Source organism: Leuresthes tenuis, unplaced genomic scaffold, assembly GCF_036924035.1.
Source record: "Leuresthes tenuis unplaced genomic scaffold, fLeuTen1.0.hap1 SCAF_8, whole genome shotgun sequence".
In the NCBI taxonomy this organism is placed as follows: Eukaryota; Metazoa; Chordata; class Actinopteri; order Atheriniformes; family Atherinopsidae; genus Leuresthes; species Leuresthes tenuis.
In genome coordinates, this window is record NW_027325362.1 from 17,814,376 (window position 1) to 17,937,212 (window position 122,837).

The 122,837-nt window shown below is 42.1% G+C and overlaps 6 protein-coding genes across 10 annotated transcripts; 2 read left to right on the top strand and 4 right to left on the bottom strand.

Annotated features, from left to right (window-relative positions):
* Positions 1-29,014: 29,014 nt before the first annotated feature.
* Positions 29,015-39,182, top strand: LOC140313168 (lutropin-choriogonadotropic hormone receptor-like). Its single transcript, XM_072391169.1, has 11 exons — positions 29,015-29,193; positions 29,513-29,584; positions 31,874-31,948; positions 32,197-32,271; positions 33,788-33,862; positions 34,152-34,229; positions 34,400-34,468; positions 34,898-34,972; positions 37,012-37,200; positions 37,370-37,423; positions 38,045-39,182. The coding sequence occupies exons 1-11, from the start codon at positions 29,024-29,026 to the stop codon at positions 39,180-39,182; spliced, it is 2,070 nt and encodes a 689-aa protein (XP_072247270.1). The 5' UTR covers positions 29,015-29,023.
* Positions 39,183-41,222: 2,040 nt separating this feature from the next.
* Positions 41,223-54,104, bottom strand: ston1 (stonin 1). Its single transcript, XM_072391623.1, has 10 exons — positions 53,953-54,104; positions 48,456-50,368; positions 48,054-48,256; positions 47,885-47,946; positions 44,929-45,049; positions 44,682-44,805; positions 42,954-43,456; positions 41,664-41,900; positions 41,436-41,525; positions 41,223-41,349 (listed from the first exon to the last, which is right to left on the bottom strand). Exons 2-10 carry the CDS (start codon positions 50,302-50,304, stop codon positions 41,242-41,244), a joined length of 3,297 nt encoding a protein of 1,098 aa, XP_072247724.1. The 5' UTR covers positions 50,305-50,368; positions 53,953-54,104; the 3' UTR covers positions 41,223-41,241.
* A 1,203-nt stretch (positions 54,105-55,307) lies between these two features.
* ppp1r21 (protein phosphatase 1, regulatory subunit 21) lies at positions 55,308-67,027 on the bottom strand. The gene is made up of 22 exons (XM_072391170.1): positions 66,346-67,027; positions 65,296-65,364; positions 64,801-64,947; positions 64,560-64,661; positions 64,258-64,422; positions 64,120-64,178; positions 63,867-63,961; positions 63,519-63,571; positions 63,232-63,381; positions 63,038-63,139; positions 62,854-62,942; positions 62,619-62,755; positions 62,337-62,429; positions 61,801-61,928; positions 61,204-61,353; positions 59,597-59,689; positions 58,947-59,201; positions 58,546-58,581; positions 58,294-58,410; positions 57,607-57,705; positions 57,372-57,500; positions 55,308-56,745 (listed from the first exon to the last, which is right to left on the bottom strand). The coding sequence occupies exons 1-22, from the start codon at positions 66,403-66,405 to the stop codon at positions 56,716-56,718; spliced, it is 2,358 nt and encodes a 785-aa protein (XP_072247271.1). The 5' UTR covers positions 66,406-67,027; the 3' UTR covers positions 55,308-56,715.
* A 2,012-nt stretch (positions 67,028-69,039) lies between these two features.
* foxn2a (forkhead box N2a) lies at positions 69,040-87,642 on the bottom strand. 3 transcript variants are annotated; one of them, XM_072391172.1, is made up of 7 exons: positions 87,491-87,642; positions 81,828-82,012; positions 76,804-77,381; positions 74,597-74,721; positions 74,300-74,349; positions 73,568-73,636; positions 69,040-72,729 (listed from the first exon to the last, which is right to left on the bottom strand). In XM_072391172.1, the coding sequence occupies exons 3-7, from the start codon at positions 77,365-77,367 to the stop codon at positions 72,305-72,307; spliced, it is 1,233 nt and encodes a 410-aa protein (XP_072247273.1). In that variant the 5' UTR covers positions 77,368-77,381; positions 81,828-82,012; positions 87,491-87,642; the 3' UTR covers positions 69,040-72,304. The 3 variants fall into 3 exon arrangements, with proteins under 3 accessions (XP_072247273.1, XP_072247274.1, XP_072247272.1); XM_072391173.1 differs by lacking the exon at positions 81,828-82,012 and adding an exon at positions 85,315-85,393; XM_072391171.1 differs by lacking the exon at positions 81,828-82,012.
* A 12,381-nt stretch (positions 87,643-100,023) lies between these two features.
* On the top strand, positions 100,024-111,509 carry fbxo11a (F-box protein 11a). 2 transcript variants are annotated; one of them, XM_072391188.1, is made up of 22 exons: positions 100,024-100,534; positions 102,454-102,578; positions 102,679-102,760; positions 103,772-103,916; positions 104,498-104,627; positions 105,213-105,296; positions 105,388-105,520; positions 105,606-105,712; positions 105,834-105,945; positions 106,214-106,320; positions 106,698-106,835; positions 107,135-107,352; positions 107,615-107,795; positions 107,899-108,021; positions 108,299-108,384; positions 108,476-108,552; positions 108,678-108,821; positions 108,981-109,091; positions 109,213-109,320; positions 109,434-109,542; positions 109,638-109,736; positions 109,906-111,509. In XM_072391188.1, the coding sequence occupies exons 1-22, from the start codon at positions 100,441-100,443 to the stop codon at positions 110,033-110,035; spliced, it is 2,643 nt and encodes an 880-aa protein (XP_072247289.1). In that variant the 5' UTR covers positions 100,024-100,440; the 3' UTR covers positions 110,036-111,509. The 2 variants fall into 2 exon arrangements, with proteins under 2 accessions (XP_072247289.1, XP_072247290.1); XM_072391189.1 differs by having other exon boundaries at positions 103,775-103,916.
* msh6 (mutS homolog 6 (E. coli)) lies at positions 111,014-118,133 on the bottom strand. Of its 2 annotated transcripts, none has more exons than XM_072391187.1 (10): positions 117,723-118,133; positions 116,993-117,195; positions 116,685-116,878; positions 113,977-116,548; positions 113,214-113,497; positions 112,963-113,080; positions 112,795-112,884; positions 112,524-112,678; positions 111,733-111,932; positions 111,014-111,650 (listed from the first exon to the last, which is right to left on the bottom strand). In XM_072391187.1, the coding sequence occupies exons 1-10, from the start codon at positions 117,983-117,985 to the stop codon at positions 111,569-111,571; spliced, it is 4,161 nt and encodes a 1,386-aa protein (XP_072247288.1). In that variant the 5' UTR covers positions 117,986-118,133; the 3' UTR covers positions 111,014-111,568. The 2 variants fall into 2 exon arrangements, with proteins under 2 accessions (XP_072247288.1, XP_072247287.1); XM_072391186.1 differs by having other exon boundaries at positions 116,993-117,198.
* Between the last annotated feature and the right edge of the window lie 4,704 nt (positions 118,134-122,837).

Genomic DNA, 122,837 nt, shown 5'->3' on the forward strand with positions numbered 1-122,837 from the left:
CCACTGATTGGTCAGCTCCATCGACCTGATCAGGCTCCACCTACAGTTCTTCTTTCTTAAAATGTGATGAAATTAGTACATACCCTCAAATTTACTTTTAAATTTTAGAAAACTTATTAAATTTTTAAAACTTTTTTTGTTTTTTTTTTCTCCCAGGAAATGACTCCAAATAATTCTTTATGAATATCTACAAGGTACATTGCATTAGGGTCAAACTATGACACATTTTACTTTCATAGATCCGGACTGAGCCGGACCATTTTAACACCCAGAATTATTAACCACAGAACCATACTGCTGTAATATGGGCAGCATGTGATATGGCATTGACTTCCTGAGATAAGCAATACCCTCACTGAAAAAAGACATTTGAATAAGAGCATGTCCTTACTCTTATAAGCCATAATTTTCCAAACAGTGGACCTGAGGTGTCTGGCTATGGGGACATCTGGATGATGTGGTTTTCACCCAGGGTCCATGATGGGACAGTTTTTCACTTCTCTTCAGTCCATCTTATGTCAGCTTGGGTCCAAAAAATGTGACATCCCAGTACAGTAGATGAAGAACATAAAAATTCCCATTGGGAAACATTTTTCATAAATTAGTAAGGTAATTGCCCACACAGTTTTTTTGTGGAGTGGTGAGCTCCTCCCCATCTTTATGTTTGAACATCACAGACTCTCTTTGATGCTCTCTCTATTCCCAAACATGGTAATGATATTGGAACTATTCATTAAGTCCACTGACACCACTTTTCTGTTTTGATGGCATCAAATTAATAAATGAGCATATAAGAAAAGAAAGATTCGAGATTTGATCTGTTATCTTTGAACTATTAAAAGTGTGTTTTGAATGTGTTTCATATCATTGCTTTGTGCTTTTTGTTTATTATACACAGCCTCCCAATGTACTTCTTAACACTTATTCAATAGGATAGTGTCTGGGCTTTTCCCAGTGGACAAAAAACTAAAAACAGAAAATAAAAGTGTGCATTGTCTCTGGGTACCACGCTGTAACACAGATATGTGTTATGATATGAGCTCTGGAGCTCTCACAGCAAAGATTTAACTTATCAACTATTCAAAAGTGGTGTTACTCTGTAGGAAAACATGTTGCACATCCCATCGTCTGTCAACACGTTATTATCAAAAACAAACAAAATATGTTATTCTGCCATGAGTAGCCCCAAAAAAAAAAATAAAACATTACACTTTTAAATACACTTTTGCAGTAACAACACTTTGTGTTCACAAAGGTGGCAAATGGGTAGATATTTCACTTTGATACCTTTCCTTATATCAGGGCATGAGGAGGCAGCAGAAGCATTCTGCTTGGGAGGCTACGAGTGTCTTCTAGGCGCTCCCTCTGCCTTTTAAGACATTAAAGTGGAATTAAAAAGGGAATGAAGAGGGAAGGAAAGTCGGAATTCAGTTGTGTGTGTAGCAGGCATTTTAAGCTGAATGCTTTCACACAGGAAAATTAAATATTCATGAAGTCCTTAACAGACAGAGACAGATATGGATATATATAAATATACTGTATATGAGCTCTCTCTCACAGACAAAACAAACAACAAGAGTCAATCTTTTTCTTGACATACAAATTAAAACTAAGCGTTCCTTAGAGGTTTGTGTTATTCGAGAGGTGCGAGCTTATGACAGCTTTATAACAGCGGGGTGAAATGCGGAGCAGTGCAGGGGGACACTGTTGCTCACTCCTAAACTATTACCATCGATTGTCCCTCATAATAAATCATTCCTTGCATTCTTTCTACCCATTTTTATTTTTTTTATTCTGTGTCTGGTGCTTCATTAATGCTTATACCCTTCATGCACGACTGAACAAGGTGAGCCACAGACATTCGGGTATCATCGCAACACCTTGTCATGCAGAGTAGAGTTTGCTTTGTTGTTTTTGGGCACTTTTTTATTTAAAATATTGATTCAGTGTACCTAAGCACATTCTTTAGCACAAATTATTTTCTTATCAAAACATTTCCTTTAATTTCCATATTTTGTCAATACATTTAATTTAGAAGCCATGTTTCCCATTTGTAGAAAATCATGTTGCTTAAATCTTGTTATTTGATTTAGGGAATAAGCTTCCAGTTTCCCCCCAAGACATAAATTCCCAATCTCTAAGCGCTGGTTATGTCATTTAAAACAAAATCTTAAACATGGATGGAAAATCAATCTAATCCTTGTTCGTTTTATTGTGCCCTCTGATACACATCGGTATATGCAATTGGAAAAGTAACCTCACGGTAAAATTCTTGTTGTCATCCAAGGATTCTGAACAATAGAAAAGTAGAAATGTTTAAACGGAGTTCACATTTAATTTGCTAAAGTGGGATATTTCACACTAATGTAAAGAGAGATTTGAGGTCTGAGGTGCTTCTGCTGCTGCCTCTAAAGGCACACATCTCATACCTCTCGTGATTTATTAATCAATCTATAACGCACCCAAAATTGCATTCTCAAGCCATTTGTTTTGATCTGTCTTCACTGTGCTTGTCTTACAAAATAGCAGATTACCACGATACTGACTTTTTAAACCCGTAGGTTATTTTTGTAGTTGCAATGCAGGTGACCTATAAGTCTTTCTGCTTTTGTTGATTAAAACATCTAGGCCAGTCTTTGTACATTTTTCTCTCTAAAAAGGCTTCATTTTGCTCAAGTTATTCAAGAAGTCGAGGGCTAATTACTGTATAAAAGACTTTGGGTGAAGGTAGAATTCTTTAAAGGCATGCATGTTGATTGGCTACTTATTTTGGATGCCCATTTGACCTTTTAAGTCAGTCAGTGTTGAAAATGGGTGGCCTACATGAGCTTTGGGGTGTACTGACTCTTTTGAGCAGATGGTAAGAGCCATTTTAAATCCCATTGGAGGCTGAAAGACCCCACACCACCCTATGTTCCCCCACAAACTCTCACATGCACACTTAAGGGCTGACGGTAAAAATCAATCTTGCTGTGACAGTTTGGAAAGCAAACGTCGGACACCGATTTTGGCCAAATGAAAGTTTCCCAATGGAGCCCAAAAATATACGTAGCCAACTGTTGTGGAAGTTGCCTCTCTGATCCTCCAGCGTAACATTAGTTTCTGCACTATGAACTGGATGTTGGCAGAACTGCTGAATAACAGCAGGGGTTGAAGCATTCACATTTCCATCTAAAAAGTAGCACCACCGTGCTGTGAATACACCCACTGCAATGATATAATGTAAGTCATGCATTTAAATTCTTACTTTAGTGAAAGTAAATATCAATGTTAACTACTGATGTTAGTATTATCAACAGAATTCACTTAAAGGGTCGCAAGTATTATTTCAGCTGAAAAGGGGTATCATATTGGTGTTTCTGAATTAATATCATTGCTGCCTTTCTGTGCATGTTACATTCACTTCCTATAGATATTTCAAGTTGAGCTAATTTCAACTATTTTATATTCTGTTGGAGATACTGTCATGTTGTTTAAGATCAGCATATGTTTGTAGTGTTGTTGGATGTGCAAAGAAACAACACTGAACAAAATTCAACATAGAAAAAAATGACATTTCATAAGACACAACAACAAAATTTTTAAAAAATCGCAGGAAACACAGTACTTAGAAAATAGAAACTCTAAAGTGTTTCCAGAAATGTTGTTGTGGGTTGTGATCATTGATGTGTCTCCTTAAGCATTTTGGTGGTGTGGTGATGGTTTTGTTGTGTGTATGTTTCATTCAAGGTTACAGAAAAAGAACTGGAGCCACATGTTACAAACTGAAGTCATGTTGATCTATAAAAACACACGTAGCCTATAATAATAATCATAATGAAAAGCAATCAGATGTATTTTTTAACCGATTGAAACAGTCAGCTTCTATCATTCTTGAAATACAAATGATAAAGAAATTACATCAACACGAGCACTGGCAGTGCCAATTTTTACATTGACAGTTGTAAAATACCATCAGGCTTGTAATCGACTCATGAAATATGTTCTCTATCGTCACAGGCGATGATCCAATACTGTTTGCAAGGTATATTTAGCAAGTTCGACAACTTCTGTTATAATGTGTCTCTTGTTTAAAAGGTTCCTGTCGTGGGTATTCATAAGATTTGTCCTTATTTTTGCTTACAAAATGTCAATGTCCTTGATTTACACAGACCACACAAAAAAAGAAAATTTTAATGAAAGCTCTTAACGGGATGCAATTCTGCACCCCCTCAAAATCTACCATTTGTTTACTTTTATCAATATGTTTAATGAGCTGGAAAATAACCTGCACTCGAATGGCAGCAGTTGGCGTCCGGCTCTTCCATTGTGGTAGTGCAAAGCAATTCGCAATTCCTCAATTCAAATGGAGAGCTGCAATCAGAGCAAAACTAACCTTCTTATTATGGCTTCAACTTGTCATCTCTCTCAAAGAAGCTTCAAAAACTATTTGCTGTCTTTCAGAAACCAGGTTGTTAGGGCAGAGTGTGGAGCTATTTGGATAAAGATTTACAGAGGTTCAAACAAAACATTTAGTTATTTTCCAAGGGCCAGACGAGGTCAATCTATCTTTGTGTTGTCCGTGAAGGGGAAAAGTAGCAATGGCAGAAAATTACCTTACACTTACACTCAAGTGAAACAAAAGTAAATACCTTTTGGACTGTATTTGAGAGCTATAGATGATTCATGGACTTCCTCTGCTTAATAGTCACAGTACCATCTAGAATGCTTAGCTCTTGTTTTAATGATATCATAAAGTATTAATGTTACTTCAAGATACAAAGGACACAGGGGTGTCAAATATGATTGACAATGATATGATTGATTGCCACATTGCAGGCTGATAAACCTGCAGTAAACAACATTGCATTTCATTAATAATGTCATACTTAATTGATCTCTGTCAAAGGAAACTGACTATTTGCTTCCCTCCTCACCATGAGGTCAGATTTCAAGGTCATCTTTAATATCTTGTTCAAAGGCACAACTGAAATAGAATCATGTGTGTGTGAACATGTTTGTGTGTGAAAATGAGTCACAAAATTCACATTGCTTCTTGAGTTGTCCTTATCATTGTCACCTCACCTTTCATCATTTCACTAGTGTCAAGTAATTTATGATCTAAGTAGGATCTGTTAAGCTATTTTTACACATGTATTATGAAAGTTGCCAGTTAGTGAGAAATGCAGGCCAAAGTTAATTAAAGTTTATGCAAGTTAATACACAATTTCATCATATCTGAACGAGCTATACCAGCTGTCATGATCTGAAGGCAGTCTAATTTCCACAGTGGTCTGAGGGCACGTTGAGATAAAATCAAGCTCCATGAAACAAGTGTAAAACAAGCATTACAGCAAATTTTTTGGAAAAAAATTACAATAATAGTGATACTTTTTAAGTACAAGCAAAAAGGTTCCAGTCTGTGTAGAGTTTGCCTGCTCTCCCTCTGTTTGTATGCTCAGGCTTCTCCCACGGTCCAAAAAATATGCATGTCAGGTTCAATGGCTCTAGGAATGCACATGTGTGTGTTTGCGTGTGTGTGTGTGTGTGCATGATTGTTTGTCACTTTATCTCTGTGTTTGTTGGCCCTGTGATGGACTGGCGACCTGTCCCTGCCTCTCCTGATGGCAGCTGGGATAGGCTCCAGGCCCCCCCAAGCCCGAGTAGGTATAAGCAGGCATATAAGACAGATGGATGAATATAATTTTCTTAGTTTGAAAAGGAAATTTACTGTGATAAATTCAGTTTCTCCAGAGGTGTAATGCACTTTGTTTCTGTTTTTCCCCCACAATATAAATGTAAATCTAACACATCTTTGTTATAACCACATTTTTCTGAAAGCAGCATGTTCCCAGAATGTCAACATGTAATGCAGAATTTGTCCAGCTCGTAGCTGCTTGACCATGTGGTAGCTTTAATTGCTGCTCAGCCACTTTCACTACAAAGTATTTGTCAAAGCTTATGAAGAAAGCTACATGAAGAAAAAAAAATTCTCTTTCTTTTTTTCACAGGTCTATTCGGATCATTATTGAACCAATAATAAGCACATTACAGAGTATGGCCTATTTATTTAAAGTTTTTGTAGCTCTTAATTGTATGGTGGTAAGATATAAATCTTCATGAATCTTATACGTAGACAGAAGAAAACTTAACCAATGGAAAAATATATATAGAAATAGCTTATTTATGTAAGAAAAAAAGGATTGAATTCTTTTAAGGTTAATGTATGTTAATGTCTATGATTAGCAGGTAATCTGATGATGAAATTAGTCAGTATGGCAGTCATATTTGATGTCTTGCTTTTAGAACTATATTAGACCATATAAGAACTTGGATTCAACACAGTCTGAGCTAATGTTTGTTGGACATACAAAGGAGGTCTAATTAAAAGAGAAGTTGAAGAAGTTTATAAAGGCATCTATAAAGAGTTTGGACACCACTAACCCACAGTCAGATAGATTGTTGGTGGATATAAAGGAGGAAATTCAGGGCCAAAATTAACTTGAACAAGTGTAACTTCTGGGTAACTAAAGGCCTTCAGCAAAGGCCCTTACCTTAATATTGATGAGGCCACTATCAGGAGGAGCAACAATGGTTGGAACAGCAGGAATTTAAGTAGAAAGTCACTGGTCTTCAATAAGAAACAAAACTAGATGACTGCTGAAAAAATCTTTTTTAAATGGACTATAGCAAAAACTGACATTTCTGGTATAATTGAGATGTGTTGTGCTTGGAGAAAGGAATTAGAATTGTTTGAATTAAAATATTTTCCTATTGTTTTTGATGGAACAGTTGATGGAATGATATCAATAAATAATGGCCATGATAATAATACATGCACTCCATAAAGTGAGGCAGGAAAAGAACTAATGCCATAAACTTGAGGCTGATGGCTCATGTCCAGAATGGGCGAGCTCTGAAACGCTCCATTTATTTTCCTATTGAGTAACTGATGCTTCATTAATTTAACAAAAAGAATAACAATATTCTCCCGTGTCCTCTTTACATGGAGGGCGGGAGCCTGAACCTGAACAGCAGATGTCCAGAAACAGTTTGCAGAGTGCATACATGCTTCACTGACCTCCTTACACCTTGTGCATTAGTATCATCAGTCTGGCAAAAAATTCAGTTTGGACTCCCTTTTGGACTAATCAAGTCCATTTCTGAAACGTTTCTTTTCCTTCATTCAGACCTAAGAACCAAGTAATAGATGGCCTTAGACACTTGCCACAATATCTGTCAATGATAGCAGACTGTCAGTCCCACCCCTGTGGTTTGATGTTTCCAGCAGCATGCAGGAATGACCACATAAAAGAGCTTGGACAGTGAGGGTAGCATTAGACACTCCCATCTGACGCACAGCAGGGGTGCTACTGCCCTTGATGTCTAAAACAGCCTAAGATTTAAATATGTGTCAGCACTTTTTGGTAAGACAATCACTCTGCCTTCCCCTGTCTCGATTTCTTGGTTTTCCTTTTCAGGAAACATCAACCGATTCTCAGATCACTTCAAATTGACATTTCAAGGGAAGTAGACATATCAAAGCTTTGGAATGAGTGTGATTGTATGACTGTATCCACTGCCAGCAGCATCTCAGGCCTGATCCCAGTCGATCAAGCTATGAAATATTCATCTATAATTCCAAAATGTATGTCATGAATACTGTACAACAAACCTCCGCTGAATCCTGGAAAACAGCAGCAGCAGCAGCAAAGGGTCATTGAGAGATAGAAAAAATATTTTCTTTCTGTTTACAGTGCAGGATAGTCAAAGAGGTGTGTAAGAATGGAGTCGTGGAGTCTGAACCAAGTCTCAATGCCCAGTATCTTTTTTCTCTACAAGGTAGAGCTGTTACTGCCACACTGAGTGTGTAGCAACATGTTTCTGTTGCACATATCCCTGGATTCATGTCAAATCCCTCCACTAACTTTCATCGGACAAGATACGGTTACCAGGTGCCGTCGCTATCTGCTACGTTAGCACCCATTAGCACACAGCAAAGGATTTATCACGAATGTCAGGGAGGCATTAGCAGACCTAATGAAATTTCACGTTGTTCTTCAAGCAATATTGTCCCTATAACCCCACTCTTTTCACAACAGCAAGATTTAACTGCTGAATTACAGCTGTCAAAGCCTGTGGCATGAGCTACAATTTTTATTTTATTCACTTATTTATTTTGTATCATGCTTATTTGCATTCATGGTTGAATAATGGGAAATAGTTACCACCCCCCTCGTCCCTTTCAGGCTGAGGTGGGCAGCAAGTTAATGACATCGAGTCGTGCTGTGGCTGGCTGCATTCCCACATATATGTCACGGATCATTGGTGAGGAAGGACCCAGCTGTAGCTCTTTCAATACAAAAAGGTTTATTCCAAAAAACAAACACAAAACAGGGAGCAAGGCAAAAACATAAAGCGCGGCAGAGCCGGATTCAAAAATACTTAAACTGTGAATTAACAAAAAACAAGACTGTAAAAACAAAACAAGACTATGACTGTTACTATGAGGCAGGAAACCAGACTTAGCTTTGGTGACTGAGGCATCAAGGGTTAGTGAGGAATCTGCGATGAGTGAAAGGAAACCAGAAGATTAAATCCTGTGGAGGGAGTGATTAGTGAATGACGTGCAGCTGATGACAATGAAACAGGTGATGTGAGTGAAGCTGATGGCAGGGGAGAAACATGACTGAACTGAATCTAAGAATATAACAGAAAACCTGAAAACATAACAAATGACCTGAAAACAAGAGTTAACAAAACATGAGCTGTGACAATATAATTATGGTCTGATTGTCACAAAATTCGCCTTACTCACCACTATCACTGCTGTAAGTCCCCCTCCCCTCCAGATTAACAAAAAGCCAAATTATCTTTTCTGTGCTGGGGCTTCAGCCATAACTGCCCTGAAATGAGTAATTAAAATTTAGCTTCAAAGTGATAGGTGCAGCCTGGAAATTAATCGCTATTCCTCAAATACTGTTTCTTTTTTTTTAGATGAGATCACCTGTAAGAAAGAACCTGCACAGAGCTTGCATGTACTGATGGTTTCATTACACCCTAAATATAATAAATCTAAAATTATATGATCTTGTACCCATTGTTTCTCTTAAAGTTTTTTTATTATATGCTTTGTAAAATCGCAGGTTTATCCGTGCTGTTTGTCGAAGGTTTTAAAAGGCACATTTTCGATGACTGACACAGCGAAGTCAACAGTTATCGCCCGTGTAAGGAAGTGATAAAGTTTGCTCTGTCTGTTGCTCCAAAACAAAAAGCATTTTTGGAACAGAGTTCATCTGTGACCATCAACACGAACAGCAAACAAAACCAAATGAAAAGTCTTTTCTGGCTCTGTCTCCCTTCTGATAGAAGCTGTTCTCTTGGTGCAAGTCCAACTGTGTATCAGCAGTAGTAAGCCAATTCCCTGGAAGTGAGAAATTCTACTGGATTTGCTACCACCCACAACATCAGACAACCTTCAAATGCAGGCAGTCTGAGGTTTAAAGTGGATACCTTATCACATTTTGGGTCAGGGCAACTCAGGTTCAGCCACAACAAAGAGAATCCATTATAAGACATGGTGATGTGGGCCAGCCAGTTGACAGAAAGAAGGCAGAGGCTTTTAATAAATACTTTTTTGTGGAGGGAAAGAACAGTTAAAACCCCACACAGGTTTAATGCTCAATTTTTTAGTTGGGTTATTTTCAGTGTGTTGTCTGTAGAGAGGAGATACATCAAGGACTTGGCAAACTGCTAAAGGAGGACACACACCCCTCTTGTCCTGCCTCTCCCTTCTGCAGACCTCCCTGGGGATTTACCTCCCAGTTCAGGTAGTTGGTCGTCATGGTAACAGCTGAAAGTGAGGGCTATTTGCATTGTTTCTGCTTTCATCTCTAAAACGGTGTCATTATCCATATAGTACAGGTAGTCGTGCTTATATGCCTTCTCCAGCCGGTCTGATTGCCAGTCTATTTGTGTGTCCCTCCTTCTCAACTGCCCTATTCTTCCATGGCCAGTCAATCTGCACTGTTCCTCTATTAAAGATTTATTTTCCGCATCTGCCTCTTTCTGTGATCCACAGCTGTGGTGCAGCTTGTATCTGCTCGCTTTGTTCTGCACTCACTGCATTAATTACTAAATGACCACCACACAAACACACTCAAGGGAAAGCTCCGACTTTAAATGACTCATTTACAAAACTGACAGACTCAAAACAAAGCACAATTTTAGAGTTCTGCCTGTATCACATGTCTGAATGTTTATATTACATGCAAACTGTGCAAGGGACTCAGGGTAGATGACAGTTTTGAGATGAGGGGTTTGAAGAACACACAAGTTTTGAGGAACACTTCTGACATCTGCTGGCGACGGTATGAACATCCAAAAATATACTCAAAGATAAAATAGATAGACTACTTAATAATGTCATGCAGAAAAGAGATAAACCACCATTTGTTATTCTAAAATGAGCAAATATTTAAATATGTATGATATTTTCGGTTTTTAAAATAATGGGAGCAAACAATGTAGTTATGTGATTCGTCAACTTATATCTGCATCAAATTGAGCAGTTTTGTTGGAAAATCTCAACAGATCATGGGTGAAATAAGAATCCCAAAAAATGTAGACGCAACCTGCAAAAAGTATAGGGGAGCACATGTTAATTAGGGTGGAAATTCAAAATCTTAGACTGTTTCCCTTTAAAAAGAAAAGAAAAACAAAACAATTGGAGCAATATTAAAATCTATCCTTTTTCCCTGCTAATTTATCTAATTCTTCCACATACAGGTAAGGAAATGGGTCAGTTTCAATATTTGTGTGCAACAAATGGATGTCAAACGCATGTTAAACAGATGAGATTAAGGCCAGGTCCGCATATTGTATTTGAGATGAAAGTAAGCAGTCAGATAGGACTCTGAAAAGCCCCTGGAGTCGACAGTGTGTCATTACGCCTGGATGTAGGCCAGTATTCCATAAGGAGGAAAGCAATTGACTGTTGAGTCCATATATCCAATTCAAATTGCTCAGTATCTGTGTCTAGCAATGTTTCCCTCTCTACAGTATGCTTAATTTCAGAATGAGATCACATTACAAAAGTCATCGCAAGAAATAAGGACAAATCAACCTGAAAATATTTTATACAGATGCCAGGCCATTACAGGCCGCAAAATAGGCTACAGAGCAGAAATATTGAGTCTTTAAGTGGAACCGTCCAATAGTCATTAAGAAAAAGAAGAGCAATAACGTGCAGTACATATCTTGGGAAATAAAATGGTTTTAATAAGTTGCTTTAAGGTACATTCTCTCTAAATTGTGTGACTTCACTGAACATTTACACTGCAGTATCATTTACCTTTAAAGCGGCAATAAGTGATCTTATTTATTCAGCAAGTCACGTGTGTCTGCTCATGTACCACTTCAAGCTGAATTTTATAATAGAATTTGTGGTTACAGTCACACAGTGTCGAGGTAATGTTAAAGTAGCTTATTGACATATTATTGAATTTTTTTTGTTTCTTCTGTTCAACCAAAAACATCAACTTTCCATCAGTAGGCTAACTTAACTCCTAATGGATAAGTCTTTCAGTGCTAGATGTTGTTGTGGATCACTGGCTTGGAATGAACTACAATAGTATTGGTTCATTAGTAGATTTTAGGAAATGAATGAATATGTAACACAGTTAGTAGGTTAATTGGGCTCAGAGTGCATACTTCATACCACTTTGGCAAAAACAAAATCTTGAATACAAACCAAGATTAAGTTAATAAGGTTTAGGTAAAGTACAAAGTATCATAAGTATCATAGCTGAAATTGTCACAATTACCGGTGTTCTCATCACTTTGTAGTCTTTCTTAATTTTGTCGAGTCTGAAGTCATCAAATTTGTTATGCAACCTCATGATTGCTGCCAGTAATGTGATCATTTGAAGTTGGACTTTCTTAGCAAATTGCTAAATTTTCCAGGCAATTGCTCATCAATACAGACGTGAGGCCAAAAGCAGCTACAAAGCACTGTGGAGCTGCGAGTTTCCACAATGTTTGTGTTATGGTCACCTTAGAAAATATATTCTGTGCTTAAGGTTTGGATAAAGAAAGTTCTCTTTTCCACTTGTAAGTAGAAATACCTTACATTCTCCCACAGAATTTGTCAGTTCAGTCATGCCACGCAGACTACTGAAGAAAACTTACTGGAAAGTGAATCACTTGGTGAACAAAGTAGACAAGTTGTGAGGATATGATGGGCAGCGGAGAAACATGTGCTGGCACTGAGAGCTTAATCTGTCTTCCTGATGACGGGTCAGTGTCTCCGTGGAAGCCTACGATCGATGGCACTTGACCCTCTTAAATATCAGGAATGTCGACACCCCACCCCCCTTGAGTCCATGCTTCGCCCAATCTGGATTGATTGCAGCAATTCTGCACTCCTCCATGGACAAGTGACTGCTGTTAGTTCCACATGTTTAATACTGATGATTCCGCTTATTGTTCCCATAACAGCTGTCCATTTTGTATAATACCTGATTATATAGAAATCTCTCATTCATCACCAATTTTGTATCTGAAAAGTAGGCCATATAAAGACATATTGCATTGGCATATTTCTATATATCAGTGATGCTGCTGTTGTCAAATGTATTGTTTCTGGTTCTTCATATGCAATTTGTTCAGTTGCTTTTTAAAAGATTACGTGTTTTTACAAACTACACTTTAAATGTATGTCCATCATTCTAAGATCAAATGAGATCAATTTATCTCAAGACAAAAATACTTTGCCTGTTTATAAAGGCATATAAAACGGAATACTATGACTTAAAGGGTTATTACAAAGTTCTGCTCTTACAAAGTCAGATCAGGTCATATAATGTACCATTTTTACATTTTTTTTTGGAAAAGATCATTGAACTCTACCATTGTCAAATTCTTAAAATTGCTTTCCAAATGCTGCCAGGTTCATTCAAAAGGCCTTTCCAAAAGCTCTCTGAAAGAGACACATCAGAATCAAGGATTTCAATTTCTGTCCGGTTTTGTTGGCAAGTGGATACTCAATTCAATGTTTCATCCTCTACCTTCTTTTTTGGCATAAAAAAACAAACCAAAAACTAAACAGTAATTAAAGAGCACTGTTCAAATAAAGAGGACCCTGACATATTTGACTGTGTCGTGGAGTATTGGAAGAACGCTTTCACTGCTTTGCAAAGGAAATGTAGGGCATCTGGAATAAACAACACTCATGATACTTGATCAGCTCCACAACAGTATGTGCGCGTTGTGTTGTTGGGCACTGCTGCCCTAATCTACAATCCCAATTTCAAAACAGTTGGATAAATGTGCAACAGCAATGATCTGCTCATCATAAACCAGCAATTTGTTCACAATTTAACGTAGAAGACTTATCAAATGCTATTACTTTTACTATTTCATGAAAAATACCTCTTGAATATGGTGGCTGTATGTCTCAGAAAAATTGGGACAGGGTCATGTTTACTGCTGTATCGTATTTACCTTTTACAATTCTTTTTAAACCCTTAGTGACTGAGAGGACCAGTTGTTGAACCTTTGGGGAGAGGAATGCTGTCTTGTCTGATGTAAAATTCTCACTGTTCAATAGTCCTGGGTCTGTGTGTTGCAGTGTGTTTTCTGTGTGTTTTCACAGAAAGTCCAGAGGAGTTGTTGAACAATGTTGAACAGGGAATGCTGGCAGAATGTGAGGGTATTGACCTACAGTGAGGAGTGAATGCAGTTTGTAGTTAGTGATGTGCTAAACTGAAGTATCTATTCAAAGTCTTTTAAAGTCTGTCTTGTCAAATGAATGACTGAATGAATGAACTGAGGATGTTAGGTGTTGAAATTATCGCTAATCATCAACACATGCTTTGAATTGTCCTATCAATATAATCTATACTTAATTTCTGCCAGCATATGTAAGTGTAGCAATTCAGGTTAAGTAAATTGTTCATTTATATTGCTGTCTGCAGACTGGAACTGTTCTACATGAACATGTTTGTACGGTTAAGAATGTCTGTTAGCAAATTTATGTGTAAGTTTATGTCATAGAATTTTAGATCTGAGTTATTTGGTCAAATTGTGAGTAGTTTATCTAGACAACAGCAAGGCTCTTAATGAAGTATGTTACCATACACTCAACATTTCGTCCAACCCTTCTCTGGGGCTGCTCCTTCATGTTCTGTTACTCGTCTTATAAATTTAAAATGGATCAGAACAATGCATGCAGCAAATCTTTTGTCTTGTGTTGTAGAAGGACCCATTGCCCATGTCCTGAAGCTTAGCTACAAAAGCCACTTCATGATTCCCCAGCCGAGCATTTTTAATTGGAAGCAGCAACCGCAGGATGCCTTTCTTGCATTTACACAGCTCTGATATGGCGAAAAGAGAACAAACAGTAAATCAGATGAAAATGCACTGGAGTGTATGCATACATCAATTACTGAGAACCCTTTGTTTTGGTAAGCAATTTGAATTCAGCACAGAAACAGAAAACTCCGCTGAAATCATTAAGCAGTGCAGAATACACATAAATTATGAACTATTAATGCATTTTATGACATCAGTCTGTACGATTATAGCTGAACTCACCTAATTAAGCCCAAATAAGGGCTAGTGCCATCCTGCAAACTACAGAAAAGTTTAGAATTTGTGTCCTGTTTTCTGTGAACGCTCTGAATTAAGGAACTCGCTGATCATTATCTGAGATGTGTTATGGTTTGTTCTTGTTACAGTAAATACCGAACACTTGCTCAGGATCCTCACAAGGCCTCCTAACAATGTCATTGGCCTTTTCTCTGACACCGACTGTAATTCAGTTCACAGAATGCTCAAACAGGCAAAGTTGGAGCCCAGGAGACGCGGGTTGTGTACCATGATTAACGCTCCTCTCTCCCAATCTCTGACAAGCACAAGGGCCACTCTGCCCGTGTGATACACTTCTTTCCAAATTGAATCCTCTCCTCTTCTTTCTTGTTTGTGATGTAATCACACTTGGTACCACCACTTCTCACCGGACACCCATCCTTTTTTCATTTCCAGCAATAAAGTATTATGTGTGAGATGACTTTGGCCGCAGTTTCCCCAAAATGGGTTTGGCAGTCCTGAGGTCAACGTGGGTATTCATCAGAGCTGTTCCCCTCTGAGGACGTAATGATCAGAGTTTGTGTGCCACGGACAACACAATTTACAACAACCCCAAGTGTCCTTGACCATCGCTCTGCATGACACTAAGCTTATCTTTGCTCCGACCAATTATATGACCCAATGAGAAGAGCACAATTGTTGTTCTGTGCCAGTGGTTTACCAAATAAATAAGTGCTTAATGACCCTCTCAGTCTCCCTTTTCAGCTTAATTAGTGGGGGAGACAGATTTGCTGGATGGATGACTGTACAGCAACAGACTGTGAATCTGAAACAGGAGAAAGACTGCCAGCCTCTCAGTCATTGTGTGTATTGTTGTGTGCAGCTGCTTGATTGCTACCCAAGCCACTTAACTATAGCTGACCACCAGTGAGCCCAGCTGTGTGGCTGGAGCCATTTGAACATCCTGCTGCAGACAAGAATCTCATATAAACAAAGCTGATGGCTGTTAAGATGAGTCTCTGAGATGACATGTCAAAAAAAGAACGCCTACATATGCTCAATCCTTTCAAATGGCCGTACTTTTCTTGCGTGTGTATCTCATTTGACAGATTCCTGCCAAAAACATTTCTCAGATTCTTTTTTTGTTTGTTTGTTTTCAGGAAATGAGGAACAATTGATGACGAGTCATTACATTAAAGTAATTCTCCATCTGACTTAAGGAGGGTTTACAGATGAGATATCACTGTGTGGCACCTCATTAGCAACAGCAAGTCTCCTAAAAAGATAAACAGCTGAAACCAGGACCGTTATGAGGCGTTATGGTTTCTACTCTGAGTAGTGTAGACCAATCATGTTTGAGAGGTGTTTGTATGTATGTGGAGGCAGAAACTTTTGCCAAAATGCCATCTAGAAGCTACTGATAATTTCTTACTTTATCATTTTCTAAATTCATCTGCACTGATATGAAGTGTTGTGCCAGATAAGCCTGTCCCAGTTCACAAGAAAATGTTTAATGGGTGCATAGAGTGTCTGCAGGGTTATAAACCATGAGGTGATAGCATACTCTATAGGAATTTGTTGGTTTATGTGAGGGACATAATGTCCTAACCACGTGTATTTTTCTAACCCAAGTATATACTTAGTAACACCTGACCATTTTTATTAATAATGACCTCAGCCATGTGTTTAAATCTTAAAACTATTTGTGATGGAGAGCAAATTGGGAAATTTGGCCAAGTCAACAGTGTTTTTAACATATGTATATTGACATGTAGCAAGCAGTGACAGGTAAATTACATAATTACTTATTGATCGAAGCAATAGCTTCAGAAATCAGCTGCTGCATCTCCATTTCGTGAGCTGCCAATTCCCGTTTCTCAGGATTGTGGACGAAATCAAAATCGCAAGGCTGCCCAAAACTGCACAAAATAGAAACATTGTCATGGATAAATTGAAAGTAGCGATTGCTACATTAGCTCCATTTGGCACCTTTCTTTTTTTTTATCATATGTTTTTGTTTTCGGAGCAACATACAGTTGCCTTTCACAGATAAGATATGTTATTAAAAGACATGATTTTTTTAAAAATCTTCAAAGTCTTTTAAAAGTCAAGGGAAGTTGAACGCATCACTGTATTTTTATGACTCTCAATGTGGGATCAAGGATACTTTACAGCCTGTTCTCTTTGCAGTCCCTTTTATTGTGGTCAGATTTTAATGTCCTAAAGAGATTAATCTGTTATTCAGTTGTACATAGGTTAAAAGTTATGTACCATAGAGGAGCCGGAAACACGTGTGAGATTAGAAATATATGCTAAATGACAAAAATACAAATGTTTAGTTTAATGCTGTGACGACAAATAAAATCTGATCATGTTAAAAGCGTTTTAGTCATACAAACTCAGACAGCCATTAGCTATTATAAACTGATTGGTGCAGCATGCTCTGTGATTCGGTGGCTTAGATTTTTTTCTGGGATGATGAGAAATTAGCCAACATAATGGGCACACCTGATTAAAATCGCAGTGATTCAAATTTTCTGTTTGGTTTCCACCACCAGCTTCAGCTGCTTTCTTATCTTGATAGGCAATACCAGCCGTCCACAGAGAACAGTGTTATGCTGTCTAATACACAGAGCCACAAACATGTCAGTCGGTGACAGACAATTAATGAAACCAATGTAAGTAACCCACAGTCAAAAAATAGCTCTCTCTTATTACATTTTGATTGACACAAAGCTTTCTAACAGAAATAACTTCTTACTGTGTGTTTGTCCGAATAAGACAGAGAGAAGATTATTCAGATCAAAGCAGGCTAAGGGCAGATAAATCCAGGGTTCAGATTGTACACAGCAGGTACAGAGAGTGCCGTCCTCAGACATCCCGTAGAAATCAGAACTAATCAGGACACATCCACCCTTCAGTGAAGACTATCCTCAGTGGACTATGACACCTTCTCTTCTGGATAAACTTCACAGTGTCCAGAGGAAAAAGAGTGTGAAGATGCATGTTATCTACAGAAATATGCAAAGGAGTGGGCCATGCTCCAAACCTCTCACTCTCAAACACACACATACACACACTCAGCCAATTCCTCCACTACTGTTGCAGTCCAACTGGAAATGAAAGGGGATTTTTGATGTTGGAAGAGGCCAAAAATACCTGCTTGTATTGCAAGGGCAGAGCTGTAAGTCCTTCTGCCAGTAGTAAATCTATTTTAGCTACTGCGCTGGAGGCAATGCTGAGACACTTGGAACAAGAAGATTTTAAAGACTGCAACATTTCCTGAGATTTTTTTTTTTTTAAAGGAACAGTGTACTTGTTTTGATTGCTGTTCATGAAAGGGAAGAATGGAGACTTTGTGTATATGTCTGGCTGATTATCACTCTGACAGCTGACAGAAGTGAAATACTGAGTACATCACTTCACAGGAGCTCTAATATATTCAGAACACATTCAACAGTACTAAACATGCACACGTACAGTACAAACTGGGACTAATTATCTCATTAAACACCCTTTCTTCCAATTCCAGCATCTGGTTAATTAACATAAGAAATATTCTGTTCTTTCTCATTTGCTTTCTTCCCTTTATGCAAACAACATGCTCCCAAAGGCCACTTTGACCAATGACTACTGACTAATGAAGGATTATTAATTCTACAGAACCTTATTTAAAATATTTTTAGCTCTCAATTTGTGGCACCAAATAGAGACATAGAGGCTTGTAAAATAGAGGGTAAACAAATGAAAGTCATTTTAAATAAAAAAATGTACATATTATGTCATTAATGTATACATATATATAAATATCTCTCTCTTTATATATATGTGTATATATATATATATACACATATATATATATCCTGTAGATATAGAACAACAACACATGACTCATTACACCAAATTGTGGAAACCCTTTTAGTAGAAATAACTTGAGGTGATTGTTATTTGCATGACATATGCAGTTACTCACATTTTGGTGGAGGAGTTGTGGCCCTCTCCTCTTAACAACTTGTCTCAGTTCACTGATGTTTACGAACCACAGCATTTCAGTCAGGCAGAAGTCTTCACTTTGACTGGACCGTTTCACCGCCTTGATTCTTTTCTTTCTCAGCCGTCCTGTTGCAGATTTACTAGTTTGCTTGGAAATATTGTGGCGCATGGACCCATTTTGGTAAAGCTTTAGCTGTCACACAGATGGCCTTTACATTTTCCTCTAGATTTTTTTGGTATGCAGAAAAGTTCATGGTCAACACAACATGCTAACTCGGGCCTGTCGAGTCTGAGATGGACTGTAGCTCTTGAGTTTTATGCAGGTTCTCTGAGCATTACGCATCTGACCTTAGGGGGAAATTGCACAGACGTCCACTTTTGGGAAGATCAGCAACTGTCTTGAATGTTTTCCACTTGTGAATAATCTATCTCACTGTGGAGTGATGGACTCCAAGCTGTTTGAAAATGTCCCTAGAAGCCATCTTAGATGTACGGGTAGCTTCAATTGCTTCTCTAGGATCAATGCAGATTTCTTTCCACTTGGCATTCTGTTAACGTACATTCCTGAAAGGCTTAAGAGCAGCAAACTGCCAAAACATCTTTTATCATATCCTGATACATACAAACTTAGAGGTGAATGAATGCACACATGAATAAACAAGACCTGAAAAACAAAAGGATTTCTGTATCTCTGTAGGTCTTTTGACATGATCGTTTGAGCTCAGTAGTCTGCACTGATACAACCAAGCCCGTGTCCCATTTTCACAACAATGATTATTCTTTAGATCAGAATGAATCAATGATCAAAGACTGGCTGGCTTTTCACAGTTGTAATCCTGAGCTCATACCCAGATATGAAAGAGAAGCACTCTCTGACACCTGTTGATCAAACCGCAAAACTACAGCCACTTCTGACAAGTGCAATTGATTCAGTAAGAGTATCGAACAGTGGAGTGCCTCCGAAGTACCGAAGAGATGAGAGTGAGAGAGTTTTTTTTCTTTTTTTCAGTTGGGAAAGCATCAACTTTCTTAATGTGATATCTCTGAGATGCATTTCACATGTCCAAGGACCTGTAAATTCCTGCCCTGATAAGCTGTCAGGATCATTGCCCTTTCTAGAAACTGTGCATGTGTATGTGTGTATGTATGTGATGAGGAACTGAGGGAGCGAATGGTCTGCCTCAAGGTTATATGCTATTAAAAACCAGTCTGTAGAAATTCTGCCTAATAATTCATAATAATATAGAACACTGTTGGCTGGCTTGTTTATCCCACATTCATTAACATGCCGACCTCATGGTGCTCATACTGCAAAACTTCATAGGAGTGGGAGTAGGGGAGGATGATTAGAGGGCATGTGAAAATGATTACAACCTGCAGAAATGGAGTTTCCCAGATCCACAACACTCGCATATAAACCCCCACTGAACAGTGAGTACTAAGTAAGATTATTAGGGAGAACGTCTCTGTACATGGATACAATATGTTTGTGTGAGAGCTGAGTTTGAATATGTCACTATCTCAGCTTTGTTATGTTGACCTCTCTTGGCTCACTCTTGGTCTCCTTGGCCATCACTTCCATGTTCATGGTCTGACATTGCTGTGGAGGTCTTGAGTGTTGAGCCTTGATTTTTACATTTTTTTTCAAGACCAAAGGGGATCATTCTGGTTCTCTTAGCTTTCCCAAAATATAACGTTTTTTTGCACATTCTATTACAACCCCGATTCCAAAAACATTGGAACGCTTTGCAAAATGTCAAAATAAAAATGTAAGGATTCTGCAACTCTCATAAATCAGTATTTTATTCTCAATAGAACATAGAGAGCATATGAAATGTTGAAAATTAGATGTTTTAAAAAATTCTTGAAAAATATTAGCCATTAACACATAATGGGTGGGACAGGACAATGTTACCACAGTGCAGCTCCCCCTCCTCATTTAACCACAGTCTATAAACATCTGGGAGTTCCAGTTGGAGGAGGAATGTTGTCCCATTCTTGTTTGATATTGTAGCTGCTCAACAGTTCTGGGTCCTGTTTTATCATATTTTGCATTTCATGATGCCCCAAATGTTTTCAGTTGATGACCAGCGTGAGCGATCAGGACTTTTATACTGTGGAGCCATGCTGTTGTAACAGTAACAGAAGCAATATGCAGTTTAGCATTGTCCTGCTGAAATATGCAAGGCCTTCTCAGAAAAAATGTTGACAAGTAGGGGCATATGTTAATCTAAAATGTATTTATACTTTTCAGGCGTTGATGGTGCCTTTCCAGATGTACAAGTTGCCAGTACTATAGGCATTAAGTCACCCCAAAACCATCAGAGATGGGGCCTTTATAAGTGAGTGACCATAGAACAGTTTTCCACTTTCCCTCAGTCCATTTTAAATGAGCTTTGACTCAGGGAACACAGTAGTGTTTTTGGATCATGTTCACATATGGAATCTTCTTTACATGATTGAGCTTTGACCCGCATTTGTGGATGGGATGGTGAACTGTGTTCATAGACAGGGATTTCTAGAAGTGTCCATAAGCCCATGCAGTGATTTCCATGACAGAATCATGCCTGTCTTGTATGCAGTGCTGCCTGAGGGTATGAAGATCAAAACCATCTAGTATTAACTTTTGACTATGTCCCTTGCGTATAGAGATGTATCCAGATTTCCAAAATGTCTTGGTGATATCATATGTATATGATAGAATATTCAAGGTCTTCATAACTTTACATGAATCAGCATTTTTCCAAAACTGCTCTACAACCTTAGATGCAGTATGTTTTTTTGTTGTTTTCTTTTAGATTGCTGAACCTCTGTCCATCTTTACTTTGAGAGACTCTGCCCCTCTAAGGTGCTCTTTTCATACCCAATTATGTTATTGACCTGTTGCCATTTAACCATACCAGTTGCAAATCAAATTGTAAAATGTCTCTGTCATCATTTGATGTGGTTTTTACTGTGAATTATATATTGGTTTGACATTTTCAAATCATTGTGTTCAGTTTTAATTTACATTTCACACAGCATCCCAACCTTTTTGGAAGTTGGATTGCAGTAAAGGATGACATTATAGAGTAAAGCACAAGTTCGGCTTTGAATGCCACTGTAAAGTGGAAATATCACAAATGACATTAGTGCAGGATGTTACATAAGAGGTGGGCAAATTTCTTACTTAGTCAGAAAAATCACATTCAGACTCACTTATAAGAATCATGAGAGCTCAGTATGTACAAAAATAGTGTCCACAGATATAGGAGGTATACACGACCACCACAAAAAGAATTAGCTTTTCTTTTACTTTATTCCTTCAGTCTCAAAATGTTATAGGATTACCTAAATGTTCTTTGAGCATTTAACCAGTGTCCATGTGGTCATTTAACCAGTGTCCACGTTCAAGGCAGATGTTGAAATGTATTACATTCACAGTAGCTGGGAATAATAAATGGGTTTAACAGAATATGCTAAGAATACTGGTTGAAAAACAAAAACTTAACAGTCAGGACTCTCATAAACAGTTTAATACAGTGCCTTTCTCATGCACTGAGTAAATCCAAAAGTTTATCTAAAAACAGACTTAATGTCTAATCAGCATTTACACTATAATAAATGATCAGTGCATAGTTCCCTTGACTGAAGTTCCCTTCAGTTTTAATACAGTCTATTTGTTTCCGTTTCAGTAAAGCAGTAAAGTTTTGAGTAAGCTTGTCATTTTCAGTATGAATAAAGTTTCTTTCTTTTCTCTGTTTTCCTCATTCCTCTCTGGTGCAGTAATAACAAGTCAGCAGTATGTGGGGCTTGACCAGTCTAACTACTCTGCTTTACAGTATTTGCACGAAGGGTTCCTCCCCAAATAAATCAAGAGATCGATCAGACTGCTCACCATCTTTCATGCCAAATGGAAAAGCCAGGCTTCCAAAATCCAGCAATTCGCCATCTTTCTGCTAACAAACACATTTTCCCAATACTTGAGGAAAACAACTGCAGATGTTATTGCTGTATCAACAACTTCACCCTTTAATTTTATATTTTGGTCAATGTCACACAATCACAAACTGTTAATATTAGTTTTTAATAATGAAATGACCATTTCAAGCACACTTGCACTACTTTTTGACTTTTTTTTTCTTCAGAATCATGTAAAAGTTAAGGCACCTCTGGTAAATGCATGAACACTTTGAAATGATTACATTTCAAAGTTGGCTTTGTCTCCCAGATGAAAGCTAAAGATGATTAACTGATTATAAAATTTTGCTCAAGATTAACTGTGAGTTTCACACTTTTGCAGGTAAAATAAGTAACCCACAATACAAAAATACATTTGGAATAGCAGAAGCCATTTCTTGAAATGCTTCCCAAGCAGGCCAAATTGGGCAGTGTTTTTCTAAATTTTTCCACATGACTGCATATCTTTTTCTGTGTTCGGCGCTTTGCATGGTTTTGTTGATCATGTTTGTTTTCCTTGCAATATCAGCCTGTGTAACGGAAAGGGAGGAAAGAACATATAACAACGGTCCCAGTCAGATTTGATCCTCTTACATTGTGGCTACATGGGCAGTGAGTGGAATCCCCGATGAATTTGAATCAATCCATCACCAGCAGGTGTATTGAGCGGTTTGTGAGATTAATGCAGGCAGTCGCTTCATTAGAAATGTCATATGCTAACACTTTAAACTCTACCTGAAGAGTAGATCAATTGATCAGGACCACCCAGATATACAAGTAGATTTCTGAGCAAAAGAGCTCTGCAGTGTGGGAAAGAAATTCGATGATGTGCTCACTTATTTCATTTTGAACAACAGTTTATCCAAAATGTTGTGCTCTAAAACTAAGGTGCCACTGCCAGAGTAAGTTCTGCATGACACAACAAACAGTGTCTAAATGTTTTACATTTAGATTATTCGCAAAAGACTGACCTAATCCTCAATTATTTAAAACAAACAAAACAATTCTGGCTTGCATTCAATGTTTAGCTCATAAGGAGGGCATTAGGGTGGTGAAGGGAGCTACAGCAGCACACAGCAGTGACAAAGTGTATCAGCAGAGTAACAGTGACAGGAGAGAGATGAGGATTTGCGGCTTTATGCACCTGGATGTTATTAGCTGTTCTTAGAAAACCTCTATTTAATTTAAAAGTCTTTGTTGAGTCTGACACTGATGGAAACAAGTCGTTTGTCTCTGTCGAGCTGTAGCTACATTGAAAAATAAGACAAAAGGCATCCTCTGAACAAACTCTGAGTTCCTGCTGCCAATTACCTCAAATGCCACAGTGATGTGTGTTCACTCTTGAACTTTCTCTCTGAAAATGTCACTTTGTATGGAAACAGCAAGTAAACAGTATTTGACACTGACTGCTGCCTCTAATGACTGCAGGCTTGTTCTGCCTCTGTCTTTATGCGCTTTAATGATTGTGCTTTTATGGGGGGCACTGATGTGTTGTTTCGCACCATTGTTTTTTTTAATGCTTTCATGTTTTGTTTAATATTGTGTTTTATTGTTTAACACTAGCTGGTCCTAAACTGTCTAAGACTACATGGCATCATTTTGTGTCATGTCATCTTATATTATGTTGTTCTTCTGCACTCTACTTTTGTGCTCTGACAACCAGCAGGATGCTGAGAGGTCATTAGCCACCCACCCAGAGGTAAGAGACGGCTCTTTCCTCATAAAAGGAACCTCTAACAATAGTAACCAAGCAGGTTAAGGTGACAGCCTGAGCTGAGATCACACCTACTGATTATTATGCCACAACCTCACACATCTGAATTAGTCCACCTCACGCTTGACACAGTTATGGCTGTCAGCGTATTAGAGCTTCACGTCCTCAGCACCACTTTTACTTATATTCTCAGCATTTTCCCCATGGGAAAGCACAAGAAATATATAAATAGACAGTATATATCAAGATAAAACCTGAGAAATAAAAAAATATGTTAGTCTACCTGCAGAAGTTCAGACATGACCTCAGAGTAAAAGTCTCTGACCCTGCTCAGTGTAAACTTGACCTCATTCCTCTTCAGATAAACAGTAGCGTGTCTTCTTAGTGCTGGAAATGCAGTGTTAGCCAGCTCGGGTCTGCAGGTGCGTGCAAAATGTTCATAACAACTAGTGTGGACATTAATCACTGTTGGCACCACCACAACTATATATAGACCAATAAAGCAACACAAACCATTAACAAAGAAGATCAGAGAGACACAAATCACCTCAAACACACTACATGACAAAAAAATGACACGAAAAAACAACCATGACATGATCCAAAAGCACCTGCCCCTGCCCTGTCATGAAAGAGAAACTGAGGTCATTCAGTTACACAATCCCTCATCTTAAGTGGGTTATACTATGATTTTTGGGGTTTTCCCCTTCCTTGGTTTTCAAGTGTGAAGCAACAAAATTCAGACCCAATTAAGTTATTCTATCTCGCAAAAGACTCTTCTCCATAATGAACCAAAGGCTCACAGTGCTGACAGTTGGGTGTTGGGAAGTTTGGAGTGTCTGTGAATGTCTGTCTCTGGTCTTTTTGCTGAGTAACACATTGTCTGTGCTGTCAAACCCTGTCAACAATTCTTCCAACTACTTTACCAGGTTGATTTGGCATTGGGTCTGTCAGCGAGTGGGATCACTCTGATTTTCTGTTCAACTAGAAAAACTCAGGATTTCACCCATTTTTCTCATCCTAAAACTAAAACTCCTTGTCTATTGTCCAGGCTTTTCTTCCTGAACTTGACAACATCAGTATGAATCACATTTGCATAATGCCTGCCCTGTGGGTTGTTTGGCGTGCACTGAGCAAACAATGAGAGCGAAGTATGCTGCACTGGTGTACAGCATGAAAATTAAAGCATTTAAAAGTGTTTTTATGCAACAGTATGTAAATTTGATGAGCAAAACATTCTACAAGTATGCAGACAGAACTTGAGTCCCACAGTTCATGTCGCATTATTAGAAAAAGCTTTTTAAAATTGTAATTATTTCAGCTGTAGCTGTTCCATCTGTCCTCATAAATTTAAAAAGGCAAGGAAAGGGCTACTAAAGCCCAGCTATACTTGAGAAGCAGAAAAAATTTAACAATTGACACAGAGCAGCTATTAAAATAGGTGTAACTGCTCATTTGCCGCTGTCTGCCGAGCAAGCATGACATCATAAGGTGATGCGGCTTTAATTCTCAAATCAAGGCTGTATGCTTTCTCTCCCTGCTGTGCATGACCTCCTTAGTGTGAAGTGATGCACAGCATGGTGGTTAGCTTAAGGACGTGGGCAGTTGCATAAATCAGCCTCCCTCTCCCGGTCAGGGTTTTTTTTTCCCTTTTTTTTCTCTCTCTCTCTCTCTACAGGGTTAATCATACTGGAGCCTGGCAGTGTTCTAAGCTGAAAGGCTTACAAGAAATGCAAGAGTCTTGGTAAACAGTTCTGGGCAGTAACCTCACCGGGGAACTGAGAGTGCATGTATATGTGTGTGTGCATCTGTGTGTACGGTTGTTACGCTGCAGCAGTGAGAAGAAAGTGTCGTGGCTCTGTTGACACAGGTCACGGTGGCATGGCAGAGTGGCAGCATGAGAGAGCGGTAAATGGGGTCAGGGTCTCTGACAGCAGAGGAGACTCAGCTGACGATGTTGGTGACGCAAAGCCTTTGTTTGGCATGTTTGCATAAATGGGACTTTGGCTTGTTCTTGTAAGGTGCTGTAAAAGTGCACTTGTACGGCTGTGTTTAATTTGTATAATTGATTAACTTCTTTACTCAGCTTTACATTTCCAAGGCTGACAAGCCAAGAAGCAAAGGCACCCTGACTCAACTTTGTCTCTTTCCAGAGGTTACAAAAGTGCACACTATCTTAACTACAGAAGAAGCATATGTAATTTTGAAGAAAAAAAAGTGGAATAAGCCTTTTCAAGGACAATTAGAACAGCTGTGAGCCTTAAATTATAATATACAAAGAATAATCAGCTAGGACATAACACATCAGCCAAGCATCATTCTTAGAGTCAGCAAAAATCTGCTCTATCTGCTGTGTTCTCTGGTTGCTTTCACTGTTGTGGCTGCAATTTGAGGCCAAATTATCCTCCTTTCTTTATTAGAAAAAAAAAATGGATGGTCCAATGTTTACTGTGTTAAAGAAGGCAATAAAGAATGTGAGGTGGGTGTCACAAGTCAGTCACGTGTTGCGTTCCCGCCAGTGCTGAAGCTGTACAAATCCTGAATTCTGACTCCACGCGCTGAAGGATCAGCCTGTGAAATCACATCTCATGCTATTTCTAACAGCAAATGTCCGACATCCACCCACCGAAAAAAAATAAACGTGAATGTCATAAACACACATAAATATATTTCTCTATAAAAAACATAATTATTATCAGTATACTAACTCATGAAATCCACAATATTCGACTTCATATAATAAACACATCGCTAGATCTGATCGGAAGTCCTATATTTTGTATACTTTAATAAATTAACCAAAATAGGGAGATTCTGGTGCGTTACTGGCTTGTTCATTAGCAGATCTTGCATTCAGCTGTGACATTCGGCTACTCCAGGTGCGGTCCATCCTACCTCCATTTTCTTTCTCCTTCTCCTTTCTCCTCTACTGCATTTGACCATTTTCAGCCAGACAAAACAAAATCTAACCAGACAATAATGATCACAAATGGAAGTAAAGTTTGCATCAAATATATTACAACGAAAGCAACTAACCTCAGGTAACATATAGAAAGTATGGACATTTGTGTGTCAAGAAGATTGAGAACTCAAGTACAGATATCTAAAGAAAATTCCATTTAAGTATATTAGCAAAGCATTTGCACTTTGTTACTTCCAAACTCTATTTCCATGAAACCGGTGTAAAGGAGAGGTACATAAGGGTGGCATGGTGATGTGGTAGTAAACGCTGTCCTCTTATGGCAAGAAAGGTCCCCGATATGATTCTTGCCTGTGGCCTTTTCTCTGTGGAGTTTCCACGTTCTCCTCGCTGCTGTGTGTTGGTTTTCTCCAGGCACTCGTGATTCATCCCACAGTCCAAGGACATGCATGTTAATTGGTGATCTTATATTGAATGCTTACAATCATTTGCTTCTGCATTAGCCCTGTGATTGAGTAGTAATACTTTCTATGACTCAGCATATAAACTAAGTACACAAATACAGTGCACACTATAGTAAAACTTCAGCAGCAGCCTCAGTCTTGATTAACAGCAGGTTTATTATGTGTTGGGTTTTTAAATCACATCTGAATTCTGGTGTGCAATTTGTGGCATCATTCAGTAATTAAGTGAAATAAAATCCCACTTCATTTAGAACTGACTCATTGGAAGTGAGGTATGCTGCCTTCAAGTACACTTGTACTTTCCCAGTTTATTCTCAAAATGTAACTTGTTTTCTTCCTAGCTATTTTGTTATTTACATAGATACAATCTAATGCACTCCAGTGCATAAACCCTCCCACATAGCCTGCCTTATGACAATATGATTTAATGCTGGGCTATATTTAGGGAGTGCACAACAATTTACTGACGTGCCGTGCATAACCTAAAGTTGTTTTATACAGTATAAACCGTAAATAGTTTGTCGTGATTGTTTTGGTTAGATCACGGACACTATGAACTAGTGTTAAAGGGGAACAAAACAGGTATTGTAATTTAATAACAAAAACAAAAAAAGTTTGGACAGTGTGGGAAATGCAAATGTGAAAAGAAAGAAAATCAGTTATTCTTACATTTACATTGGCTCTAATTTAATCGCAGACAGAATGAATCACTCATCAGTTTCATTCTTATTGTTAGGGTGATCTTTGTTGGGATAGTAAAGCTTTTACCACTTTGTAATGTCTCCATTTCTTTTCAGAACAATTAAGGCACTGAGGACACCAAAATAAGAAGCATTTAACATGATTTATGAGCACCTGCATTTTGTTTGCAGACAACTTTTAAATCAGATTTTGTCACATTAGCATAAAATCTTCATGTGTGAGGTGACTTTTTTTTATCAATTCCGAGATATATGAAAAGAAAGTTTCAACTATCCGAGTAAATCGTCTCTTGTGGATCACCACTGAAAAGGTCAAAAAGGTAACTTTTCTCTCTTAATTAGACCAGTGACACAGTGACTTCCCCACATCTCTTTTAACAGCAGCATTTAGCAGAGCTCTTCCGCTCTCCACCCACCAAACGTCACCTATGTGCTGTTCAGCTGTCAAAGAAAATTTCGCCCGTGTTTCACTTTGATAGTTGTTCCACAGAGAGAGCAATTTCAATTACGACAGCACTTGAAGGCAGCAGCACATCCTCACCTTCACACAGAGTGAGGAATTACTTAGCCTTGTCCCTTTGGCCTGGGATGATAAAGCCAGATAATTTTTTCCTGAGTGGCGTTTTATCCCCAAGTTCGTGAGGACTCTGAGCCGAGTTTTCATATTTATTCTCAATTCTCTACTCAACTTAATTCCGTAGGGATCACCGGCCCGGTGTCACACATGGCTCCCCGGGCGGTCTGGCTCTTGGTCACGCTGTCCTGTGCCCTGAATGTGTGTCCCGGCTGGTCTTATACCTGTCCAACCATCTGCCGCTGCACCGCCGACACGTTTCAGTGCAACAGAGACACTCAGCTGGCCTCACGGACAGGAGCGACATCTGTGCTCCGACTGTAAGTAACCCAAACTTTCTGCATGCGCAGCAGGTGAAAGACACAGAAATCCACCCGAAAAAAAGAGTCAGGGGCATTTTATACCGAGCCCATCACTTACACTGGTGTTACTTTATTGACTTTTTGATTTATTGTGTGTGGTCTCACTTTCTCCAATTACTGTCACTATTGAATTTTTCTTAGGACCATTGTCAGAAGATAAATACAGAGTAGTTTTCAGAGAAAACCCAAAGTGACGTTTGTGTAGTATGTTTTCCTGTTTCCATTATATGTAGCAGCATAAATGTGGATTTAACTGCTTTCCTCACGGATCCTACAGAAGGCTCCCCCATCTGCCCTTGAAACAAGTTCCCACTCATGCCTTCAGGGAGCTGATCAACATTACTATCATGTAAGTTGTTTTGGGGTTTTTTTTTCTTCTTTTTTTCCTAATTCATAGAAGGAGAAATGTATCGTAGTGGTTGATATTTCATTCAAATGTACATTTTAAGGAAACACAACTACTGATAGACTCTGAGACACACAAGTACGCTTGGGAAAAGAAAAACAAAAAGGAAATTGGCTCAAACTGGTCTGCGTGTGTTGAGATTTTGTTTCAAAACTGTTTTTCTCTAACGGACCACTCTTCGCTTAATTAGCTGTTACATGAGGTATTTGCCAGATGTTTTAATATTGATCTAAAATGTATTATTTCCAAACATTCTAGTGTTGCGCAGAGGAGTTTACCTCCTATGCCATGTTTAGATAAAGAACAAGCCCTTCCATCTCGCTTCCATCCTGAAGGTTTTCTCTTTATATCTCCACGTCCTATCTATTGTGATTGGCTTTAGACCCGATGATCAGGAGCACTTGCATTTAGAATAAACCAAAAATATGTCAAAGGTAAGCTGGCCATATTCGTTGTATCGTTACTCCGTATTCTTGAACAGAGACGGAACATTTTTCAGCACCCATTATTTGATCCCCGAATTCTATTGTCCTGATACATACTTTCACTGTGCGATATCAAAAATGAAGCAGGTACCTACACAGGGCTTATAATTAAGTTCAAACTGCAGACCAAACTACTCTTCATTACCAGTTGATTTTAGCATCAGCATTTGGCCTAATAGTAACTTAAATTCATGTCAATACTTTCTGCCAGTGACAAATAGTGAGCTGATGCTAGAAACCTGCGACTGTGTATTGAGTTTATAAGAGAAGATTACGACTACCAATTGCATTGCCAGCAATATATCAGTCATGTGCCAATGCAGACTACGTCAGGCTCAGAAAAACTAAGTGGATGGCTAAAATCATTACTTTGAAAGGAGGAGGCAACTTTAATTGAGCCTTTATTTTGGCAAAACTGCATGGAGCTGTGCGGTGGACTATCAGTGGCGAAATAATCCAGGCACACCAGTAAATCCACTAAGAAATGGCTCATAAAGAAGAAATGGAGGGTTTACGGAATGACCTCGTCGCTGCCAAGATTTGAATCATGCCGAAATGCTGCAGGAAGGTCAAATCATGAGATGCTCGTAAGAAAACCTTCAAACACTTTCAAGAGTTTTCAAACTAAAGTGCGGGGAAAGGGGGTCACACATATCAGGGAGATGTCAGAGACTTGTGGACAATTATGCAAAATACCAACAAGAAGAGGGGGGGGAAAGGGGACAGTCCTAGCTTCTGAACTTTTTTTTCTTTAACTTTTTCTATAGAAAAATGTTACAGCCAACCCTTTTCAAGCCGAGCTGTGTCATGCTCTGCTCCTCAGGGACACGCCTCATCTGTCTCAGATACTTACTACACTCGAACGTGATTGCTTCATCAAGTTTCAAATTTAGCCTAAATCTTAAAATACTTTAGCTCCATTTAAGTCAAAGTGAATTTAATGTCTTGGAGCTGCCGTCCTTTATTTTCTCAGCTCATAAAGCCCGTGTCAAGGTGAACTGACATGAGAGGGGCTGTGGGGTTTGCCATCAGTGACGCATACTTGAAATCACAGCACCGCTTTACTTAGATGATTATGTGAAAAGGCTTTTATGAACTGTAAATGGTAATTCTGACACTATACGTAATCCAATCACGAGAAACGATGAAAGAAAGGAGGCTATGCAGCACAGATGGAGTCATTTAATTGTGTCTTGGTTAGAAATGGAAGCACTGTGACTTTATCCTTAGAAAAGCGTTGGCTGATTACAGCCAGAGTGGGAGTCGAAAATGTTGATTACAAACAGATGATGGAGAGCGTTTTGTGAAGTCAGCCATCAGACAACAAAGGGATCAAGGACAAATCAAGAAGTCTTGTTGACTTTGTTTGTCTCTAAACACCTTTGTTTATTCCTCCTTTTTTTTAAATATAATTACTCCATCTTCCTGGCCTGGATGCATCTGTGATGCATGCTTGGAACACTTCCAAGGATGAGGTCCAGCATGTGTGTGTAGTGTCCTAGAAAGTATGAGCTGTTGGCGGTGGTACATTGATATTTCCCTCATGGTTTGCGAGCCTGTATAAATCAACCCTCTTTGTTTATTTTATTTTATTTTATTTTTTTACATAGAATGCATTGAAAACTCAGCAACCCAAACCTTGCACTGCGCATTGGCAGCAGCTTGATCCGAGATGTTGCGAGAGTAATTTGATTAGCATCTTTTCTTAATTTGTCAACTAATGTGGAGCCATTTCTTTGCACCACAGAGAGATCTCCCAGAGCAACTGCATCACGCATATACAGAGACATGCTTTCCTCTCCCTCCACAGTCTGATGGAAATGTAAGCTAAGTGACACATTACCTTGGTCCACATGTCACATTCAGACATGACAAAAGCAATTATTCATTTGAACAGCTGGTATGCATTTTATTTAAGTTTCGTGGGATTAGTCTGTCAGCTACAAAGCAGCATGCTTAATCCTCAACTTTCAGAGTGGCTGATGCATGAATGGGTTTTTCTTGTTTGTTGACAGTCACTGACAAGAACATTGTAATTACTAATATGTGTACTCATTGTCATTCCCATAGTTCCTTGCAGAATATCAACAGTCTGAGGGTTATTGAAAGAGGTGCATTCGCTGACCTGCCGAGGCTGGAATATTTGTAAGTCACCTTGTTTTACATATTTCATCCGTTTAAACAAGCAAAGGAGTCAGTCTAATTCGCTCCAGTCAAGACTTTCTCAAACCTTATGCGACAACGTTAATTTTACATTGACTGGGAATTCCAAAGTCTGCAATGATGCCTACGGAGGGAATCAAAGTGAATTTTTTATTTGTTCGAAATGTTTTTAATAATTTATCATTTTGAGAGAATGAATCATACAGTCATGGTAAAGAGTGTTTCTTTCATTTATAAGGTTCTATGTAAAACCAAAGTTGTGATTTTTGGACATAATGCACAGAACCATGTTACCAAAGTCTTTTAGAGTCAAATAGGAGTGCATCAACAGCTAAAGCTTGGCAACAATTGGGTCATCTAACAGGATATTAATTACAATTGTTTACGATTAAATATTAATTAATAATTTATACACACAAATATACAGTGGCTGAGAAAACAAAAGAGTCAAGCTGTCAGTCTAGACCCAAATCTGATTGAAACATTGAAAAAAAAAAAAAAAAAAGTCTGCAAATCTCAATGTACAATCGCAACTTGATAAAGAAAAGTGGGCCAAAATTCCATCCCAACAATATGAGAGACTGATACCATTACAGAAAAAATTATTACTTCAAGTTATTACTGCTAAAGGTGGTTCTACAAGGTAGTGAATCACAGAGTGTACTTTTGCACACTGCCTCTGCATTTTCTGTTACTTGTTAGATAATGACACGGTGTAAAATTGCATGTGTCGTTCATCTGAGGTAATTCCAAGACCTGATGAGCATTGGCTTATGATATCTGAAAAGTAAAACCTTAGAACTGAAACAGAATATAGTTCTTACTTTGACTGCACAGGCACAACCGCAGCGGCATCAATATTTAATCAGCAGGCCGACTGAATACACCTGCAAGAGCACAATCACACTCCTGGGTTCACGACAGCAGCAGAATCTGCACCTGTATGCAAAGCAAGCCAGGGCTGGCAGCACGGTGGGGACAAAGAAAATGTGCTCCAATGACTGCACAGTTTGAGCTGGAGATGATTTCACGATAAATTCAATTTAATCTGCTGTGGTTTAGGAAGCGCACAAAGAAGAGCTCAGTGTGTGGTGCGATGGTGAGAAACAGAATTATCGAATGTTAAAAACATCACCAACGTAACCTAGAAAGCATTTTTTTTTATATTTGGTATTTAATAACTCTTTGGCAACAACAGTGACTACGGCCATCGACAGTTCCCCCTTTCCTCTACCCCCAAACAGTTTCATCTCAATTTAAGGTTGTTAGAAGATACCAATTAACCCATCACACTATTCTACATTATTATTCTGTGCACAAAAAGTGTCAATCTAAAGATATTCTCCAATTAATAAGTGTGTGTTATGAGCAGAAAATGGTTTGTTTTGTTGACCTGGCCCCTGAAATGCAATCTCCAGCTTTGTGACAGTTTGTGGGTATTTAAAGCTTTATCCTCGTCCATTCGTGATCACTTGTCTCTGTCGTACATTCCTTACAGGAGCATCTCTAACACAGGCATGGTGCATTTTCCAGACTTCTCAGCCATCGCTTCCTTGGCACCAAATTTCATCCTGTAAGTAATGCCATTTAAAAATGATGTCTCCCTAACCTGGATTAGTGTCCTTCAGCATGTTCCAAAACTGCATGTTCTTCCTATCACAATTCTCAGCAGAGCTTTTTATTCCAAGGCCTAGTTTTACTCTTATTCTATCAATGTCACATTGCCAACCACCCTGCTGGAAACACTGTTCAACTGTGTAACAGTTCAAACTGCGCTCATATGTATGAAAATGCAAAAGTTTTTTGCCTGACTGAAAAATGAAGCTAAACAGCTTAAATGAATAAATCTCCGGCGCCTGCAGAGACATGGCTGACAACACGAGGATCGACATCATTCCGCCCAATTCCTTTCAAGGCATCACAAAGGAGTATGTTGACATGTGAGTACAGACCCACAATCCTTTTTTGTTACCACATTATCTCAGCTAAGAGCAACACTTTGTCACCATTTCTTAGGAATGTTTATTGATGTGCCTTATATAATTGAATGTTCAGTTCTCTGACCTCGGTGATAGCGAAGCAGAATTTATAACACTGTGTCCCTCGACAGGAACCTGGTTAGAAACGGCTTCAAGGAAATAAAATCTCATGCATTCAATGGGACCAAGCTCAACACACTGTAAGCAGTTCCATGAAGAAATTTGCCTCTTACAGATACACTTTTAACAATCAAGCATGTCCCTGTCCGCTGTTCAAGCCTTTCTTGCTCTAATCATAAAAACTGAGTGTACCAGTAAACAAACCTTATGCAAGACTAAACAAAGATAGGATGCCCTGTTGTTTTCTTGTCTTGCCCCATAATGCTGGAAGTTGATGAGGACGAAATATGCACAGACACCCTGCTGTCTTAAAATAATGCTTATCCTCTTCAGTGTCAACTCGAGAAAACAAAAAGTAGATGAATAATGGTTTGGGGGCATTGTTGGTCATTACCGTGTCAGCTTCAGTTTCTTTTCATATTGTGTGTTAAAAAGAAAAGTACAGTTTGAGCTTGAGGTTACATTCATTGGTTGTTGTCCCCCCCTCCCCCTCCCTTTATGTCTTGTAGAATTTTGAGAGACAACGCGTATCTCAGTTGCATTGAAGAAAACGCTTTTGAAGGAGCCACAGGTCCAAGTTATCTGTAAGTCACAAAGCAGTCTGACGGTTAATAATTTCACATTAGCTACAGTAAACAGTCGGGCACACATCCTCTCAGCTTTGCAGAACTTTCACTATTGCTTTTCGGATGTTTCGTATGCCGCAAGTGTGCCGTAACATTTTGTGCATGTAAAAGGTCTAAGGCAGTCCAAAACCTTCAAAGCGAGTTAATCTCACTCACAGAAAAGACTTCTCCTGAACTGAACTGCTTGATACACTGTTTTCAGTGTATCTGGTGTCCTGGTGGTGTTCGCATTCGTTACTTGTTTGTGCCACCAGCAGCTCTGCTCAACTACCCACTGGAAATAATTCACGTCAGAGTAATAGGAGAAAAACATTTTAAATCCTGACCTAATGAAAGAAATTGTGTCCTAAAGCAAGTAAAGTGTTTTGGAGGCATTTTAAGAGACATGACAAAACATTGATTTCCATGAGTAAAGTCACAAGACTGATGCTTTGTTAAAGGTTCCGCCTCCCCTCTGAACCACATCTACTCACTAAACGTTCTCAGCCAAAACCTCTTGCTAAACGTGCCACAGGTTTTGTTTTCGGCTGCAAGTGAACACCATATTCATTGTGCACTCTCAGCATCTCAATACCAGACCCAGTAGATTTCCATTATTTTTCGCTTCTCCACTAATCTGAGCTCATTTATAGCAGAATTCCCGATAAATGGCTGCAAACTGACTGATAAACTTTCAGTTTATTTAGTAAGACAATGGGAAAAGTGAAATAGTGACTGACGCCTCATTTAAACCCAGTCAATGTAAACCAGCCTTCAGTTACTCAGCCCCTTACACATCCCCGTGCAGAATTTTGGAAATGGCAACTCTGGGATGGTGGGAGAAAGTTGCATTTCAGGTTGAGTATTTCAGGCCGAGGGTGACGTGACTTGCTGCAGCAGTGCACAAAATAAGAAAAATGTGGTCTCTGAAATTCAAGGCATGTATACCCATTCCGGCAAACCCAAAAAATATCATTTTGAACCTGTAAATGAGGATAATGTGGACACTAAAGCATTTTCAGCCAATTCCTTTGGTTTTAGACACCAATACTAACTCCTAAATAGTCATGGAGTTGGGCAGACTAGTTCTGAACTAAATCTTTAGATAAATTCTCTCATTTTTTCAAATGTACCTTTTTAAGTTGATGTGCAGCAGAGTGTTGACAGTTTTGTAAATGTACACTTTACTTAATGGATCATTTCTACTTTATTCAAATAATACCAGCTGTGAATATAAATTAATCTACAAAGTAATTAGAAAATATATCTGCTCGGTAAACTAATGAAGTGAAAATTACAATTGCCATGTACTGCATTGAACAACAAAGAAACAAAAGCTTGCAATTATGCTATAAATGCACTTGTTTTTCCAACACAGTTAGAAATTATTTTGTTAAATCAACGGAATTAAGGCGATTATATTTGAACTGTGTCAAGAAGCAAGATTAACGTGCATAATAATATTTGATTCGTTGTCAAACGATTAGGGCGGTGACAGCCTGTCTGTGTAAACAACCAAGAAGCAAGACTGCTAAATGCTGATTAGCAAGAAAGAGTAAAGTCTGTGGCACACACCGCTCACAAGGTCTCCGATTGCAAGCAACTCTGTGTGGTAAATGTGAAATTGCCCCCCTTACCCTGCATGGGAATTTGTGAAATGCCAAACACACTCTCTTTACATGTGTGGGATCCGGTGTGGCCATATTTGGTGTCCAAGTAATGCAGTCGAAGCAGATTTACCGTGTTTGCTTTGCTTTGGATTTTAGTATTCATTTAGCAAATACAACTTATTGTAGGTGCTAAAGCTGGTATTGTGATTCAAATTAGGAAAAGAAAAATAGCTTCTCTTGTTGATAGAGCAGCTTTGTACTCGTTCTCACAGATTTCAAGTGGCAAATTGAAAATGACCAGATCAAAGCTCTGATAATGGCTTAAAGATCCTGTGCATTACTCATCATTTTTACTAATCCTCATTGAAATGCATGTCTGCATTCTCTCTGTTTGTGTGTGTGATTCAGGGATGTTTCCTTCACAGCTCTGAGTTCCCTGCCACCTAAAGGGTTGAGGCAGGTAAGATCTCTGAAAGCCAGTTCTGCCTTTGCCCTGAAGAGCCTCCCTCCATTAGAAAGCCTGGATGAGCTGATGGAGGCTGAGCTCACATACCCCAGCCACTGCTGTGCCTTCCACACATGGCGTCGGATACAAAGGTAACCGAGCACAGCTCCCAACTATGTAACAAATCCATCCCTATCAGCCTAAACATCCAAAGAACTGTCCAGTTAATACAGATCATCAGTTAGCTGGTAATTAGCTGAGTTTATTGGCACTTTGTGCAATCTAACCTTTTCTTCTGCTCTTTTATTTTTTATTTAAAAGGGAAAGTGCCTCAAAGAACTTCACAAAGTTTTGTGATCTCAGTGAAACAGAAACGTAAGTCACTTCCTGCTAAAACTAGCAACTATCCTCACATGTATCTCAAAACTGGTGAACTGATGCAACTCATTTGTGGAAAGAATTTGAGATGCTGTATCCTCATTTACACATTATGGAACCATTGATGATGAACAGGAGGAAAATTAGAAATACTAGCAAGAACTTGGAAATCATAAAAGTAAATATTTGATCACACCAGCTGCAACATCCTTCAACCTCCTGATGTTCCAACCATAAGAATTCATTAGTCATTACATTATTAAATGAGCACTTGGTGCTCATCTGTTGCATCATCTTATAGGTTTTCATTCCAACCTGAATGACTGCCTTGTAATGACTCATAACTACATCTTGCACAGTTGTGAAATCTTCTACAAAAATCTACTAACAGACATTGTGCTCAAAAATACTATAAAAGCAGCATTAGCTACTGTATCGTCTCTTTTTTTTAAATAAATATCCCTCCCAGTCTGTAGTCTTAATGTAAGAGCTAATTCTGTCTCTTTGCATGATGCTTTAAATTTAATGACTGCTGCATAAATAGTTTAATTGCTAACAATCATCATTTGCATTTGTCCATTTTCTGATATTTTAATGGTAATATTGTGTATTTTTCAGAGAGCCCACTGATGACAGCATGAATCTTATCAACTTCCAGTATCCAGAACTGGAATTTGATTGTCATGACAATCCCTTTATGTGCACACCAAAGCCAGATGCTTTTAATCCCTGTGAGGACCTGCTGGGCTTTCCCCTCTTGCGATGTCTGACCTGGATAATTACCGTTTTCGCTGTGGTCGGTAACCTTGCTGTTCTAGTCATACTGTTTATTAGCCACCACAAGCTCACCATCTCCCGATTTCTCATGTGCAATCTGGCCTTTGCTGACCTGTGCATGGGGCTCTATCTGATGCTAATTGCCTTCATGGACAACCACTCCCGTCATGAATATTACAACCATGCCACGGACTGGCAGACAGGGCCTGGATGCAGCACGGCTGGATTTTTGACCGTATTTGCAAGTGAGCTATCGGTATACACACTGACTGTGATTAGCCTCGAACGCTGTCACACCATCACCAACGCCATGCATGTCAACAAGAGGCTGCGGATGCACCACGTGACAGCCATGATGGGGGCAGGCTGGGCCTTCTCTCTGCTGGTTGCCTTGCTCCCTCTTGTGGGCGTCAGTAGTTACAGCAAAGTGAGCATCTGTCTGCCCATGGACATCGACACTCTGGGTTCTCAGGTTTACGTGGTGGTTGTTCTCATCCTGAATGTTGTTGCTTTCCTAGTGGTATGCTACTGCTACATATGCATATATCTCAGTGTTCACAAACCAGAGCACTCCGACCGTCATGGAGACGCCAAGATTGCCAAACGCATGGCTGTGCTCATTTTCACAGACTTTCTGTGCATGGCACCGATCTCCTTTTTCGCCATCTCTGCAGCCCTGCGTATGCCCCTCATAACTGTGTCTCACGCCAAGATCCTGCTCGTCCTCTTCTATCCCATCAACTCCCTCTGCAACCCTTTCTTGTACACCATCTTCACACGGGCTTTTAGAAAGGACGTGTGCCAGCTGGTGAGTCGCTGCAGCTGCTGCCATGCCAACACTGACTTCTATAGATCACAGACTCTGGCATCACAACAAACCTGCACACACAAAGTGGCCAACAGAAACCCTCACTCATTTAGCTTTTATGCCCATCACATTAAGATGAAGGGTTGTTTTTTAAGTAAAGGAGCCACATGATGGGCAGCATGCAGATTTCCTTTTTTAGGAACAGGAGCATCTGCTTTCTCACTGAAATTGTAGCACTTTAGGTCGAGGAGGATAGATTATCAGTCTTCTGCATGGCAAACACCAAGTCAAACTGAGAATTTTATCAATTTGAACAGAGGCCTCAAAGGTGATAGCAACAGGTGCAGCAGCCTCCTTTTCTCCACAGGTGCTGTGGAACAAAGAGGTAGATGGGTGCAGCTGGGATGGAGAACATGTAAACCTAGGCAGTTTATTTGCACATCTGAAGCGTGTCACCGTGTGATCATTCAGCAGGAGCAATTTAAAGCTGCAGTCTTGTGAGCCGTTCTTCAATGTGACGGTTCATTCTGTAAAATGCAGATTATTATTTTGTTAAGATTTAAAAGCTTGTGTACATTTAAATTGTGATTAAATGTCTTTGTTTTAGCTTCGAGTTGAGTTCTTGTGTCAGTTACCGTACTATGTTGTTGTATTCAGGAGACATTCGGACTGGGATGTTTGAAGACTGCAGAGACAACTCAGTTAAACATGGAGCCAAGTTAAAAGAAATAATACTGCGGTAGAATATATTATATTCAGAACAAGAATTTTAATAGTTTTAAAAAATTTTAAGAAGTGTGGTCGACCCCCCGCCCATCTGATATGTGCAACTTTTTCAGCACAAGAGCACATTTGGGTGTCCCAAACCCTTCTTGTGCAACTTAGAACATGTTTCATGTGCTTTATTACCTCTTTATACGATTTATCTGTCATATAAAGCATTATTGGCTTGTGACCCTTCAAAAAGCAAATTCTACTTATGATCCTATTAAACTGTTGGTTGCCATGGTACCGTATGTAATTAGATTAACCATTCATTGTTTAAATTTAATTTTAAAAACATTGTCACAAGAACATGTGCATGAAAGTACACAAGTTTCAAGTACAAGCCAGTATAAGGGCAAGCTGCACTGTGCCTCATCAATACTGGGAAACAAATGATATTGTTAGAAAAAAAAAAAAATTGGGGAAAAGGCCTTTTTTTTGTTATGCATTTCCAATACGGGTATGAACACTTTATTCTAATGGAGTGAAAGTTTTAAACTTTAGCTCACACTGAAATGAAAAACTAAGTCCACTTCCACCATATTTTTCCTGCTCTGATTGGTATAGAATCCTCCCAAAGCTCTGCAGCTACAGCAATGTAGATGCGTTTTCAAATCCAGCAAACCTATGAGCTTCTGCAGTGCTCCTCACACACACACACACACACACAGGTCAGGACCCTGCTTGTGCAGATATATTTCAAAAGCAAATATGTCATTTTGATTTTTTTTTTCCCTGTACACACCACAGTATGAGAAGCTGAAGTTATGCGGGGTTGTAAAAAAAGAATGTTCTTAACCTCTATTTCCTTGTACTGTGCCTGTGTGTTTCAAATACAATCCTTTCCTCTGAAACGCTCAACTGTTACCATCTTATTCCCCAAAGGTCATGTTGGTTTTTTTTTCAGTTAAATTTAAAACAAACCAGCAAGTATTTCAACTTATTTCCTGTTCATTTGACAAAAATCTCACTTTTTTTCATGAACCCCCCCCCCAGCTGTTAGTAGCCATTTCTCTCTCTGAAAGATACACAAATAAAATGAACACTTGTGTGCACGCTTATAATTTTATCCTTTGCCTATGCATTTTTATATATGGTAACATTGCAATGGTTCCGTCTCTGTAATGAAAAGGAAACAAAGGAACTCAAGTAGCTATAAAGACACAAAGGTTACTCAGGCGTTGCCTCTGAATTTAGCACAACAGTGCAGTTTAGTGCGTTTGAAGCATAATTAAAGGCAAAACATGCATGAAAATCTAACATGTTAGGCAAGACTTAATGACACAAGAAAACATTGATCTGCTCTAATAATGAAGACAACTTATCAGCATATCAAAACATAAATTCATGTTTGTCTGAAACAAAGTAATTGGCTATGACAAGCAGTTTTGCTCCAATTATTACATGAGGGGAAAAAAAATAAATAAAATTCAGCGACCTATCTGTTCAAGAGGACTAAAGCTCATTACCACTCTGCTTCCCCAACAGCTTTGGAGAACACGTAGTCCCTGCCTTCATAGCACATCACCCCATCTTTCAGATGAAACTTCCAGCGATTCTTGCTGCGGTGAATCTGCAAAATGGTGAAACACAATATTTAACAATCATTTTGGGCAATGGATCTTATTAGGGGAGCGAATGAGGCAAAAGCGTTCTTACTTTGTCATATTGGCACACAATTACGTTGTCTGTGTCAAAAAGGTCTGGGATGTCTTGCTCAACGACATCGTCACCTGAATTCAGAGGGTCCTAATCAACACAGTGCATTGCGGGAATCAAATGAATAAAACATACCACTGAGCACAGGGTCTTGTGGATCATGGTTCATTTCTGGAAGTGGAAACAAACAATGACTCATGAAAATGTATATAAAGACCTCTTTCTTACCTCCTCTACAATCGCAAGTTCATTGGCTGCCTCGTCGCCGCTGCTGGAGGAGATGCTGTTGCTGTCACTGGTGGCATTCTCCTCCTGCAGGGCTTTTATGGCCTCTGCGTTAATTAAACCTAGGAAGTCGTTCTCTTCCAGGGGAACCTCCTCTTCCTCCTCGTGGTCAGAATTGTCTGCGGGACCATCCAGCTGAACAATGTCTGACAGCTCGCTGTAGCTGTAGTCCAAGTCCAGCTTAGTAGAAATGGCAAAGAGATTTCACATTAATGCAATGAGAACAGCACTGGACATCTGAATGCGAGTCCCGTTTCAGTCGTGTTTTTACATGATCTTTTCATTCTCCACAAGCTCAAAAGTAAACGGACATGTGACTGATTCGAAGTTACATGATCAGATTTGCTTTCATTGTGTAAGAAATAAAATTTAAATTTTTTTTTAAAAAATTTTAAAAATCAGGAGGAGGTAGCCAAATCAGCAATGTGATACATTACAAAGAAGGAAACTGTTGAACAGTGCATCAAAGGGCCTTAGAGATTGAAAACAAGTTGGAAAATAACTAAATTACTTTTTTTCTTTTTTTGTCTGATAGAAATAAATGATTTCCCTCAAGATAAGCTAAAGGTTAAACTTGATTAAATCCTGCACAGTTCTGGACACATGAAGGCAAGACTGTTGTGATTATAAGGTCACGGAGAGAGAAAGGACAGACTCATGATCCAGCGCAGACCACATGTCTGACGTCCTCATGTCAAACGTCATGCAGATGGTGTTGTAGCATCGACATGCATGGCTGCCAGTGGAACTGGGTCACCAGAGTTTATTGATGATGAGAGCGCAGAGGCAGCAGGATGAACTCTGATGCATACAGAGGCTCTGCTCCGATTCAAACAAATGATGCTGATAGGACAATGCCTCCAAGTACAAATGGATAATGACCAGAAACATGCGGTTAAGGTGATGGAAGAGTTTCTTAAGGCAAAGATAGCTGATTTAGTCCAATGACCTCAATCCAATTTCACTTTCTAAAAAGGTAGAAAGGCCCACAAATAAGCAGCCACTGAAGACAGTCGACATTAGGGTGTAACAAAGTATAACATAAAGAAGGTAATCCTTTCTTTCCAGATTTTAGAAAGGCATTGTCTGCAAAAAAATTCCTGACAAAGAATTAAATGTTGGATATGTTCATAAGATACATTTATTTTGAGTCCAATAATATGAAAAAATAATATATATAAAAATATTTCCTGAACGTGTTTTCTGGGTGGGACAAAATATTTTCAAACTTACCCCAAGATCAGCTCCAGACTGACTGTCCATGTTCCCAGCAGCGAGATTCCTCGCTCTTTCTGCCTTCTCTCTCTCCTCCTCGATCACTTGTTTCAGAATATCATCAATGTCTCTGCTCTGTGCCGTCGTCGCCACAGCCTCCTCTTTGCTGATCTGGAAGTCTAATAACTGACTGCAAGGTGAGATAGTCATGCCAGCGTTCACGGGTTCAGGTTGTGGACATGGCTCTTTTTCTCCCCGTGTGAGCTCTGGCTCTGTGGAGGTCAGGGGAAGGCTGCTCTCCTGACTCGGGGGTAGACTGGTCCTTGGATGTATGATGGTGGATGCTGGAAGACAGGACTGCTCTGACTCATACGGAGGAAGAGGCTTTGGTAGAACCACAGCTGGCTGAGGGGCAGGCGCTTCCCTCCATTCAGCGACTCTGTGTGTGGGATGGGATGCAGGCCGGTGGCCAGCTGGGGCCTGAGTAACCACCACAGGAACATTGACTTTGTAAAGTTGACCTCAGGGAAACAGAAGAGTGACATGTTATTTCTAGCAGCTAGTTCTGGCTAGAAATACAAACAGATTTTGTACAACAAGGGTTGAAGTTGTTGCATACCAGAGGCTGTTTGTAGAGTGACACCTGCTGGAATCTGCACAGGGTATGCTAACGAAGCAGGGAGGGAAAAAGTAGCCAGTGTCTCTGAAGTATTCTGCAATTCAGCATAGTGTCACAGGAAAAATGGAATTTAGCATATCAGACAGTAGTTCTGCAGAGTAAACTAAAAGAAAATTAGGCTCACCACCTACACACTGGGAGTCTTGTGTGACAGTATGTAACTGGACTGCATTTCTAGTGCGCTATTAACTTCTTAAATGTGCATGTTATGACATTCTATCAGACGCTTTTAACAAATGTTAAAGCGCCTGTGGAGGTGGGTGGGTGTGTGATGGTTTTCATTAAAAAAAAAACTAAAAAAAACCCTGAAAATTCAAACATCCTATTAAGAAAGAAACCTACACACATGCAGACATCCTAGAGTCACTCATTCATTCATTGATTACCTGAATGTTTTATATAAAACATGTACAGTTAACCGTTTCCTCAGGATCAACTGGATTGTTTAACACATGGGAGGGTCTCGCTCAACCAAATGTTAATCAACCTTAACCCTAAAAGGAATAAGGGACTAATGATAACCCTCTTAGGTGAATGAGTGTGCATTACTAGTATTATTATTAGGTATTTGAATGTGATGTGGCATTATGTACACAAAGATTATCTAAAGGTTAATTCTGCAGAAATGTTGCCAGCTAATAATATATACTTTCATATGAGGTAATAAACAGATAGGCCACACCTTCTTCTCATTGCATAAACTCCACGGAAATTGCTATATCCAATAAATAGTCTTGTTGAAATGTTTCTTCTCCTTCACTCATGTATGCTCCTCATGTGAAGCACCATGGCAGAGAGGAGAAGCACTGTACATCTGAATGATACTTGCCTTAACTGGTAAGCTGTGAATACTCCGACTTGCACGAATCACAGCCGAAGCTGAAAGCAGAAATCAGAGCAAAGTGGGTGAAACACGCAATCTCTCTGAATCACTTCAGAAAACCTTCTTTGAACCATTACTGACAGGGGACTGGAGTCCCACAAAACAAGCTAAAACGTCCATCTACCTGAACCCTTAAGTCTGAGGGTGTTGATAATGAGTATGGCTTTCTGCAACATTTGGTTACCATTGAGTTCCTGATCAGTCTGTCCATAGTTGGCAGGGAGCTGCAGCACAAAGTTGGAGGAGTTGATATCGTTCTTCCTGAAGTCCTCCATTGCTTTTGACTGCATCACCTTTGACTCCCACAGCTGCACAGCAGAAAACATTTCAGAGTGGTGTGTACTTCCCACTCGATGGTCTAACTTTGCTGCGACTGCCAATTTAAGTCAAGCTGAAAATTGTATTCAGGGTTTGTAAAAAAAGTTACTTACATGCCTTAAATCGTCCAGGACCCGGTCTTCAAGCCCTTCATCTAAGAAGAGCTCCTTCATACTGTCAATCACATCATCAATTATGGACAAGTAGAGTTTAGCCTGCAGTTGTTTACAAGAACTGCAAGTCAGAACCTGTTGTACTGTTTGAGATTCACAGAATCGAGAGAGTGTGTGTGTGTGTGTGTGTGTGTGTGTGTGTGCTTTCAGAATCAACACAAAGTTAGCTTTTACCAGCTTTTGCAAGTTCTCAGTGCTGTGAAAAATGTGTTTATCATTTTAGAAATATAAAACCAATGTGGTCAGCTTCAGAAAAAACAAAACAAAACAAAACAAAAGCATCAAGAAATAAAGGCTTTGATGGCCTCACTGTTAAAAGCAAAACGCCACGGGCAAATGAGTGCGTTGAAGTAGCTTATTGGTGCTCTCAGAATAAGCAGCTCTGTTGAGTTCACAGCAGTTTTGTTGCTTACCACTGGGCCTGTGTTGGTCAGCATGTTTCAGACTGCCGTGTAATGGAAGCAGAGTTCTGTCAGTTAGCAAACATAACGCAGGTCATTCACGGCGATAACGTCACTGTTTTTCCCAAAGGTGCACACAGGTGACAGTAATCATTATCAGCTCTGCAAAGAGGCGTGACCAAGGCTGAGGCCATGAGCGGATCAGGAAAGAATGTGCCGAGGGCAGAGATGTGTAAAAGGCCCCCCCAACGAGGTCCAAACAAAAGATTAAAGGCACCCAGGCAACAAAACAACCACAAACCATGCAGATTATCTTCAGTCTGTGGCCATATTACATTCTCTTTTTGTTTTGTCTCATTTTGAGTCTATATATATATATATTTAAAAAAAAAATATATATATATATATAGTGACTGCAGGCCACCCTCTAATAGGACCTCAAATACCAAATGGCAGCAAAGGCAAACACAGATAATGAACACATAAACATACCAAGTTTCCTGATGGTGAAGAGCGGATGTCGATATATATTTTTCCAGCTTATGAGCCTTTCAGGGTCCAGCTTCTTCGATTCCTTTCGAACAGAAAGTTCAAAGGCAACCAGACTTTGCTTTTTGTCTATTTTGGGGAGCTCAGTACCACTTTCTGGCCCACAAATTAAGCAGAACATTTCTGCCTTTCGCAACATTTTTGCACATTTTAAACTTTGCGGTCAATAGATTCACGGCGGCGGGAGCCACAAGCCCTGCCTCCTCCGTGCGCCCGCTTGATGATGCAGGCACTCTTTCAGCGCTGCAGGTCGACTCTTCCTCTGAAGAGGCAGAGCGCGCTGTGGCTGAAGGCAGCAACGTGAACCTGCAGCTTACTGGCGCCACCACTTCATCTCACAGTGCAAAGCCGCTCTGAAGTCAGGACTGAGAGACTTGAATTATGAAGAAACAAAGAGATAAAAAATATACACTACAGCAACCACACTTTGCCATCTATCTTTTGCTTATTTTGGAAGCTCATACTTACACTAGAAATACAAAATACAATATAATAGTCAATTTAGCGTGTGATAACTTTAAGTTAAGCAGTGCAGCAGAATCTAATGTTTTGGATATTTCTCCATCAGAGCCAGTGACAGGATGGGAGTTTAAACATTTAGCCTTTTCGTACTGCTGCCTGTGTAGTTTCTAACACATTCTAACACATGGACAAATTCAGGTTGAGGTCAAATATTTACTCCTCTGTTCCTCGGTGCAACCCACCTTTATAAAGCTAAGCACTACTGGATGTCTCAGTCTCTCTCCAAAGCTGTTTATTTGTTTAAAGCAGCTTTTCTACAGACATTTGTTCGTGGTTCATCTCGAAGCAAGCGTGAGCACAGAGCAGAGAACAGAATCCTCCACTCCAGCATTACGAACACCTATAAAGAACTACAAAGACACGGTTTAAATTCTTTCTTCTTTTTTTTTTTACTCTCGATGTACATCATATCCAGCTCAAGCCAGGTACCTCATACACAAAAGTTATGACTGAAGCCCTTCACCATTTTTATCATTTCCTTTCCAACCCACTTATTCCCATACCCAGAAAGGCAGAAAGCTCTTATAATAAAGATTTGATTTGTTTAAATAATATTACAGTCCTCCACAATACAGCCTTGTTTCAAAAGGTCAAAGGTCAGTCCGGGATGAGCAACAGAAGTAAAGCCACTTTACACCACATCAGCACCCAGTGTTGCACAGTGAAATTCAGTCCTAATGAATTTATAAACAGCTGCATTCAAAGCTGCTCCAGAGGTTGCAGTCAAGTTCATTTGAAATTGCACCAGTTTGCTTTATTTTGCAAATGCCCTTTTTTTTTTAATTATATATATATATATATATATAATCTTCAAAGCATCGATATTCACAGGACACACAAAAAAATCTGATTTCCCAAAATTTTGTAAGAAATGCCAAATCCTATTTAAACTCATCTGTCTGACGGTGCTTATTTTAAACTTTGCTGGACAACAAAAAGGGTCTGACCCCAAACATCGGTTGGTATCGAGCTCATCCCAAAACGTTTCACCACTTCAGTTGTTTATCTTACACGACAAATTTGGCATGCATTTATTAAGGCTGTCGATCAGTCTGGAGGACAGTGCAGGCGATGCAAACGCAGGCTTATAAACACAGTAGTATAAATTGGGATCTTACAATTAAGAAATCTATTAGAGGTAAAGTGCTAGGGCGAAAAGACTGTTAAAACGGTTTATTAGATCTAAAAAGGTATTCAGTCTCAGTTTAAGGATACAAAATTTGTTAACCTCCATAAGAAAATACAACCAGGTTATGTGAAATTAAATGAATTTGAGAGCAAAAAAAAAAAAAAAAAATAGCAAAAAGTCCCTCATCAGTCACTTTTCTGTTTATTGCTTTCCTTCCCTTTTAAAGGTTTAAGATTTTGGAAAATATCCCGGACCAACAGGACGACGTCCTCTTCAGAGCTCACTTTACCGTCACTGTGTCATACAACCAGACTGCCTCTGTGACTCTGTCTCAATCCATTTCTTCTCCACTTCCACCTAAAAAAAAAACAACAAGACAGAATGAGTTCAGCTGCACCAACACATCTCCACCGACTTTATGTGTGGCGCGTGCACCGAGCAGGGCGTCGCCGCACCTGTCTCACCTGGCAATGATAGCGTGTCCAACTGGTCACGTGTTTCTGCGGCTGGATGTCGTTCACGGTGCCAAGAGACTTCACCCTGGTCTGTGATACAACTGCGCCCATAATTTCACATTCCATGGTGACAAAGGGGTACCAGTCACTTGGGATCTCCTGATCAGATCCCAGCTCCAGTTTGCAGGAGAACGAATGTGGATGATCCACCGCTGCGAAAGGAGCAAACAAAGGTCCCTTGTAGTTAAGGGTGTTACTCCGCAGTAAGTGGCAAACATGCAGTTAAAGCCAAGGGGCTACTCAGAAAATGATGTGTGGTGTCGTGTGCAGTGAGGTGCACAGCATGAAAAACAATATAAACTTTTCTACTGTGATAGAGGGCCAACTATTCGCCTCCTGCAGAAGTGCTACCTGTGTTCTTGGCCGGCAGTCTGTCAATCCTCCACACGACGGCCGAGTAGACGTTCTCGTACTTGACAGTGCCGATCGACACCTGCATAACGGGCTGGGAATCTGCTGTGCTGATGGAGCCCAGGCAGGCGTTCCTGTTCATTCGGGCCTTCAGTGACCTCTGCCGCAGCAAGGCCACCGTCTGAGTCACTTTGACCCAGTCGCCTGGGACTGGCACGCGGATCACTACATTCTCACACAGTGGGTAGTGCGTGTCGGATACCCTGAGGGAGGACAGGAAGGTGGCTGACATGTTGAGGAAGGCCTGGAGCTCCACGTAGGCACCTTGAACCGTGACAACAGCTTTGATTGAGAAGGGAATTTCTGTGCAACCCAAGACTGCCGTTTTGTACCGCATTAGCTCCACTCTGCACGCGTCCGGAGGGGAGAACTTCATGAGCCGGGACCTCTGAAACTCCGTCTCATTCACACATTTGTGAAAATGGCAGTCGGCAATCTCCATCCAGAGTTCACTGCTCTCCTCAGACTCGTAACTGGAGTCAAATTGAAGCAAACCGAGATCATTAAGGGCAAGAAAACAGTCTCCCTGTCCATTCAGAAAAGCGAGACAGTGGATCTGGGTGAAGGCTGTCCGCTCTATGACTTCCCCCGACTTATCCAGTTGTATCCAGATGTGATCGGTGATCTGCAAGGACAGCTCCTGCTCCTCGTAGTGCCGCCTCTGCAGGTGGGGCACGGGCAGTTTGAAGATCTCCTCCTCCATGGAGACAACCAGGTCCTCCATGTCATCGTGCACGGTGGAGCCAAACTTGAGCAACTGCTCTACCTCTGCCTCGTGACTAACCTCCAGCTTTGGGTGATAGCGTTTCTTTTCGGTGTAGGAGAAATGTTCCACCTTGACCGTGAGGACTTTTCGGGGCTCTGTGTAACTTTCCACCTTGAGATCCGAGAGCCGACACTGAGGGAGAAGCTGGAACTCCTTGAACGGCTTCTCCAGGCCTTTCTCATAGTACATCTGCAGCACACCTCCTGGCAACAAGCGGAGATAGATGGGCCCCCACTGTCGGGAGGACATGAGGTTCTTTTTTTCAGGAATCCTGAGCATGACAGACCAGCCGTCTCTCTTCTCGCTACGAAACAGGCCCCGTGGAACGAACTGAGATGAATCCTCGCTCAAAACCTCATTTCTGCAGCTTAGCCGCTTCTCCCCATTGTTCTGTGTCTCTGCTTCGTGGCCCATCCCGACTCGTAGGTCTTCCATCTTGCTGCCAACGTAAGAGAAGGAGTTCTGGAGTTGGTCACGTGGAGGCTCGCTGCCATCTTTGGTCCGAATAAAGAAGCGTGGTAGGCTGCTGTCTGTGTCTGAGTCCGAGGAGGAGCTGTCCACATCTGCGCTGTTTCGAGAATCGTCCCAAAAGGGGTTAAAGTGTCCTGAGTTTCCCTGGAAAGAAGGGAAAGGGCTTGGTCCGTCTGATGTGCGATTCAGGGTCTCTGATGCGGGAGAGGGAACAGAGGTGACTGGCGGGCTGGAGAAACTCCGGAGAAAGGCCTTCTGTTCCCACGATTTGGAATTAAAGGAGGAGGCGCGGTGAGGATTTCCCCTCACAGGAGTGGAAAAAGGTGTGCTACATGATTTACCACTAGAACCTGAGTGGCTTTGAGGGGACTCCAGGGAACTCCTGAAGCCCCAGGAAGTATCTTTGATTGGAGGAGGCACTAACTTCAGACCATTGGGACGTGGCACTGAGGCTTTGACAACACCTGGTGACTGTAAGGGTTTTTCAGGCGGCGAGAGCGGCGTGCTGTCATCATCGAACGTGACCCAGTTCGAATGCTTCGTGGAACACATCACTGACGAGTTCAAAACAACAGCTCCTGGATTATCTGTCCCCCAGTCGAGAGGCCTTTGTCCTCTGGAAGAAAAACAAACAAAATAAAACACTTTTTGACTCTTGAACGGATCAGTTTTCATTTAAAAGCGCATATAGCTCCACTTACAATGTCAGCAGAAAAGAGAGCTCTGGAGGATAGAAATAAATCATTTTTCCTAAAGGTATTCTATTAAAGCTTAACGAGTCTGCGAAGATGGAGCAAGTTCATTTCTGTTAACACTATAATTAACTGAGGCTGAGGTAAAAGCTGACGCGAGCTCTGCGGGTCGAGTCAGTGAAGCAGCTGCAGATGATCCCTCAGACAAACCTCAGATTGGAGCATTTGTCATTTCCTTTTAGCGTTAAGATAATCCTTCACACAGACGTTTATTAACTGAAAGATCTTGCAGGTCATTCCATCACAGTTATAGGAGGAAAAAGTGAAGCGATGGTGATAGAGGACTCGTGGGACAGTCAGATTCTTATCTTTGTACTACCTCGCAGTGATTTATTACAAGACAGCAAAGTGCTACTTTGTCACATTTGAGAGGTGGCAGATGGGATGTCGTTTCCCTTCCTTAATTGTTCATTTAGATTAGCAATTTTTCAAAGCCGTCTCTCATTTTGAAAAGAAAACTTCAGCCTAAAGAAAACACTTGTGGAAAGCTCTTCATGCGGCTTTCGTATCTGATCCACTTGGACCGAGGGAGCATTTCGAAACACAGAGGAGGCATCTGAAAAGCTCACGGGTTTTGCTCATGGAACTCACTTACTTTGCCTTGATACAAGCACAAACTAAATATTTCATGATGAGCTTGCCTTAAAAAAATTTTTTTTAAAAAGCGAATGAGAAATTAGCCACGGCAGCAAGGATCCAGTCTCATTAAACGGCAGGAAGCCAACTGTGAGGAACGGCTGTAATGTGGGACAGCAGCTGGTACAGCATGAAGCATGGGGAAAAAGGAACAACAACACGGATTTAATGTGCACGGCGCTGCTAGCAGATGAATTAGAACAACCTCGTGGAACATATAGGAATCAAATCGTGTGGCTAATTTGACAGCAGCAGCAGTCGGAGAGCAAACACGCTGCAATCCTCATACAGTCTTACAGTTAATTTCCCGACAACTCAATCACAGTCTGTCTCTTGATGAGCTGGCTGCTCTGATGTGAGGAACATCAAGCTCAGAGGCCACAGAGAAGCCACTTACAAACTTGCTGAGGCTTCATTTCCTCGTAAAAAAAAAAAAAAGGGCAGAGAGCTGCAATTACAGCCTCCCTCCCTTCAAAATCACAGCCAAGACTCGCATGAAGGACACAGCCAGTGGAAAGTTTCTGTCTTTCTAAATAAACATGGCAGCGGACTGACAACTGTACAGTCAAACACTGGAGAACATCCTCCTAATGAGGGCCTTTTGTTATGGCCTGCACACATTTCCACAAGTAGAAGCACAAATATCCATAAGCTTGGACTCAAGCAGAAGGACGGGACGGTCATGTGGAGTTAGTGGGGTGACTGACAGTCCCATTTCCAGCCTGCTGTCTCTTTCTGGATTCTCTCACAGGCCGCGCAGAAATGAGACGCTGCTAAATCTACAGAGGACAAAAGAATACATTCCACACATTCCTTGGGGACAAGCAGCTTTGCACACAGGAAATACCAGCTTGCCCTATTTGTGTAAACTTGCAGCAAATATTATCGCACTGTCAGCTTTTTAATCACATTTCAATGATGCAGCAGACTCTATAAAAGGCCCTGAATTCTGATTTGTCAATCATTAACCTTACAAAGCCTGCAGATAAACGCACGTTTCATCTGTTATCTGTTTACAACTCCGACTCAATTTCGGTCGCGATGGCCGTTTTCAAACTTGGGAGGAAATCTCAAACCATCAGCCATCTGAGCGGTTCAGAGCACAGTTTTGTCTGATCCTTCTCGTGTTCGTCATTACTGACCATCACTATACGGCAAGAATGTTCAAAACATGAAGATATGAAAACTTCCAAGCGAGCACAACTGCCGGCACTCAAAGCCGATCTAGCGTCGAACTGCGCTGTATTAAAACGACCCTTTAATGCAGGTTTCCACAGCAGCACATTTGCTCAGCTGTCAGACGCCACCAAGGCTGTTGACAGGCCACGTGGTGCAGTCCTGAGTGTCATGGGAAGTTGGACGCCACAGATGGGGAACAGCAACAAGACTGTCTCGCAGAGATAGGAACCGGTCCGGTGACAAGTGATGAGCGAGGGGAAACTCCTGTGGTTTCTGAGCAAAACTGCTCAATTTAAAGGGGAAAATTAAGTTGAACTTCAACTGGGCAGACAGATGCTTCCTGATTTTAGAAAAAGAGAGAGAGAGAGAGAGAGAGACAAGTTCCTGTTGGATCGTCTGTATATTCCCAGTTCTCACACACACTGTTGGAGAGGGCTGTTTTCTCTGTGTAAACGCAAAAATAAACTAAATAACACCCTATCCTCTTTCATTTGGGAAGCAAGTACCGCCCCCGGACCACAATGACCTTGCAATCAGGAGCAGCATTGAAAAGGTGATGACCCATGTCCGGGGGGGGGGGGGGGGGCATCACTGGCCATGTGCAAAGCTCCTGTCAAACAGAGCAGAGCAGAAAGTGTGGACACCGCCGCCTTTGGCGTGCCCCTCACAGCCACTGCACCGGGTTTGGGGTTAGTTACACACTTCAATCCCAGCATTTCCTGCCACAGTAGACACCTACTCCAGGAATGTGTCATGTGTGAGTTCTTAACTAATGCGAGGAGTGATCATTTGCTGGAAAAAATAAAACAATTTGTTGGCAAAAAAGTGTTCATTAGCAGTTGCTCAATGTTGGCTGATGTTGATAACTGAGCCAGTTGACTCATCTCCAGCTTTCTAAACATGTATTTACACAATAATATGTGCTCCCAGGGAGTAAAAACAACTACAGAAACAGAAGAGAAAAACACACTTGAAAATATTCTGTGTTTTCCTTAATGACACACAAGGATTTACCATTAATTGTTATGTGGCTACTGTTCAACAAAGATACCCAGTCTCACGTTTGAATATAAATGTCTTTTTGTAAGTTCCCAACTAAACCCAGGATTAAATAAACCAAACACTTCCAATAAACGCCTGTTTGTCCCTTTCACTACGCAACTGGGTACGCGGCTGCGCTACTGTTACACGCAGCTAGGGGGGTTGGAAATGGCAGACAAACACACGAGTTACCGGTGGTAAACAACTTTTCTTTTCTTTTTCCCTCGCCCACAGCAACTCGGACTGGAAAAAGAAAACAGAACCAGCACGTTGTCATCCGCTATAGAGGCCCAAGTCCCGGACAGAGAGGCCCACTCCCGGGGTCACTTCAGCTCTTTTGTTCTGACGCTTTAAACTCAAGAGTAAAGTTGTCGCTCTGCACTGCTTTTTTTTATTGTACTCGACCCTGCACAGAGCTCAACATGCGCCACTCACTCACAACGGAGCCAAAACTGACAACACACCGAGTCTACGTCCACAAACAGACCGTAACCATTTCAGTGGTTTTGTTTTGGTTTTTTTCTTGCAACATCTGAAGTATCACAGTTCTCTAAAACAGACCCGAGTTTAACCGAACGTAGCAAATACTCACAAATTCGCAATAGTTGCCCTTTAATTCAGGTCATGACGGACACGTCTGAACTCCCAACGTCGGCCGGTTTTGCTCAAAATGGCAGGGTGTAAATCCTGGAGTTTTTCACAGCGTAGCGCGTCCCCTCCCGAGTTCACAGACTGTTCTCCAACGGGACACAGAGCATAGCAGTGCTGCGTTCAAGGTCATGGGAAATTTGGGCATCATCAATAGGCGCGCACAAGCAACAAGCAGACAAACTTACATCTTGCGGCCAAATAATCCAGATACACCCATTGCTGACAGTGAATGCTGTTTTAGTGTTGTAGTGTTTCAGATTCAACAGCCATGACACCAACAAACAAGGTCAAAAGAATTGTCTGTACACCTTCGGGACAGGATTGTGTTAAAACTGATGCAGGAAAAAGGCAACATAAACTTTAGTGCCCTAAAACCCAGTAGCCTACATCATTTTTTTAATGCAACAGACTTTCTAAATATATATGCCCAACCGAAAAAACAAACAAAAAAAAATCAGGGCTAAGGAACCTTGACAAGTAGCAAAGAACCCAATGGTCAGTATTATCAAGATCCAGTGTGTGGAAAGGAGAACCTCTCAGAAGCCCAACCATCAATGCGAGACCCAACAAACATTGATAGATAGGTAGAGGTCATTCCTCGCTTAATCCCACATGAAAGCCTGCTGGGAATCTGTAAAATATTTTTAAAAAATAAATAAATACATTAAGACACCTGAACCTGAACTAGATCAACAAAATCCTCTGATCTGATGAAACAAAGTTTGAACTATTTGGCCACAAAGATGGGTGCGGGGGAAATGCAAAGCTCAACTACATAAAAACCTTTCCCCATTGTTCAGGATCTCAGGCTTTATATTTCCATAAGATGACAACTTGAGCAACAACACAAGTAAATAAAAACGGGTAAATAAATAGCAGTTAAGACTCATTCACATATATTTCGTTTGGCAGAATCTTTTCTTTGGCCACTTTTACTCCACCATGTCTCTTAAATGTTCTTATATCAACTCTGAAGCCTTTGTCCCACAGTGCTTTTAGATTTGAAGTGATGCTGCTTTGACCTCTGAAGCTCAGAACCAAGAGAGCTTGAAAGCACCAAAAATTCAACTGATTTTCTCCTTTCGAAAACAAGTGATGACATGAAAAAGATCCTCCAGCCCTTACATGTTTAGTGAAAGGTGCCGTCTCACTTCCCAGTGAAAAGAGTGTTATTGATTGTTCTAGGTTTTGTTTTTTCTTCTTAATCTCCCAGAAATTCAGTACGCAACCGTAAGCCTGCCAAGTTTAAGTATGATTAATAACCAAGTGGACATAAATGAACAGAGCATTTAAATGTTGAGCAAGGTCTTTTATTTTGTTCCACATACTTACATGTGCTTTTAAACAGGTTACATTGTGAAATACAAGTTGTTTTTTTTCTCCCATCAGTTTACAGGGTGTTGGCAAGTCTTTGCGATCAAAGGTCTTGATTGGCATACAAGGGGTTTGAATGAGCTGCTCAGGACCACTGCTGGGTTTATTTTTATTTTTTTTCCTACCCCATTTTACCTCAAAGTGCCACATAACAGAGAGGCTCCATTTTACAGTTCACTCTGCCCACCCTCTGCCATGACTCACAAATTGCCTAAACCGTGGTTACCAGTGCTGGCCAATTTCTCTATGACACTCCCCAGTAATGTAGCCAGTATTTGAAGACACCAAAAAAAAAAAAAAAAAAAAAACTAGCTGCAAATTCAGTAAAAAAAAAAAAAAAATCTATGTAAAATAAAGATTTGTAACCTCTGAATAAATGCGTATTTTTTGTAATATATATATATGTTTTTTAGGAAATAAACAGTGCTATTAGGTTGTGATTTCAAATGAAAGTATATTCACACGAACCCTTCTAATCCTTGCACGTTTCATTAGAGAGCTCCGAGTGCACATCCACACTTGCTTTGGTGATAAAAAAACTATTGTTGCCGAGCAAACTTCCCCAGGCGGCAGACGGATGTGATTTTCGCAAGCTTCAACTTGATCGGTGCAGCAAGGCAGGCACCTTTTCTTTCACCTTTTAACAAAGCGGGTCTTTGTTAGACGTTCAGTCGCATTTTCAAGCCCTTCTTTTCAGAAGCTTGTGATATCTGCAAGTGTTAGAAGGGGTGTTATGATGTATGTAGATTTCCAAGCCCCTTGGAACAACCTGCACAAATAATCTTGAATTCAATTAAAAAAAACAAAAAAAACAAAAACGATTTGTATAACAATACTCTCGTGTTGTAAAGTCTCACGATGAAACAACATTCTCAACACAGTCAACCACACCAACATTTACTCCGTTTGCCAACCCAGAGATGAGCAGTAAGAGACTCACACACATAAATTAGGTCTGAAAACTACACACATTAACAGGGTTTGGTCTTCAAGTCTTGGCTTAAGTTTCGGCTCGTCATTTTCCTCCGCTACCCCACCCCTGATTTGGATTTTTTTAATTCTTTTCTCCAACTAGGCTTTGACCCACAGATCAGGTAAACACTTCCAGTTGTTTTTCAGAAACCACTCTTTAACATTGAAAAAAATTTGAATTAAACTAAAATTTCGGTCTCCCAACAGTTTGTTTGCACTGGGACTGCGCGACAGTGGAGGAATCTGACGGCATGTGTGGCCATCCTGTGGTTTTTGGTGACAGTGTTGTACCAAGATGCAGCCGGGAGGCTCCGCATACAGCTCTCCTCCCGAGGTGTCCAAGCGTAAAAGGGCAGCTCTAGCGGCCCTTGTTCTTTTTCGTGTTTCCCTGCAAGAAAAAAAAAAAAAGTTCAGTTTGAGGAGTATTCCAAATGAGCCATGTCCAAGGTTGGTGCAAAAAAAGAGAGCAAAGCGGTGTGTTGCGTTTAGGTGCAGTAAGTCAAAAACGGCTCGCAACTGACTCAATCTTCCGAATTCTCAAAACGTGCCGAGGCTGGCCGGTGGCCTTCAAAAGAAAAATCGCTACCTTTAAATCATAAACATGTTCCGGCCTGTGGTTTCCCCAACAGGCAGCTGTCGGCGCATACATGCAGGAACACGCACGCTCAGAAACAGGCCTCTCCTTTACTGCCACTTTGGCTTAACGACTCTTTCAGATGACGGCAGCAGGTGCTTTTCCCATCAAACCCCGGGCAGTAACCACAACACCCACCGACGACCTCCCAGTTCACCTCATAACTGCCAGAAACTTCACAAAGTCACATTTAACTGCCAACTGATCCTGTCCCACTCCCCTTTCGTGACAGGGTTTGTAGATATATTTATATCTGGACTGGCAGTATGTCAAGCCTGAGCACAAAACCGGTGTGAAACTTCATACTGACGAAGCAAACATTTTGAAAGATGCATGAATGAAGAAAGGGGGGCGGGGGTGGGTCTTTCTCAATGCAATACCTTGCTGCCCAATTTGAGCGTGTCGATTTCCTCTCTCTGCTTGCTCAAAGTCTCATTCATGCTACACAGATGGTCGCTCATCATGCTGAGCTGGTCCTCATAGCTCCTCTTAGTTGTAGCAAGCTCATCCTGTGGGAGACACTTCAGTTAGAATTTGCATGTTTACGGGTTTGTAGGGAGGCCATTGGCTACATATTCAGCTATTCAGTGGACAGGAAGCTCCTCTGCACTTTACCTGCAAGCGTGTGATGTTCTGGTTAGCCATCTTGACCTCCTCACTCAGCGTCTCCCGTGATTTCTCTGCAATGGCCAGTCTCTTCGCCAAAGCTCGACACTATCAAGGGAAACAACAGTAAGCAGCTGCTGTGTGACGAGGTTTACAGCATATACCGGAGTCAAAAGGAGGGGTTTCTTTAAGGTAACGCGTCTTTTTGAAGCCAGAGTCAAAGCTTAAAAAGTGACAAACATCCGGCATATTCCTTTATCTACGAGATGAAAAAGGAGGAAACTTGCATTGCCAGTGAGAGACAAAGCGACAAAGTGTCGGGAGAACTCACACCTGCTGTGAGCTCTGTGGAAAATTACAGTCTGTTCACACGAGGCTTCATAAGAGAGGTTTTACTCAATATGAGGTACAAGCTAGCAGGGCAAAATGAGGAAAATACAAACAGGGTTTGTTTGATGAAAACATCAGGGCCCTATTATGCAGAAAATCTCAGGACTGTGGTGCATGGGTGGAAAAGGAGCTTTTAAAAACCTTGAGATTCAGGAGCTGCTTCCAAAGCACAAAGTGGGTGCGAGAGTTTTAATATCTCATCTCAGATTGGTATGCTATGTTAGAGGGGCACAGTGGGGGTTGAAGAGGTCACTCCTCTGCCATCTGATGCGGTTACTGCGATAAACACTGTTGTAAGAGCTTCACCTCGGAGTGAAAGTGCACAGCTTTGCTGTCTGATATCTGGAGCTGGGTGGTGAGCTCTCCCACTCTGGTCATATAGTGAGTCTTTATCAGCTGCTCCCGGGACTCCTCGTCTCCCACCTGCAAACGCAGACACAACATCCAGCAGGGGAAGAGTTTTTCCTTCAGGGCAGCATTATGTATTCAAAACATTCCTTTCAAATGAGCATGGCTTTTATTATTTGGGAGCTCTTGGTTAACGGAATGGCGACTCACGTGCTCAACTGTAGGTGTTGTGCACAGCATGCCAACCTGTGTCGAAACAGATGAATATGTCAACCTCAATCATTGATGGGGCATTTAAAAAATCCACTTCAAGCAGGCCGAGAATGAACTAAACATGCAAGAGATGATAAAAGCAAGGACACGTGTCGAAGATGTAAAACAAACGGCTCTGGATCGTGACCTTACTGTGAACTCCGCACCAACATCTTCTGTCTCATCAGCACATTAGAAGTCTGCCTTTTATCAAGCTAAATATATCTTTGCACTGGAGCTACAAGAAAAGAATGATAATACTCCCTTTGTTGAAGCTAATCAGACACCAGGGCTATGGGCAAAAACAGTGCTATTGGTCTGAAAGCGAAAACAAACAGCAGCTTGAACAGTGGCTGTACCAGGCTGGTGCACAGAGTCGTCTCCTTCCCCGTGGCTTTCGGCTCCGCCTCTGCTACCTCGTGGCTCTGTGCAAGGGTGCTGGCTGCAGCCGGAGGCGAGTTTGAGCTTCCCCCCAGAGCCGCTGCGAGCTGCGCTTCCAGGTCAGCGATGCGCTGGTTCTCCTTTTCTAACCGCACCTTCCCCAGCTGGGCCTCCAGGAGCCAGTGCTCCTTCTCCTGCTCCAGCCGAGCAATTTTCTCCAGGCTCTGCTGCACCTACACCAGGCCAGCGGGGAGAGGAGAGGAGTGGACAGTGAGCACGGGGGGGGAAGAGAGCTAAGCGGAGGATCGGGGGAAGTGAAAGGGCAGCAGTATTTAGGTGGAAATAAGGAAACTATAACAAAACCGTTTCTGATGAAATGAAAATAAAAGCACTTTTTTTCCTCAGGAGCGAGTGTACAAACACTCCCTAGCATAACCTCACAAGTCTTCCCACCCTGTCCCTAAAGAATAACTTTCAGTAATTCATCTGATATAACACTTCCCGTCATACTGACTCATACATAGTTAGACCGTTCACACCACTGCCTGTCTGGCTGAAGCTAGATGTCACCTCTCTAAATACGGACCACAAAAATACTCAGATGGCTGCTAGAACGACCGTGTCTTACCTGCTGAGTGAGACCCTCTCTGCTCTCAGTGGAGCTGGTGAGTATACGACGGTTCGACAGGGCGTCTCTGTAAGGAACAGACTGTGGTTGGGCCTGAAAGTACAACAACAGAACAGTAACATAACAGCAGAACAGAACATGTTCTTAACGCAGTACATACAAGAATAAAAGTTGCATTTGGGCATAACATTCAGGGGCAAAGCCAACGGAAAGCTGCCAAAAACATTATACACAACAATGCAAATTCCTCTTCTGCTAAATCACATTTCAACACGCTTATACGCTACTGCTTTATGCATTACAAGACATACTGTCAAAACTATGGCCTCAGAGAGGCGAGGTCCGACAGCCTGAAAGTACTTCGCTGGCACATTTATTTGGTGGAACCAGCACCGACCGATCCTGACTACTAACTGGGTGGGACTGCCCAAGCTGAATGGGACTCTGTGGAGTTATTGGGGAGGAACTAAAACAGGTGAGACACATTCTGTTCATGGCTGTAATGGCATAAAATCAGACTCAGTACCAGTAGATTCAGACTATTCTGAGATATTGTGTCCCTTTAAAAGCACCCGGGCAGGGGTCTGCAGTCTCTATTTGCCAGAAAGACATTTCAAAAGCTCGACCCTGAAACAGCTCGGTTTGCGACTAACGCAGTTAGTATCAGCTAGTTACTGGTTAAGCGTGACGCTGTACGAGCAGACATGTCTGATAGGTTCATTTCTTTTCTGGCATGACACGGCAGCAGATAGCCTCCTGGCAGCCGAAGCACCCTGCTGCAGCTGCCAGTTACGGCTCATCAGAGCCATGTCTGCAACTCCTCTTTCTTCAGCCCTCAAATTAAACCCAATAGGGAGCTAAGTCTCCTGCTAAAGTCGATATGAAGACAGAAGATGTTCCATTTATCTGGGAGACACAGCAAAGTATGAGGTCAAGTTTTCCCTTTTTTATGCCACTTCTCTCTGCAAATCTTATTCGTACTTCATGCCACCAGGGAAAAAGTAACAGGCGGCACCACCCAGCTCTTTGGTATACGCTTCTAAAAGTCCACAGTGAAGGCAGCTGCACTCTGTGTCAAGACTTCTCACAGTGAGAGTGGGACACATCGCTCAGTGATGCGTCCCAGACGGATAAACTTTGTTCAAGCGGTTGCTACATCTCTCATTCTTCTGCTCGGCGAAGGAAATTTAGCAGCCTGATCATTATTTTACTAGTTTAGACTTTTACAATATGCGTATTACGAGGGGGAACGGCGGTGGGTTTAAACGAAGACGTCTTTCTTGCACCGATAAGGCGCGAAAAAGTGTGAAAGAGGCTTTTGAGAAAGTGCTGAGGGGCAGAGACGTGGGTGGTGCTCATCTGAATTTTCATAGCTCACTACTGACTCAATGAGGATGATGTTGGATAGTTCTACCCGAAAGCCATGAGAGATTTTTGCGTGGCAAAAGCCTAAAATCATATGATTGTCAGGAAAAAGGATCAGTTTTTAAGATTTAAAAGATGTCATATATCGGTGGGCAGTTCTTCGGGTCAGAGGGCTTTGAGATGACAGGCTTAGTGACTCACTGTCGCCGCGCAAGACCTTGAAATAACCAGGAGATACTCACCTTTTTAATAGCATGGATATAGGCAACAGCTTTCTTTTTGTTGTCCAGCATACTCTCTGCTTGCAAGGGGTTGAGGGCTACTGAGCTCCCTCTTGGACTGTAGCCTGGTGATGTGAAGAAATCCAAGTTGTTGCTGAAGAAAGTGGCAATCTGCAACAAATGGTGGGATATTTTTTGTGTATCATTCAAAAAGCTTAAGAAACACCTTTCTCACATCTATATGCTCCAATGCAGACACTCAGCAGGCTGTTAGGACTAAATATCCCTGTGTGCCAACAGCAGAAAGGTCATTCCACCACCGTGTGTCCAGTATTATAAAAGTCTTAGCAGTCAGGCTAACGCCTGCATCTAAGAACACGTTGCAAACCAGTTCACTTGAATTATGAGGAGAAATAAATCATTCCTTTGCTTTGACCGGTGAGCAGCTGTTAAAACTTTCATTTTGACAGTTTAAACACTGCCCACCTGAGTCCTACTGTTCAGCGTTATCACATTAGTGGTCATTTGCAACTGTGATCCAAACAAATCAGCCACACTGCCTGGACTGAGTGGTCGGACAAATAAAACTGGCTCCTGCCTGCCCCCTGTTGGCCGTACCTTGCCGGTGCTGCTGGTCAGCGAACCCAAAGATCCGAGGAGGCACTCTGTGGTGGTACAGAGCTTCTGGGTGACTGTGGGGAGCTCCTGCTCAATGCTGGCCTTCTGGTTGTAATGCTTTGACATCTCTGGATAGAAAGAAAATCACTCATTTACTGACCGGTGATTTTTTACAATACTTCTATGCAGCGAATCAGAAGGTTGTATGTGAGAGCACAATTACTACACATACAAGAACCAAGACAAACAGACAATGACACTTGATACATAAAAAAAAGAATCTCCTTTAGAAAAACGACACTCCCCATCCACCAAAGAGCATGAAATTGAAGTTCAATTTGGTGCTGAAGCGAGACAGTCGGTGAGACGAAGCCTCGGGAGGTTTACTCTCCTTCAGCTGGTGGTTTATGGTGAAACCCGGAGAAAAAAAGGAGTCCGACTTGTTTTGAATATCTAAAGCTCTGCTGATACGTGAGGTAACTGCGCTGCTGTGTGCGAATTGCTTGGGGTCACAAACGGCTAACAGTGCTGCTCACCTTTAACGGCATCCTGAAGACTGTGCAGGCAGGCGGCCAGCTGGGTGAAGACAGCCGAGGTGCTGCTGTGTGGAATAGCATCCTGCCGAACACCTGGGACACGGTTGGAAAACAAAGCACGTCTTATCAACAATTCATAACGCCCTGCAATTTTTTTTTTAAATTCTCTTTTCATTCTCTTACTTTTTCATGGCAATTATTCAAATGAACGTGTAAAAAACGATTTAGATGCGTTGCAGAGCTTTGAGGCAAAAGCAGCTGAAATGTTGCGAGTTAACCTACTGGGTAAGGCCAAAAGGTTGATGTAGTTCTGCAGTTTCTCAAACACAGAAGTCACTTTCTTCGTGTCATTCTGTAACTCCCGGTTTTTTGCAGCAAGGGCAGCAGTGCAAAGCGGTGCCTCGCACTCTTCTTCCAGGCTGAAAGAAGAAGAGATGATAGCCATCAGAAAAGCCTCCTCCACGAGCTCTTTTTCTCCCTCTCTCCGTCTCACACTCATATGCAACACGGCGCTGACCTTTTCAGCTGGTAGGGAAGAATCTTTTGCAGAAAGTGGGTGTAGGACGAGAAACTCTCGGCAAAATTCTTCAGTTTGACCACGGTCTCCTTCAGTTCGGCAGAACAAAGAAAAACACAATTAGTGCCCGCTTAGAAAGAAAGAGAGAGAGAGAAAAAAAAGAAGCCCCCTGTCTCAAACTCACCAGTACTGTGACTGTGTCTTCTGTGATGCTTTGGTATAACTGCAGAAAACTGTCCTCCAGGGGGCGCACATAGGCTGCGTTCTCCAGTAGATGGTGAGAAAACTAGGAGAAAAAAAAAAAAAACAGGATTCGTACATCTTTACTTTGCACTCATCGCAAAGGATTGGTGGATTTCTCGTGTTTTGCTGCCTCACCTTCTGGTTCAGAGGAGAGATGGGCTCGAGGGAGGAGTCCAGGGGATAGATGTGCACTCTCTGCTCTGTGTAGGAGTGGAAGTTCAACAGAGCAGCCACCAGGTCCTGGATAAAGCTCAGTGCCTGGCCGGCAACATCCCGGGCCTTAAGCTGGGTTGAAGGAAACACACGCAAACTATTTGAATAACCTTTCAAAAGGAGTTTAGTTTCAGCAGTCAGTTTGAGACACATGATTCGCACGTTCCCATTACTGCATTTGTGACAAACGTGTTTGTTTGCTTACTAACCTGGTGTCTTCGATTGTGTGATGGCACATTTAGACTGTTGTAGTCACTAAATTCTGCAGAGTAGGAGAGAAAAAGAAAAAAAAAAAAAAAAAGCGGTGAAGCAGGAGCAGAACCTCGGCACCAGCACTGTATTTTATTGACTTGACAAATATGCTGTAGTTTCAGTGATTTAGCCCACTGCCTTCTTCAGAGCAACATTACAGTTTGATCGAGCGTCGCGCACACAGCTCACACCGGGGGGGCGGCACGTTGTTATGGTATCACTGACAAGAGCGTAAATATCCCAAAATGGATGTCCACTCTGAGGCGGGCCATGTTAGTCCAGGTGGCTTGGCGGCAGTTACTCACTGGTGTCATTGAAGGGCACTTTCTCCTGGATCACACTGCTGCTTTGTTTCACCTGCCGGTTCAGCTCTGACTGGCACCGCCTCACCTGCTGCTGACTGCGGAGACACACCGACGGCCGCTTAGTGGAGTACAACATGCGTTGCAACGAATAGCACCGTGCACGTTACACAAAGTTTAACTCGGTCCGGGAGTGAAACTTCTATACAGAGAGTGTGAGTGTTTGACTGGCAGAGTCGGCTGTAAGTAAACGTACCACTCTTCGGTTCGCATTCGACAATCTTTTGCTTCCCTCTCCAGAGTTTGTGCTTTCACCTGTTGGAAGATATGGAAAGTACACACAATCTAATGACCGTCATAAGCACTGAGAATATCATAACATGGCGGTCCTCACCTCCAAACGTGCTTTGTCACCCTGCAGTCGCTCAATTGTTTCCACGTACTTTGTGGTGAGCCCGTCTACAACAGTCTGGTGCTGCTCAGCGTCTCTCTCCAGCTCCTCGAGTCGAGCCCTCAGCTCAGCCTCCTTCCTCCTGTGCTGCTCATCTGCTTCATAGAACTAATGGATGAAATCCCCTTCATTAAAGGTACTACCTCCAGTAGGGGTCCTTTGGCAAGACCCCCATATCTTACCCGCCTACCAGTGTAAGTCGCTTTGGATAAGAGCGTCTGCTAAATGCATAAACAGAAACAAACCTGTATGTGAAGTCGCTCGTTTTCCTCAATCTTTTTTTGCAGGTCCTCGTCAAACACATTCTGAGTCTGAAGGCCGTGCTGTGTTGGAGATTCTCCTTTACTCTGGAGGCAAAAACAGAGCTGGAATTATCTTAACTTGTAAATATCACCATCACTCTTAGCATTGTTTTACTTGCTCTTTTGAGGTTAACTTTGTATGCTTCTGCCCAACAGAGAAGCCACCCCCCCCCCTCATGATCACCTTCCCCTTTTTGCCCTTGGCTTCACTGGCAGCGAGCTCCTCTTGGAGCAGCTCCACTCTCTTGGCCAGCTGTTGGTTCCTGAAGCTTAGGCTGTCCATCTCCTGCTCCTGCTTCCTCAGACTCTGGTCCCTGTGCTTGAGCTGCTCCTAATGTGCAAAGAGAAAAGAAAAGAAAAAAAAATACAATCACCTTCTTAGAAACTATAACTATGAGCGCGTCTCTCGTTCTAATTTGTGTTGGAGTAACTCTGCTAAACAGCTTTGTTCATAAAATGCAGGGACAAGCTGGAAATTCATTTGTTTGCAACTCTTTCAAAATCAACAGGTCTTGGATTTACCTCTCAGCTTGGTGATGCACTTATTCGCCCATCCATAATTACTTATTAATATTGTCTAGAGCGCCAAAAAGATAATAGTTTGGGCTTCGTTGTCAAACTTCTATTTGAAGTTGCAGTTTGTTCTGCATATGCGACTCTGCTCGGAAAGATACTTTACCTTTAGAGAGGCAGAGCTGGCCTGTTCATCCACAACTGCCTTTTTCAGCACCTGGTTCTGGGCACGGAGCTGTGAAAACACAGGGGAAAATACAAAGGTGAAAAAAGCATGAAGTAGTTTGCAGACTAGTTGTGGATTTACTTTTTACATAGAGAATATCTGGCCTGTATTAATCTCTTTGCAGTTTTCAATCCCTTCTTTATAATATGACACCCCCCTCCCCCCAAAAAAAAAAGTCCAAAAGTCAATGCTCTTCATTTTACAGCATGTGGCCTTTGTGCAATTGCAAATTAAAGCAGAACAGAAGCACACATGTGTGACAGTTGCACAGTCAGCTCTTCTTTGACAGGATATGGTGCTTGGCCAATGGGAAGATCAGAGCTGAACAGGAAACAGCTCACACTCCCCGTGATGTCAGCTGACACAAAAACAAAGAGCACGTATGACTGCTCAGAAAGCCCTGGCAAGCAAACTTTACTTTACATGTCATTGATCCTTGAAGGCAGGGATCACATGAGTGCGACTGTGATTCCGGGTTCAGCTGAACTCAAAATAAAAAACAAAACAAAACACAGCTTTTCAAGCTGCCTTCTGAGGAAAGCTCATAAAAGTACCAAAGAATGCAGTGACACAGACCTTTTACCACAGTGTTTGTCCAGTAGCACAAAAACAGGATGAATAACCAGGCGGCTAAAGAGCTGTTTCAAAGCTGCGGGCCACAGTAATCTAATCTTTCAACTCTTTCACTCATGCCTCAACCACCACAAATCAACTCACCAACAGCTTTAGGGCACCTAAACACAGTCTCGTCACAACAACTTTACGGCTGCTATTCCTCTCTACGTTCTATGCATGTGTTGTGATCTGATCATAATGACTGCTGCATACATCTTACCATATAGACATACCTCAGCAAATGCACTGTAATCTAAAAGTGTGCACGTGACAAGTTATCTTGTAAGAGTGAAGCCTGAAGCACAGGACATATTAAAACTGTGCTTTGAACACAAGTAGCTTCACTTTAATGAAATGAAATGGACAGCGTTTTACCTTAGAATACTCCTGAGCCAGCTTGCTGTATTTTGTTTGCAGATCTGTAACGTTAGCCATTGTTGCCAGGAACGTTATCCGGTCGCTAGTCGTTAATGCTGGGATGGCCTGTCTTGGCTAGTTGGTGGCTGTCTGATTAGCTTGCCAGAGACTGTACTTCACGCTGTCAGCGTCTTGGGGTATTGACAATGCGCAAGTTAGAACAAATGCAACCTGCTAATTCAGCTTGGCTACCCCACCGGTTTTAATATCCACTCCGAAGCAGCTTGTTCCGTTACACAGGAAAACTGACCTCGGATACATTGTGAGGGACAGTCATGAATCCCCCCCAAAAGTAAACGAGATGCTGATCAGCTGTTGACGCTACCAGTTAATTTCCAAAACCGGATGTTTCTCCGATTAGACAGCAATTTTTTCAGTTAGCACTGTCAGCGGTGAATGAATCCGCTCTCTAGCTAGCTAGCAGCTAACTAGCCATGTAGCAAAACAAATCCTGACACCCAGCGGTACATTTAGGTCTGTATTATCTGACAGGAGACGCGAAACATGCGGCGTCAGTAAAAAATTAAAAAAATAAATAAGAGAAATGAATCGTCTTTAATAGTCCGGGCTGTTACTGCCAAACCGGCGAGGCACTCTTCAACACCAATTCATCTGTCATTTTCTAAGCTAACCCAGCGTAAAGGTCAGAGTTGAAAGAAAGTGGTGAGCTGCTGTGCGCGGGCGCCGTCTAGCGTTTGGAGTGCTGTATTGCAATATGTCTTTCTGGTATATTTGAATGTTTATTGTTGCCCCGTCTAACCACTTTGGTCCACAGCAACAACACTACACAATGTCAACTGTATGTGGGAGGATGACAGTAAAGTGTATATATTATAGTTGGAGAAACGGCAACAAAAACCACGTCAAAAGAAATGCTAACGAACAGATGTGATGTTCATTCATGAAATGAATATGTGTGAATGATTGGAATCTATCAACTGTGCTGCTGGTGTCTCTGTCTGGACGTTCTTAAAAATAACCCTAGAGAGAAATGTTCTCGTTACATTGGGTTAAATAGAAAAAGGCTAAATGAATTTGAGATCAGCAAATTTTTTGTTTGGTTTGTTTTAGTGAAATATTTTTAACAGGAAGCAAAGGGAAGTGATCTTATTCTCACAGATCACAGTAGAGTAGGAAGAGTCAGATCTTTATTTTTGTGCATACTGACAGTAAGAGGATAACATTGTGAGGGTTTACCCCCCCTCTTCCTTTCTTTTTTTGTTCCTCTTGTGTTAAAAGCACAAAGTCCTCCTTGTGGCCTCTGGGAAAAAAAACAGCTGCAGGAAAAACTTGAACAAAAAAAAAAAAAAGGAAAAAATCTGCACGTTATAGAGTACACCTGCAACGAAGCCAAGCATGCAAATTTAATCACACTAAAAATATGTTTAGAGAAACAGCAACATTTCTAAAGCTCAACATTTGGAGGGCTTCGGTTTTTTTTTTGTTTTTTTTTAGCATAAGGCGCTACATTTCTTGCATTTGGTTTAAAGATGAGACAAAAGTATTCTGATTACATCGGGGTTTTTTTGTTTGTTTGCAATCCGGTAAATTACGTTACCATCTACAAGCACTGCCAGAGACAGATTGATATCATGTCCGCAGCAACACAAACAAGGTCAGAAATCACAGGCAGTGCTGCTGCACTTTGAGGGATGGTTCCCGTGAATTCCCTTTAAAACGCGCGTGACCTCATTTGGAGTCGACGTGAAATGACATGTTGCTAATGCACCCATCACAGCACAAATCCTACACGATTAATTTGATCTAATCCAAAAATAATCTCTCCTTGGTTATATGTTTTTTCTTCTTGTTTTGTTTTGTACCTCGCAGCTTTACCGTTTCTCATTTCCTCTGCAACGCTTCCTGATCTTAAACGTATAGAAGCAAAAAAAAACGAAAAAAAAAAAAAACACAAACTCTCTCTCACGCACACCGCCGCCAGTGGCTCCAGCATTGTCTGGTTGCCCGGCAACTGTCGGCGTGGCATGGTTGCTAGGGCCGTGTAGGAGGAGGAGGAGGGGGGTGATGCTGCTCCGATTTCCAGCTGAATTGAGGCAGTCAGTAGGGAGAAGCCCCCCTCTTCCAGTCAACAGACAGGACTCTATTGAACAATAGAGCTGTACCAATGGGCCTGAGGCCAGGCAGCCAAGCCCTTGTTCAGGGTCACGCCGTGTTCGTCCCACAGTCCTCCGTGACCAATTAACTTCCACAGCAAACAGTGTCGTTCGCACATTTGATGATGCGTCCATCACTGGCACAGCCTCGGAATTTTACACCGATGCGAGGTGCGTTGCGTGGCAGCCTGCCACGGTGGTGCGTTCAAAACACATGCTGAAGAAAAGGGGGAAGTGAGGTGGAGCTGGCAGCCCAAGTGCTGAGCACAGCTTGCGCAGTCAAAACAGAGCTGAACTGCTGGACGTGGTGGGGAAATATTTGCTGAAGGTGACATAGATAAGTGAAGATTGAAACTCCTAGACTGTTAGTAGTGGAAGAAAAAGGAAAAAAGATGATCTTGCAGCCCTTACAGGAAGTGGCAAATCAAGCTATTGCAGAATATTTATGGGAACTATTGGCATCCCTGTGTTTCCAGGAGTCTGTGCAGGAGCATTTCAGGGGATGAAATACTGCTGAAAGTAACGATGCTCACGCCAATAACAAGAACAGGATTTTATTAATATCTTGTAATACCATATATAATGCAATTGCATATCTTTGGCGAAAATAAATCTTATAAACATTTTATCAACAGAGGTTAGCATACAAAAACCAAAGGATGTGTCAGTCCAACAGACATGGCAGACGACAGGTACAAACTGATACTGGGTTGGCAGCTTTGTCAAATGCAGGAATTATTACACCCATATGAACTGCAAAAAAAAAAAAAAAAAAAAAAAAAAAAATCACATAATCAATATTCAATAACAGCTGTTGAGCAATGAAGCAACAAGGTTGTTTTTTTTTTTTCTCATTTTCTTTTGTCTCGCTTTAGTTGAGTCTAAGTCCCGGGACCTCGCCTCAAAGGTCAACTCTGCCACGATGAGACAGAACCGCAGAAAGTGGTTTCACCGCGGCTGTCGTTCTATTCGAATGCAGGTCTGACACTACACAGCAGCTGCCCGGGTGGACCGAGCCGGTCCGATCCAGTGTACAGTGAGATTTCAAACATTTCGGTGAGTAATTTCTCTTTTTACGGCTCTAAATCTGTGATGAGACCGACAGCGTAGTCCTCGACCTCTGATGGGTCGAGTCAAAAAGATACCTAAACATAAACCATACATGAGACAAAAACGATTCAATCGGGCCTCGTCGAACCTCTACGGTGCACGAGGAATGCATCAGCCTTTGATTCCGTACCCTCCCCCCCGCAGTACAGCAGTTTTGGCAACATAAGGGTTTCAGGGTCAGTGTTAATCAACTGTCCTCTAACCAGCCTATTAAAAAAGCTAAAGAAAGAGTGGAGAAAACCTGGCAGTCATGGTTAAATTTGAGGGGGGGGGACTCACTTAAAAGACAATAAACATTGGCAAAATACTTTAGCACTGTAACAAGAAAACAGGTGTATTGCTGTAAAATAAACACGGAGGGAAAAAAAAAATGAAATGCTCAATAAAAAGAAGTTCACAGAGTAAGAAAATAAAATGTGTCCAGTCATCTTTTTTTTTCTCTCACACGACCAGTGTCTGATAGAGTATGCATTCAAAAAAGAAAAAATCCCATAAATTAAAGTCATAAATAAAGGTGATGATTGATGAACAACAGTTTGTTCTTTTTTTTTTTTCTCTCTTTCTTTTCTTTTTTAATCGTTTTTTTTCACAGCTAAACGAGACCAGTGTACGAAAGTATCAGCTCTGAGAACTGCAGCTTATTCTGCGAAACAAACCAAAGCCGCCGGTTTAAGTCGCCACGCTGGCTTCAGTTCGCCTACCGTTTGGGAAACGGTCACTTAAAGAGTATGGCAAGCGGGGGAATATGGTGGCTATGGCCCGGTGGCACAAGGACATGTTTGGCACAGACCGTGCAGGCTATACTGAAAGCCACAGCGACACCATGACTGTGGGAGGAAATCTTCTACGCAATTTTTTCTCCCCCACGCTACCTTGCATTGTGTGCTGTGAGCGTTTGGCCTTTCCAGAACCTCTAATGACAATTGTGTCCGTCTCCACGAGCGGCTCGCAACTTCCCTTTGGGAAACTTCATACAAGCAGCTGACAATTAAAAACTTCATTTCACAGCTTGATAGGAGAATGTGTACTTCCTTATTTTGTTCTATTTGGGAAGGGAAGGGGGGGGGGGCAAAACTCCCAGCCAACCAGAACCAGGTCAGCAAAGGTGTCTCTGAAGTTATCTGTAGTTAATTCCTCTCTAGGTGTGACTATACCGGCCCCATCTGCAGTCACTACACTGGAATATGCTCTGTGCCGTGGAGCTCTACATTCACCTTTTTTACATTTTAAAGTCCCAGGAGGAGCCGATCAGCGTAGACCACCTGTGTCATTTTGAAAAATCTTTCTTTCCAACTACATGGAACAAAAAAACCAAGGAGACAGAGATAGAAACAAACTGCACATCCAAACAATGGAGCAAGACGCTGCGTTAATGAACTACCCGCTTCTCTTCCTCGCCGTAGCAGGCTCCGCGCGACAAGAGGGACGAGCGGCGTCCCCAAAACGCAGCTGGAGCGAGGGGATCCGTCGCCGCTCGACACTAATCACTGGAGCCAGATTTGTCTGAAAAGGTTTAAAAAAAAAAAAAAAAATTTAAAAAAGTGATCAAAACCATTCCTGGCGACCGTCACCCCAAGGTTTAGGCCGAAGTCGACACGCACTATGATACACTCGCTAAATAAAAAAATATATATGGAGGAGAACCTATGAGCACGCAGTGAACAGCATTACAGATGCTCACTTTGCATAGGCTGGCACCAGACAGCAATATATGTCCCGCGTATGCGCAATAAATGTCAAAAACACGCCGCCGGATGAGAGGGACTGATGAGCGGAGCAGTGGGTCAGCGAAAAGAAAACAAAAAGAAGGAAAGACACGTCGCACTGTGATGGCAGCACAAAACTGAGCGAAGTACCGTAGCTAACTTTGCAACTAAATTTGGCAGTGGCAGAGTAATACTATTTCCACATCTTGCTAGTCCTGAAAGAAAGAGCCACGGCTCGTGTGTGATAAGTGTATCGCATAACAAGATCATAATACTACCCCATTCATTCTCTTAATTGTAAAGTTTAACTAGCATACTTGACTCGGAAAAATGCCACCGCGGAATAATGTCAAAAAAGTTAAGGTTGCGGATTAATTATTGCATCTCTTACAAGAGGATTTATAGAGCAAGAGCTCCTTTTGAAATAGTGGCATTTCTTTTTCTTGTCTTTTTTTTTTTCTTCTGTAGCACAAAGAGGAGAAACTGATAACACCAGGAGGTTAGATCTTGTCTGTTACAAACATGCACTCATTCGCTTCATAAATAGATTCACTTGGAAGAGGATACAGGTTTGAGGAGGAAGCATGCAACGCTTAAAAGTTAGAAAACTTTCAGCTTTTTTTTTCTTTTCTTTTTTTTCTTCTTTTTTTCCATTTTGTCTTTGAGAGAAAAACTCTTGAATCACAATCTTCTAATCCGACAGAAGCAGGCAGGTCATTTTGGATAGGTATCTTGATGGGTGCTCCATAGCCCAAACGCCCATCTCCAACAGTTTCCCCCCAGTTACTCTATATGGCTTTGTTCTCCTGTGTGAACGACACTATTGCCATTTGTTTTGTTGGACAGAGATACTCCCAAACAAATGAAGGCTCAAAATGGCCAATGAACGATCAGGTAAGGAGAAGGAGGCACACTGGGACACATGATCAGGGGTCAGAGGTCAGGGTTTACAGGGTCCGGAGTCTTGTGAGGGCAAAAGGGGGGACTTCATTTCCTGTTAAGTTTTGTGCTCTTGACAATGCGTTTGGAGCCCTCCGGGCAGCTGCGTATACCAGCGAGATGCAGCAAGGAGCCCGCGGCTTCCTTCAGCTCCTCATCCAGCTCCGGCTTCACCTCGCGCCGTGCTCTCTTGCTTATGGGCCACTTGATAGCGGGCGGACGTCGAGAAGTCTGGTGGACGCCCCTTTCGTCCCAGAGGTCGGAGTCCTCGTCGCTGTGGAAACCCTCGCTGCCGGCGCGGCGGGACTGCCCGCGGTCACAGCCGCCTTCATCTAGGGAGGAGAGGGAGGAAGAGGAGGAGCGGGAGGAGCAGCGCTGCAGGGCGACACTGCTGTAGTTGTGGTCCTGCTTTGGATCGCTGCTCACCAGGACAGAATCGGGTCGGGAGAGGTCCAGCGGGCCGTCAGAGTTACCTGAGGAGAGCAGCGGACACAAAGAGGTACACGTATAAATGCTAATTCCTTTCTGTCATCTCACCGGTTTGTCACCGGTGGTACGTTCTCGAAATAAAACGTGTAAAACGAGACATCCTCACATTCTGAGGAGGAAACGGCAGATATCAGAGACATAATGCAGTCTGAGCTTGTTTTGTTTACCGTCCAAGTGTAAAGCAGAACTAAGATTTGCCTCGGCCCAACAGGGAAAACCTGCTTTAAAAATAGGCTGCTGTGCGCATGAGAAAGCAGAATTAAACACTGTTTTTACATCAAATATTAGCAAAAAGCCTGTCGCAACACAGCCAGCGAAACTGACTTTAACTTGTGAAATACGTTCTGAAATTATCCTCAACGAATTAAGACAGTGTATGATTTGCTTTATAAGTTCTAGCTCTAAGGAGCAGGATCAGTAAATGCTTCCCACTCATGACACAATCCCCTAAAACACTTCAATGTTTATATGGATTCAACCAAAAAGACCTAACTTGTTAATTAGTGATCATTAGATGTGCCAATGTGTGTGTGTGCCGGGTGGATTTTAAGACCTTTCGAGATAACTGTTTGTAATAAGTTAACCTGAGTAAACCGGCTGCCTTCTGGGGGAACTTCCCAAATGTCAAGCTGTTCACGTAACGTCTCCCAGCAAATATCATCGGAGAGAATATTCACAATCGGGGCACAGAGACACGTGAAAGCACACAAAATAACACGAGAAAAGAAAAAAGAAAGCAATGACAGGGTGGTATGTCAGACAGGTCGGAGACAGAGAGCGAGAAGTGTGGGTGAAGGTATGGCTGCTGGTGGATTCTCTTACATGGGTCAACGTGGTGCCCGGGGGCAGAGTTTAAGAGCATCATGGCAGTGGCAGCATCAATGTCAGACTCTGGAAGAGGAGAGAACATGCATGATGGTCAGTCCTAACGTATGAATGCATGGTAGGATGGCATCTCTGCTAAGACTGCTTGGACTGGATTCCTTCGCTAATTTTGAACTAGGCACAAGACGGCCCGATGGAGGCTCGACAAACAGGCTGGATTTGCAGACGATTCACAGAAACGGGCCTCGGGACACATTTAAGCCGCTGATAGCGAGAGTGCATCCGATCTTTCAGACCTGACAAAGTGTCTGAAAGCCTCACAGCTCACTTCTGGGGGTCTAAATTATTAATGATTACACTGAGACGGAGTGCTCGACACTAAGCACCAGCAGAACCTCTGCCTGTCGTCAAGGTTACAAATCCAAGAGGCAGGAAGGGGAGGAGGGGGGGGGAGCTGAGACATCGACTGCGACTGAGAGCTCTCAACATTATGGTCTACATGGGGCATCGATGACTTGAAAGCAAGAAATCAAACCAAAAGCTGAGGACACAAATGATGCTGAATGTTTTGGGACTGAAATGTGCGAAGGCAACATAATCAAAATACTGCACAAACAAAAGCTGGAACAACTGCACTCTCTACATTTGCAGATTCTCGCTGGGCAGGCAGTTTTTTTACTTTGCAAAGTCACAAAGTCACAAACTGAGATTGTTCAGCTTCGCTCTCACCTTTGAATGAGCATCCTTGTAGAAAGAGATGGCGAGGGGGTGAGGAGGCACTGCAGAAAGCAAACAAAAAAAAAAAAACATGGAGGATGAGATTTGTTTTTGAAGTTTGCAGAAGACATTTAAAGAAAAAGTGAGAACTGATCCGTCAGCGTGCCCGAGTGCGTTTGAAAAGGAAACAGACACCGAAGAGTTAGAATCAAAAACAGAAACCTAAGCAATAACACCTGAAAGAGCACAGAGGTGTACAGGGTAAAGAGCCAAGGCAAACGTGCACAGCACAGAGTGTGATGACAGTACCTGGGTGGGGAGGCGGGTGGTGTGCAGAAGGCATGTGCGGCTGGGAAGTGCTGCTTCTTAAGGGCTTGAATTAGGTTGGGGCGATATTCGGGGTCAACACACCAAAGAGAACCTTTGCCATTGGCCTGCAGGACAGAGCAGAGTGAGTCAAACCTCTACACCCAAAATAAGGAACTTGCCAGAAATGTGTGCTAAGAGTTACACCGAGATGTTCTTGTATGTGTGTGTGTGTGTGTGTGTGTGGGGGAGGTGGGCCTGATTTAACAAAGTTAACTGCACCCTGCGGAGCGTTCTTGTAATCAAAGACAACTTGCGGTTAAATCCAAGGTTTTTTTCCCCCAGAATCACTGACCACATGGATGAAGCTTAACAAACACAATCAGTGAATTCCTTCTTCATAAGAAATCTGCCGTGCATCATCTATTATTAACGCAGGCCTCGTTCGTGCTTAAACGCGCGAGCCCGCGATCTTTTAGTCATCGCATGTCCACTGCTGCGTTTCTTTATGTCCTACAGTTTTACAGCCACATCTGTTCTCAGCAGACCTGTGAAAAACCAGCAGCAGCTGACAAGCACGTGTCCGTTATGCATGCATGTAATCCGCATCCATGATGCAAACAAAAACAGGGGCTCCATCACGTCGCCCCGACGACCACTATTTTACGCCGCTGCTTGCGTTAAATAAAACTCCAGTGAGCGCTTTTAAAGAGTCAATGAGAGTCCTGCAATTCATTTTACTGATGTGTGTAACCGCACCGCAAATGACAAGATTATGATTTATCCCTGTGGAAAAAAAAAAAAAAAAAGAAAAAAAAAGAGAGAGAGAGAGAGAGAGACAAGCGTGACCCTAACCTTTTGCAGATTAGTCGCCGTGGAAACGCACTACATTTGAAAATCACTTTTTCTAAATATAAGCCTCATAGCACCTCTTAAACAAGAGATGCTCGAGCTTGCCAGAGCGGGGAATTCCAGGTGGAGAATTTACCTTGCAAAACCCGCACACTCAACGTACCACGGGCAGTTCAAACTTTGCATTTGGAGCTCTCATTTCACATGAATTAAAAAAAAAAAAAAAAAGACTCTTCAACACCCGCCACGAACAGGATGCATTTGTCTGACAGCTCTGCGTTAACAACAAATAAGATGTGTGCCGTTTCATCTGACAGTGGCACATTCTTGCCTTGTACGGGAGAACAGAGCGAGGGAGGGAGGAGAATAACCTTGACTCAGATTACCAACCAGCACTGATGCAGGAAGAAGGAAATGTCTCCATGGCAACGGAAACCACCAGCCAGTGTCATGTGAAACTGGTGCTGGTGTCTCAGCAGACGAAGGGCTCACACTGTGCACCTGCATGCTGAGCAGCCTGCACCGCACCGTGCTGCTAGTCAGAGAGTTCCAACAACCGTCCCCTCCCAAGATGGGAAAATATCAGGTCTTGGCCAGGCACCAGCCTCGGCACCACAGGATTAAAACCAATACCCACACCCCCCCCAAACTTCCAAGATGCGTGTGCAAGCTTCGACTCGTAATGCTGCTTATTTCAGTCGTGATCTCAGAAGTGCTGGATTCTGTTCCAGCGCATTTTTCTGCGCCAAAGAGAGACAAAAGCAAATTGCAAACCAATAGCCGGTAAATGAACGTTGCACAACACACATTTCCTTTTTGGTTTGCAGGAATGCTTGCGCAGCATGTGCGGTATGCACTTGTCCTTTTGTCCCAAGCTCAAGCAGCTTCTCGGTCATCGTGAAGGGATCAGAACTTTCACATCACCATAAAACAATTTACCGCTGCTTAAAAAAAAAAAAAAAGAAGCTTCTCTTTACTTCAAGTCACAGTCGACCCTCTAAGAGTCCAACTGTCACATGCTTCCTTCCTCTCAGAATAGTTGCACTACCTTAAAGTGCTTCAGGAGATAATGGCCGTTCTTAGCGTGCTGCGTTTGTGTTTCCTCTGGAGGAGTAGCTACGACCTTGACTGAATTCCGCTCTTATCGCAGCAAAGTCGGCGATCCCTGCAGCTGTGTTACTGCAAACACACTTTTAGTCTGCGCCGTTTTGCCAAGCAGAGCAGACACATTTCTGCTGGTTGGACTGCTAATATCTCACCATTAATCTGAATGAAGGCAGATGACGGTGGCAGAATTGCTCCGGGTGAATCGGTGTGAGAAGGTGTGTGAAAAACAGGAAACGCTCTGGTGACCCTACCTTTCCCAAACTCCTGTCGACCTTGCGGAAGCATTTGTTTAGAGACAAGTTGTGTCGAACCGAGTTCTTCCAGCCGGTGGGAGCATTGGAGAAATAAGGGAAGTGCTCGAGAATCCAGCCGTAGATTTCTTTAACAGGCAAGGACTTGCTGGGAGACTGCTCGATGGCCATGTAGATCAGCAAGGAAAACGAGAACGGGGGCTTAGACTTCAACGAGTCCCGCTCCCTGCCTCTGCCGTTTGATGACGATGAGGAGGATGACGATGGGCCCTGGTTTGACCCGTAGTCTCCTTCTATGTCAAACAGGGGACTGCCGCTTGGCTGAGCTTCAGGGCCCCCCAGAGTGAAGTTCTGCAGCAGGTTCTCGTGGAGCCAGTTGAGGTTGGTGAGCTCCTCATCCTCGGCCCCTCCGGTACGATCCACACTCGTTGCCAGCGGACTGGACGCGCACTCTGCCTCTGGCAGCGTTCCCACACCACAAACACCTCTGAGTCCCGTCCGCTCCTCTTGCATACCCGGAATTTCCGTTTTCTTATCTGGTGACATCCCAATGATTGGACCCATTAAATCAAAGAGGTCTGTGGAGACAAGAAAGACGAGTTTGTCATTGGTAAATGGCTTTAAAGGGGGGAAAAGGAATGATAACAGACAGAAAAGTCATTTGAAAATAAAGCTGGCTGTATGAAATAACTGGAGGTGACATTTCGGAATGATGTGCTCTTCCAAACAGTGACCTTGTTTCCTTAAGTTTTCCCTCGAGGCGCAGCCTCTGCAACTGTGTCTGCCTGCCTCCACTACACTTCTCGGCCCCTTCTCTGCTCCTCTCCTCCACGCCTGGTGAGGACGGAGAGGCTCTCAGCTCTCCTTCCTCTTGACTCCAAGCGAGGGCCTTGGAGGACATTCTCTCAAGAAACTGAACTGGCTTAAGGCTCCACTCCTCAACACCCACCTCATTTCAGCCAGGACGCAGCTGCTCATTATGTGTAAATGAGCATGAGACCATCCAGTGTTTGCAGGAATGAGTGGAAGGCCTGCATCTTACAGAGGCTTTTCAGGCTCTTCAAGACTGATCTGCATTCAGCAAGGATCAAGCCTCAATTTGTGGCATGCTAGATTAAGTAGTGTAAAGAGGCTGTAGCCTCGAGAGAGATCAGCCATTTAACAGCACAAAGAAATTCAATATGCCAGCAGTGATGTATCATTAACAAATTCCATCCAAGTACCTGATCATTTACACAATGACACATTTTTTCTTTTTTTCTTTTTTTTTAAACCAGACTGTGAGGAAGCACGTTACGCCATGATTTCAGTTCGAGCTAAATCTATCAGTTGTACAAAAAGAGATCCTGTTTACAAAGCCTATTATTACTATTATTGCACAGCTAAAAAAAAAAAAAAAAAGTCTGATTATTTCTCCAGACCATATAAGTACAAGCGGTGGTCGTGCACACGGCTTAGTGATGCCAACAGCATAAAGAGATCACTCTTTGTCTCAGCTCACAGCTTTATGTCCTGGGTGTCACCATGACAACCACGCCGTCCCTTCAATTAGGAGCTGAAATCCCACAAACGAGAGTCGGTAAGAAAATAAGCATCGCATGCTGGCAGACTCTGCCACAGATGACCATGGAGAAGACCCCCCCCCTCTCCTCCAACCCCTGTTACGAAATGCTCCTGCTGTACCCGTGTGTGAACACCAGATGTCCAGGTTCTGAAGCGGTCGAGGATATTCTGGATCTGGACTGTAAATAAGAAGAAAAAAAAAAAAAAAAAAAGGAAGGTGGGTAGGAGAGAAAAAGGAGCACAGAGTGGTGGATGGGCATGTCTTCTCATCTCTCTCATAAGAATTGGGTCAAACTTGAGAGTTTGCATCAGTGGCTAAGACACGAGAGGGAGCGTACACACACGCAAATCAGTGTGTCAAAGCAAGGGCAGCGAGGGAAGAAAGGAGACATTAGTGACTTTACAAAATAACCCTTCAACTCTCACCGAGGGGATGAACATACGGCAGACATCCCATTTAGATTAACAGCGACATACAAGTCTGGGATCGCGGTTTCTTTTGCCTTAAGAGCATGCTGAAAGTTTCTGAAATGATTCCACATCTCCCCTGCTCTATATGTGACGGTGCGTCATCTCTTTTTATTCTCGATTCTGCGTCAGTTCCCCGTTGTCTGTGCACTCTGCTCTGCATGTAATGTACAGTAATGTTGCTCACTGACAAAAAGGAAGTAAGTCACAGGGATTTCAAGGCCAACACAGGGTGAGATGACAATATGTAGGTGGCAAGGTTAATCTGTAGAAGGCTAAACAGAAAAAAAAAGGGGTCAAAAAGAGAGAGATAAAGAAGTTTTTAAAAAAAAAACAGAGAGAATGAGTGGTAGGGAGGTAGGCTGTGCGAGTCTGGGATGAATCACAGCTCCCAGCAAAGTAGAGCAATCAGATATGTTAGGCAGCACCGTTTGTGTCAAAAGAAAATCTCTGCCGAAGACACAAGAACACAGATAGCCACTGAATTAACAGTTTCCCCACTACAAACTGTAAGGAGACAAAGTCCAGAGACGAGTCAACAGTTCCCGATCAAACTATTTGTGCTTCTGAAACCACCGAACGCAATGCTTGGAGAGACTTTATTGTGTCATTAGAAACCCTTGAGATGAGTTGTGTTGTTTTTATTGGGTCCTAAAAAGCATGTTTACAGCAGTTGTGTGTAAATGAAAACTGAAGCATAAAGGTGCAAATCCGGGGCAGATCATATCCACAGATACCCACAGAAGGAAAAGACACAGAAAGAAAGAGTCGTGCACACCCACTTTGTACAGAAAAATAAAAGGAGCTGAACGCCATCTGAGAAGTATGCAAGGCTATTCTCTGAGGATTTAAGACAAGTGTAAATCCGTGACTCTGTTGCCCCACATTCTGACGTCAAACGAGTCGGTCTCAGTGAACCACAAGCCTGCACAGGTGTGGTCAAACATAGCTGTGACTGCATCAGGTTGTTTGATTAAAAGGTGCGGCCTTACGGCTCTCCAGAGTCAGCTGTAAACACTTCACATGGCTGTCCTTCTTTGCTTCAACAGGCCATGCTCGATTGCCTGTAAACCTGATTGAGGTTTATGACTGATGCCAAGAACTCAGAAGGAGCGAAGTGATTAACATTAAAGCGCGAGAGAGCTTTACGTCAGTCCTTCCCAAACCTGACCTCTCTGCCGGGCCCTTGGGTACTAGACAGAGCGCATCCTCTTTTGAGTAGCAAATCACTTGCATATCAAGACAGGCGGGGTGGATGGATGAGGAGGCTGCCTTGCATCCAGCCAAACACAGGAAGTAGTTTACCACTACTGCAGCTGGTCAATTACCACGGCTTCTGCAATGATCGCAGTTATCATTGCTCTTATAAAAAGGCATCAAAGAGAGGCGGCTGGGAATGCAGTGAATAATGGGACATCAGCGAGTGGAGTGGAGAGGGGAGAGGGAGCTAATAAGGCGGACTGGACTGTTGACTGCTGCTCATCCTTGAAAATACACCAAAGCTGCAATGGTGCTGACCTGATGGCTCATCTGCAAGTTAAAATAGCCCTGCGCACTGCCAGCCTCATCATATTCATGTGCAAACAGGCAGGCTAACAGCAGGTGCCAAGCCACATTTCCACCCCCCCCCACCCTTTTCCAAACTGCTCTTTTATCCTGTTAAGCACTTAGCCTATTGAAAAATACACAAAGACATATGGAGATGGCTTTAAATGGCAAATCAAGCAGTTGATGAAGCAGATATGTTCAGGTGTACGTAAAGGAGATGATTGCAGCTTTTAAATGAAGAGGTGCTGGTTTGAGATGTTTTCCTGGGAGTGAATCTCGTGATCAGAGCTCAGTTGCCACGGCAGCCAATGTTGTAAGGGAAGCAATTGTGCTCATGTCTGTGCATGAAGAGAGAGCTAATGTGGGGAGATCAATACAGGCGGAAAATGCTGAGGCCAGCAGTCTGCTGCTGTTCTCCATAAACCTGTCTGACAAAGAGCAGCGTGAAGGCTGCTACCAACCTGGGTGTCATGGCACTCCTGACGAGGTGCCATTAAGGCATACTTTATAATGCCCAAACCACGCAGCAACAAGCTAACCTTTGGTTAAGCAAATTAATCGCGTACGGGTTTCTTTTCTTTTGCTTTTAAATTGCCACGTCAAAGCAAAAAAAAAACAAAAAGTATTGGTGTTCAGACTGTAGCTGCCTTGAGTTAATGTACTCGCACCACACCCTCCTCACACAAAATAAACCGGTTGACACAAACCAGTTCCACAAAGGTGTGTCGCAAAGCCCCACGGTGACGACTGTTATTTGAAACCCTAACTGATATTTAGGTGGCTACCCGGTCAGGCTGGAGCTCTAAAAATGTGGATGAGACAAAGGCAGACTGAGTTAGAGCGGGATAGAGGGAGAGGCTGTTCCAGAGCGAGGCAGCCGAGTGGCCAGTTCTTTTATTTTACACAAGGGTTAAATTATGTCACCACCGACAAAGCCTCCATTAATGTTCCAATGTTACATTATCGAATAAAACGAGTCAGTCAATGTTAACGGTTTACTAAGTCTGAGGTGAAAGCAAAAGAAAACGCTTGCACAAAGCGCTACAACCGGCCCCACACTCGGCCCATACAAAGGAGCAGTTGTTTTTACTCTAATCATGTTTCCAAAGTGCTCAGTATTCACATCGCGGGTTTCAAACAGGGAACTAAGAGGGAAGGAAACACCTCCTGCCTGTTGAGGAAGTTCATTTTCAGAAAACAAATTCAGACTTCGCACACAGACAGTTAGGGCCTGCGCTTTACCAAGAACAGAGGGCCAGCGAGAGGTGGAGACTTTGGCTTTATCGCAGCAACAGTGTTTACTTTGACAAACTGAGAATTCCATCAGCGGGCAGCTTGCAGACTCCCAGGCTGATCAGAAAGTATCGACTAATGCAATCGGTCAGACAGAAACAAGCAGCGAAACAACAGATCGCGATTCGGTTCATGCTCATCGTTGACATTACCTTCACACAGTGACTTTCAGCTCAAACACACGGGACTGCACTTTGACTGTAAACAGAGGCGAGGCCTTCCAAAGTGCATGCCAGCCCCCAACCGACACTGAAACCTTATCTCTACGGTCATGTGCCTGTAAGTTCGTTGTACCAGCACTCACCACCAATCAACATACACAACAGGCCTCAGCTGCCTGTAAAAAAAATAAAAGGATAAAATTAAATCAAACGGAAGACATAAGCCTTTCTTTTTTTTTTTTTCTACAGTCATGAACGCACGCCTTGACCAATCCATGGTTTTACCATAAGCCACCGCAGGAATGTTTTCTGCACGAGATTACTTTCCCTGGAAATAGAACACGTGTCCCGTGTGTGGAAGAAACGCATAAACCAGGAGCAAAGCCCTGCAGCAAAGACCCTTTATTCATTCATCAGAGAAATCCTAATCAAACTCTTGACAGAATTCTTCGGAATTATTTGTGTCAAAAGCTGGATAGCTCCAGCAAAGACACAGAACCTTGATTTCAAAGATGTAAATGTTTACCGTGGCATCAGACGGCAGTAAACCCACTCAAGTAGGTGCTCGGCATAAAAGGAAAAGCATGCGGTTGGAAGCAGTAAGTAATGCCACGTGAAATTTTGAGCCTATCTGCATACATGTATGTTCCCATCTTTCACATCCATTTACTTTTGCTGAATCACCACCAGCAGCGAGCAGTCTTTGGAAAAAAAATAAATAAAGGAACACTTTTTTCCGTGTTCCAATTTCCATTGTCAACTAAATACTCATTACTGTAGCATGAGAAAGGGTTTGCAACGTTCTAGTTCTTTATTCATTTGTGACAACACAACACCCTTTTTTTTGGGGGGGGGGTTGTACTAGAGAAACTTTCCGGTGCCGTGTGGAGCCTTTTATTTGTTATGAAGCGTGCCGGGTCTTGTTTTTTGTTAAAATCGTCAAGCCGGGTGCAAAATTCTCATCCTGATATCAGTTTTACGTCGACTTCGTGACAAGTTTACAAACCAGCCGACCGACCAGTTCAGTTGGTATAGTTTTTAAGATTAAGAAGGAAGTGAGAGTGGAATGTGCATGTTCATGCATCCTGGAGGATCTCGATCCTTTAACACACAAGCTGGTCAGCCTGTCTTACTTGGATGAAATAAATCCCGTTAATTCAGCCAACGGTGATAAGACAAAGACCCATTGTGACACAGGACACAGCCGTCCTTCCCTCTTCCTTTCTCTCAATCAAGGAAACGGTTTCGTCACTGTTGCCTTCAGTGAGGCGGGCCCTAATGGGCTGTATCTTAAGTCCACCCTCGTCCAGAGATGACACATGCACAGGAGCAGTCGGGGGTTAGGGAGGAGAAGGGAAGAGGGCGGAGGAGGAGAGGGGGCAGCTCGCCAGTGTCAGTGAACGCTCATCAATTAAAAGATGTAACATAATAAATGGGGTGGATGGAGGGGTACCACAACAGGGAGAAAACCACTGGATTGCCTACGAATAGTGAACACACTCAAAAGGCTTAAAGGGGTACATTTTGGTTTTTAAACTCAACCAACAATTCTTCTTGTTCCGAAAGTTTTGTTCATTTAAATTTCCTTCAAGTCTCCTTGTAAATCTCCCATCGGCTTAACCAAGTTGGCAGTGGCAGCTGTGCGAGGAAGCGGGACGTTTCGGGCATGAGCGTAGATGCCACTCAAAAGACAAAAGCTGATGTGAAAAAAAACAAAAAAACAAAACAAGTTGATCGTCCGATCAGCACAGGAACACAAAATCCCGGCCAGAGAACCCAACGGATGTTGCATGTTTCCACGCACGTGAAAACGTGCAATGTCTGCGAAGGCGTTTAGACCATGCTTGATTAGCAGAAAGTCACAGACCCAAAACATCAGCAGACTACATCCTCCTGGGGACGTCCCTTCGCGAAAAATCCCACAGGGGCCGTGTGGGTGATTACTCAAACTCGCTACTACGACACAGCTTAAACTCCACAAGTCAGACAGGTTAGTGTCAACACTCGGAGCTGAAGCTCACTGATCAGTGACTGATCTCAAGCACACGTACAACTGTTCAGCTTAACCTACTCCTGAATAATGAAGGGGAACATGCTCTTTAAACACGTTACCGAACACCTTTGTTAGCGGTTCATTAGAAGAGCCACAAGAAAAGAAGCAAATGAACCGTCTACTTTCGCTATCTTTGTAACATCGGCTGTTAAACTAGTTCCCATTTAAAATGTGTTAAAAAACACTTTTTAAGAAAAAAAAAGGGGGGGGCACGCAACAACAGAATTATGCGAACGCATCCACTTCAACAGAGCAATAAGCACCTTCCTTTTTCTGCCAACCTACACATTACAACAGAAAGTGATCCAATCCAATCCAACTATTAAAACAGTCGGTACAATGAAAGTCACAAGTGACTGGGTAATAACTGGGTTTTCAGAGAACAGCAGGCTATAAAGCTTTAAGCTTTTTCTATTGAGGCCATCCACGAGAAACCAGGTTTAGTCTGTGTTAAGCAATCCCACAGGTTTCTGCCACATGGCTCTGCTTTCATAATGATTTCAATGCCACAGTCCCTCATAACTCTACAAAAGAGTGTGGTGGATTTCAGAGGACGAAGCCTCTCAGTTGCTCCAGGTCAGAGTACACAGTTCTGCGATAAGGCTGATAGCATGACAGCACCATTTTAAACAGCCCATCCTGCGCCACACTTGCTTGGACAGAGAGCAACGGTCACATGTGACAACTCAACGCCACGCCAGTTCCTTACTCAAGTTTTCTGTAAAAAAATATTGTTGTTACTGAACAGTCAGACGGATTTCCACTGGATACCAGTAACTCATTAAACATTCAGTGGCGTAGCAGTCCCTTTGCTCGTTTTGTGGAACTCCTTCCAGGAGCGACGACTCAAAAAAGCGACGTCAAAGTGTTCGCTCCGTCGTAAAACGTAACGCGGCGTTTTCGAGTGTTCTAGTGGAGCTCGAGACAGATTGATGCTCGGTCAGATACGCCAACAATGTGAAACGAAATCTGCGATGAAAACGGAGCATCACACCTGAATATGTCGATGAGGACATTATTATTTTAGGATGGCTGGATTTCATGACAACAGCTTAAATGAGCCTTTGCTTTTCAAACAGAGCCCAATAGGAGCAGAACTGTCACACAAAAAAGAGGAAAAGAGGGAAAAAGAAAGTGAGCAGTCCACCTCCTATTTCAACTCTTATTAAGGTAGAAAAGAGTCATTTCTAATGTGGGAACTACAACGTCTTTAAAGGCAATTCCAACATTTCAAAGACCCCCCTGATGGTGCACATTTAAAGACAAAATTCAACTTTACTGACAATATCTGACATCCCTGCAGTCTATAAAGCCGTTTCACGTCGCAATAACTACTTTACGGAGTTATGGCAAGTCTTATTTATAGTAATGAATGTCAGTAAAGTTAGCATACCCTTGTCTATTCTGGGAGGCCAGAGCACTTACCCTTCAGATGCTGCTGTACATTCAAACAAGTTCACGGGTGGACACTACAAACAACAGCAAACACAACAGATGGTTTGACCTAAAAAAAAAAAAATTGACACAGAAATTCTAGCAATAAAGTAATGGCAGATTGGCAGCATCTGTTTCTTTTTTGTCTTTCTCAGACCTTTAAGCCCCCCCCCCCCCCCTGTTGCCTTTGTCCTCCATCTATCACTTGAGCTTTAACAACTGGCAAGTACAAAGAGGGGGACAACATCAGCACACGCAGGAGTCATAAGCTAACAGAAAGGACATTAAAGTAAAGGACATTTCCCAACACATCTTTGTTTTTTTCCCCCACAAATATAGAGAAAAAGAAAAAAAAACATCAATGCAACATGATGAATTTTACATGAGGTTTGTCCAGTCTGGTACATGTAATGCTGACAGAGAGCAGAGAGAGACACTCAAAGGGCCTCAAACAGTGGACATGCAGTGTGCAAAATGTTACTTCTGAAGCCATGTAACCATTTCAATAACTCCAGCGAACAAATGTAACTAATTACGGAGAACACATTTTTCATTACTGGGCAGTTGAGGCAAAAACTCCTCTTCCAGCTGGAATTTTTCTCTCGGGTTTCACGTCGAGCCTCGTGATGACGACGTTTCACAAGCACCGTGCTTTCCAGTAACTCTAGAACCATTTTCTGACATCGGGGGCAAAAAAAATACTGCTTGATTGTCAGCCCAGAGAAGAGCAGTCTTCTCCGACCACTCGGACAACCGCCTTGGTCTCGGCGCACGGCAGACTGAAGTTGCTCTAAACAATGCGTTGATTCGATTGGCAAATGGGAGGCAGGGCGAATTCCAACAAGAGACCAAAAACAACAACAACACTGACAATCTGAGCACATACTCCCAAACAGAAAGGGCTTCAGCTCCATGTAGGCCGTGTTACAGTTCAATACCAATGTTTGGCTTTGCCGACCCATGCCGCCTGGATATAAACATCAAATAATGGATTCCTGCGTGGTAAAAAGATGCAAAGCAACAGAGGTATTCTCTACATGCCTCATGATCGGGAACTCTACACTTTCAGGTAGAAGTCCTTTGTCACCAGGATTGTGATTAATGACAGCAATTCAAATACATGTTGAATTCTTAAAAAAAATACAATCACATTTGTTTCAGAATTTAATTTCAGTGCTCCATCCTAGGTGACTATTTCCTCCTCAACAATACGACTGAGAGCACCTATTCAGCATTTAAAGAACATCTACATGGAGTGGACAGAGAGCTTTTTCTACTCTCTGACATTGTTTATAGAGCACCGTATCTGGGACAATCTTGTGATAATCCATTACATCATGTGCTTAGCAAGCCTGTGTACCTCCTAACCTCTGGTGCTGTCAATTTATGCCATGAAATATTCAACTATTTATAGATGGTAAGAGGAGAAGATATGCGTCTTACGTCACAACCGACAAAAGACTGCCCAAGTATCGCAGTCTACTACAACTTGAGAAAATATGAGACGACTAGTAGACTAAAAGCCGGGGGGGGGGGGCATCGGCTGAAAGGGCTGCTCGCATGGAAAACTAATGTGCTTTGTAGCTTCTGACTCAAGGCGACACTCACAAGCAACCACAACAGTAACACAACGAAGAATACAGAGTTACCCGTAATGACGTGGACAATTGCACAACATTTCCCCGACACACGGGACTCGTTACGAAGTAACTTATCTCCGGCTGGTTCGCTGAGTTTTGTTTACTACTGAGTGAAGCAAGTTCCTTATCACATAAATGTTACGTTACCAGTGTTAGCTCTGCCAGCAGCACCGTGAGGCAAAGTAGCGTTAGCAGCCGCTCGATGAGTCAGTGAAGGTAAACCGACCACTAGCTTTAGCATAACATTTCAACAACCGAGAACAGTAGCATTTTGACCACATTTTCACATATCAGACGATAGCCATTCTCTGGCTCTATAGACGAGCCTCTCTTCTCTAAGAAGGGGAGCGCAGACAAGTAACGTGAACATGAACTAGCTGGCCACATGCTGTCGCCTGTTCTGCCATGCTGGCTGCTCTAAGCAAAGTCACTTGACCAATTTTACTTTCAGCGTGTTCGGAGGACTACCCGTTCCCTGCCGAACACCGTTAAATCACGGAAATGTCAAAAGACCAACAAATACTTACAATCATGCAAGTTGTGCCCCGGTGCGGTTTGTTTAAAGACACGTCTGCGCGCAGTTTATTCAGATGTCTGTCTCACACAATGTCAGAGATCAGATCAGCAGCTGCTTCCTCCATACACGCAGCGCGCAGATCACACAGCGCACGGCAACGCTACCAAACCCCTCGCCGTCGTCATGGCAACAGCTCCACTTCAGCCAATCAAAACCCCTCCCCTCCTATCTCCCCTGGCAACTGCCGCAGCGCCGGAGCTTCGCGAACGCGCACGCCAATTTTGCATCGTGCAATGTTCTTTCAGTTTTATCGCCTTCCGCTTACAACGCACAAGAGAGAAATGTGTTTTCAGAGTGTTTCAAAAGTGTTTTAAAAGGATTAATCAAGCCATAGTTATGAAGCAGCAGTACTTCGATTTAATTGATCAGTTGATAAAGTGAGCGATGAAGCAGGACTGGCCCCACATAAACACTCCCGCGTTATTCAGGGCAGGGTGCACAAACACCTCGGGGCGGGGAGAAAGGATGTGTCACCGCACCCAGCCTCGTGACGATAGTGGACCCCAACAGGGCATTTCCTAGAGTTTATGATGATACAACGGGCTAACACGACCCGCGTGTACACAACAGACGCATGCTGAGTAACACTTAAGCACATAGACAAAGCCAGTACAAAGCATTGAAAGAAAATATCAGTTCATTTTTAAACCCACACTGTGTAACTGTGTGAGGACACAAAATTGCACATATCTGTTTATTTACATGACTTCACAAGTGTGTTTTTAAAGCAAAAAAAAGTGCCTCAGGAAACCCCAGTTTGCTCTGGTTTCTTTGCCCGACTATCTGTTGAATGCAGCCTTACTGGCCAACTGACTTCACACCAAACTGTAACTTTCGCATTATGGTGGTACCTAACTCAACTCAACTCAGCCACTCCATTTCATAAGCACAGCATGAGTAGCTCTCTGTGAACTGATCTAATAGCCTCTCTGTTTTCTTTTAAACCCAAGTACCTGCCATGCAGTAGTGCAGTAAATAGTTCAGCCTAAGCACACGCTGTTCTTCCCCTTCTTTCAACCGGACAAACAGGCTTGGCAGTGGTGTATCGTGTTTTTGTGTCTGAGTGAATACCAGAGTCACGGACAGAAAGTCGATGCTTATCATTAATATTACGTGTTATGCCTTTTAGACAAAGTTGTCTTAGTAGAAGTGATCATTTTGTGTATTACGCCTCATCAAGGGTGAAGCATGGGAGTAAATGTGATCAATTTATTTTTCCAACAAAGAGGCAGGTGACAGGTTTTGTCTGATTACTTTTATGCTGTATTTCATCCCTTTGGCCATTTGCTAAGGTTGCTGTTGTGCTGTTTTGTTGGGAAAAAAAGCTATTCTTAGGGACAGCAAGCAGCATAGACTCTGCCCCATTTTCCTTCTAGAATCACTCTTAGGGATGATGAAGTTGCAAAGCTAGCAAATGAGAGAGGGGAGAGCAAGATACATTAATCACCACGGAAACAGCTGATTGAGGATGCCTTAAAAAGACAGACCCATTAGTCTGTGTGCCTGCAGTGGTACTAATCTGATTGTAAAACTGTTAGGCTAAAACAACATAGCCCATTGACCACCATCACTGATGTTCATAATGGTAGCGGAGCACTTCCTGATTTGTATAACACTCTGTACCCGCAGTTGATGAAGGATTTTATCCTTTCGGTGACATGAAAGATGAACGACAGTCTACAGGAGCTTTGTGGGAACTTATTAGTTGAATAGAATGACTATAGCAAACCACTCACTTTATATCAGAGGACTGAGGTGAAGAATAGCAGAATTACAGACTATTGAGAGGAGTTCATGCAAGGCAATAAAATGGTACTGATGAAGGGATGAACAATGTGGAGGCTAGTCTGTGAGAGAGAGTAGTGCCAAGCATGAATGAGGGTGCAATGTGTCTTAGCAGCCAGCCCCAAAGTGGCATAGTGGTCAGGAGGCCTGCTGCTTTAATGGTCCATAAATCTGTGTGGACTGGCTAGTCTGATGCCGCCCCTGTGAGACCCTCTCATGCGGAAAATGAATCAGACCATTTTTACGGATCGCAAGTGTGGAAGCTCTCACCCTCCTCTGCCCTGCCAGCGAGCCGATAAGAGCTGCTGCACACACACGACACTCCATTTCAGCAGGTCTGGAGCTCATAAAACTCTCTATTAAGGACTACCTTTGTTTATATGGTACTCTGCATTCAATCTGCCCTCCTGCCTTTGTTGTTGTCCTCTCTGTTTTCTTTCTTTTCTCACCTCACCTTTGGTTACTGGACTGGGAACCCAGACACTTTGGCACACAGCCATTACAGGGGAGTAACCTGTCAAGATAAATCACATTCCAGGAGAAATGTATTTCCCGCTGTAGGTATATTATAGATTCCAAATGACCTCTCATTTTCTATCTTCCTCTGTGCCACAAATGTACACTGAATTACAAAGTTTGCATGTTCATTACAAAACACGCCAGGTGTGTTTATGTCTCCTTCATCCTGCTGTCTCTCACATGCACATTTAGGACAACAGATGTGGCTGTTTAATTTTAGAGTAAAAAGCCTTCTGGGTTTGTTTGTGACGTAAAAAAACTGCACTGTTTCTCAAACTACGGACCATTACTCATATTTTGGGTTTTTCTCTGGTTATACTATCTAAAGTAGGTATTGCAGCACACCAAGAGACAACTGGCTCCCTGAACTAATTAGTTTGAACCTAGTTTGAAATGTGAGTCATCAAGAGAGTCATGGCCTATAATGAAGAGTGCTAACACATGCACAGGTGTGCATGGGGAAACATGTACATCTGCATGAATGCATGCATTCACGGGCAGTTTCATTTTCCTATGTTGATATGATCAAAGCTGGTTAACACAGGTAGTATTTTTCTTCCTGAAGACTGCAACAGACTGTGAAGCTCACAAGGCCAGAAGGTGTGTTAGAACACACCAGAGGTCCTACTCCACTTTATGGCTCTGGAGGGAGCAAACTTCTCTTGTGTAAAGAGACAGTAAAGGATCACAGACTTCTACTTTTTATATTTAAGATGTGTTTATCATTAGATACTCTCGCGCTGATTTGATAGTTTCATTGCAAAAAGAGTGTAAATAGTACACGGACACACCCTCTAACTGTCAGCAGAGCAATCAGGCGTGGTCAACTTGTTTCAAATGCAGCACTGTCTTTGTTCTTCAGGTTTGTTTTCCCCAGAGGGTCTCCCAGCCATTGCCTGCAGTTATCCTCAACCGAAGAGTGTTTGCCTACAGAAGCCTTTGTTTGGCTATCCTTTCTGTCAACCAGGTGTTATGAATTGTGTCAGCAGTGTGCCGATTGTGTGTTATCTGGCAGCTGATAAGTGCCTCCTTTAATGCACAGGCAATAAAATTCAACACGTACGGCAGAAGAATGATCTTTTCAACAGTAAAACAAATGTGCTGTAATTCTTTATTGATTCAGTCTATTTGCTGAGATTAGACTGGGCAAACGCTTGTATTAGCAGGCTCAAATGTCAGTACATTCCAGTGGTGGATTAAACATGCTAGTATGAATTAGGGACGGTAAATTGAATCTTACAACAGTTTGATGAAAAAGGATTTAAAACTTAATGAGACTCTTACTAGCCTTTTTTGTGAAATGATTATTTCCCTAACTGTTTTGTTCATTAAACTAACTATTACTTATTGATATTGACTTACAGCCAAAATAACCAAAAGGGTTGGTTTTAGTCATTTTGAAGTACTAAACCTGCCCTCCTGCCCCCATTGCAAGATGGCCCCAAAATGTATGTGCATAATTAGTAGAAACACACTCTTCTTTTCAGAAACACTTACTTGAAACCTCCACCACACCCAAAAATTTAATAAACATACATTATAAATGTGCTCAGGAATAACAGCTTACGTACAAAGTAGTTATAGTAATTTGATCCAAAAGAATGACAATGAGCAAGTTTGGAGACAGTTTCACAGAATTTTCCTGACGCTGTACTGCAATAGCTTGTCAGATAATGCCAAGAGTAAAATCCACAATAAAATATGTGACAATGGCTCTGATCAGGCTGTGACAACTTTGTTTTCAGATTCTGAAGACTTCAGGAAAAGGCGTTTTCATCGCTTTTTAAATCAATGTCAGAGTCTTCAAAATGATTAAAAACAGAAAGCAGATTGCAAGTGAAGTCAAATCTGAAATTAAACAGATTTTCCTAAAATGAACCATGACAAGTAAGTGGAAGCATTTCTCTTTGCCACCAATATCTAAGTGATGGTTTAATTATCACCAAACACACATCACTGAACTTTGGTCCTTTTTTTTCATTGCCTCTATGCTATCTCATTTGGCTTTTAAGCTCAGTAAAACTGCAGGACTCCCCTATAAAGACCTTCAAATTGCCCGGCTATACAATACAACACAAGCAGGGGCAATTGAATTAACCCATTGATCCCTGGCTGCTCTATTGCTGAGCTAAATTTTGTTATTCAGCCGTAATGACTGCTCCTCCAGGCAAATGAACACTTGCAGTCAATTAGCTGTGAAGTAGTAGGAGGATGAAGGAAAGACAACTCAATCTGACATGTTATATTGTATCAATAGTTTAGAATGGAGTCACGACGTCTGATTAAATATTCAGCTGACGACTTCACTGTAAATAAACAACACAACACCAGAAGCTTTGTTCTTTGACACTCCCCTATCTTTTCGCAGCATCTGGTCCACCCCGCCTTTCCTTGGTCACAAGCGCACTTTATCTGTCAGGACAATAGCAGTCTTGTGCCCAGTAGTGTTGTCTGGCACTACCAGCTCCATAGTGGGCAATGACACATATGAGGCATCGCTCATGTTCTTCCAGCAATGTGAATAAGTGGGTGTTGTGTTTTCTCATGTATATACAGCACAATAAGCTGTCTGCCTGCTGCTTGGCAATAAGAATTCTGCGCAGATAAACAGTGACATTATTTTTCAATCATTCAGACCAAAATTGAAAAAAAAAACGCGCTCAGAAATTTCTAATCCGACAGGTTGAACTTAGATGGAAGTACGTTTCAGAATAGCAGGACTTGAAAGAGAATTGATATTTTCAATACACAAGCAAGGAGAGAGGTTTGGTTTTACAGTCAGTCTAATATTCAGCTAAATCAGATGGGTAAAGAGCGCCAACTGATGCCTAAAATAAAAAGGGATGAATGGATAAATTGTAAAACAGATAAGTAGTTAGTAAGTAAGTTTTCTTAAGTTGTACTTAAGAGAAATGCGTACATTTTCAAAACAACGGAGAAACAAAAGAAAATGTTTAAAACAGAGCCCTGTGATGGACTGGTGACCTCTCGAGGGAGTAGACTGCCCCTCCCTCAGTGGCAGCTAGGACAGGCTCCAGCTCCCCCATGAACCTGCATCGTATTAAAAAGGTAAAAAAAAATAAAAATGAAAGAGTGAATATATGATAAATTAAACAACAAAATGTTGAATGAAAGAATAAACAGATTAACAATTCAATCATAAACAGATCTGCAGTGCAAAGCGTCCCAAGGAATCTACAAGCCCAGAGTTTTATCTCAAAAACACTAAATAATTCCCCAAGAGCAAAACAAGATTCATGAAATAAGAGGAAAAAAATCCAGTAAATGAGGAAAGTTCAATAAACAGAGAGATTACAATAAAAACTTCCAAAACGTAACACAAAATAACTTCTTTGCGATATCAAAATAAAGATGTGAAGCAAATCAACCACAGTTCAGTTCAGATAAAGATCATAACGACACAAAAGTGACCACAATGAGGCACAAAAAGAAAAAAAAATCATTAAGAGACACAAAGCGACCATTATACTAATCGAACACAAAGATGATGAATAAGACACAAGAAAAGAAAGTAGAAAATATGACAAAACTGGTGACTCCAGCTCAGATGCTTTGTGCAGAAGTTGAGTCCCCACCACGGCAGGTCTGGGTTCGACTCCGACTTCAGGTTTTTTATTGCCTGTCTCTCTCTTGATTTCCAAAAATACACTATGCAAACTTTCAAAGATGGCTAGAAATAACACACAAGTAACCAAAAGCCACCCTGCATACATAATGCATAATGACCACAAAGTGATGTTTTCCTTACTTATTATGCTGCTCCCAGGGCTGCTAAACAACCACAAATAGTACCTATGTGGTTTTGAACTGTTCGCCTTTTTGGTTTTGTTATGAGTGTTAAACAGCCCAGACTATGATGCAATGCTAATACTTCCATGCAGGGGCTTCACCTATGAACATCAAGGAACATCTGACAAAAAAAAAAAAAAGTTTGAGAACCACTGCTTAGTATGTAAGTACAGGCCTCTTACTGTTGTCTATAAGCATCTTAAGTGAGCATGACCTGATGCCTAAAGGGCACCTTGCCTTGGTTTGAGAGGAACCTGGTTGTGAGCGAGGCTGTGAGCAGGCACACGGCTGTAGTGAGGAGAAAGTGGTGCAGTGCCTCTCCGTGCCTGGCTGAACACAGGGTAATGAAGCGTGGCAGAGGAGAGAGGAAAGGAGTGTGTCTGCAGGGTAGGCATGGCCCTCGTGTTCCTATGCAACCAGGGTGGCTGGGGAGGTGATGCTGGACCGCCTCTGTTCTGCTTACTTGTCATGCTGCTACCATGCTGTCCCTCGCTCATTTCGGATAGTTGATCTTTTTGCCCTCTTTTCCCATCATTCTCCTCTATGACGGTGTCAGAAATCCTGTTCCAATTCTGCAAGGACAGGTTGCAATAATCTCTCAAACTTACATCAGTTATTGTTATTGTACTGATGATGCAAATATTGCTGCGTGGTCTCAAATCAAACCAATTATCATAATCATAATCATTCAGCAAATGTCACTAATATGAATCTATGAAGTCTTCAGTCTGTTCGAATTTAACTTTGTTTTCTCAAATGATCAGTTGGCTCCACTTGCCCTTCAGTCAAAAGGTCAAGTGAGAACAGATGTGCTCTTGTTTCAGAGGTGGTTTTTCACTATGATACTCTGCAAAGAAGGAAGTATCCCTCTTTTGTTTGCATAATGAACATATCATTGATAATAAGAATTAATAATAAGTATCTTCATACTTCTCAACAACAGTAATACCGGCTGAGATAAACTAAGCCCTCAAAGATGCTTGGATGGGAAGTGATTGGAGGACTGAACCTGCCCCCTTGCCTAGAACATGGCAAATGTCCTATAAAAGCCCCTAAACAGGGTTGGCAAATTTAGCAAAATATTTCACCTTGAACTGGTATCACTCCAATCGGACTTTCCATTAGTTTGAACGGTCATGGGTGCAGGGAGTCTGTTGGCAATGGCAACAAGTGGAAGTGTTTCCGTTGAAGTTAGATTTGGTTGTGAATGAAATCTCACATGTCAATTTTCCAGTTTTCTGTGGCGTATATCTGCCATACCAGAGGTGTGAAATGGTATTTTAATGCTCCACAATCTGTCCTTCATGCAGGAATGCCTGTCAAAATAAATAGTCTTGACTGCAAATCATCCTGCTTTGTGACTGGAGCACAGTGTGATCCTCAAAGATTTTGATGAAGGCAGGAGTGGTCATTGGGACATGGTCAGGAACTGCCCTGAAAAACGTAATGTAATTCATTCTTAATCAGCTGTTCTGTAACCCCACTTCCTTCACATGTCCTAGATACTCATTCTGTCCTGTGAGTAATTCAATAAAATCTTAATAGCGAAGGAAAAGAGCAGCAACAGGGAAGCTAGAGAGAACCTGCGATTACACTCGTGGAATGATTTCGTCTTTGTGAGCGCATCCCACCATTGCAAACTCTTTACATATTATCATCTATTGTGCAGCCACACATTTCCTGTGGGCAACAAGTGTGGATCTATTCTTAGCTGATGGCCGGGGCTTCATCACTTTCCACTCCTCCTTCTTATAGGTTGGACGGGATGAGGTGTGATGCAGTCCTGCCAGGTCTCACTGGGTCAGAGCAGCCTGCGTCCAGCTGTAAAGACGGTGGGGCCCGTCGACCATCTGTCCCCGGCCAGCAGATTCAAGGCTCAGTCCCCAGAGCAAGAAACGAGGGGGCGGGAATGAGATGAGGTCGGATGGGGGAATCAGCTTTGTGTTGCCATAAAGCTGTCTTTCCTCTCTCCTAGCAACGGACTCCCATTTCCTTGGTTTTTGGGCGGCATGGTCCTGTTGGTTGGTGTGCATGGCCCCCTTACTTACTCTCTCTCTGTCCTATTTATGGTAATGAGCCATCTGCCCTCTCTATAACAGCCGCCCAAATAGAGGAGAGGCTGGGAGGGAGTAGGGGGTGGTGGCGGAGAGGGGGTGTCTATGACCGACAGGAGTCTGAGACAAAGACGCTTATCCTGTTGTGTCTGCCTCTGCACCAGTGGATGCCTTTGGATGTGGACTGAGTGATGAGCAAGAATGGCAACAATCCTTAAAGATGAACAGTGTTTTCAAGAAAGAATATAATGCAAGGAAGGGAGGTCGTTTGAAAGAATGAGTTAAATTTAGACTTTGTTTCTGTGGATGTACCTCAGAGAGACAGTGAAAGTGACATAGTGAGGCAGAGAGTGCTACCACCTGCAGGTTAGAACACTGAGTTGTCCTACACAAAGGGTGTTTGTAATACCAGTGCAGGTTTGACCCCTACCCAATCAAACACACACACACACACACACACACACACACAGATCGAGACAATATTGACACCTGAATATTACACAACCCCATCGTTATTAGGAGCTGCTTTATGGATATGCCTCTGTGACTTGGTGACACAGGAGAGTGGTGGGCACACCAGCCAATACAGAGCCACCCAGGATTCAATAGACCTCTGTTGCCACTGGATACTAGATTGGTTACCAAGCCAACACATGTTCCTCACTGTCATATATCCCGCAGATTAGTGTCAAAAATAACAGAGATCTTGACAGTTAAGCTCTACGTGTTTAAGTCTTAGAGAAACCAGTATGTCTCAGTGGGGGCTCAGTATGATAGATAAAAGCATAAAGACATGAAAATTATGTAAGACAAGGTGAAAAATGTTCCTTCTGGCTATAGCAACACAGAGCCAAAGCATATCCTCAACAGAGAATCGCAGTCAGTGCATCACACAACACAAAAGTAATCAGTCTCTGCATTCAAATCAAATTTTAAACGTTAAATAAAGCTTGTACATAACTGAAGATTTATCAACAAAAGACACGACCCAAAAGAAATAGGACCACCTTAGTTTTTTTAAAACAAAAGCTCGTTTTGTTGGCATATGTTGTTTTCTTTCTTTTCTTTTTTTTTTTTTTTTTTGTAACGTCGAGGTCATTCACCTATAACCCCATCAGACAGACAGACAAGCTCACAGATGGATCAATAACCCATCAAATCACAGATGGTCCTGCTGGTACATCTGCAGTTTGCTGAAAGCAGAGAGCCAAACAATATGAAAACAAACAGATGCATGGACAGAAAACATAAACAATATGAATGTGTATGAAAACCAAAAGTATTGGATGATCAGCCACGAGAACACTACCATGACCACTTGCAGGGTAGTGTAGGAGGTCAGTGTGACTCTTGTGTTACAGCTAGTTAGCAAGTAAGTGGAGCAGTGCTTATCTAAACCAGCTGAAAACTCACACATTGACAACTTACACATAGATATTCACGCAATGACAAAACTTGGGAATGCACGCTGACTTAGAAAGGAAACATTTCTTCAATGTATTGGGACACATACAACACTGTTGTCATGGTAGCTTTTAGAGTCTAGCTTTGGTAAATTTGCTGCCAAGAGTGGCTGCTCAAGACATTTGTGAAATAGAAATGAATATTTCTGATTAGAAATGGGATGTGAAACACAATTCTGACAACAGTAACAAAAAGCTGTAGATGTAGCAAATGGTATTCATCTTCTCATGCAGCATGGAGTGAATACTCAGAGGATGACAGGAGGTGACATCTAGTGGACAACCTGCACGCAACAGGATTCAAGAGAGTAGAAAAAAACACTTACTGACCCTTTCAACAGACATTACTTCCTGTAGACGCTTTGCTCTTACACTGCACACAGCACTCTTACAGCATCAGGGATGTTTATGATGGTTTTGCTGAAAGTATTGACTGTAAAACTCCCGGGCAGCATTTCAACGGGATTCAAATCTGTGCTTTGATTTGGCCGTTCCATAAAGCTCCTTTTTGAGCCACTTTGAATCAGTATCCTCTTAAAATGCTCACCTCGTGTTCTTCAGAAACTTTTAGACGGAGGGTCCGACATTAACATCTCGCATGTGATGCAGAATTCAGAACTGAATCAATGTCTGCAGTCATTGCTTCTACCCAGTCTGTTTGGCGGTGAAACGAGCAAAGAACGCCTTTGCTGTCTATTCTCTCTCTTGTAGTCTTTGGTGGATAGCAAAAGCTTCTTTCAGACACACTTTCCCATGCAAGTCAAATTGGGCCAATCTCTTTCTGATTTTCGACTCACGCACTTTTGACAGATCTACCGGAAGAGTTATCCGTAGATCCCGTGATAAAGATTTGGGAGTTTTGCAAACTTGTTTGATGGAATCACCAATCCTGTGTGAACTGACACCTTAAAAACATTTTTAAAAGCCAGACTCATACACATCCACAGTCTTTTTTCCCCCCCATGGGCTTTGGAGAGCTCTTTCTTTACATCACACCACATGTAAACAGCAAAATGTACACCAGACCCTAGATGTCACTTGTTACTCTGTGGAGGTTCCATCAGCACCTAATCTGGGACTCCTGCTTCTGATTTAATCTGATTAATATAGTAACAAATGTAGGGGTGCACTCACTTTTTTACGTGTGACTTATCTGTTATTTTTTTCTGTATTATATATTAACTAAAAAATGACTGCAAAATATCTGTCTAAATAAATAGAATCACTGTTATCGATAGGCAATGTTTTAAAGAAGTTTGTGTGTACAAGAATACATTGCATAAAATAAGATAAGTTCATTCCTGCTGACAAACTGGACAATGCCTCTGTAAAGATGTTTTCTAATACAATCTGTGCAGCTGAACACACAAAGTCACAGTTCTCTTTGGCAAGAGAGACAGACGTCTGAGCATCCAGCTGTTAATTCTACCGAAAGAACAGTATCTCCTCTGTTCCCCTCACTGCAAAAAAAAAAGAAAAAAGAATTACCTTCTATTGTATTCACCGAAGGACCTTGAAAAATGCCAAAACTCTGCAGTTACTGGACTTGATCACAAGTGTCCATTCATTTACAAGCATTTAGTGTATATATCGATTATCCATTTTACCCCCTAAAACATTTGTACAACTTGATGAAACATTGCGGTTTGTTTGCAGAACACTGCAAGCTCCCGCTGCATGCCTAAACTAATAAGAAATACAGCAGAAAAAATCTTGTTATGGTGACTACTGTTCCTTAGTTTAATACTGGCAAGGATCAGAGTTTTTTTTTTATTATTATTATTATGTTGGCTGATCTACAACACAGATTAGTTTATTTGTGCTAGAGAGACAGGTGTAATAGGACATGTAGAAATGCTCCAAAGTCAGTCAGCTGTGCCAAGATCACAGTGAGCCGGCAGTCTGAGGACTTCAATGAGAAATCAAAGCCGACTGGAACAGAGATTCTGGCAAGAAGTGGTGAGAAAGTGGAGGTCTGAATACAGCTTATGATAATCATGAAAGTGGATGCTGCCGTTCTCAAAGGACAGCAGGAAGAAAACAGACACTTGGGACCTCTGGTGGCTGGAAAACATTCAACCATAGAACAGACCACATTGAACACCAAAGACCATGAGCGCATACCTTTTTTTTTTTACTGAGATACAATTTATTTATATAAAATCAGAAATATAAGACTGTTCCAAATCTTTTATCTGTGTATTTATTGAACAGATGTTCTCATTTTGTATTTTTGTACTGATAAATTGATGGCAGTCTGTTAACAAATGAATAGTCCTAGGTTTGAATTAGATTTCGCAACAGATGCGCATTTATGAAACAGAGGGCACTGACATGCAAATGCCTCCCTCACCAGTCACCATCAACATTTCCCTCTCCATTTATCTTATCGTCGTTTATTTTATTTATTTATTTTTTTAATGTTTTTTTTTTAGATACTTGACAAATTTGATTTCCCCCCACTGGGGGATGAATAAATATTTTTTCCTATTCTATTCTATTTCTATTCTTATTGCCTTATGTCAGCAACATTTTGCATGCAAGTTAATATGTAAGGTTATTTTTTTAAGTCGATCACTTTGTTTCTCATCATGGTTTTTAATGTCTTACTATGATTTGAATTACCCCTACTGGAGGAATAAATAAATATTTTTTTCTATTCTATTCCATGATTGTTAGCCATGTTTCTGTGGTCTGTAAGTGGTCCAGTTTTGGTTTTGGTATAACATTTCTGACAACAGCCCCACTCCTCTGACTCTTGCAGTCCCTGGACCTGCGACCAAAGCCTGTTAAGTAATCTGTCCATGAAGACATATATCCAAGTCGTTGACGGGGATAGGCTGTAAAGTCCTATAATCGCTTCGCCAACACCTCAACCCATGCAAGCCCGACTGCTGCAGAGGCAAACAACAGATTCTCTCATGATGGATGCTTGAAAGACTGAGCTCATAAGTAAAAGTAAAATCCCTGTTAAATCGACCGCCTTCCACGGGGAAAGCGAGGAGACGACGAGAGGTCCTCCCATGTGATGTGACTGAGGCCTGACGGACTGTGCCTGTCTGTTATGGCTCCTCCTGCTACAGTAGAACGGGACTAGACGTAACACCAGTGCAGGGGAACGGGAGTAACACAGCGATACGTTTCTCTTGAGCCACGGTGAAAGATGGCAAATCGTGCAATGCTGAAGAAAAAGACATAGACGGCGGGTTTTGCGTCGCCTCTTCTGCTGTGAAGGCTTCGACTTTTCTTTCAGATTAACAACCCCCCAAATGAACTCCGTCAGAGCAAGTAACGTTAGCAGAAGACCTAGGCGAGTATCGAGGCCGCGCCCGGTGCAGCCGGAGAGGAATCACCAGGAAAGAGGTAACGTTTACAAAGCTAGCGTTAGCATTACCGAGCCGCTTGTCAAACAGCTGACCATTGTATTTATTTGTATGTGTAATGCTTTGACATTTTTTGTGTTGTTTTTGTGAAATGTCGTACGCGTTGTGGGGCAACGTTAGTTGTTGTGGAAAGACACTTGGGAGCTAACGGCGCTCTCAGTAGGTTCCATTGCTGCGAGGAAACACCGAGGCTTTTGTGTTCCTACTTAGCATTCAGGCCGCGCTTTGTTTTGCTTGATTTTATGCCCCGAGTCGGCCTCTCTATTGCACGTCTAACCTCATACCGGTGGTGTTTTTGTTTTTTTAGAAGGTAAAATTCACAAGTTCCGGAAATGACTAATGATAAGACAGTTACTTGCTGGCTTCATGGGTGACAAACGCAAGGCAGGATACATTAAGCGGTTTTGCCAGTTGTCGTAGCATGCTAACTTAACATAGCCCGTGCTAGATCGTTGTTATTATTAGCACGTCTGGCTAGCTATCTGCGTTCTGGCGTTATTCAAAAAAAAAAAAAAAGAAGGGGGGAAAAAAGGGCTGCTCACCCAGTGACCTTTGCTATTCTAACATATGAATGCAGAATATGCTGCCTGTAATTAGATTTTTTTTTTGTGTGTCCATAGTAACCTGTGTTTGTTTTGTTTTAGTTTCTTTTCCTAAGCACTGCTGTGACATCAGACGGTGTAATGTGAACGAATGTTGGATGCGATTTTAGTCGGAAAAAAAAGGACACTCTTGAATTATAGCTGCCATGGCTTGAAGCCCGTGTTATTGACCTGATACTGATCTGCAACATTAATGATTGGTTGGCCAATCTAATTCAGCGTCAACAATGCTGTTTGATCTCACAGTAACAATTGAGTGCCAATCAGCTGAATGAAGATGGTTAACCCATGATACTTGTTGCCTCTTGAGAAAGTGAATCAAGGTGATGTGTTGACAGTCTGAACAGAGACCCAACAAAGAGTAAAATATCACAGTGAGCTTTATGTTTCCTCAGAATTCTGTAGATCCTCTCTGTATCTCATTTAATTTCTTCAGGCAAGACCTGTCATGAGTTATGTTTATTCAACTTCGCCTAGGCGCCTACAGCATAGCTTTGCTCTCATCTAAAGGGGACAGAAAATGAAATGATATGATGCACAACTCCATCTTCTGCTTTTTTCAAAATGCCAAAGTATGTATTTGCTGCGAAAAGGGGAAAAACGTTTGTGATTGTCAAATAAGGGAGAAAAACCTGCACGGTACTTCATGTTACACTTGGAGAACATCGCTTTAACTGGCCCATGTCGTCTCATTACACTGCAATGGTTACTGGTCTTGTAGCTGGGAAGAGTCTTCCTTGCAGCCGGAGCAACAAGCAGACAGCGTTTGCATCTTCCATCGGGCGTAGCCATCAACTCATCAAGGTGAATAGGCGTATAGATGTATGCGTAGTTTGGCTGGGGGTTGATGCTGTGTTTGCTTTTCAATTGATTGAATCCCCACCATGATAGGATTTGTAATCAGCTTGTTCCTCACAGAGTAGGTAAAGAGCTGAAAAAGCTTTGTTTTTTTTTTTTTTTTTTTTTCTCACACCTTCTCATAGACAATGTTGAGACAATTGCAAGTGATTATCTTAGAAGCAGTGTTTTGTTGGAAAGCTCAGAATCTGTAAATGTACGGTCAGTTGTTAATTGACTGTGTACGTTAATGTCCGTTGTTCAACCAGGTATTAAACATACCAGCAAGTTGATGTCCATCATAAAATTAGAAAAGTATTCACATTCTTCAGTGTTTTGAATGGCTATATTTAAAGTGGGACACATGCGTGTTGGGATCAACGCAGCCTTGATCATCTTTCGTATGGATATAATTGAATGCATTGTCTGTAATCTTTTTCTCTTGATCTGCTACTTGTAGATGAGGACGTTGCTGCAGATATGGTCGCAGAAGAATCCGGTCCAGGAGCTCAGAATAGTCCCTACCAACTTAGAAGAAAGTCTCTACCCAAGAGAACAGTGTGTCCGACAAAGACCAACATGGAGGTACATTTCTCAAGAATCCTGCAAAGATCATGGAAGAAATATATGTTTGTTTTGAAAGACAAACAGTGATTATTAAAAAGTTACTTTTTTTTATCTATAGGGTGCCTCCACTTCAACAACAGAAAACTTTGGACATCGACCTAAGCGTCCCAGAGTTTCTGGAAAGTGTCAAGATTTACCAGGTAATTGGGGCCGCTTCATTTGTCTTGATGTGTATTTTTCCATAAAAGTGTATCAATCGTGAGGTTCTGCATAATTGTGGGCGCAATTCCCTTTTGTGATGGTTATTGCGGTGTGTTGACATGTTTAACCTTTCTCGCGTCGGTGAGAATGCGACTCTTGTTTTGAGTCTCACTGTTTATACAAAGAAACTTGCATGTAATCATCTGAATATTCACTGTAAAACATGTCATGACAAAGATACGTTGATATAATTTCTATCCTTCATTTGGAGAAGAAGAAAAAAAAGATAACTTTAGCAACTGTTGTTTTTTGTAGATTCAGCACCTTCCTTCATCCTTCAGTGCAGGCTTTTGTTTTATTTGTAAGATAGTAACTCAGGAAATGTGGGAATGTATGTAGGAACATCTCCTGTTAGCCTCTTTGATTTATAGCATCAGATGTTGCCGGGAACATCTCGAAATCATAAAAATCTTTTCTGCTGGTGGCATTTAGAGCCTTTCTCATCCCTTGCTGCTCCAGCCAAAGATCCCAAAACAGATTTTCAGCCGTTACGTGGATTTGGGGTTCTACTGCCAACCGTTGGACTTCTTCATGTTGTGCCCACAGTTGGTCCACGTCGAAACTTTTTAAACCAAATTTTGTAGATGACAAATGTCACATTTTATTTTGCGTTTCGTCTTTGTGTTTCACCTTCCTATCTTTCCCTGAGGTCAGCTCCAAATAAGAGCTTTCTTTGTTTTCTCTCCTACACAAAGGAAGAAAAATGTTGTTTTCTCTCAGTCAGTAGGATGTTTATTTATATTTGGGATCAGCGTTTTACCCCTGGAAGAGAAATGTGCATAATGCGATTAAATCAATGGTGATGTACTTAAGTAGGAATTATTTGAATGAAAAAAAAATCGTCATCGTTTTGGCTGTAGCTTCCAATCTTGGTGCGGCTTTTCTCCTTTTGCATGCCATTGTTTGACTTCAACTAGACCCCGGTAATTTCTTGGTCATTCTCCTCCCAGCAGCTCCAGCAGAGCTGTATTTGCAGGAGAAGCTTCCAGATGAGGTGGTGCTAAAGATCTTCTCGTACCTGCTGGAGCAGGACTTGTGCCGCGCAGCATGTGTGTGCAAGCGCTTCAGCGAGCTGGCCAACGACCCCATCCTCTGGTGAGACGCGGTGGTGTTTGAGAAAAAGAAAAGAAAAAAACATTTTCTTTGCACCACTTACCCGGTTTATTTGTTGTAAACAAACTGGTTCAGAGCGGCTTTAACGTTGGCATCTGATTGATATTTTAACCCATTGTGACCCAAGGCTTTAAAAAGCTGTATAAAGTCGGACTTTTGAGAGGTTAAGGCATCGTCTTTTATTGTGAATTCTGGACTTTGCCCTTATGTTCATGAATATTTATTGAAGACCTAATTGTTTGTGTCTCTTAAAAGTGAAAAGTATACATATGTTGCATCTGGTCCTAATGGGTCAATCAGAACTGACTTACAGCTTAATGAACATTAGAAAACAACACTTCATGTGTTGGCTTTTCATGTGTCAGTTTTAAACGTCAGGTCTGTACACACAGCAGTTTCTTGCTGACTGCAGTGAGCCAAATTTAAAGAAAAACGGCCTGTGAGTCGTCAACCCAAGCATAACAAAGACTGGTTGTTTTACAGAGCTTCAGCTACTGTAAGGAATTCTCTGACACGGATAAGAAGAGGGGGATGTTTACCGTTGATGTGTCTTCATATTTCAGGAAGCGACTGTACATGGAAGTTTTTGAATACACGCGACCCATGATGCACCCTGAGGCGGGAAAGTTCTACCAGATAAACCCAGAAGAATATGAGCAGCCAAACCCGTGGAAGGAGAGTTTTCAGCAGCTGGTATGGAATCCTCAAAAACACCTTGAATATTTCAAATGTCCTCTGTCAGCAATGATTTAGCACGCATGAGTACTTTATTACTGCTCTGTAAAATAGGGTAATAAGAGTTGTGCATATTGTCGTGGCATTGGCTTTACAGGAAGGTCACCAGACACAGTGTCCTGAGCTGAACAAGGCGCACCGTATATATTATAACCATCCTCAAGTCATGGGAGAATTGAGGGATATGGGACTAAATTATTACCCACGATTGGCTTTTATACACTGCAAATTGTTAATATTGAACAAATTCCGCTCGTTGCTGAATCTGCGCAGCCCTCTTGTGTACAGATAGCAAATGTCATGTGAAAGGGCAGCACCAAAGGCAACAGTGTGACATTCTGTAATTAGAGAGTGGAAGAGAACGTGGCTGCGTTGTGTTCCTTTGTGATACACCGGCCCTGAGGAGTGTTTTCCCCAGACAGGCCATTGGAGACAGTTTACATCACGATCTTCTCTGGGATGCAATGTCGTTGTCATTTGCTCAGTGTATGTCATCTTCACAGTGAAAATAATTCTGTTTGTTATATTGTTTTGTTCTCGCAGTATAAAGGTGCCCACGTTAAGCCAGGGTTTGCAGAACACTTCTACAGCAATCCTGCCAGATACAAAGGGAGAGATAACATGTTTGTAAGTGAACTTTCTCACGTCCTTTTACTTATACATACATACGTACTTTGTGTACTCCAGTTCTTCGGCTTACTTGTTATGCCTTCTCCAGTACTATGACACCATCGAGGATGCTCTTGGAGGCGGTCAGGAGCCTCACTTTGACGGCTTGATATTCGTCCACTCTGGTATTTATACAGACGAATGGATCTACATCGAGTCTCCCATCACAATGATCGGAGCTGGTACGCTTGTTTTAAAGTCATAAATCCGGTTTTAAACTTTGCACTTGTTTAGTGTCTAACTAAGCCTTTCTGGTTGATTTTGTAGCTCCTGGAAAAGTAGCAGAGAAAGTCATCATCGAGAACACCAGAGACTCCACATTTGTGTTCATGGAAGGTTCAGAAGATGCTTACGTTGGATACATGACCATAAGGGTGAGAGGACTCTTTTTTTCTTTCCCCATAGACCACATACTTAGTACATGGAACTAGAACTAGAACATACCCTAGTCATGCTTTTAGTTGGTGCCTTAAACGTTTTTTTCTTCTGCTGCAGTTCAATCCCGACGATAAATCCGCCCAGCACCACAATGCACATCACTGCTTGGAGATTACGGTCAACTGCAGTCCCATCATTGACCACTGCATCATACGCAGCACATGCACAGGTAAATCTGCTGCCTTTTGGCCTACTTTCACGGTGTTCAACATTTATCGGGGTTATAAGATCATTCTAAAGGGGTTGCAAGAAGGCTGTTGGGCTATGAAAGAGGAGAACAAAGTTGTGCTGCCTTGAGAATAGTCACACAAGTTAGATCCATTATGAGGAGTTGCAAGATAATAGTGCTTGTTATGGTTTTTCAAAACAATACGTGACAGAAGAGGCTCTGGCGTGGTCTTCTGTGTTGTGATGCATTTTCATTCTGCTTGTTTCAGTGGGGTCAGCTGTCTGCGTCAGCGGTCAGGGTGCTTGTCCTACAATCAAGCACTGCAACATCAGCGACTGTGAAAATGTTGGTCTTTACATCACGGACCACGCACAGGTGATTTGCACCTCTCATTCATCATTTTAACGCTTACAGACATGGTGTTGGCCGGTCCTTCGTCTTCACAGAGTGAATTCTTACACGTTTTATGTAGGTGAGTAGGTCAGAGCAGAGCTTGAGTGTTAATGGGTCATTATCAGACTTGTGCAGAGCTTTATGAAGCGATGACGAGCCGACCCACATATCTAAATCAGGTATTTTGAAGCCGGGAAAGGTGTAAAGCATTCAGGGTTAAGGGGACCAGAATTGCAAAAATGCTGGATTAGAGAGCAGGTCTAGAGCTTGTATCTTGATTAAATGTTAATACGATAAAAGAATTTAATAGACAAGAAAACTGTGTGAGTAGCGATTGACTTCCACTGTCTTATGTTCAGGGAATATATGAAGACAACGAGATCTCAAACAACGCCCTGGCTGGGATCTGGGTGAAGAACCACGGCAACCCAATCATCAGACGGAATCACATCCACCATGGCAGAGATGTAGGGGTTTTCACATTTGACCACGGCATGGTAAGATGCAGCTTACTGCTGTTTGGTTTGTTTGTTTGTTCTTTATCAACTTTTCCACACTTCTGTAAGTTTTCTGAAATGAGTGTGTGTCATTACAATTAAAAGTGATGAGGCATTACTTGTTGGAGACCCTTAAATCAAATGTAATCAAACTGTCATATTTGAGTGTATTAGTTTATTATTATTTTGTACATTACTTTGTACTAAATACACAGTTCTTCTTTGCCTTTTTTTTTTTTTGCTTCCCTGTGACTTAAACAGACTGTACAGTAATTCAGTCTTTCTCCATCTGTTTCCAGGGTTACTTTGAAAGCTGCAACATCCATAGGAACCGTATAGCTGGCTTCGAGGTGAAAGCGTATGCCAATCCAACTGTGGTTCGTTGCGAGATCCATCACGGTCAGACTGGGGGCATCTATGTACACGAAAAGGGGCGTGGTCAGTTCATAGAAAACAAGATCTATGCAAATAACTTTGCAGGGGTGTGGATCACCTCCAACAGTGACCCCACAATAAGGTCAGCATTGCCCGGAGTTTCTGTTTCTGTTTATGCATTTAGCAGACGCTTTTATCCAAAGCGACTTACAGGTAGGCATATAGGGTAAGGGGGTCTTGCCTAAGGACCCCTACTGGAAGTAGTACCTTTCATGGAGGGGATTGGAACTCAGGTCTCCCACACGAAAGGTGCCAATCATACCACTACACTATCCAGTCCGGCGTGTAAAGTAAGTGTCAGTTTGGACGTGTCCTCAAATGTCTTTGTTTTTGTCCAAACGCAGGGGAAATGCCATATTCAATGGCAACCAAGGCGGCGTTTATATTTTTGGTGATGGCAGAGGCCTCATCGAAGGGAACGACATCTATGGTAATGCCCTGGCAGGAATCCAGATCCGGACAAATAGCTGCCCAATCGTCAGGCACAACAAGATCCACGATGGTCAACACGGTGGCATATATGTGGTAAATGCTTATCTCGTTTTTTTGTGTTCTGTCTTCATTTTGTTGGATACCTTTATGGTATCACTTTGAAACGGAGCAGTGATCGATTGTTTGTTTTATCTAGCATGAAAAAGGACAAGGAGTCATAGAGGAGAATGAAGTGTACAGCAATACACTGGCAGGAGTGTGGGTGACGACGGGCAGTACGCCGGTACTGAGGAGGAACAGGATACACAGCGGGAAGCAGGTGAGATTATAAGCAAGTTAGCCCTACAGAAAGGAGATGAATGGAAAGCCAGGGATTAGAGTCGCTTTGCAATCACACATGTTTACAGACGTATTTATGTCATAATTCAGATGCTGACTGCTCACAAATTGCATTGTCAGAGAAGCTCAATGTTGTAGAACGTTTAAAAAAATTCAGTCGGATCTTAACGAGATCGCTCCCTGTCACACGAACTATTCGATAATATGCGCTTTAGTACGACCAATAAATGGCAGCTGTCGTGTTTTCATGTGAACAGGTCGGGGTCTACTTCTATGACAATGGCCACGGTGTGCTGGAGGACAATGACATCTACAATCACATGTACTCTGGAGTTCAGATAAGGTTTGTGGGGAAAAGAAAGTCAAGAAGACTTGCATCCAGCTTATTGAGGCAGTGGCTCACCTATCCCACTTCTTTTTTCTTTTTTTTACAGGACTGGCAGCAATCCCAAGATCAGACGGAATAAGATCTGGGGAGGTCAGAATGGAGGCATTTTGGTGTACAACTCAGGTGAGAAGCAGAGAGGGATTTTTTTTTCTTTTACTTTTTAAATTAGGACGGCTGTCTTTTTTCTGTTTTTTTTTTTTTTTTTTCCTATTTTGCACTAATTGGCTACATTTGTATTAATTCCTCAGGCTTAGGATTCATCGAGGACAACGAGATCTTTGACAATGCGATGGCAGGAGTGTGGATCAAGACCGACAGCAATCCCACTTTGCGGAGGAACAAGATCCACGACGGGAGAGATGGCGGGATCTGTATATTCAACGGAGGAAGAGGTAGCTCCTTGATTTATTCTGTGAAAATCCAGTAAATCTTCCGCAGTTTTCTTCATAATCAAGCGAAAATTTTTATTACATTTTATTGGGTTGATGTTAACAAGTTGTTGTTGTTTTTTTAAATCGGTAATTCTTGGAACGACTGTTTTCTGCCGTCAGGTTTGCTCGAGGAGAACGACATCTTCAGAAATGCCCAAGCGGGTGTTCTCATTAGCACCAACAGTCACCCTGTACTGAGGAAAAACAGGATATTTGATGGCTTCGCTGCAGGTGGGTAACACCTGCACACAGGCTGTCATAGTTATAGTTATTTAATATTGTTCTGGACTTTAATGCCCTTGCAGATATGATATATTTAAAAAACTAAAAACTGTTTGTGTTTTGCTGAAAGGTATTGAGATCACCAACCATGCCACAGCGACCCTTGAAGGCAATCAGATCTTCAACAATCGTTTTGGTGGATTGTTTCTTGCATCGGGTGTCAATGTTACAATGAAAGGTGTCAAATTTCTTCCAACATTATTTTGACAAATCCTTATTTGCCTGATAACAGGCACATAATCAGAGATCCGCTGCCTCATTGTGAATAAACTCCCGCTATGTCTTCCGCAGATAATAAAATATTGAACAATCAAGATGCCATTGAAAAGGCTGTGAGCAGAGGTCAGTGCCTGTACAAGATTTCAAGTTACACCAGCTATCCAATGCACGATTTTTACAGGTAAATGTTGTTTGCAATTGCAATCGACGCGACGAATATATAGCCAGTGGTTGTGCGTTTTTCCTCGATTGTTAACCAACTTTGGGTTCACATAGGTGTCACACCTGTAACACAACAGACCGCAATGCCATCTGTGTGAACTGCATCAAGAAGTGTCACCAAGGACACGATGTGGAGTTCATCAGACACGATAGGTTGGTGTGATTTCCACATACTTCTACAATTCATTCATTTGTGATGGAGCACAAACAGAACCAACTTCTACTTCCATCAGTAGACTGCATATGAAATAGTTTATTTATTTATTTTTTTTGTGTGTCTTAATGGACTTTAACTGAACATAATCATATCTCAATTTCCCAGATTCTTCTGTGACTGTGGCGCAGGGACGCTTTCAAATCCCTGCACGTTAGCTGGAGAGCCGACGCACGACACGGACACTCTGTATGACTCTGCTCCTCCTATAGAGTCCAATACCCTGCAGCACAACTGAGCTCAAGATGCCAGGTCCCTTTGCACTTCAGCAGTAATGGACGTAAGACACAGAAGTCGTGCCGTGGAGGAGAAGATCCGTTCAAAAATACAGATTCACTTTGACGAGAGCATATACAGCAACTTAAAAAAAAGAAAAAATACCAGGGACACGAATATGCTAAAAAGAGACATTTAGGGGGGGAAAGTGTTGATAACAGATGCCTCGCTTTTTCTTTTTTTTTTTTTTTAATTTTAATTGAAAAAAGTAAAGATGACCTCAGTGGGACCCAGCGGGAGAGCAGCTGACTCAGGGTTTGTGGGTGTGTTGAACTGGTCGCCCTGCGTGACACCAGCGAGATGGACAAAACTACCGAGGCTCATCTTCTTTCAAGAAGCGCAAGAACAAGAGACTGTAGTCGTGTACAGATTCATCGCGTGGACGGATGCCAAGTCAGAAGAGGCAGAACTGTCCTCATGGGAGGCCAAAAAAAAGCCCCCAAATGCAACAATGCTTCCATCACTGGGCAACCGACGTGCTCGTATATGTACGAGAAAAATGACCTAGCACTTCAGCTTTTATTTTCTTTTTTCTCTGTCCTCAAGACGACTGTTGAGATTTGATTTTAATGCTTTTTTTTTTTTTTGTGTAGTTTTGTATTTTCATGCAAAAATCTTACTGTACTTGAATGTCTTTATTTTATTAAATGTCTTCTTTTTTTTTTTTGGTTATTCCCCAGAATTGCTGTAATTATACTCATGTCGCAGTATCTAACTTCTTTCTGTGAAAGAGATCAGAGAAAAGAGAGGAAAACACTAAACATTTTCTCCAGCAACGTTGACTCCTTTTCACGTTTGCAATACAGAACTGTGCTTTCACGGGACTCGTACCAGCGTGTACGAAACGGTCTGCTTTACATAATCTATGCACACTGTTTTTAACGTCTCACAAGCAAGATGTGGGGTGAAACGGTTTTGTTTTCGTCTTGGTTTTTAAACCCTTCGCAGCATTCATTTAGCGAGTAAGCCACGCTCATGAGACCCTGTGTTCAATTTCCATGTGGTTGTCTTCTGTAACGGGTTCAAGTGCTGCTTCGTGGCCTTTTGTGATCATTTGTTGGATTATTAACATTCACACAATGGAAAAAAAAAAAAAAAGTCTTGTGAAAGCACAATTCCTTTTCAATGGTTAGTTGTTTGTCAATGTTGCTGGAGAATTGAACAGCTTTTACTCTACTGAAGCTGAGACAAGTATCTATATACAGCGCTTTATGGTTTCATTGCCCCTCCCCCCTCTCTCTCTCATCCATTCATGTGTACTGGTGATTGTGGATTCTCATACAGACTGAAATGTATGCATGTATCATAACATCTAGACTTAATATATTGTGAAGTATTCAATAACCGTTGTGTAGGCGATAGTGTGAATTAAAAGGGTTTAATTTCCTAGATGAAACATTGTCATTTTTTTAAAAATAAACTTTATTGGATCATTACAGTAGTGTTTTTTCAAAGTGCCGAGAGAACAAAAAAAAATATATATAACTGGCTCAAACTACAAGGTGTTGAGCAGCTGCACAAGTGAAGCAAAGTGTGTGATGTCTGGTGTGGCATCTTCAGCAAACTGGCAGAGCTTCCTGAAAGAGAAAAGGAGTCAACGGTTGACAGTTATCGACATCAGTTCAGATCCTTGCGTTGCCGACTAACACTAAAACCTACTTGAATAGTCTGAGGCTGATTGTGCTCCTCTCGAACTCTCTGGCCTTCCTGTGTCCTGCCTGGATGACCTCCTCTGGTAGGCTGGCTAGTCGGGCAGCATTGAACCCATAACTCTTAGGACAAGCACCGGTGATGAACTTGTAGAGGAATGTGATCGTCTCTTGACTTGGATCCTCGCATTCATTCTCGACCATGCATGCCTGGAAGGGACAGACATAATTCATTCAAAAGCACTGCGTGTGATGCACAGTGAAGAAAAATACTACATGCTGCAGCTTGAACGTTGCGTTCGAGCTGATACGTTTGCACAAATGGGACGCTCAAAAATACAGAATACCACAACACCATTTGCAACCTTTAACTCAAGTGGAGGAACTCAGAAATGAAAGGATGCCGCATATTGTGGCTAGAGGAGCACCCACCGCTGGCACAGGGGAAACAGCTGTGCTGCAACTTAGATGAGGCCACTAACTGCTAAATTCATTCTCTCAAACTAAGATCCTTCAAGTTACTGCTTTCACTTTCTTCGTCCTCTCTGCTACATTAGACGCTCTTTGCACTTTAACATATATCCAATGCTTCCAAAACTTTTCTTTTAGTGTATATTTTAATAGCAGTGATAGGTTTAACATTTAGAAGCCCAAGCTGTCTACACAGAAAGTCGGTTCTTCCACACAAAGGGAAACAGACATGATGTAATCAAACCGATTAAAATAGTGCTCAAAGCTTGCATTAGATAACGTCTGCCTGTGATGCGCAGTATCTATCAGCATTAGCATTGCCGTGCTTACCATGTGGCCCAACCGCACAGCAGGGTTGTTGGCGTAATCCTCTACCAGGGAGTGGTAATGTGTGGAGAAGAGCGTGCGACAGCAGATCTTCTCAGCGAGCTCCTTCACAACAGCGCTGGCAATCGCTGTGCCGTCATATGTGGCTGTGCCCCTTCCTGCAACATGGCACAGCTAAATGACTACGCGATGAAAACAAAGCGACGCCATGGCGACTAAACTGTTCTGTGGAGACGAGACTCGATTTCAAATGCAAGCATGAATAAATGCTTACCCAATTCATCAAGAAGCACAAGTGAGTGTTTTGTGGCATGGTGCAGGATGCTGGCAGTCTCACTCAGCTCCACAAAGAAGGTGCTTTCTCCTGTCAGTACAAGAGTATAAGTTTAACCCATCGAGGGCCAGCTCTGATCATTATGCTAAAAGGTCTTTGAGACGTTACCAGCCATGATTCGATCAGAGGCTCCCAGCCTGGTGAAGACCCTGTCAACTGGTGTAAAACGGAGGCTCTCAGCTGGAACGTAGCACCCCAGCTGAGCCAGAATGATCACAAGCCCACACTGTAGAAAAAGAGCAGCGTGACATCTTAACACGGGCCAACAGAGACCTCAAAATAAATCGCATAACACCACTGTGCGTACAACTGGAACACACACACACACACACACAGATACAAACATGCAAATGACCCACCTGTCGCATGAGAGTCGACTTTCCGCCCATGTTTGGCCCTGTGACAAGAACACAAGCGGCACGGCCTTCCTCCTCATCACTTTCACTGCTTCCAGGGCAGCCGATGAAGATGTCGTTGGGAATAAAGTCGTCGCCAAAAAAGGTCTTGGTGACACAGGGGTGACGGGATCCAGTGAGGTTAATGAAGGGCGCAACCTGGGTGTCATCCTCAGGGAGCACCACCTGAGGCCTGGTCATTACTCCATCTCCACCCTGGCTGTAGCGCGACAAAGCCAACAGCACATCTGGAAGGGGAAATAAAATAAGACTATAGGTACTGGTCTTTTTTTAAGAGGAAATTTTAGATCCTCTCAGAGTAAAACCTATCCTGTGGCTGAAGGGTGGCCCAGTGGTTCAAAACACTTTTTACACACAGCAATAAACTAAACACGAGCACTAATGGTCAATTCTGACAGCACGGAAACAAACTTCCTGATCTAACTAACGGCCAACATTACTTTTTGTAGTAGTCAGTCAATCACTGTATTATTTCCACAAGCAATCTGGTGCAATATCATTGTGTTAAAAATCAATCTGTGGCCTTTAATTAGCTAAATCTGCAGGATATCGACTCGGAGCAGACAACCGCCTACTCATCATGCTTTCAAAAGCCCCAAAAAGGATGCTCAGACAAAGATAAAATAAACAAATGGATAAAAACTGCAAAACAATAACCCTGGGAACACTTTTTCCCCATTTAAAAAGAGAAAGAAAATGACATTACCAAGCACTGCCATGCACTCCACGCCAGTCTTCCAGTCTCTGTAGTTCTTATCAAAGTTGTAGAAGAGCCTCCTCATGCAGTCCTTCAGTGCAGCATCTCTCTTCTCTTCGAATCCCTGCAGCTCTGAGAAGAGGCGCTCGGTCTCCTTCGTCACGTAACGCTTCCAGCCTTTCTTTGTAGACTTCACCTCATACTCCTCAGGGACATTCCTCTCCGAGAGACTGTCAGGAACTTCCATCTGAAAGCGGTTCCGCCCAGTTCCCCAGTAGGACATGCTTTTACAGCCAAGCCTCTTCTTCTGTCTGTCCAGGTACTCCTGCAGCTCTCGCTCACAGTTCTTGACTCCCATCAGAGCCTGGTCGTATTCGGGGTCGAAGCCAGCTTTTGGGGTTATGACACCTGTAGTGCGGGCTTTCTGGTGGTCGAAAGCAGTCTCCCAGCGCTTGAGTTCGGCAGAGAGGTCGGGAAAGAGGCCGTTCTTTTCAGTCTTCAGACTGACAACTTGTCGAAACAATGCAGAATTAAATCCACCTGAAACTGGAGCAAAGACGGAAATGATCTCCTGCATAGTTTTGAAACCTTCCAGTGCAGAGAGGAAGTCTGCTATCTTGCGCTTGCTGTAAGTGACCTCTTCATAGAGGACTGCTCTGCTGTCAGGATGGTCCTGGCCTTTTAGAGGAGTGCCAATGCTGTGGATTTTACTCAGGAGACGCTCCAAGTCTGGGAGCTTCTTCAACAGGTCTGACACCTCAGTCGCCTGAGCTTGAGCCCCCATTAGGTCATCCACTGCATCCAGTCTGTCCCTGATGGAAGAGGGGTTACACAGCGGAGCACAGAGCCACTGCTTTAGCAGCCTCTTGCCAAACGGGGTGCAGCACGTGTCCAAACGCTCCAACAGTGTCCCTTCGGTTCCGCCCGATCCACTCTGAAAGATTTCCAAGTTGGCCAAAGTCACTCCGTCAAGGATCATACGCTGACGAGTCTGTGCAAAGAAACTGGCAGGTCCGGCAGCTTTTTCCATCTCAACATCAACAGGGACATATTCTTCAAAGTTGGCCAAGGAAAGCAACTCTTTGTCTACCAGACATTTCTTTAGGTAGAACATGCAGCCCCCGAAAGCTGACAGCGCCAGTTCATACCCCTCCTTGGGAGTCAGGCACAGTGAATCGCTCTCTGAGGTCATCTTTTTTATAAGAGAAGGGAGAAAACTGTTCCCGGTCCCATGCTCCTCTGCGGCAATCTCTTTAAAATAATCCTCTTCTGAGAGGGTTTTAAGAGCCTTCTGAGCGTCCCAGAACTGTGTTCCTGCATTAAGTCCTTCCTGCAGAGCAGAAGACAGAGATGCCTTCAGGATTTTGCGCGTCTCCACAGATGGATTCCCCTTTTCAAACAGCACCTCAGCGGGGGGAAAATGTGCGATCAGAGTGCGCAGGCGTGAGCAGTGACGGTCATCTGGGAACTGACCAATGTGGAAATAACCCACAGAAGTGTCTACGAAGCAGACGCCGTATGTGCGATATCGCCCGGAGCTTTCCTCTTCAGCTTTTTCTTTCAGACTCAGGAGGAACTTGCTCTGACTCTCTGAGGGAGCGCCATCCAACACGCTGTAGGTTTGGGTGCCACGTGTGATAATCCGGCACACTTCTCTTTTCACAACACGATCAAATTTTGTGGGCTTAGCCATGGTCTTGCAACGCGCTTCCATCATATCTGGAGTCTCCGTCTGCTCCACACGAGCCACCTTGTAGCCTTTCTGGACCAATACATCGGAAAAGCGTCCAAAGCCGATCTCTGGAAAACCAGAGTGTGCCCACGTCCCCTTCATAAAGGTCAGCCCCAGCTCATTGACTCCAACGACAGCATCCATGTGGTAGAGCTCATAAAACTTTCCCACCTTGTAGAAAATCACCGTATCAAACATCTCAGACTTGAGCTGCCACCACCGACGCATTCCAGGAGTGACTCTGTTCACAAAGTCTTCGGGCACGTACAGGGTGGAGGGATCATAGTCATCCTCTGACTGTCGCCGCCTTTTGCTGTCTTTTCTTCTGCCTTCCTGCAGCCACTCCAGCTTCTCGTGATCCCAAACTGTTCCGCCTCCAGCAGACCCCGGCCCAGTCGCCTGGCTCTCAAAGCTGTCAGGAGCAGAAAAGGCTGACAAACGGGACTTTGTGTTGGCGGCGATTGCCGGCGGGGCCCGTTTAGGTGCGGCAGATGGGGCAGCAAGTGTCTTTGGCTTTGTGTTTGCAGACTTCTCTGCTGGGCGCTTGCGCTTAACAGGCTTGATGGGGCTTTCTACCTCCGACTCTTGGGTGCTCTCTCTCTCCTCCTCTTCACTACTCACTGTCCCCTCTTCCTCCTCATCTTCACTGCTCGACGCAGCATGCTCTGGTTTAAACTCATCATCCGATCCATCGCTGTCAGAGGCCATGATAATGCGACGGCGCTTGGGTTTGCTCCCACCTTCTGCTGACGCACGGGATGAACGTCGACTGGCTTTAGATGGCTTCACTTCCTCATTTTTACTGACTTCCCCATCACTGACCTCCTCATCGGTCTCTGACTTGTCAAGCTGGAATATAGTTAAAAAAATAGTAGTAGAACACATTCTGCATAATCAATCTATATTTAAAAGAAGCGTTTTAAAAATATTGTCATTCAAGACTGGCACATGTAGACCGGTCTCTATATCTATACATTATCATTACCTCCATTTCCTCCTCATCATCGTCATCATCATCAACCTCATCTTCCTCATCAGATGGATCCACGCAGACAGGGATCTTCAGTCTCTTTTCAGGACTGTCAAAAATAACTCCGTCAGCAAGCGCCATCGCTCGGCGAATGACCGGCTTGCTGCTGAAGAACACCCCCCCAGGTTTAACGTCACTGCTGTCAGATCCTGCAGGTCATACAACGGTAAAACAGTCGGCCTTACTCGAATTACACAAAACACAATGGCACCAAAACTAGCTTCATGGTATTTTCACGATCATGACAAACAGCAGTGGCTAACCTTGGTACTCTCTGACATATTTGGTGTTAACCCATCCTCTAGTGGGAGGTTCATCAAAGAAATGAACATGGATGCGCTGGTCCCGACCCCGCCCCCTCATCTGCTGTCCAGTCAGAGGCTGAGGCACCACCATGCATGGCCACCAGGGGTGTCCTTCAAGTTTTGCCCACACAAGGGCGCCAGCACGGAATGAGCACGTGGAGCTGCTGAAAGCAAAAAAAACAAAAAAAAAAAAAACAAAGCCACATATAAGAAGTCAAATACTAAATGTTATATGTTCAGGACACATCCTTGATGACAAACCTTCATGAGTGGGCCATTTTTAGGTTATGCCACAGCTCTAAAAGTAGGACAACAGTTTCGTAATCTTTTCATCTTTGACTACCTATTCATTTCAGATCTTGAATAAATTGTTCCTGCTCTGTAATCAACATGAATAATAGGGTACAGGTTGCAGGTTGTTTGGCCATAATGCTGCAACACGACAACCATTTACATGTGATGTCAGTTCTGCACGACTAACGTCACAGCTAAAAATCAATACACAAATCTAACATCCAAAATAACTTGTAGGTTCTCGACCAGTCTGCACCAGCGCATAAGAGCAATTGACTTTTTTTATTATTATTATTTAACAAATGCAGACATTAGTGAAGTCTTCCTGAAGCCATGCTAATCGTATGGACAGATCAAATGTGACTCCAGCAATTACACGGCTCCCAAGACTAACCTGTCTTTAGTTTTCTGGGCCATGTCGCCAAACAGTTTCTTGAGTCCCCCGCTGGCAGTCTTGGAGCTACTTTTCTGCTTAACTTTGCTTGTCTTGGTTGGCTGCTGTTGCTGTGTTTGTTTAGCTTCCTCTTTCGGAGACGAGTTGGACTTCTCTACGGCGGAGGGCAGGTCTGCCTCGGTCGGAGAGGGACTCGGCTTCGGTTTGGAAACCGACGGCGGAGACTTGGTGAAAAAATTGAAAAGCGAGCTTTGCTTCGCCATTTTGTGGAGATTTAAGTCCTACTTTCGCAGTATTTCCGTGATATTCCTTGTACTACTGCCTCCCTGAACCTCCGCACATCACCTAGCTTCAATCCTAGAAGAGCGTCACAGCGCGTAGACCATTCCGTTCGCGGGAAACACGCTCCTTCGGTGTTATGGGCGTGGTTATACGCCTTATCCAATCACACACGACTACACTCCAACGTGAAAATCACATGATCTAAACACAACTTTGCTTGTTGGCCAAGTTGTTGGCGCCAAGTCCTCAGCCTTCATCCATTTTTTCATGTCAGCTTTATTTTTAAGGAGCTCCCCACATGTAACACATAATGTGTAGGCCATGTCTTGTCACAAAAAAGTGAAGTTGTCATGGAGTAAATTCACCCACAAACATACACAGTGGGAAAATAAGTCAGAAAGTTGCAGACTTCATCTGCAAAATTCCTTTGACAGAGATGCAGAGTGTCTAAAATATTCGTAAATTAACTATAAAACACCTGCAAGATAAAAACAGAATTGAGCAACATGGCTGCCCTTATGCTTTGAAGTCATGCTTCTCAATAGGAATGTTGGGTTGCACACAAGATGGATACCACTTGTAATGAAACAACTCTGGAGCTGGAATCTTATTGCATCAGGTCATCACAAAATGAATTTGGGCTCAGTTCTACAGCTCTCTGTTTACGTCCATAGACAAACATATTAGCTGGAAGAACATATTGGCCAAAAGTTAATGCAAGTCTTGAAAATGCATCTGAATTGATATGGCATCAGAAAGTTAAACCTCTTGTCATTGTTTATGTGCATTTGCTGTCTATGGTTGTTTTCAACATATTTCTCTGCAAAATTTTTCAAGGGCTAATGTATGGGTAGCAGTACGAATACTAAAATGATTGTCATAGGGGGTACATAGGAATAGTATTGAATGATATACTTTTATATATGCTGTATTTGGATTTTAGAGACTTATATTGATAAATAAGTCTGAAAAAGACATTTCAGAGCTCAAATTTCATCAGCCCAGCATGGCAGGGATTTGAATGTGCTTGACAGCAGGTCTGCCTGCATTAAAGTGAGACTGTTATGTTTAATGTAATAAACTCCAGAGTAATTGAAAGGTAATTTGATTCTTTCAGCATACATGATGACATGATCATCCATTTAATATTATTTTACATTAATCAAAACCTGAATTCTTCCAAACAGGAGAGTTTCAGTGTTGCAATTTATCTTCTGTGGAAAAATTATTTCAAAATAATTTAAAATTCTAGGCCGGTAGAAGGTTGATTCTGATTTTGTGTCAAAAGGAGAAAAGAAAAAAATATTTGAAAGTAGGATCATCATTGGGACACTAAGATTGCTTTGTTTGCTCGTAATTCAATAGGAACAATAAGTAAAAATGGCATTCATGATTAAACCAACATCAAAGACATCCTAAAATAGAGTCTGGAATTGATGGCACACTGTCAACAAAAGTGATATTTGTTCATTATTGTGATTTGTCACTAAACATAGATGATCAAATGTTCTTCTGATGATTGAGATTCTAAGTGGAGGATGTATTCACACCAGCTCAGTAAGAACAAGCTGTGGACAATTACACAGAGATGGATTTTTATAGTAGGGTTGCATTGGATTACATCCTCAGTAGAAGATTTTGAAAATCAAATGCACATCTGAGATTACAGCTGCGCCCGTTTTAGAAATATTGAGTTCAGCTGAATAAACTACAAGCCATCCTTCACCATGTCCTCAATGAGTGGGTAAGTGCATAAGCCTGATTGCTCAACCCCCCCAGTTGGAAGATCGAGTACCTCTGTTATGTTGTGGGGAGCATTTTGCTGGCACAATTATGGTTCTCTCACAGAGAAGAGTTATTACAAATCAATACAAAGTTCTGAGTGATTACCTTTACCCTGTGATAAAACATTTCCATCCTGATTTGAGTGGTCTCTTCCACCACCTCAGGACCTCCATCCATAGAACACAAGGAGTCACTGAATGGTTTGTATCAAAGAGTATCAAAATTATGTGCATCATTATGGTAAACTATTTGCGATCATCAGTTCTTTACTCAATTATGTGTGCATCTTTAGGGGCTGCCCACTCGAAACCCGTTGCCCCGCCAATGCCGTGACATCACTGCAGTAAAATGGTCGGAGGGATGGGAGCAAATTGTCAAAAGAGAGAATTAATGACGTCAGTGCTGATAAATGTAAATGTAACAGTCATAAGATTGTGTTCCAAGACTCGTACATTGACTGTGTAATCATCAGTCCTGGCCACTTACCACCAGCAGAGGGCATCAGAATACAAGAAGCTCCATGAGACATTACACAAATTATAAAGTGTTTTGTCATACTACGGCAATGTACAAGTCTTACAATATAAATCTTGAATTGTAGTACAATAACGCATTTTTTCAGTGTCACATAAGTTTGTATTTTAAACTAAATCCATGCTTCAGTCATCCTGTTGAGTTGAGTGATTATAGATTGATTTTTGTGTTATGTAACATGTTTTGCTGCTTCACCATTTAATCACCATAAACAAAATAAGGATTGATCTTCTATAACTTTGTGGGAACTAGTATCTATCCTATGGGATGTTATTATGGAAGCAGAAATCCTAAAGCTGCTAGACTTAGAGCAATCCACGTTTACAATTTACAAAAATGCTTGGTTGAGTATAGTTGTGTTTTAGTGAAGAGCGTAAATAAACAAAGCGATTGACTCCAGAAAATAAGGGTGGCCTTAGATATACAAAACAACTAAACATCCACCCACATACGACTTTTTGGCATATGGTGTGTGGGTGATAGAAAGCATCTAATTATGATGGAGCCTTAAAAAGGAGTTGTTATGAGTCAGTCAAGTGAGACTTTATCATTACAACTCAATAAACCATAACTAAAGTGTAATGACAGATCAAGAAGGCATAAGATAGATGCAGCTAATCTCTGTTATTAAATACTAAACCCCAATTAGCGCTTGACTTTCAGCAGGATTAATGCATTTAATTATGGCTAAAGTGGTACATAACCAAAGATGTTTTGTGTCAGGTGAAAAAAACATTCCACGTTTTACACTTTGCTTAGTTCTAACTTTCAGCTCTCTTGGAAGGAGCAGTTTGCTGACGAGCAGCTACTCGGTAGGGACACAAATCCCCTGAAGCCAGCAAAGGCCTATTCTCAGCAATAGACTTTGTGATTCGTCATCTTAAGAAAAGTGCAGGAGTATTCTAAGATTAATAGTGGCCACAAAATATTCACGTGTCACAGTGATGTATTATGTGACATTGAGAAAGTATGTAAAGCAGAGAAATGGTCTGTGCCCATGATTTAAAACAATAAAAAATAAAATGTAGTTACACTTGTTTATCTTCTGCAAGACACTGAAACAGTTCTAATAACAAATGTTTGCCATTTAAGTAAAATTGAATTCATTATTGCTAATTACTTTGGATTTGGCCTCTAATTATTTCAATAAATGCAAGCTGCTGTTATTTGTGCCACTGATGCATGATGCTCTAGGTTATTGCTGATTAGGTGTGTGTGAGGTTTTTCTGTAAGGCTTGTTGTACATTTTGCAAGTTACATTTATGTTCTGAGTGTTAAATAGAAGCAATAGCAGTCATCATCATTTCTGGGACCCATGTTTGATGGAAATGAGCAAGGCCTTATTATTTGTTTATTTTCATATCAGATCAAAAAGAAGGGGAATATGCATATTAAGTATGCAACGATGTAATTATGCAGAACGCAGTGTTAAGCTCAATAAACAGGAGAGTGGTGAGCCGAGTTTATTCCTGGTATACAAAGATGGAATGAATCTCTTTGAAATGTACTGTAGTAAAACAAGGTGAAGGGAAAAAAAACCACACAAATCAAAAATGCACTGATACATATGCAACTAACTTATTCACTCTTCATGCTTACCTTCTCATTTTAGCTTGCTGCTTTCTTTTTTTCTTTTCTGTGCTCTTGCAGCACCTGCTCTGTCCACAGCAGCTGTTTGCCCCACAGGCACACTGACAGGACAGATGCAGCAAGAGCAACGACGGTTGACATGGTCACTTTCTGTGGTCAGTGTTAAACTGAGTTTCATAATGTCAGCTATTTCCTGACTTATTACCCTTTTGGTACACCAAGACCAACATATATCAGACCCTCAGACTCATAAAGAGTTTATATTCTGAGCACAATCTTTCTGGATGAGAGAGCGTTTTTGTGAGCATGCTTGTCTGAGCAGCGTAGAGTGTTTTATGAAATCAAATGGGCAAGAATTCTAAGGAACGGGAAAATATTACATCTTCTTCTTCCCTCAGATATGTTGCCATCACACTGTCTTGAAGCTGCTCCAGGCAGAGTTTCTGTGCAAAAATACACCCACTTCATCTGCATAAATCGTGCATATGGACTGCAAAACAGAACATTGTTCCATCTTATTGAAGGTTGCAGATTAAAAGTAGTGCGCTGAGAATGGTGAGTGCGTACGCTTCAGGTGTCAAATTGAACATTGGTGAGCAGCAAAACATTCGCCCAAACTACAGCAAGCAAGCAGGACCATGCAATGAAGCATGGACCTGTCTCTGAAAGAGTCGATTTTCATCATCTGCCTCCTCTACCTACTAACAAGAAGATGTGCAGGTCATGCAGTGTGTCTGGACAGAGGTGTTGTCCTTGACAGATGTTTTAACTGTTTATGTAATTTTCAACACCATGTGCTGCTTTGATTCTTTACAGAATACTGAGAAGCCTTGTAGTATGTCGGCTGGCCTGCGTCACTTGACTGGACATCTCCACCTGTTGTTACTGCCAGTATTGCACCAGAGAATAGAAAATACAGGCTAT

Coding starts and splice junctions, on each gene's coding strand:
- ston1 (XM_072391623.1), bottom strand. CDS start 50,304: ATGTGTTCCACGAAGCATTCGAACTGGGTCACGTTCGATGATGACAGC. Junction 47,947..48,053: donor GGACACGCTATCATTGCCAG/GTGAGACAGGTG, acceptor TTTTTTTTTTAG/GTGGAAGTGGAGAAGAAATG. Junction 44,806..44,928: donor TCCTGGACGATTTAAGGCAT/GTAAGTAACTTT, acceptor TCTGCTGTGCAG/CTGTGGGAGTCAAAGGTGAT.
- LOC140313168 (XM_072391169.1), top strand. CDS start 29,024: ATGGCTCCCCGGGCGGTCTGGCTCTTGGTCACGCTGTCCTGTGCCCTG. Junction 29,194..29,512: donor GCGACATCTGTGCTCCGACT/GTAAGTAACCCA, acceptor CGGATCCTACAG/AAGGCTCCCCCATCTGCCCT. Junction 37,201..37,369: donor ACATGGCGTCGGATACAAAG/GTAACCGAGCAC, acceptor TTTATTTAAAAG/GGAAAGTGCCTCAAAGAACT.
- msh6 (XM_072391186.1), bottom strand. CDS start 117,985: ATGGCGAAGCAAAGCTCGCTTTTCAATTTTTTCACCAAGTCTCCGCCG. Junction 117,199..117,722: donor GCCCAGAAAACTAAAGACAG/GTTAGTCTTGGG, acceptor TTTTGCTTTCAG/CAGCTCCACGTGCTCATTCC. Junction 111,651..111,732: donor ATCAGCCTCAGACTATTCAA/GTAGGTTTTAGT, acceptor TTTCTCTTTCAG/GAAGCTCTGCCAGTTTGCTG.
- fbxo11a (XM_072391188.1), top strand. CDS start 100,441: ATGAACTCCGTCAGAGCAAGTAACGTTAGCAGAAGACCTAGGCGAGTA. Junction 100,535..102,453: donor GAGGAATCACCAGGAAAGAG/GTAACGTTTACA, acceptor TGCTACTTGTAG/ATGAGGACGTTGCTGCAGAT. Junction 105,946..106,213: donor CATACGCAGCACATGCACAG/GTAAATCTGCTG, acceptor TGCTTGTTTCAG/TGGGGTCAGCTGTCTGCGTC.
- ppp1r21 (XM_072391170.1), bottom strand. CDS start 66,405: ATGGCTAACGTTACAGATCTGCAAACAAAATACAGCAAGCTGGCTCAG. Junction 64,423..64,559: donor ACGAGCGACTTCACATACAG/GTTTGTTTCTGT, acceptor TTCATCCATTAG/TTCTATGAAGCAGATGAGCA. Junction 57,706..58,293: donor CTGTGCACTTTCACTCCGAG/GTGAAGCTCTTA, acceptor TTCCCTTGATAG/TGTCGAGCTTTGGCGAAGAG.
- foxn2a (XM_072391171.1), bottom strand. CDS start 77,367: ATGGGTCCAATCATTGGGATGTCACCAGATAAGAAAACGGAAATTCCG. Junction 74,350..74,596: donor CCACCCGCCTCCCCACCCAG/GTACTGTCATCA, acceptor TGCTTTCTGCAG/TGCCTCCTCACCCCCTCGCC. Junction 73,637..74,299: donor ACAAGGATGCTCATTCAAAG/GTGAGAGCGAAG, acceptor CTCCTCTTCCAG/AGTCTGACATTGATGCTGCC.